The sequence below is a fragment of the Lolium perenne genome, chromosome 7 (assembly GCF_019359855.2).
Source record: "Lolium perenne isolate Kyuss_39 chromosome 7, Kyuss_2.0, whole genome shotgun sequence".
NCBI classification, from domain to species: Eukaryota; Viridiplantae; Streptophyta; class Magnoliopsida; order Poales; family Poaceae; genus Lolium; species Lolium perenne.
Window position 1 is genome coordinate 189,729,190 of NC_067250.2, and position 144,179 is coordinate 189,873,368.

Sequence of the window (144,179 nt, forward strand, 5' to 3'; positions counted from 1 at the left end):
ACATAGACTAATAGTGATACAAAACTCATATGAATCTCAATCATGTAAGGCAGCTCATGAGATCATTGTATTGAAGTACATAGGAGAGAGATTAACCACATAGCTACCGGTACAGCCATTAGCCTCGAGGGAGAACTACTCCCTCCTCATGGGAGACAGCAGCGGTGATGAAGATAGCGGTGTTGTCGATGGAGGAGCCTTCCGGGGGCACTTCCCCGTCCCGGCAGCGTGCCGGAACAGAGACTCCTGTCCCCCGGATCTTGGCTTCGCGATGGCGGCGGCTCTGGAAGGTTTCTCGTACCGTGGCTTTTCCGTATCGACGATTTAGGTCAGGGACCTTTATATAGGCGAAGAGGCGGAGTCGGAGGGGGTACGGAGGCTCCACACAATAGGGTGGCGCGGCCAGGGCCTGGGCCGCGCCGGCCACATGTGTGGGCCCCCCAGGGCTCCCCTCTGGCGGCTCTCGGGTGTTCTAGAAGCTTCGTGGAATTCTAAGATGTTGGGCGTTGATTTCGTCCAATTCCGAGAATATTTCCTTACTAGGATTTCTGAAACAAAAAACAGCAGAAAACAGGAACTGGCACTTCGGCATCTCGTCAATAGGTTAGTTCCGGAAAATGCATCAAAACGATATAAAGTGTGAACAAAACATGTAGGTATTGTCATAAAACTAGCATGGAACATAAGAAATTATAGATACGTTTGAGACGTATCACACCGTGAGCCCGCCTCATTAAAAACCTTCTCCGGCCCCACTCGGTGCCCTGAAAAAGGAAAAGAGTGCGTCTGAAAACTCGCGGGCGTTTTAGTACATTGTAGCTTTACAAAGGAGGGCTATATTTCGGCACTAAGCGTAGAAACGCCTTAGCTATGCTACGTTCCAGGGGTTTTTCTCGGGAGTCCATGTCTTATTATCTTTGATCCTGTATGCTCCTCCTTCGATTACTTCTGTGACGACGTAAGGGCCAAGCCACTGCGACTCGAGTTTTTCAGTACGATCTTGGTTGAGTCGCAGAACTAAGTCTCCAACTTGAAAGGATCTTGGTCGCAAACGTCGACTGTGGTAATTTTTCAGGTCTTGCTGATATTTAGTGACCCTGGACAGTACTTCGTCTCGAGCTTCATCGAGTGCGTCGACGTCGTCTTCCAATGCTCTCCTGGAAACTTCTTCATTGTACTCCGTGACTCTTGGAGAGTCGTGCTCTATTTCTATCGGCAGTACTGCCTCTGCTCCATGGACCAGAAAAAACGGAGTCTCCTGTGTCGCTGTATTTGGTGTTGTTCGGATGCTCCATAACACACTCGGCAGCTCCTCTGGCCAAGTATGTCGAGCTTTTTCCAGTGGTCCTAACAAACGCTTCTTGATACCATTGCAGATGATATCATTGGCTTTCTCGACTTGGCCATTGGTTTGAGGATCTAGAAAAAAAATTAACCGCCTATTCACCCCATCTCTAGGCGGCATTTGTGTCCTTTCACCTGGGGATGGTGGGGTCGTTGGGTTGCCGCCGACCTAGCGTCGTTGACGTCTAGATCTAGATCTTTCCGGGCATTGCCAGCTAGTTTGCGTTCACTTTGCGGTTGAGTCTAGTTAGGCTAGTTCATAGTGTGCCTGTGGTTGGGGGCGCGGCAATGATTTATCCTTTGTCTGCTCTACGTCCTCGCGATGGCGTCTGGAGCTTCGATCGGGTTTTGGACCTCGACGAAAGCTGCACGTGGTTGTGGCCTGTCCTGGTGAAGGCGACACCTGCAGGTGTCGTTCCCTTGTTGAAGGCGTCCCGATGATGTGTCTCATGTTCGAAGTGATGGGCTCCGTCCCTCCGCCTCAGTCTGCTCTCCTTGGAGCCTCACTTTGGGCATGCTTCTCTGGTAGTGTCTTGTGGATGACCCTGTGACCTCTTGATGGTGTCTCAGCCCTCTCGCAGCGTCTGCCTCGCTGCTTTTACACGTTTTGATGCGGTAGTTGATGTCCTCCCTAGCGCCTTGAGGGGATTAGCTAGGTCGGTGTCTGGTTGTAGCTCTTGCCGGTGTGCTGATCCCAACGCCAGGGGAAGATGTTATGTTCCTGGTCTGGACCTAGCATGAGCTCTAGGGGTGGTGGCTGCCAGAGACGATGACGCATTCTTGCGCCATTCACCTTCTTGGAGGCGTCGCCGCAAGATCCCACCTCCTTTGGTTCCTCAAGCTCTGCTAGGTGTGGCTGGCCCGTTGTTGAATTTCCCGTGGATTGCAATCTTGGTGCGGTGTGGACTTGGTCATGAATGATCCGGTGTTGCAGAAGACGAGGCTCCCTCTTCATGGATCAAGTTGGCGTTTCGGCAGGCTTGACGTTTTATATGTTGTCTTTCGTGTGGACTTCTGTTTGCGCTTCACGAGGAATCAGAAAAATAGGGTAGCGGGCAGGGGCGGCGCTTCTTGGAGGCCATACAGGGCCTGGCCCAGTCTTTCCTAGATGCAAAACACTAATTACAGGTTAAATAGCCCATATATTGGGCAGTTATCAGCTCACCTGGCTTAATATGGCCCATGCTACAAAAGTTGCGTAGACTACAGCGCTGCCGTATAAGCATTTTGGCCCATGCTTTGTTTGCTGTCACGCTCTGCCACTGGTAGCATTCGGGTTTGACTTAGCAATCAGATCTGAGGGGTCGCTGTATGTGTCGCTCTTAGGGCGTGTACAATGGTTGATAAAACGGACGGTCTTATCTTATGTCTTTTAATATGACAACAAAATATGGTATACAATGGGTTATTTTTTAGTCTTATCTTTAGCCTTGTGTATATTCCTAAAAATATGGTGAGACATATTATGCTAAGAGATAAGAGAAGGCAAAGATCTTTTTTTTTATTTCTCTCCACTCCAACTCAGCAATTATCTTATGTGGCATTCCTAAGATAAGACTATGATAAGACCATTGTACATGCCCTTAGCCAGCTAAACCTCGCATCGCTCGCTACATACGCCAACATGCAGTATGACAGCACGAGTGACCATGCTACAAGCCATCAATTAGGTTGTCTCGCATCTCAAAAAAGAAATTAGCTTGCCTCGAAAATAGAACGAACGATCTTTCGTGTTTCTTATCCTTTTTCTCAAGTCCTAGTACTTTTAAATTAAGAACATGTCGAAAAATGTTCTATTCAATCATGCACAATCTAAAATCTGAACCTTTTACTTTTTTTTTTTGAACAGGGAAGGCCCCGAAGGGCCGAGAAGCTCCATTAAACGGTGGACAAAATTACATACAGGACCTTGGCTTGAGAAGTAATAGCACATGAGTCCTGGAAAATTACAGAAAGGACCTCAAAAAGGAAATTAAAAAAGCAATCAAGTCCTTCTTCTCCACCGCAACACTGTCGCCGTCGACGACGCCGGGGACTACGCCACTTGGTTCGTCGACAGGATGGATCACTGAGCTAAGATTGCAGATCTTCCACCACAGCCCTAAGGCGTGGAGGAAGTTGATACTCCCCGGAGCAGAAGCTGTCGAGGTACGGCGAGGCCCCTTTGGCCACAGATAGCGGCAGCGGAAGTCGCCGACGCTTGAGATCCGCCGCAGATCGAGCTTCAAGGCATCCCAGTGCTGTTGGGCCTCTGGTTCCTGCATCTCCTCTCCACTAGATCTCCCCTCGCCACCTCGGCCGTCCAGAGGAAGAAGAGAGGAGGGATACAGCAAGCCAGAGGTACCGCCTCCTTGCTGGTTTGGGCAAACTTGAACCGCAGCACCACCTCTCCTCGCCTCCATGGCCGGCCAGAGAGGGTGTTGCAGCTCGGAACGCCGTCGCCGGAACAGCCGCTGTTGTGCAAGCCCAGATCCCCCCGCCACCTCGGCCGGCCAGAGAGGGGGACACAGCAGAACAGGATTGTGCCTGCAAGAGAAAGCTTCCAGTGATGTTATTCAGATGTGTAGTGGTCTCTGCCACCGTTCCTAGCTCCGGCCAGGGGAGCTGAGCCAAGGCGAGGAAGAACCCTAGCCTCCAGATCTCACTGAACCAATCCGGAGCTGCACCTAAAGTACTGGCAACTTGCCAAAACCTAACCCTAATATCTACAGAGAGAAGTCCGGCACCTCCCCTCCGCCTCCCTCGGCCGGCATCGCCGGCGAGTTCAGCTTCGGTTTGGCCCGGGGAGGAGAGGTTCTCCCTCAGGTACTGTAGCGGGGCGAGAGAAGAGAGGGGGGGTAACCTTTTACATTGTGAATAATTACTAAAACATATACACCTTTTTAAAATTCGATTTTTTACTTGCTGAACAGTTTTTAAATCTAGACCTTTTACTCGATGAACCTTTGTGTTGAACAATTTTAAAATATGAACCTTTTTACAATCATGACCAATTTATAGAAGTTAATACAATATTTTAAAATTCTAACCTTTTTATAATCATGAACAATTTTGAAAATTAATACAATATTTTTTAACCTATGAACAATATCAAAATCTATACCTAATAATAAAAGCAAAAGGGTTTCTCCCTCGGTCGTTCGTCAAACTTAAAACTACCCCGAAAGTTTGAGAAAATTACCCACCTATGCCACTGGTAAGTAACAAAAAAAAATCCGGATCTGCCCGTCTTCCTAAGCTTAAAAATCAGCTTACCGATCTGTTCCCTCGATAGATTAGAATACGATCCATCAAATCTGTAGCGCTCTTACCGCCTCAGGAACGCCTCGCTATCGTGCTGAGTTCGCAGGGGAGACCGCGGGCAATACAGCTCGCCTCCACCCCATCTTTATATACACCAGGACGCCGCCACCGACTCCGCCAGCTCCCAAGTCTACGGTCACGCAACCACCCGGAAATCCAAATCTATCGCTGCGGCAGGCCAGCAAATCAGTGCGATGTACAGGTTCCTACGTCGTCGTACGTCATCCAAAACAGCTCGAGGATGCGGCAGGGTAGCTTTGGCCAAGCGGTCCTGAAGGCGCGGGCATGGCGGGTTAAAGAAAAGTCGACGAGACTACGTCAATGTGATTTACAGGTGGTGGAGCGAAAGCGAGGCAAACACGCAGTAAACGAGTCTGGACGCCACTAATCCAAAAACGGCACAGCGCCTGGGTTGAGGAGGGGCACATCGCCTGGGTTATTGGGGGCGGCGCCGCGTCTGTCTTGGGCCGCCGGTATGGTGGCGAGCGGCACAGGACGTACGTCTCTGCTCGCACTCCGTTATGTATCTGTCTTGTCTCGGCTGTTCGATGATGTTGGTGTGCTGAAGGCATATATAATAAGTTTGGCAAATTCCTTGTCGAGGGATGCTCAGCTCATCGGCGTTGACGCTCCGGTCAGATGTGTCGTTCATGTACAAGTTCGTGCATTTGTCCAAGGTGTTGCAGGCTGATCTGCACATGTGAGAAGGAGTTCCTGCCTTATTTCTTCTTTTGGCTCAATTCATTGGTGCCTTCGGATGTGCGTGTTGGACTGCTCATGACGGCCATGTGTACAATTTGGTTCTGCTCACGATGATAGGTTTCTGCAATTTTCTCTTCATAAAACTTCAGCGACCATATATATATATATATATATATATATATATAGGATAAATACTTCATACCCCTGGGTGTAGTTACACCCATATCTAATATACTACCATACGGAAGTATGTACGATACTTTATCGGCTTGAGTATATCCTTACACCATATCTAAGATATTCTGAACCAAGTTTGGTGAAAAAAATGCAATTGAGCATGTAGTTTGCATTATATAGCCGAAATGCATGCATATGTATACGTAAAAAATGAGTCTACGTAAAAAAATGTACATACTGCCTGCAAAGTATTATATATACTACCAAAATAGTCTTATATACTTCATACTACATGTACATACTCTCCGGTATGATAGATACTCTCTAGATTATGAGAAACACGCGTGGGTGTAACTACACCCGGGTGTAGTATGAATATGTCCTATATATATATATAGAGAGAAACTCTATTAAACCCCCTGGGTGCAGAATAGTAATTCTGCCCCCGGATCGACATACCGAGCCGGACTAGCCATGCTCCATCGAGCCTGTTCAGCCGAACCCGATTAGTCCCCGCGTCCTACCACGTAATTTTCTTTTATTTTTGCATCGTCAGTTTCTCTACGTTTATTGTGGGTTACGAGCTAGCCCACCGTCGTCTAATCGTGTGGCGTGCGGCGGTTCTGGAATTTCCACGGGATGGAGGCGGCGTGCGGGCGACTGGGCATGGCGGCCGGCGGCGAGCGCTGCAGCTGGAGGCGAGTGCTGCAGCTAGAATTGCGGCGGTCGGCGACGGATCCATTCACCACTGCCTCGAAGCGCCGCCGTCTGGGCTCCTGCCGCTGGGATCCAACCTCCCTGGCGTCGAACTCCGCCAAGATCCAGCAGCCCGCGACCAGATCCTGTCGCCGCCGAGCTCCAGCCAACCGCGACGGGGTCGTGTCGCCGCCGGCCTCGCCTCATGCCCCAGGTTCCTGTCGTCTACTGCTAGCAGCAGTCACTCCCGTCCTTGCCATAGGAGCGCCGCCGTTCTCCTCGTTTCCAACCTCTCCTGCCGTACTCGTCGTCTCCAATTGCTCCGGTCGTAATCCTCTTCCTCAAGCAGTAAAAGGTCCCGCTGTATTTGTGATGCTATGATTTGTGCTCATGTAAACATTAGTTGTACGTATTCAAGAAACAAGAACTTGAGAAAATTAATTGGTTCTGCTCACTATGTCGCTTAGGTTGGATGGTACAGACCAATGAGATCGACAGATGACAGGAGGATGATACGTTTGTGCTTCGATGAGAGATGACTCAGCATGTCCAAGCAACATTACAAGAGCAGACCGCACGATGCTCGACTGTTATGGTGAGTATCATCTAATTTCTTTGTTTTGCTGGTTATCTCTTTTAGCACTGAGAATTTCCGTGTGTTCTACTGTCAGGATGTATTGCTTCTTTGTAGAATACTTATTTTTTGCATATGCATATTAAGCAAATACCACAAGTAACTGTTATGTGTATCATGAAACAGTGGAAAACAAAGTATACCAAGTAATCACCATTCCTCTACTAAAATTAGTCTTCAATATAACGATGGAGGTATCAGAACTTGAATCATGCATGAACAATTTTCAGTCCAAGCCTTGAACGCCGTCGAGAAGCTGCAGCCGTCCGCGACCAGGTCATGCTGCAAATGTCCTCAGTCCTCACCTCATGCCCATACCGTATACCGTACCTATTTGTGTCCCGTTCTTGTGGAGACAATGCATATTAGTTTCTAATTTCTTTCCCGTTCTTGAAGATGGCACAGGAGTGCAGAACCACGGTAAAAATTGTCTTTGTTGAAGAGAAATAGAATCTTGAAATCTTGCATGATCCTGTCTTAAATATATTTTAAAAACTACATGCAATTGAACAAATAAAGAACTATGTCTGTCAAGTATGCCGTCTTCTATGGGAATTATTAGTCTTTTGCAATTTCTTTACCTTGCTGCTATGTTTTAATTTTCAGCTCAGCTCATGTAGTTCTATTTTCATTGCGCCCGGGGTAAATGCTTCTCACATTTAAAGAACTATGTCTGTCAAGTATGCCGTCTTCTATGGGAATTATTAGTCTTTGTTATTCGTAAATGCTTCTCACATTTTCAGCTTCCTAGTTGCAATATTTTCATGAGCTTGAAAATTGATGAGTGTGACATGTTAGTTTCTTTGCTTCCAGCTTTGATTGTGTCATTAGCCTATTAGATTTTTTTCTTTAAGAACCGACACTGATTCAGTATGACCAATGTATATTCGGTGTGGCAAAATCATTGTGAAGATATTCCAGTAGCTGACCTTTGACGATAAAAAGACATTGTAGGATTTTTAAGCTTATAATTCACATACTCCGTTCTAAAGGTTGACTGAATTCTAAATGGTTGCATGATAGGTTCTTGCAGTTGATACAGGTGTGAGTTGTGACTGCTGCTAGGTTCTGTTATTCATCACCTTCAACTAGTTCAGCAAGATCTATACAAAAATTCCATTAATCTTGCTAATTTTATAGAGTGCTGAATTACCAAAGCAGTTACCTTTGGCATTTCAATATTAAGAAAATTTTAATGCAGTAATTTTTATGTATCCTGCAACTTCAAAAGGGCTAATTGCTGTGGATTGCTCTCGTTTTTTGTAAGACGGTTGTATCCCCTGAAGCACCAATCTATGGCCCATTCTTTTTCCTTGCAGAGCCTAGTGTCCCTTCTTCTGGACACAATACATGCTAGCTGGTAATTATGTCCTGTTCTTGAAGACGACATAGGAGTCCATAAAAATATTGCACCAGCTGAGTGATCGTCAATATGACCGCGTAAGAACTTTATATGCATACATGTTCAGCCAAACAACCATCATTGCAAGAAAGCCTACATATGTAGAAGCAAAAACATGGTAGAGCTTAACAACAGGCGGAAGGTTCGCTGATTTTGGCTGGAGAGGATGTGTTAGGCGGTCAATATCAGATATCATTTTAATTTGTTGCCCAAACGTATTTATCTGCAGTGCTCTATTTATCAGCTCTCCATATCATCTCTCTCCCCTAACTGATGGCCGACGGAATAAGGATCTGACTTCTCGTACTATTTTGATAATGTCAGTGGCTAATCGGGGGTAGAAGATTCAATCCTTATTTGATGGCTGCTCACAGGGGAGCTGCAGTACTGCGTACATCAGGAATCCATGGAACATGTGCGATTCCTCTTCTTAGCTTGTACTACAGCTTCCTCCCCTCAAATTAGGTGAGCTTACTGGTGGCCTACAACAGCAGTAGTTTTGTTCTTATCCTTCATAATTATTTTACATTTCTGATTGTAGTTCATGTACCTCCCTGAATCTCCATGGATCACTCAGTTGTAATAATTTTTTGAGAATAGATCAACTGTAGATTTTCAGTATATAGTTTCAAAAGGTCACAGGAATAGTACTTACATGCATGAAAATTGCATATAATCTTAGGTCAGGGCACCAGTTCTTACCAAAATATTTTTTTGAAACGGAGGCAAAAGCTTTGCCTCATCCATTAATTAAGAAGAAGGTGCTCGATTTTTAGGAGAAAATCGGGCGAAAACCTACAAAGACAGGGCCAAGCCCACACCCACCCACACGACGCCGCGAAGGGCGAAGGGCATACCGAGCCACCCTGGCTACCCACAGAAGCTACACAAACGCGAAGCTCGAGTTGGCCTATGCCAAACAGATGGCTCCCCAAGAAAAAGCCGGTAGCTCCGATTTTGACGACGAGCCCCGGAGAGGAGATGCACAAGACCTGCGCCGAAAAGGACCTTCATCGCTAGACCGCCCCTCGAAGGTCATCGGACACCACCCAAAGGCAGCTTCGACTTCACAGCAAGAGGAGACCAACTTGAAGACATTCGGACACGCCGGGACGGAGCCGACTAACACGGTCTTGCAGCAACCAAACCATGCTCAACACCATTGTCGTTGCCACCCAAGCTCACCGTCGAGAGTCACCTTATCGCCCACGCGATACAAGGTCAAGCACCCTCGAAGATGACGAACATTCGGAGCCGCCGCTCCGACATACCGCTGCTCCGTCGCGCCATGCGCGTCCACCAAGACCACCACCTTCCGGGGCCGCCGCCCCGACTTACCACCGCTCGCTCTCGAGCTGCAACGCCGCACGAACCATCAACCCGCAGCCCAAGCTGCACAGGGCAAACGGCCGCAGACCACGGGCGTCGCACCAACTCATCCGGGGCCGCCGCCCCGACATAACGTCCGACCGTCCTCTCAAGGACACGTCCGACCGAGCCGACTGCCCTGCCGCCCACACGGCCAGGGCCACCACCCAAGCTGTGGCAAGCCGCATCCCCGCACCATAGAGATGTTGCCGCACCGCCTTCCGGGGCCGCCGCCCCGGCACACAGCCATCTACCCGAGGCCGCCGCCTCGGCATCCTCCAACACAGACGGCAAGGCAACGCAGCCCAGCAAACAAACCACCATCGCCGAATGAAGGTCATGCACTCCAAAGACGACGCCTCCAAGAAGGGAAGCGACGAGACCGCCGCCGTCGCTCGCTCCGGCCGAGGCAAGAGCTTGGGTTTTCACCCGGAGGGCACGAAGCCTCGAAGGTAGGAGAGGTGGGAGCTCCACGACGATGCCTCCAAGAAGGGGAACGGCGCCCTAGGGCGTCGCCATCGCCGGCACCGATCAAGTCGGGCAGAGCTTTCACCCGGAGCAAGCACCTTCCCGTCGAGAACTCCTTCACCGGCAGGACAGCCAGCATGCCATCACCGCCGTCCACCAAAACGCCACCGCTGCCCGGGGGGGCGCCGCCCCGGCACACCACCACCATCCAGCTGTCGTTGCCTGCAGCACCTCCACGCCAAGGGGCCCGTGCCGGCCTGCCGCAGCACCGCCGCATCACCCAGACCACCCGCGCCCCCGAGCCGGCCCTCGTGGCCCGGATCCGGCCCGCCGCACACCGCCCCGCGCCGAGGCCGCGCTCCCCATCCCGCGCCACCACAAGCGGCACGGGCGGCGCCGGAGAGCAGCTACCACGCCGCCGCGCGGCCGCGGCAGCGAGCCACGCCGCCACCAACACCGGCGACCGGGGCCGCCACCCCGGCCTACCGATTCTCCCGCGCGAGCCACGGCGAGAAGACCCCGCCCACCTTTGGGGACGGGCCCGCCGCCACCGCGGCGATGGCCGGCGGCAGCGGCGGCGAGGGGCGGCAGCGGCGGCGGGGAGCTCCTTGGCGGCGCTAGGGTTAGCTCCCGAGCCGCCCAGGTCGAGCGACGCGAGAGATCTAAATAACTTTGGATATAATAGTTCTTACCAAAATAGTTTGCAACAATAGAAGGAAAAAAAAAAACATCTTACGTCGTCACATGCATGCTCCTCTGGCTGACTGACATATCCTTCCAAAAAGTTACGTTGCCCATAATTTTATAATGTCGCATGCGGTAACATTTGGTCCTTCTGCTCGTGAGCGAGGGCGCGGAAGAGGAACATAATCTTATGTCGCATGCGCCCAGTTTATTATGTCACGCATGCGGGACTGAGGGCGGACGCTCGGCTGGGCGGGTCTACGCGCGTTGGACGGGCGGGGTGCAGAATAATATTCTGCACCCAGGGAGTCAAATAGCGCGTCTCTAGATATATATCTATATATATATATATATAGCCAAGTATCATTGCATACTCAAATTATCAGCGGCAGCTCGATTTATTGTACCATATTATTCTGGATTTCTGGTCGTGGCCAAATGTTTCTACCAAAAAACGCATCTCTGGTCCAAGAAAAACTTCACAGCTTTGGAATTTCTCAACTAGAAATCAAACTCATTAAAATAAACATATTTAGGAATCAACTTAAACCCAAGCTCTAGCTGATGGCCACTAATTTGCTATTAACTGTCTACGTCTATTGATTTTTGATAAAAAAAAATAGATTTTTTTGCATGTATTGACTAGAGAAAAAGGAGAGATAGAAAAAATGTTGCTAGTACCTCCGATCCAAAATATACCTACACACATTTTTTGGGGGACGACACAATATATTTGGCATTGGTTGTTCTGTGTTTTGCTACTGATTGTGGCGTGTTTGTGTTCATTAGTTGAAGGTGGGTGGAAGGGGTGGTGCATCACAGAAGTTCTTCCGTGGGTTTGCCTTGCGCAGGGGGATCTTAGGGATTTTAGGGTTTATTGGGTATGGATTTAAAATAGTACATACAATAAAAAGACGTCCCGTTGCAACGCACGGGCACATTTACTAGTCATTTTAAAAAAAAATATGAAGGAGAAAATATAAAAAAGAACGAATGACAGATCATGCGGGTCTCCCTCGTGAGAAAATCAACTGAGCGGATAAAAAAAGCGTGTCCAGCGAGACCCTCAAGGAGAACACCTGAAAAGCAACGGAAAGTGTCCAGACGATGATGTGGGCTAGCCCATGAAAAATCTAGCGCGCGTGAGCTGTTATAGCGCTCACACTAAGTGATAAATAGTGGTTGCGGTTCGCTCTATGTGTTGCTCTTAGCGAGCTAAACCTCGCGTCGCTTGCTTCGTATGCCAACATAGGCCTGGCTCAGCGCACGAGTGTCTCGCTGTTTTCTATTTATCAGGAGCCGATGCACAAGAGCACGAGTGATCATGCTACTAGCGATCGTTAGCTTGTCTCGCAACTAGAAAACAAGGTTAGCTTGTCTTGAAAATAAACAAGCGATCGGGTACCAAGCTCGCAGGCGCGCGACGTTTTGGTTTTATTATTTCATGTTTCTTGTCTTTTTTTTTCTCAATTCCAGGTACTTTTAAAATTATGAACATTTTCAAAACCTATTTCTTTTTTCAATCATGCACAATCTTAATTCTGAACCTTTTACATGGTGACCAATTACTAAAATATGTACACCTTTTTAAAATTTGAACCTTTTTAATTCATGATCAATTTTTAAATCCAGACCTTTTACTCGATGAGCAATTATTAAAATATGAACTTTTTTACCTGGTGTACAATATTTAAATCTATCATTTGTACCCAGTGAACAATTATTACAATATGAAACTTTTAAAATCCGAACCTTTTTACCAGGTGGACATTCATTAAAATATGAACCTATTTAAAATCCAAACCTTTTAACCGACGAACAATTTTTAAATCTAAACCTTTTTTAAATCATGAACAATTTCTAAAAGTGAATGTTTTTAAAATATAAACCTTTTTATAATCATGAATTTTTTTCGAAATTAACATATAGTTTTTACCTATGAACAATTTAAAATCTATTTATTAATAATGAAGTACAAAAGTTTAATATTTTAAAATTTGAGCTCTGTTACGGTGATTGGTACGGAACTTTGGTTCCGTCTAATCAAATCTGGGTTCCGTCTAATGTATTTTTTCTTAACCGTTGATTAAATCGGGGTGTAACTTCTATAATACTTCAATAATTCTAACCGTACGTTCTGAATGTCAACTCATCAAATCATCATCAAATCATAATCCGGAAAAAAAATCATCGAATCCTTCGTAGTACTTCCCACGAACGCCCGCCCCAGCCGCCGCCCTCTCCTCAATCGCACCGCCAGCCGCCGCGGACGCACCCTCTCCTCCATCGCAGCCGTCGCCTCCACCGCCCCCTCCCTCCGTCGAAGCCGCCGGCCGCCGCAGCCGCCCTCTCTCCTCCATCGCGGACGCCAGCCGCCGCAGCCGGCCCTCTCCTCCATCGCAGACGCGAGCCGCCACTCCTCCCTCCGTCGCAGCCGCCAGACTCCGCCGGCCCCTCCCTCCGTCACAGCCGCCGCCGCCCCCTCCCTCAAGGATCAGGATAAGGATCAGATGATCATGTCTTCACTAAATTACTGTACGGTGAATTGTGATAACCTTCCTCTATCTATGACCAGTACTATTGCTGAATTGAACCATCATTCCTTGACCTTCCGATTTTAAGATTTATTGATGTACAGTACAGTTATCAACCAGCGATTCCCCAAATGTGGCATTCTAGATGTGATGTACATCTCTGTTTGATCTTTGTGGATTTTCATTAAGAAAAGCTTGACACTTGTAACGTATTCTAGTGGTGGCTCTCCAAGTGTGAGACCTGTTTAGCATTCTAGCTTTGAGTTACATTGTTTCCTGATGCATGAAACCTTTTGCCCCTGTAATAGTTATGTAATGGCAGAGCTTTTGGAAGGAGTGGTAGCATATTATAATGGTTATAATGGTGTCTCGTGATTCTCTTAGTTCGGCACAATCTAAATTCATGCTGGTATATATGTTCGCTTTCATTATTTTGTAACGTATTGAATACTACTCTGCACATTAACCTTAGTACCATATCATGTGTTGTTCCTAAATGTTAGATTTATATTTTTGCTGAATGCATGTCTTCTTAGATGCAAGTATCAGACGAAGGTAACAATGTTAATGGGCTACAAGGAACAACAATGTAGAAGCTGGTTACCATGATGAAGTGATGATCGATGTAGCAGATGTGAGTGAGGAAGAAGCAAGTGCAAGCCATGGTGCCCAGCCCGCTGCAAAGCCGCAGCTCTTCTCGCTGCCGGGATCAGAGTCGACGGCCATAGTCCCCTATCGCCTGTTGGATTGTACGCCACTGCCTCAACTCTCAAGGTCAGCCGAGTGCCTCAGCTCAAATTCAGTTTTGTATGTCCGTCAGTCCAATGTCTGCAAACATATGAGTCAAATTCAGTATTTTGGAATTTATATCTCTACTCCCTAATTGAAGTGTACCCCTACCAAAGGAAATAGAATAGAGGTGTACTTGTTGTCTTGTTCATCGCAAACCACAAATGCACCTCTGTGTAAGCCTGAAGACTGAAGAGATTAATCACTTCATGATGCAGGGAGGCACCAAATTTGGTTGATCCACATGATCTCGTACTAAAGGAAGCTCGAAGTCGCCGACAGTGACAATTAAACGTAGAAGTGTACTGTAGGTGGTCAACAGGCCCAGGAAAATGAAAGATGTTGTAGAATTAAACTTTTAAGCATTCCATAACTTCCTGTTGGAAAACAGGTGAAACTCTTGCCAGATATAATGTTTTGAAACATTTTCTGGTCGTACTATGTTGCTTCCTGGCAGACATCTACTTATTGGACTGCTTTTAGTGCCGAGCTTTCTATAGAGCGATTAGTATCTAGAAGTGGCATTTAGCTTTTTACTGAATAGTGAATAGGGTAGACTTATGCAACATGTCATCCTTTGGATAATTATTCCAATCCTTCCTAGCTCAACTTACTTCGGCTGTACGTACTGATCTTGACTTTTCGTTCTTGCATACAGTGAGACATCTAAATATGAAATTTATCTTGGTCTTGTTGAACCTTGTAGCTAGACTCTGATATATTCAGTGTCTATTTCATTTGATGATTACCTGGTTCTTGTAGGTTCCAAGTGATCAGAAGCTACCATCTCTTTATCCGCTCGACAGTATAGTCAAGAATATTGGAAAATATTATCACTGCTTGTATTAAACAGTTATTGCTTGACAGTATAGTCAAGAATATTGGAAAATATTATCACTGCTTGTATTAAACAGTTATTGCTTGACAGTATAGTCAAGAATATTGGAAAATATTATCACTGATTGTATTAAACAGTTATTGCTTGACAGTATAGTCAAGAATATTGGAAAATATTATCACTGCTTGTATTAAACAGTTATTGCTTGACAGTATAGTCAAGAATATTGGAAAATATTATCACTGCTTGTATTAAACAGTTATTGCTTGACAGTATAGTCAAGAATATTGGAAAATATTATCACTGCTTGTATTAAACAGTTATTGCTTGTCTCAATCATACTCTTTCTTACTCCTAGATAGTTTCTCTTTATGAATGTACATGAGTTCTTGTGATAAACCATATTCATGACAAAGATAATGAACCAGTTTATTTTTATGATTCGAGTCCGGCTTTGGCATCTTAATGATCTCAGTTCTCTTTTGGCTGTTCTAATGATCTTAGGAGGAGCAGAGGGGCCGGCAACGTGCTAGCAGGAGCACAGGCCGGCGACGCACTGGGCTAGCAGGAGGACAGCAGCTAGGACACGCTAAATGATAATGTAGGAGTGCTACTAGAATGGGCCAACTCTAGCGCGTTGATGATGTAAAAGTGATGTTTTATGGTGTGGTTATGAAATGCTCACTATTGTGTTGATGATGTAGAATTTTGATGAGCAGTATGTCAGAAATACAAACACGGATGTGAACTATTGCCTCAGTTCTCTGCAGAACATTATCTCTAATAGATATCACTATATGGACGAAATACACAAATACATCAGAAAGTTCAAATCAACACTTTATAGCACATAGAATTGGACTTCATCAGAGCTCAACTTAAACGACCATATGTATTGAAGTGTTTCAGATACATGCATATCATCATCAGTAAACACGTTCTTCAAGCAGGCAGGCAATAAAGCAATCCAGCAAACTACTTGTTTCGCCGGCGTCTTCAGTGGCTTCGTTAGAGCCTTCTTCTTTGGTGGCATGGCGGCGAGGCGCGAGAGATTAAGCGGCAGGCGGGAGAAAATTAGCAGCGGGCGGGAGGGGGAGATTTGGGGGAAACTTGTAGAGATTGGGGTCGTGCGGATGACAGGCGGAGCCCACGCACGAAATGGACGTGACGCGAGGCGCCGGAGGGCCCGATCGGTGCCCTCTCCGACCGTAGGGGCCGGCGCGGGGTTGCCGATGTTTTATTGGGCTCCAAATCTGCCCGGCACTTTTGACAGCCATTCACCTCCCTACTATTATGTGCGCTAAGAAAGGTCTACAGCCAAAAAACAGCTAAGTAGGTTAGCACACCAGTGTATCTATTTTGCATGCAGGGCAGGCTGTAAGTGCAAGGAGCGAAGCAGATAAGTGTCATGTTTATTCAGTTCTCAGTTCTACAGTGTAGGTGCTATAATACAAAAGAATAATTTCTATTCCATGAACAATAAGAAGCACCATCTTAGTTGGTCAGAGTGAGAGTTCTCCATCTTGCGCCCACCTTTGAATGAATGGTTCGAATCCCACTCTCGCGAATTCATTTTAATTTTTCCAGCGCTAAGATAGCTGAACCGGTCGGACCGAATCTCCGGTTCAGTGCTAAACCGGCGGTTGGGTCACGGTTTAGCTGGTTTATTCCGGCTCGCTGGTTGCAAAATGACCGCTGACTTTAAGATTTGTGCAGTTTCATTGGATGGTTCGGCCGCTCAAAAGGACATTCGTTTTTTATAATATTCGTAAAATATATTAGAGGTTTCGGTCCCACAGATTTTGGTTCCGGTCCCATATTTTTGGTTCCGTCTGTTTGGTTCCGTCTATTTACAACCATTAGATCGGGGTGGATGGATGGTTATTAAAAATGTCAATCACTGTAAAACTTGTATTAAAATTTTAGGGATTTAAAATGGTTCAAATTAGAAAGAATGTTCACTTTGTAAAATGATTTGAAAAAAAGTTGATGATATAAAAAATATATTCAACTTTACCGAGTGGAATGAAAAAGAATACAAAAGCATACAAAATAAAACAATGGAAAAAACCAAAAGGAAGAAACTAAAAAAGAAGAAGAAAAAGAGAACTGAATACGAAGACGGAGTGGACTGGAGCCGAGTCCGCACCGGAGCCCGCGAACGCTAGGGCTGGCCTCCGCCCCGCCTTTATATACCGAGACGCCGCCGCCCGTGCCCCCAGATCAGCGTTCACGCAACCTCCAAGAAATCCACAAATCCCCACCCAACCCGACATCGAAATCGCTCGTCGCGGCGGGTCAGAGATCAGGGCGATGGCCGGAAAGGAGGAGTCTAACCAGAACCTGGAGGCGGGGAGTACGGCGTCGGCGCGGGCTTTCACCGGCAAGGGCGACTACTACTGTTCAGAGGGAGATATTGTGGCGATGGATACAGTCTTCTCCGAGGACGAGGACAAGGGTGTCAATGCTACTGTTCTGGCCGACGTGACCAAGGATGAGATTGATGGGCAGGCCATCAGCGACACCGAAGCTCAGAAGGGGGTGACAGACACAGGCTTCTCTGAGGTGGTCAAGTATGGTGATCCAAAGGTGGAGTCTCACAAGACCATGGGTGATGAGGATGAGGATGCGGATGATGAGGGGGAGGATGATGATGAGGAGGAGGAGGAGGATGATGAGGAGGGGGACGACAATGATGATGATGATGATGATGAGGAGGAGGAGGAGGAGGAGGAGGAGGAGGAGGAGGATGAGAATGATGAGGATGAGGATGGGGAGACTAGGACTGTGGTGCTCGGTGGGGTAAAATATCGTTATCGGTGCAGGGATTATTCCTCGGACGATTCTGTGGTTGAATCTGACTGGGATCTCCACACGGATGGTGAATATTGGGATGAGTCCGAAGCTGACTTTCAGGTTGCTCAGGAAAAGGCAGACGCAAAATTAAACAGATTCATGGAGAGGCTGCGTTCTCGCACAAAAACATTGGCTTTCAAGGATGAAGAGGTCTGTGCATGACCATGCAAAGGTTGATGCTGCTCTGTAGTTCAAGGATTTGAGAAGAGGATGTGCTTGCTCGGTCTACCAAGGTTATGCTGTGTTGCCTATCTATCTATCTATCTATACTCGTGTCTGATATTGATCCACCTATGTCTACATCATAGCGTGATCTTGCTGTTAAGTTAATCTGTGACCTTATTGTACCGATGAACCAATTCTATCTCTGTATCGTCTAGTATGCTGCAACTGTGTTCTCTCTATTAACGAAATCTTAGTTTTGTCTTCTCAAGAGGGGCCCTTTTGATTGATTGAGGAATTTTCCAGTAATATTATGTGATGCTTTGACTACATAAGCGTGGCCCTTCTAGTTATTGATTATGCAATCTCATACTTGTCTTGCACCGCCATGACTTCAAAATCTGAGCGATGTTTCTTTATGCCTGCTAGTTCTTGGTTGTTTGAACCATAATGATTGTCCCGCTGCTATCCTAGTGAGGTGTATAGGTGGAATTCATGATAGACTGCTTCCCTGGTCTCTTGTTTGTAAACTCCTAGCTCACATAAGTGCATGAATTGATATCGGTCTTTCTTGTCGTCTGTCCTGATTATAGTTAGGACTTAAATTCCTAGTCAGATAATCTTCTTTGCTTGTATGCTGTTGGCTTGCTCTTATAAAGGACTAACTTTCTTGTGAAATGGAACAAAGAAAGACTGTTGGATCTCTGTCTCTAGTTTGAACAGCGCATATTTTCTGGCCTCTTGTTTGTAAACTCCTAGTCATGTCATCCATGATCAGCTCATCATTCTTTTGGATCGTAGCTAGGACTGAAATACCCAGCCAGGGCATCTTTCGTTTTTTGCTGGTATGCTGTTGCCTTGTTCCATTCAAGGGCTTAAATTCCTTATAAAATGGGAGAAAGAAGAACATCTTTCGTTTTTTGCTGGTATGCTGTTGGCTTGTTCCATTCAAGGACTAAAATTCCTTATGAACTGGGAGAAAGAAGAATGGTTGGAGAGGATTTTCCATTTTTTGTTCTGTGCCTTTTGAGTTTACCTTCCAACTTTTATGGCACCTGTAATGCGTCAAATTTTTGTTGATTTCTTCAGAAAGTTTGGAGAACTAATATTTGCTTTCTGTTTGTTGTTTTACCTTATGTATGTGCTACAGTGTAATGATTGCTGCCAAGTTATTGTATTTATCAACTTCCGAACTTGTTAGCTATTTTTTTTGAGAGTGCCTATTTTGGAAACAGGCAGATTTCAGTTCAATCAGCTGTCGACAGCTGTATTGAGTCAAAAGAATAACGCATGCCAACCTCAGTTTTTTTCCATCAGCCCAACAATCCTCCCGTCCTTCTTGACTTTTTGTTTGTTTTCATTCATTCTGGGTCGAGTTCTTTGAGCTCCTGGCCATGAACAAACCCTACACCTAACCAGGAAGGCGCAAAACAAAAGCCCAAAAGCTTCAGATCATCAAGAAAACATCAGCTGGGATCGTTAAACAACGCTCGATAGACAACCGCGGCACGAGCGGCGGTTCCAGGCATCGCGAGGGTGAGGGGAGGTCTGGTTCTCGTCTGTGCGTGTTTTAGTTCTAGGTATTCTAGGTTTTCCTCCGTCAACGTCATGTTGGAGCAGATGTTGATGGTGCATTTAGGAATAATAATCTCCCGTCGGAGGTGTTGCTGATGCCAGCGAGAGGCTTGTGGAGTCCTGTTGGAGTGGTTTCGATCTGACGCTGGATAGTGGCGTGGTGGCGGGGATGAACTGCTCTTGGAGTGCGGCGGTTTTGGCTGTTGCGTGCTTGCAGAAGACGGTGGGCGATCTGGCCGCCTAAATGGCGGGGTGGCTCTGGCCCCGGATCTGGCGTTGAAGAGGCTCGGAGGGCTCCTCCGGCCGATGTTCTTTATCAGGCTAGATCCAATTTACGGGGCTGGTGGCTATCGCGGCTCGTCGACGCCTCATGGCTAGGGGCTTCTTCAGCGCCAATGAGTGGACCAACTACTGTGCTTTTCTTCTCCGGCGACGGCGAGGGAGGTGTGTGCTTGGTAGTTGCGGTGATGGCCGTTTGCAGCGGTACAACTGTTTGTATTCTCCATGTGTTCAGTTGCTTGTATGTGTACCAACTCTGCATTATTGTTATGTTCATGAATACAAGTAATGTATGTCCACAGGCGTACATCGTAAAAAAAGAAATCAGCTGTCGCCGTACGCCCAATCCCCGACCAACTCCAGCATTTGCGCCTCTGCGGTCTTCCTCCAGGCCTATGAGAGAAAACAAGGGAAAAAGAATGAGATCGAATATCTCTCAAAAATAGAATAGAAAAGCAAAGCCAAACATCAGAGCTGAGATGGAGGAACCTGACAAGACCAAGGGGAAGCAAGTTCAGGAATATGACGTACCAGGACATGATCAACTCCGTTCCAGATGTGCGCCTCTCTCTGTGTGTTGCTCTGTAGTATACCAGGATACATATTAGCTGAAAACTGTTTGAATCAACTCTCAAAAATTCTGATCCTTTGGAAAAAAAGGTTCATGAGAAAAGATACCTTGGGATAAAATGGTGTAGTACTGAGATTATATCACCAAACTCAATGAACACAGGCTCCCAAGTGAGCATACATTCTAGCTCCTCGTTGCATTGAAATTTCAGGAAGACCATATGGGTGATTTAGACATTGAGAAATGACATTCGGTATCCTCTGCAAGGAAACAAATTTATCGTCACTAAAAACTCAACAAGAGCATGCTTAAACATAATTACCAAAAGCAGAGAAAAGTGGATTTGGTCCAAACTATTACCAGGTAGCTATGATCGAAGTCTGACCTAGACAAGCGGTGCACGAAAACAGCTAGTGGACCAACACTGAACGCCAACATAATTTCATTGTATCCTCTTGAATTCCTTTAGGTGGTATAATATTAAGAGTTGGATAGTTGAGGAAAATGAAGTATCCTCCATGTATGACAAGGACGAAGACAACAGATGATGGACAAACGAATAACAAAGCTAGACCAGCTATTGTAAACAAGATCAAACCAAACAGAACAAGTTACAGCTATCACTAACAAGGCACAAACAAATATAATGCCATAGTTTGTTGTAGATTCGTGAAAAATGTTGCGGTACGTGCTGACAATTGAAACCACACATACCGCCATTTACACCTTGCGCCCCCGCTTTGGTTTTTGCTCCTTCGTGGCTGGCGTGCACGCTCCCTCTCTCTCTCTCTCGCTCTGCAGCCTGGTAAGCATCCCCTCCAGGCCTACCCCAGACCCCAGCTCCCTGCAATCAGTAATGGAGCAAAAAAGCAGAATCATTAAGGAACCAACATATCAATCAAGAGAACAACGAGATTTATGGGGCACCCACGACGTCTCCTCCGTCTCAGACTACGTCCCAGTGGGCGATGCTTCCGCCTCCCTGAAACATGCAGAATTCAGCACAAGAGTTTTACAGTGATAAGGGCCACGATAGAGCAATAAAACAGATGATGAACGGTTCAGCAGCAGAGCAACTGGAAACTGTTAGAAAACACAACTTCCATTTCCACTGGCTCAACTTCGTTTACTACAAAAATTAACAATAGCAAAACATTATTTGATGTTGTGATACAATCTGCTTCCCAAAACTATGAGAGTGATACAGGAAATGACTGCCTATGGCCCTATTTATAGGTACACATGCTACCAAAAGCATTACATGTAATCAAAGAGAAAAAAGGGCATTTAATACCTGTTTGTTGCTGCTGCTTTAGGTATATGCAGATTCTCCGAAAAACATGTTAATTGATATGAATGACGCCAACCTATCCATTGACAAAGCATGAATCATCAATCTTGAATAGCTTATGAAATATCCAAGATCCACACATTGACTGAATCAGCGAGTATTAAATGATACATGCCGACATGCACAGACTTTATAAAATATAAAAAAAAGAGCCAGGAAAGGAAAGTAATACTCATGAAACATTATATTTTTTGCAGGTACTTAATGGTGGCAGCACAGAGGTGATCAGCGAAAATTTACAGAATGATCATCTCAATCTAGAGGTACTATTTTACACAAATAATAAATCTGATTTATCAAGCATATATTACTATATACAGGCAAAATATAATGTTCAACCCTGGTCAAAAACACATCTGCAGCATAACTTTTCATACATGGCACTACTGCGTGGCGATCTCGACAAGACATACTCTCCATTTACTGATATTATAAAGGTACCAAAACATTACTGAAGTAAATGAAAGTACTAAGATTTATTTAGCTTTGAGCCTGGTTATGATTTGTATCTTCTGGTTTTCTCACTAAAGATTACTCTGCAAACAGATTCCCAGAACTTGTCATCTACAGAGAACAAAAACTTGCCATGGAGACTATGTGTTAACCACGGGCGTGATCAAAGGTCACGAGCAGCTAAAATCCTACTCCCTCCGGTCTCTTTTAATTGACTCGGATTTAGTACAATTTTATACTAAATTTGAGTCAATTAAAAAAGACCGGAGGGAGTACATCACATCATATTATAAATGTTTGTTTGGCACACCAGAGGAATCTGACATATCCATGGATGAATCCAGGATTGCTAATATTCCCCAAGTGTCTCCAGAAAAAAACGCGATTCTGTAGCCCCTTATTATGAGGAGGAGATACGAAAAACGATCTTTTAAATGGAGCACAATAAAGCGCCAGGCCCTAATGGTTTTTTTGGCTGAATTTTATTAGTCTTTCTGGGATATTATTAAGCATGATTTATTGGAGCTCTTCCGAGAACTCCATGTGGGTCAACTAGATTTGTTCCGCAACAACTTTGGTGAAATTATCCTTCTACCAAAAATCTATGATGCGGAACACATTCAACAATATAGACCAATATGTCTGCTTAAGGTTTGTTTTAATTTTTTTTACCAAGGTCGCTACTATTAGACTCAATTCAGTGGCAGATCATGTGGTCCGTCCGTCCCAGACTGCGTTTATGCAAGGAAGACACATTCTAGATGGTGTTATCACTTTGCATGAAACAGTTCATGAGATGCATCAAAAAAAGATGAATGGGGTTATTCTCAAAATCGACTTTGAAAAAGCTTATGATAAAGTTAAATGGTCTTTTCTTCAAAAAACACTCAGAATGAAAGGCTTTTCAGATGAGTGGCGAGTTGTTATAAATAACTTTATTTTCGGTGGAAGTGTTACCATTAAGGTCAATGATGATATTGGTCGATACTTCTAGACGAAAAAAGGTTTGAGGCAAGAGGATCCCTTATCTGCAATGTTATTTAACATTGTGGCGGATATGCTTGCTATTATAATTGAACGTGTGAAGGTTGATGGTTAGATTGAAGGGGTAGTCCCTCATCTTGTGGATGGGGAATTATCTATTCTTCAGTATGCCGGTGATATAATTCTATTCATGGATCATGACTTGGAAAAAGCATGAAATCTGAAGTCAGCATTCGAGCAGTTGTCAGGTCTTAAGATTAATTTTCATAAAAGTGAATTGTTCTGTTTCGGTGAGGCCAAAGACGATGCCAACATATATGCCGAGTTGTTTGGATATGGGCTTGGTTGTTTTCCGATTAGCTATCTCGGTATTCCGATTTACTATCGGAGACTGACGTTGGATGAATGGAAATTTGTTGAGGAAAGACTACAGAAACGTCTTAGTAGCTGGAAAGGCAAATTACTGTCCCTTGGGGGGAGATTGGTTCTCATAATTTACGAATATGGTATTGTATATGATTTCCTTCTTCCACCTGTCCAAAGGTATCTTAGTAAATTGGATTATCTCCGATCAAGATTCTTTTGGCAAGGGGTAGTGAGAAGAAATAATATCGGTTGACAAAATGGAGTGTTGTTTGCCGTCCAAAAAATCAAGGTGCACTTGGAGTTCATGATCTTAAAGTTAAAAATAGGGCCTTGCTAGGAAAATGGCTGGCCGGGTTGTTCACTAAGGATGGTATATGGCAGCAACTATTACGGAAAAAGTATGTGGGTTCAAAAGCGATATCTCATGTCTATTGGAAACCGGGGGATTCACACTTTTGGGATGGCATTATGGCGACTAAGAAGCACTTTTTTCCATATGGTTCGTTCTCCATAAGTAATGGGGCGGAGATTAATTAGGTTCTGAGAAGATAGATGGTTGGGAACAACTACTCTTCGAGATTAATATCCAGCCCTATACAATATTGTTCGTTATAAAGGTGATACCTTGCAGAAGGTTATGGAAACTTCTCCACCCGCTATGACGTTCAAGCGTGATCTTATTGGTCCCCATCTAACTTGTTGGAATGAATTGCTACAGAGGTTAGCTCCAATACAAGTAGTTCAGACTGATGAATTTCGATGGAGTCTTACCAAGAACGGTGTTTTCTCGGTCAACTCCATGTATAAGGCGTTTACCATTCCCAGTCAACCGATTGTCAATAATAAATCCATCTGAAAAATGAAGATGCCGCTGAAAACAAAAGTCTTTGCGTGGTATCTTTGTTGGGGTGTGATTCTAACCAAAGACAGCCTTGCCAAACATGACTGGCACGGCTGTAAAAAATGTGTTTTTTTTATCATGAAGATGATACAATAAAATATCTTTTCTTCAACTGTCGGGTTACTAGATCTATATGGTCAATCATTCAGATGGGTTCTACCTTATACCCATCTCGTAGCATTGCAAATATTTTTGGCAATTGGCTAAATGGGGTGGATCCTAGGTACAAAACCTAACCAGAGTGGGCGCGATTGCCGTTGTATGGTCGTTGTGGCTATGTAGAAATGACAAGGTTTTCAGTGATAAGAATTTTTCTCCTGTGCAGGTCATCTACCGATGTACGGCTTTGCTCCGTTCATGGTCGCCACTTCAACGATTGGAGAACTGAGACCTTTTTACGGAGGTGTCTACACAGTTGGAGAATACGGCCAAGGAGTTTATTTTCTAACATGGATGGCTGCATAATAGGCGGATTGAAGCCAATGAAGCTTAGTCTAATTGGCTCTTTTTGTCTTTCTTTATAAGTTAATTTTGTTCCAAACTTGATACTTGAACAGATCTGTGCATCTTAGTTATGCATAGGCTGGGTATAATTCTTAAAAAAAATAAGCAATGAAGCGTCCTTTATCGGAAAAAAATTCATCCAGTGTCTCAGGGATTAATTGTCGTATCTTCGAACTGAAGATGACAGGTTATTGCTCAACAGCTTGATAAAAAGCATACGATGTGCATCTTCCTTTTTCAGGAGCACGCGTGTGGGGGGTCGGTGTGCGCTAGTAAGATTTTTCCTCCATATGATGTGCATGTGTCTTTTTCGAGAGCACACCAAAAACATAAACTACAAGATCTAGTCTATGTTGCCTACAACATAGCCCAAGTAAAACACCCTCCTAAAACAAAAATTCAACTCCTCACGAAACTGTCCAACCCTCCTGCACCTGCTAGTCGCCAACGCTGGAGTTCATCTAGAATATAGTTTACAAGAATTTGAGCATATTTGATTGGGCTATAGTTTCCAAAAACTCAAGGATTTTGTTGTTTCCAGATATTCCAGGCCACTAGCATGGCTAGGGAGTCTTGTCCATGGACGCATCTGGTGCCGTTCCAACCTCCTCCGCAAAGGGATCCTCGACGCTGCGGACAGCGGTTGCCCCATCTGCAACTCCTCTCGAAACTCCCAGCCACATTTTTTCGAGTGTGAGTTTACTCGCTGTTTCTGGGGCACCCTTGGCGTCTCAAATGGCGTCAGCTTCCATGCCACGAACGCGTCGGCGTGCGCTCTCCCGCCTTCCATTCCCCTGCCACCGCCAACACCTTCCGCCTCCTCTGCCTGTGGCATCTCTGGAAGCATAGAAATGGCGTGGTGTTCAGAGGGCTCGCTCCCTCACTCTCCCTTCTGCGCAAAAGTTGCAGAGATGACGCTGCTCTCTAGCGTGCAAGGTTGCCACTTGATCACTGTTGTGATGTTGATCTCTGGTTAACCTACCTTCTCCCTGAACGACCCTGATTAGCTTTTTGTTTTGTTTTGTTTTCGAGCTCACCCCCTTGCGTCGGGTGCTGCCTCTCCCGAATCTCATGTATTCGGCTACCTTACACACGGTATCTCATCCGGCGGGAGCCTTGCTCCCTCCGATGATACTAAAAAAATTATAAAAAAAACCTTGTATGAATTGTTTTGGCACGCTCATTCTCACCTCCAGCCACCAAACTTCGAGCTTATCATGTGCATCTGGAATTCTCGCCTTCCCAACTTTTTCAAATATAATGCAAGTTTTCGTAGCAAAACGTTCACCGCCCTGACACATAACAACTTGTAGGTCGAACCTGCTGTGTAGGCACCTGACTTGACCATGGGCAGCTGAATTCGTCCGGCTCCGACGGTGTGATCAATGCTTTTGATAGCTTCCCAAAGCTTGACGAATTGAACCACTCCATGGACCATCAGTGTTCCAGAGATGTCTGAAACCCACCTGTTTGTATTGAGAGCCTAATCACGACTTATCTTTTCGAAATTATGTGATTTTTCACGGCCTGAAGAATGAGAGGAAAATTTTCTTTGACTGATCTATCTTTCACTCCAGAATCTCAAGTTAAGTGCCCATCTCCTACTTTAATTTGAACAAGGCTGCCAAATACCTCTCGAGCATTATTATCAGTGAGAGACGGCAAACCTTGCCAAGGTCGAGAAGGATCCTTGCGAGTAAAATGTACAATTAGAGGATACGATGAGGGAATTTTTCTTCCAACATGCGGATAGGACATTCATCTTCATAGGCAATTGTCTATGTACCTTTTCTTTTCTTTTAAGGGTTGTGTCCATCCCTTGGATGCAGAGGCCGGGGTGTAACCCCCATTTCGAAACAAAAATGTACCTTTTCTTTTATTGAGTCTCAGTCATAAATTGTTATTGGCTTTGGTTCTTCCGTGGTGTGTGCGTCTATGTACATCTTTTTATGTAGAGGTCGGGTGTAATGTTTAAAGTCTTAAGTAATAAAACATCCTTTGTGAAGAAAAAAAAAACCCAAACCTTGCAGTCTCAAGCCACCAAGCCACCAAGGTATTTCGGCTTGGTAACCTTACTCCATGCCAGTAAGAGCATCTCCATTGGTGCCGACTGGGGTGCTGGCGCCGCACTATGGGAGAGCCGCACCTACTCCCTAATTTGGGAAGTGGTTATACACACCGGCGACCCTAATAAGAAACCCTAAAAAAACAAAACAATTTTTTGTTGATATAGAAATATTACATATGCTTCATTTTGAGATAGAAATATTACATAGGCTTCATTTCCATAATTGCAAAATGTGAAATATCAATGAATCCTATACTAGAGGTAGGGGTTGGTGATGGCCCTCTGAAAGTGCATGGAGCCCCCATGTGTGGTTTTGGTAATTAATGACAATCCCTATGGACTAATGTTTGCATTGAGTTATATTTGTAGGTGTTGTCCATAGGCAATGCTCGAACCATTTGTTGGCTTCAAGGTTGCAATAAGAAGAAATTGATGAAGGATATCAAGTGTCAAGTATGCCTTGAAGATGAAGATGAAGTGAGCCCTCAAGTTATCTCAAGACATCAACATGATGAAGAATGAAGAAATGAAGTGCAAGTTCAAGATGAGCCAACTCGAAGAGATCATATGCTTGAAGCTTGCCATCCATATGGTGATCATGGATATGTGAAGATGCGCCGAAGAAGAAGCTCTCCCATGGTGGATTATGGGGGAGCAATCCACAAGACTTCGTCAAGCAAGCACAATCAAGAAAGGCGTTCCATCTTGTTGAGGTCAAGATCGTCATCATCGAGCTCAAGTGGAATGCGCAAGTATAAGGTTTGCTCTTGATAGGGTTTCTTTCTCACCGGTCTCATAGTGTAGTTGGAGACCGGTTTATAGTTTAGTTGCCGTACTATCAAGAGGGCTCTCGAGTGAGTAACTCGATCGTATCGTTCGGAGAGAGCTCAAACCTTTGCATCCTTGCATCACCTTTCTTGGTTGTTATTTGGGTATTATCCATGTGACGTTTTAGAGCTTGTGCTTATTCTCATGACAAGCTCTAGTTCTTCGAAAACGGATTTCGCATAGATCACTTGTTGCGTTTTCGATATCGGTGATTTTCCCGGTTTCTCGTATTGAGAGGTTGCACTCTAAAAATAATATAAAATCCTCCCCGACTAGTTTCCATATTTTCACTCTTTGTTGGGTAGCTCTTTTCGTCCTCTTTCCAACAAAATTGGTTTCATGTTGATCGGAGTTTCCAAACTCTAGTTATTGTTTTTCTAAGGTTGCCCAAAGAGAGGAGCTTGGGCTGGCCGGTAGTACCGCCCGAGCACGGCCGGTAGTACCGCCCGTGCACGGCCGGTGGTACCGCCCGAGGTACCGCCCGCGGTACCGGAAAAGAGGCTGTGCCTCACAGATGGTTTCCAGGGAGTTTGGGGCGCTCGGCGGTACCCGGCCGGTACCTCGGCCTGAGGCTCCAGCCTCCCCCTCCCGGCCCGCAGCTCCATCTACCTCGCTCTCCCTCACGCGCGCAACACACACGGGCGGTAGTACCGCCCCTAGCTGGCCGGTACTACTGGTCCCAAATCGAGGCAGCCCCAACGGGCAGAAATTTGGGGGCCTGCCTTTTAAGTCTTTCTCCCCCGATCTTTCTTAGATGTGTTACTTCTTCTTCCTCCTCTCTCTCAAGCCTCTCTCCTCCATTGTTGTTGACCTTTTGAAGCTTGAGATCTTTCTCCCCTTCCCATGATTCTTGCATCTATTTGAGAGAAAGATTGAGGGGATCTAGATCCACACTTTGACCAAACCAAATCATCTCTTTGTGAGTGAATCTTTGGGATCTAGATCTTGGAGAATTTTGTGTTCTCCTCTTTGTTCTTCCTCTCTTATTACCCCAATAGCTTTTGTAGCTTTGTTGGAATTTGAGAGAGAAGGACTTGAGCATCTTTGTGGTGTTCTTGCCATTGCATTTGGTGCATCGGTTTGAGTTCTCCACGGTGATTCGTGGTGGTGAAAGCAAGAAGGTTGGTACTCTTGGGTTCTTGGAACCCTAGACGGATTCTAGACCTTTGTGGTGATTTGTTGGGAGCCTCCGATTAAGTTGTGGATGTGTGCCCCAACCTTTGTGTAAGGCCCGGTTTTCGCCTCGAAGGAAATCCCTTAGTGGAACCGTGACCTAGGCCTTTGTGGCGAGGGTCACCGGAGATTTAGGTGAGGCGCCTTCGTGGCGTTCGGTGTGTGGTGTGAGTACCGCATCTTGGGGTGAGGCCTTTGTGGCGTTAGTGTGCATCGAGCAACCACACCTCAAGGTGAGCCTCTTGTGGCGTTCGGGAGCACTAAGCAACCGCACCTCTCCACCGGAGATTAGCACTCGCAAGAGTGTGAACTCCGGGATAAATCATCGTCTCCCGCGTGCCTCGGTTATCTCTATACCCGAGGTCTTTACTTATGCACTTTACCTTGTGATAGCCATCGTGCTTGAAGTTATATATATCTTTCTATCACATACTTGCTTGTATTGCTTAGCATAAGTTGTTGGTGCACATAGGTGAACCATTGCTTAGAATAAGTTGTTGGTGCACATAGGTGAACAATAGTATATAGGCTTTGGGCTTGACAAAGTAAACGCTAGTTTTATTCCGCATTTGTTAAGCCCATCTCGTAAAAGTTTTAAATCGCCTATTCACCCCCCCTCTAGGCGACATCTGTGTCCTTTCAATTGGTATCAGAGCAAGGTCTCTCATTCTTAGGCTTCACCGCCTTGAGAGTAAAGATGTCGGTTAGGGGATTAGATCATAATAACTTGTTTATATTTGATGGCACAAACTATGATCTATGGAAAATTTATGTGCTTAATATTTTGCGGGGTATTTCCCCGAACATGGAGCGATTTCTTGACATGGGTTTTTCTTCTCCTAAGGATCCCCAAAATTTATCTTATGAGGAGAAGAAAAACTCTTGCCTCGATGCTCTTGCTTCTTGATACGTCCAATTTGCATCACTATTTTATATCATAATTTGCTGTTATTCATTGATATATTTCATATTGGGACACAATACTTATGTTATTTCATCTATTTTGCATGTTTCATCATTATTGGAGGATCAAGCACCGGAGCCAGGATTCTGCTGGAAAAAGCACCGTCAGAACGCAATATTTCGGAAGATCAACTGTGGAAGGAGATTATACCAAAAATCCTATTTTTCAAGATGACGAAGGAAGCCAGAAGGAGGAGCCAGGAGGACCCAGGGTGGGCCCACACCCTAGGGCGGCGCGGCCCATGGCCTGGCCGCGCCGCCATGTAGTGTGGGGGGCCCACGGCTCCTTTCGCCTCCTTTTCTTCGCGAAACCCTTCGTCCCGAAGACCTAAGCCACAGAGGGTTCCTCACGGAGAGTTACAGCCGCCTCTGCGGGGCGGAGAACACCAGAGAGAAAAGAGCTCTCCGGCGGGCAGGAATCCGCCGGGGAAATTCCCTCCGGGAGGGGGAAATCGACGCCATCGTCACCGTCATCGAGCTGGACATCATCTCCATCACCATCATCATCGTCTCCACCGTCATCACCGCCGTCTCCTCCGCAGCACCTCATCACCGCCGTTGCAATTTGGGTTTGATCTTGATTGTTTGATAGGGGAAACTCTCCCGGTATCGATCTCTACTTGTTGTTGATGCTATTGAGTGAAACCATTGAACCAAGTTTATGTTCAGATTGTTATTCATCATCATATCACCTCTGATCATGTTCCATATGATGTCTCGTGAGTAGTTCGTTTAGTTCTTGAGGACATGGGTGAAGTCTAAATGTTAGTAGTGAACTATGGATGAGTAATATTCAATGGTATGATACTTAAGTTGTGGTGTTATTCTTCTAGTGGTGTCATGTGAACGTCGACTACATGACACTTCACCATTTATGGGCCTAGGGGAATGCATCTTGTATTCGTTTGCTAATTGCGGGGTTGCCGGAGTGACAGAAACCTAAACCCCCGTTGGTATATCGATGCAGGAGGGATCGCAGGATCTCAGAGTTTAAGGCTGTGGTTAGATTTATTCTTAATTACTTTATTGTAGTTGCAGATGCTTGCAAGGGGTATAATCACAAGTATGTATTAGTCCTAGGAAGGGCGGTACATTAGCATAGGTTCACCCACACAACACTTATCATAACAATGAAGATTATTTAGCCGTATGTAGCGAAAGCACTAGACTAAAATCCCGTGTGTCCTCGAGAACGTTTGGTCATTATAAGTAAACAACCCGGCTTGTCCTTTGTGCTAAAAAGGATTGGGCCACTCGCTGCAATTGTTACTCTCGCACTTTACTTACTCGTACTTTATTCAACTGTTACATCAAAACCCCCTGAATACTTGTCTGTGAGCATTTACAGTGAATCCTTCATCGAAACTGCTTGTCAACACCTTCTGCTCCTCGTTGGGATCGACATTCTTACTTATCGAAAATACTACGATACACCCCCTATACTTGTGGGTCATCAAGACTATTTTCTGGCGCCGTTGCCGGGGAGTGAAGCGCTATTGGTAAGTGGAATTGGTAAGGAAAACCTTTACTGTTTGTGCTGATTTTATTTCTGCCTGCTGCTATAAGTCATTATGGAGAGATCTTCTCTTCAATTTTTATTTGGGAAATCTACTACTACTGCAACGGTAGTGGATGAGGCGCCAGGTGAGGAAGTGATACCATATAAAATACCTATGAAAATTATTGAACGTGTTATGGATAACCGCTATGAAGGTGATGGAACTGTCCACCCAGGTGATCATTTATTGTTCTTACATGAATTATGCGGTTTATTCAAGTGTGCAGGTATTGCTATGGATGAAGTGAGGAAGAAACTATTCTCTTTATCGTTGTCTGGTAAGGCGGCGCATTGGTATAAATTACTGGATAATGGGGATTCTCTTGAATGGAATGATATTGTGCCCCGGTTTTATTCTAAGTTCTATCCTCCAAGTGAAATTCACAAGGATCGGAAACGCATATATAATTTTTGGCCTCATGATGGAGAGAGTATTGCCCAAGCTTGGGGGAGATTGAAGTCTTTAATGCTCAAATGCCCCATTCATGAGCTTCCTGGTAATGTTATTATTGATAATTTCTATGCAAGACTTTCTTTTCAAGACAAGACCTTGCTGGATACTTCTTGTTCTGGATCATTTACACGCAACAAAGAAGAGTTTAAAAGGGACCTTCTTGATCGGATCCAAGAAAATACTGAAGGATGGGAGAACGACAAGGATAGAGAATCAGGTATAATTTATGATTATAAATGCGTTGAAGCTTTTATGGATACTGATAAATTTCGTAATATGAGTGCTACATATGGTCTTGATTCTCAAGTTGCTTTAAATCTTTATAAAGCTTTTGCCTCTCATTATGAATTGCCAAAGAAGAATTTTGATAAGTATCATGAACCTTATGTTATCACCGGAATTTGACCGAGTCAGAGGTGGGCCGTGATCAAGATGGGTTTAAAGATTATATACTGAAGAAATACGTGAATCGGCCTTATATGCAAAGTTGGGCTAGATTGCCCATGTATCTGTAATATAGTAGATCGCATCTTAGATAGAGTTTTACCCGTGCACGGTTAGGTGCACGCCTAAATTAGAAAGTCCCCTGGACTATAAATATGTATCTAGGGTTTATGGAATAAACAACAACCAACGTTCAACCAATCAATCAATCTCGGCGCATCGCCAACTCCTTCATCTCGAGGGTTTCTACCGGTAAGCATCATGCTGCCTAGATCGCATCTTGCGATCTAGGCAGCACAAGCTTATGCTCGTTGTTCATGCGTTGCTCGTACTGAAGCCTTTTTGATGGCGAGCAACGTAGTTATCATAGATGTGTTAGGGTTAGCATAGTTCTTCGTATAAACATGCTATCGTAGTGCAACCCTTGCGTATCTAGCCGCCTCTACACCTATCCTAGGTGTAGGGGCGGCACCCCGCTTGATTATTGTTTAGTAGATCTGATCCGTTACGATTGCTCCTTGTTCTACAAGGATTAGTTTAATATCTGCAACAGTTAGGCCTTACAAAGGGGGGGAGGATCCAGCGGCACGTAGGGTGTCGTTCGCTAGTCCTAAACAGGATGTTCCGGGGATCAACTTCGTGTTGGTTTTTAGGCCTTGTTTAGGATCGGCTTACGATCACCGTGCGTGGCCGCGAGGCCCAACCTGGAGTAGGATGATCCGATTATGCGGTGAAAACCCTAAATCGTCGTAGATCTCATTAGCTTTATCTTGATCAAGCAGGACCACCATATATTCGTGCACCTCGTACGAATCATGGGTGGATCGGCTCCTTGAGCCGATTCACAGGATAACCTGAGAGCCGATCGAGGCTCGTATTTAATGTTTATGTGTATGCCATGCAGGAAACTAAGCGAGGCATCTCCATCACCTTCCTGACCAGGTATAGGTCAGGTGGCACGCCCTTGCACCAGCATCGGACGTGTGACCAGAAGGCTTTGCGGGCCGTCGCTCGGAGGGACCAGGGCCAGCCGCAGCCCTAAGTTGTTCCCGGCTCTACTGTGTTGCCCATCGCTACCCGCCGGTGGGTTTTGACCGTCAACACATTCTGGCACGCCCGGTGGGACAATCATCTACATCAACCACATCGCCATCTACATCTGAGATGGCGGACGGCACGCCAGTCACGTACGAGGATCTGACCGACGAGCTCAAGAAGAAGTATGACGAGGTCAAAGCCATCCTCGAAGCCGACCTCATCGGCTCTTTCCACAGAACCCGTTCACATGGCATCAGGTGGAAGGGGTTCTCGTCTAACGGTGCACTCGATGGGATAGACCTCTCTGCCCCGTCGGAAGAACGCACCAGGTCCCTGCGGCAGGAGATCAACTACTTGGTGGCTCACTCGCTACACCGTCACTCTGAGAACCTGGTAAACACGTTGGAGCGTGTCGCTCTTCGCGTGATCCAGGAGATCATGAGGCACCAATACTCGCCGTCAGGACCAGCTCTCGGGACGCATCAAGGAGAGTTGCCACTCCAGTCCCGTCCACCGCTGCCATTTGCGTGGGCAGCACCAGAAGTGCCGAATTCACCTGCATTCGTCGTCTACAAGATTGGTGGTGACCCTAGTGACTACCAGTTCTTGCATGAGGCGCCTAAGGAGATCCCTCACGGGTACACGTGCACGTATGTGCCAGATTGCGGTAACTGGGCGCTCACAAACCAGGCCACAACATCAGGGACTCCGGGGAAAACAGGAGGAACGTCAGCGACAGATCTTGAGAAGCAGACGTGGCTAACTAAGTACGCCACCCCGACGAACCTCCAGAGCTCAGCTCCTGCAGTTGGCTCAGAGCTGGAAAAGCAAACATGGCTGGCTAAGTACGCCACCCCGGCGAATCTTCAGAGTTCAACTCCTACAGCCAGCACAGCGGATCAGATCAGCACCATACTGAGAGACCAGTTCGGCATGGTGCCGAAAAGGAGGGCAATCGGCTATTCCAAGCCGTACCCCGACGACTACGAATTGATCGCGCAACCACCCAAATATCGGCTCCCTGATTTCTCCAAATTCAGTGGATCAGATGGTTCCAGCTCCATCGAGCACGTAGGCCGATATTTGGCACAGCTAGGACCGGCCTCAGTGTCGGATCAACTACGCGTGAGGTTCTTCTCACAGTCCCTCACGGGATCGGCTTTCGGGTGGTACACTTCGTTGCCACTAGACTCGATCCAGACTTGGAAGCAGTTGGAAGAACAGTTCCATATGCAGTATCACTCAGAGGCTTCCGAGTCTGGCCTTGCCGATCTAGCACAAATACGTCAGAAGCGTGGAGAAACTGTGACAGAATACATCCAGCGCTTCAGGAATCTTAGGAACCGATGTTATTCGGTTCGTGTGACTGAAAAGGAAGCAACGATCGAGTTGGCGATGGCGGGCCTTGCAACACCGCTCAAGGACATGGCCTCCCAAGCGAGACTACCCCTCACGCGCACATGGTTCAGAAAGCTGTCGGCATATGAACAGCGCCACCCGGACCTGTGCAGGACAAATTCAAGCGTGCGGTAGTCCTGGTCGAGCGAGAGAGGAAGACGAAGTTTCTGCGGGAGACCAAGAGGTAGCAGTGGCTGAATGGACTCGGGGGGCAACCCCCGTGTCCTGCAAATGGGTAAAGCCACCAGGCCCGCCCAGGGGGTTTGATTTTGACGTGACCAAAACTGAACAAATCTTCGACCTCCTGCTCAAGGAAAAGCAGTTGAAGATACCTGAAGGTCTCAAATTCCCCACGGCACAAGAGCTGAACGGAAAGCCATACTGCAAATGGCATAACTCGCTCTCACATGCCACCAACGACTGCAGGGTGTGGCGTCAGCAGATCCAAATGGCGATAGAACAAGGACGTCTGATTTTCAACCAGTACGCCATGAAGGTCGACACCCACCCCTTCCCCGCCGTAAACATGGTGGAGTACACTTACCCTGAAGGTTGCCAGCCAGGGTCTTCGTTCAGCATCAACATGGTAGGATCTGGACACCACGCTGGCAAGGATGGAGACGAGGGCAGCTGCTCTCGTAGCAAGGACACAGAGGAGGCCGCTCCACGCGATCGGCTCCGTCATGATGGCAAGCGCTACGTCACAGAGGGAGAAGTGAAGAATATCAGATATCAGCGACCCCTCTCTGATCACCTCCTCAACAAGTATGTGAGTCAGTATGACCAACGCCGACGATCCAGCGATGATGATGGAAGAGACCGTCTGGCTAGAGAAGCCAGAAGACATCGTCGGCATGATCGCGATGAGGAGGAGCACGAGCGCCGTGCCAAAGGAAAGGCAAGGGAGCGAGACGACGAGGACAGGCACTGGGACTATCCCTTCTTCAGACACTGCTGGGATTCAGGAATGAGCCGATTGCCTACAATCGGCAACTGCCCAGAATGCAACCAGAAGAAGAAGGAGGCAGCCAACGTGTCCGTGTTCCAACACTTAGGACCTCTCCCGCCTCGAAGCAAACGAGCTGAGTCCCCTCGTCTGGAAGATCTCGAGGATTCAGAAGACGAGGGAGAAGAAGAAGAGGACAGGTACCACCGGCCAAGGTGGTGCCCCGATGGACTCAGCCGTTCCCAAAAGCGCAGGGTTCAGCGATTGCGCGGCCTGGAAGAAGCTGAAAGGGTATACTTGCATACGCTAAGGAAGGCGCGACCCGATCTGGCCGCGAAAGTTCAGCGAACCCTGGACGAAGAGGGTCGACCACGGAAAATGGAGTGGCGCCCCAAGCAAAGGAAAGCCGATGATGAGGCATCGGCTGGCACGAACATGGTGCTCGTCCTTCCGACGGAGCTTAGTGTTCCACGACTACACGATGCACTCGAGATGGACGACAGCAGGCGCATCAACAGGATAAAATCAGAGGTTGGGCTGGTCTTATCCACTGGTTTGACCATGTAGCTGAATCAAAGCGATGAGCAAACGTGGCGAGGCTGATCCTTGTGATCGGCCCCAAAAGTCTATGAAGGGACAGCACAATGCCTTCGTCGAACGCTTCAATCAATATGGAGGCCGATTCCAGCAATCGGCCAAAATTATCTTCACTACATGTTCTGCTTGTGTTCAACATCGATTTGTTGGGCAGTGGTCACGTCGGCGGATGAGAGTCAGCACGGATCCTAACGAAGCCGACGTGCAAATACGGTGCCTAGGCTAGCCACAAAGCCGATATCTGCAGTTATCTGACAGATTCGGCTCGGGGGGCAATCATCAGGTGAGCAGGTGCAGATGAACATGTGTGCAGTGAAACATTGGGGGCCGATAGGAAAAAATCGGCCAGTAAAAAAAAACATTTTTAAAGCCGATGCACGGCCATCGACTCTAGTACAACTACACAGGATCTACTGGCTGCGTGTTCAAAGCGCGGATCTTCACCAAGTCCAGTTCAGCTGTGGGGCCTTCTGCTCTCTCGAGGGAGTAAAACAATGAGAACTTCTCCAGCTGCGTTGAGCCGTTCCGGGTTCCTGGACCTTCGTGTCGAGGATTTTTCAACCCTTGGTACTAGTTCAGCAGTGATGACAGAAGGGGTGTATCGGCTTTCTAAGGAAGAAAGGTGATCGGCTTTGGTGCATCCTCTCTGACATTCTCGCCTCGAGTAAGGCTCGGGGGGCAGCAGGCCTGGTGAATGCTCTGTTCAGGAGCCAATGGGGGTACCATCGGCTGATCTTTCGTCGCAACCTTCTTCACAAAATGATGGGTGTTTAAAGAAGACCATTAGGTTTGGTTGGAAGAATTCAAAGGCTTCCCTGAAGATTCTACATTATCCACCAGATTTCAAAATCATCAGTTGAAGAATGGAAGGGTAAATTTCAAAGGACCGATGCGTTGCTATCGGCTCATTACGCATTGGCAAAGGGGACAAATCGGCAAGATCAGTATGAGAGAAAATCGGCTAAATTAAGCTCAAAGGAAATCGGCAAAATCAAATTGGGAAGAGTTCTTCATTGATAGGCGAGATTTCTTACATAAAGAGCTGATTGCTCTCAAAAGGAAGTGCTAGGGGATACATTGCCCCATCTACTGCTACTGGTCCTATACTAAAGGTCCTATCTACGGGCCGTCACTGCCCTCGTCGTCGCCATCGTCGCCGCTGTCGGCGCTGCTCCCAGCGGGCTCGTCATCGCTCCAATGGCCGCCGACCGGGCCTTCATTGGCCTCGTCCTCCTCGTCAGCGTCATCGTCGTCGCTGTCGAAGTCGCTGAGGTTCCCTGGCCAGGGGCAGAACCGTTTGGCCGACGGCTCGTCGGAGGAGGTGTCGTCCTCCTCCTCCTCCCCAGGAGAGGTGAAGTCGCAGGAGAAGCGATCGTCGTCGCTCTCCTCCTCCGTTTCCCCGTCGGCGAGGAAGCGGAGGTCGCTTTCCCCGTCGGTCAGGGACTTGTCGTCCTCTGACCAGATGGAGAAGTCATGGCTAGACTCCTCCCCGGCCGCAATGGCACGGCGGGTGTTGGCTGCGTGGACCTCCGCCGGGTTGTACTCCGGCGTCGGCTCGCGAGAGGTGGAGGACTGGTTGGAAAGATCCGATGAAGCAGAGGAGGAAGAAGACATGGTGGTGCAGGAGGGCTTTTGGAGTGCTAATGCGAAGGAGATGCAGAAGAAAACTGTTCATAGCGGTTAAATAAAGGGGATATAGTGGAAATTCAATGCCAGAGCAGTTTCCGAGGAAGTGGTGCCTAAGAAAAAAAACTGCCAGGTCACGCGGAGAAGTTGAGAAGGTAAGGCATCATGATGAAGGATACTGCGACGGTTCTGCCACGACATGACCCGACGAAGGAAAGCAGAGTGATTTTGGAATTATCAATTCCAAAACCAGGGGGGCATGTGTTATCACCGGAATTTGACCGAGTCAGAGGTGGGCCGCGATCAAGATGGGTTTAAAGATTATATACTGAAGAAATACGTGAATCGGCCTTATATGCAAAGTTGGGCTAGATTGCCCATGTATCTGTAATATAGTAGATCGCATCTTAGATAGAGTTTTACCCGTGCACGGTTAGGTGCACGCCTAAATTAGAAAGTCCCCTGGACTATAAATATGTATCTAGGGTTTATGGAATAAACAACAACCAACGTTCAACCAATCAATCAATCTCAGCGCATCGCCAACTCCTTCATCTCGAGGGTTTCTACCGGTAAGCATCATGCTGCCTAGATCGCATCTTGCGATCTAGGCAGCACAAGCTTATGCTCGTTGTTCATGCGTTGCTCGTACTGAAGCCTTTTTGATAGCGAGCAACGTAGTTATCATAGATGTGTTAGGGTTAGCATAGTTCTTCGTATAAACATGCTATCGTAGTGCAACCCTTGCGTATCTAGCCGCCTCTACACCTATCCTAGGTGTAGGGGCGGCACCCCGCTTGATTATTGTTTAGTAGATCTGATCCGTTACGATTGCTCCTTGTTCTACAAGGATTAGTTTAATATCTGCAACAGTTAGGCCTTACAAAGGGGGGGAGGATCCAGCGGCACGTAGGGTGTCGTTCGCTAGTCCTAAACAGGATGTTCCGGGGATCAACTTCGTGTTGGTTTTTAGGCCTTGTTTAGGATCGGCTTACGATCACCGTGCGTGGCCGCGAGGCCCAACCTGGAGTAGGATGATCCGATTATGCGGTGAAAACCCTAAATCGTCGTAGATCTCATTAGCTTTATCTTGATCAAGCAGGACCACCATATATTCGTGCACCTCGTACGAATCATGGGTGGATCGGCTCCTTGAGCCGATTCACAGGATAACCTGAGAGCCGATCGAGGCTCGTATTTAATGTTTACGTGTATGCCATGCAGGAAACTAAGCGAGGCATCTCCATCACCTTCCTGACCAGGTATAGGTCAGGCGGCACGCCCTTGCACCAGCATCGGACGTGTGACCAGAAGGCTTTGCGGGCCGTCGCTCGGAGGGACCAGGGCCAGCCGCAGCCCTAAGTTGTTCCCGGCTCTACTGTGTTGCCCGTCGCTACCCGCCGGTGGGTTTTGACCGTCAACACCTTATAAAGATAAAATTGATTCATCTATTAATAAATGCGTTGTAGTTGAAACTGCTGATCATGTTATTCCTGAAGCTTATATTGAAAAAAACTACTTTCCCTGCTAAAATGAAGGAGTACTCTGTTATAAATAGTGCGGTTCATAAAAGTGAAAAGAAACCTGTAGAACCTGAAGAACAAATAAAAGTTGAACCTGCTGTTGCAATAGTTAAAGATCTTGTGACTAAAAATGTGGAGGATGGTCATATTATTTTCTGTGAAGATGCTTCTAATATTGTTTCACATCCTAATAAACCCAAACAAGCTAGTGTTCCTATGCTATCTGTTAGAATTGGTGATCATTGCTATTATGGATTATGTGATATTGGTGCAAGTGTTAGTGCTATTCCTTATGAGCTTTACACGGAGATTATGCACGAAATTGATTCTTGTGAACTTGAAGATATTGATGTGGTTATTCAGCTGGCTAATAGAGAAACTATTTCTCCAATTGGTATTGTTCGAGATGTGGAAGTTTTATGCGGTAAGATTAAATATCCTGCTGACTTTTTGGTACTTGGTTCTGCTGCTAGTGATTATTGACCTATTATTTTTGGTAGACCTTTTCTAAATACTTGTGGAGCTATTATAGATTGCAAGAAAGAGAAAATTTTGACTAAATTTGCTGGTGAATCTTATGAGTTTAATTTCTCTAAATTTACTAAAACTCCTTATAAAGCTGATTTGCCTAGTGATGATTTTAAAATGGAGCAGTGTGCATCTATTGTTCTTGTTCCTAACAATCCTTTGCAGCAACATTTGGAGGATAGCGAGAGTGAAGTTTTTAGGAAGGAAAGAGATGAGCTTGAGGAAATTTTTCTCCGCCAACCTATTCTCAAGCATGATTTACCGGTGGAAGATTTGGGTACAACACCGCCACCAAAGGAAGATCCTGTTTTTGATTTAAAGCCTTTACCTGATAATCTTAAATATGCTCATATTGATGATAAGAAAATATATCCTGTTATTATTAGTTCTAAGCTTTCAGAGATTGAGGAAGAAAGGTTATTGGAAATATTGAAGAAACACCGAGGAGCTATTGGCTATACTCTTGATGATTTGAAGGGGATTTCTCCGTCTATTTGCCAACATGCTATTAATATGGAAGATGATGCAAAGCCTGTTGTTGAACCTCAGCGTCGTCTAATTCCGAAGATGAAGGAAGTGGTAAGGAATGAGGTATTAAGACTTCTTGAAGCTGGTATTATATATCCTATTGCTGATAGTAGATGGGTTAGTCATGTGCATTGCGTTCCCAAGAAAGGAGGAATGACTGTTGTGCCTAATGATAATGATGAGCTCATCCCTCAAAGAGTAGTTGTAGGGTATAGAATGTGCATTGATTTTCGGAAAGTTAATAAAGTTACTAAGAAAGATCATTACCCTTTACCATTTATTGATCAAATGCTAGAAAGATTGTCTAAAAATACTCATTTTTGCTTTCTTGATGGTTATTCTGGGTTTTCACAAATTGCTGTTAAAGCTAAAGATCAAGAGAAAACCACTTTCACTTGTCCCTATGGAACTTATGCTTATAGACGTATGCCTTTTGGTTTATGTAATGCTCCTGCTACTTTTCAAAGATGCATGTCTGCTATTTTTCATGGTTTTTGTGAAAGTATTGTAGAGGTATTCATGGATGATTTTTCCGTCTATGGGAATTCTTTTGATAGTTGCTTGCGAAACCTTGATAAAGTTTTGCAGAGATGTGAAGAAACTAACCTTGTTCTTAATTGGGAGAAATGCCACTTTATGGTTAATGAAGGAATTGTATTGGGACATAAAATTTCTGAGAGAGGTATTGAAGTTGATAGAGCTAAAGTTGAAGCAATTGAGAAGATGCCCTATCCGAGGGATGTTAAAGGTATTCGTAGTGTTCTTGGTCATGCTGGGTTTTATAGGAGGTTTATTAAAGATTTCTCCAAGATTTCAAAACCTCTTACTAATCTTCTTCAAAAAGATGTACCATTTGTTTTTGATGATGATTGTAAGGAAGCTTTTGAAACTCTTAAGAAAGCCTTAACAACTGCTCCTATAGTTGAACCTCCTGATTGGAACTTACCATTTGAAATTATGTGTGATGCTAGTGATTTTGCTGTAGGCGCTGTTCTTGGACAGCAAGTAGATAAAAAACTGAATGTTATTCATTATGCTAGTAAAACTCTTGATGCTGCTCAAAGAAATTATGCTACAACTGAAAAAGAATTATTAGCTATAGTTTTTGCTTGAGATAAATTTAGATCTTATATTGTTGATTCAAAAGTTACTATTCATACTGATCATGCTGCAATTAGATACCTTATGACAAAGAAAGATGCTAAGCCGAGGCTTATTAGATGGGTACTTCTGTTGCAAGAATTTGATTTACATATTGTAGATAGGAAAGGTGCTGATAATCCTGTTGCTGATAATTTGTCTAGATTGGAAAATATTGCTTATGATCCTGTTCCTGTTAATGATAGTTTTCCAAATGAACAATTGGCTGTAATAAAGGTGAGCTCGCAAGACAGTCCTTGGTATGCTGATTATGCTAACTTTATTGTTTCCAAGTACTTGCCTCCAACCTTTTCAGCTCAGCAGAGAAGGAAATTCTTTTATGACCTGAGGCATTATTTTTGGGATGACCCACACTTATATAAAGAAGGAGTGGATGGTATTATGCGAAGATGTGTTCCCGAATATGAACAACAAGAGATATTGAGTAAATGTCATGGTAGTGCTTATGGAGGACATCACGCCGGAGAAAGAACCGCACAAAAGGTTTTACAATCAGGTTTTTATTGGCCAACTCTCTTCAAGGATGCAAGAAAGTTTATTTTATCTTGTGATGAATGCCAAAGGGTTGGTAATATCTCCAGACGTAATGAAATGCCTATGAATTATACTCTTGTTATTGAACCGTTTGATTGTTGGGGATTTGACTTCATGGGACCTTTTCCCTCTTCAGAAGGTAACACTCATATACTTGTTGTTGTTGATTATGTTACTAAATGGGTGGAAGCTATACCTACAAAAAGTGCTGATGGTGAGACCTCTTTAAGAATGCTTTTGGATATTATTTTTCCTAGATTTGGAGTGCCTAGATATATTATGACTGATGGAGGTTCTCATTTTATTCATGGAGGTTTTAGAAAAACTCTTGCTAAGTATGGTATTAATCATAGAATTGCTTCCGCATATCATCCTCAAACTAGTGGTCAAGTAGAATTATCAAATAGAGAGATTAAATCTATTTTGGGAAAGACCGTTATTAAAACTAGAAAGAATTGGGCTAGTAAATTGAAGGATGCACTATGGGCTTATAGAACTGCTTATAAAAATCCCATGGGAATGTCACCTTATAAAATGGTTTATGGGAAAGCTTGTCATTTACCTTTAGAACTAGAGCACAAAGCTTATTGGGCTGTTAGAGAGTTAAATAAAGATCCTAAACTTGCCGGTGATAAGAGGTTGTTGCAATTGAGTTCTCTAGATGAATGGAGAAGTGAAGCTTATGAAAATGCTAAACTCTTTAAAGAGAAAGTTAAAAAATGGCATGATAGGAGGATTATCAAAAGAGAATTTAATATTGGGGATAAAGTCCTATTGTATCGGTCTCGTCTCAGATTCTTTGCAGGGAAATTACTCTCAAAATGGGAAGGACCATATGTTGTCGAGGAGGTGTATCGTTCAGGAGCAATCAAAATTAGCTCTCTCCAAGGCAATACTACGCAAGTGGTGAATGGACAAAGACTCAAGCATTATATCTCGGGTGATTCCTATAATGTTGATGTTGATATTATTCAAGTGGAAACACCGGAGGCTTTCATCAAAAAGCAAATTGACAGTCCGCCAGAACCCGACTTTGAATAGGTAACGGTACTGGTAATGAAAAGTACGCAATTTACTTTCCGAACAATATTTTTGCTGTTTTTGGAAAATATGAAAAATTACGAGTTCGAAACGGAGTGGAAAGGACGCACGAGGGCGCCACCATAGGCCGGCGCGGCCAAGCACAGGCCCGCGCCGCCCTATGGTTTGGCCGCCCCGTCGCCCCTTTCCGACTCTAGTTCGATCTGGTACTTTCCTTATGTCGCGAAATTTTTTGCTATATAATCCCCCGGACCCCTGGAGGTCCGTATATCGTGTTCTCGACGTGTTTTGTTTCGAGCTGTTTCTGCCAGGAATTATTTCGGATCTAGAGCCATCATGTCTTCGTCGGAAACTCCGAAGGACAGCTCCGGAAAGGATGTTGGCAACTTGTACATGGAGGAGCTGAGGATGCACCCCAAGGAGTTGCTGCTCGTTGAAGGAGAACTGCAGGTCAAGGATGTCCAGGGTCCTAAAGGAGAAGGAAGCTTGGAAGACAGGATGGAGAAGCTAAAACAAGAGGTTTTCAAGTACAAGAAGATGGCTGAGCGTGAGGTGGATATCTTCCACAGGATTGTGTCTGAACTCATTGCCGAACATGAGAAGGAGACTACAAAGCTTTGGAGCGACATCCTCTCACTTCACGACACCACCAACAAGCTCCAAGCACAACTCTATGACGTTCAGAATCAGAACTGTGAGTATGAAAACAGGTTTAAATACATAAGCCGTGCTGCTAGTTTCAGGATTCCCGAGACCAAGATGTCGTTTCTTGATGGAGAGCCTCTTCCTTGGAAGTCTGATGACGGGAGTTCACCACCACCATCGCCGCAGGAGTAATTCATCATCGGTATTGGCATCCCCTTGGTTTGTTCCAAGCTTGGGGGAGTGCCGCGGTATCACATTATCACTACCTTTTACTTTTATTGTCAAGTAGTGTCATATCATGAGTAGGGAAGTTATCATATAAGATGGGTTGCAGTGTGGAAGTATCTCTCCTTTAGTTGGTTATCTATGTATCCCTTGGTGTGAGTTATCGTTATGGAATATTAATGAGAAGTCTTATCATTTACATATTGCACATCTTATTTTAGTTTGCAATCTCTATTATATGATTTACCTTGTCATTAGTATTGGTATCACTTTGGGAGCATTGAATAAATCTATTTGGTTTTGGCAAACTTAGCATTGGTCAATGGCAACAACACTTTGAGGTTTAAGTAGAAAAGAGAAATACATGTAGATGTTTCATTGTCTTTCTTTCTTGTTAGCTCATAGCTTATTATTCTGAAGTTAAAATTGTTTGTGCTTACAAGGAAGATGCATGATTGTTTCTATCACATGTATATTTGTTTGTTTCCCTCGACTCTTATGCTTGCTAATTAACCTTGCTAGCCAAAGACCTGTACTGAGAGGGAATACTTCTCGTGCATCCAAACCTTAACCCAAACCTATGTCATTTGTGTCCACCATACCTACCTACTACATGGTATTTTCTGCCATTCCAAGTAAATACTTCATGTGCTACCTTTAAACAATTCAAAACTTAGTATCTCTTATTTGTGTTAATGTTTTATAGCTCATGAGGAAGTATGTGGTGTTGTATCTTTCAATCTTGTTGGGCAACTTTCACCAATGGACTAGTGGCTTCATCCGCTTATCCAATAATTCTGCAAAAAGAGCTGGCAATGGGATTCCCAGTCCCAAATTAATCAAACTAAATAGACACTCCTCCATGGTATGTGATTGATGGACGGCACCCGAAGGATTCGGTTAGCCATGGCTTGTGTAAGCAAAGGTTGGGGGGAGTGTCATCATCATAATAAAGCTAAAATAAAAAGGCACTCCTTCATGGTATGAGATTGTTGGCAGGCACCCGAGGATTCGGTTAGCCATGGTTTGTGAAAGAAATGTTGGAAGGAGTGCCACACAAAATGAAAATAATATGGGAGCCGCTCTTTGAAGGTTTGTCTGGCAAGGGGGATTAGAGTACCCGCTACCAGTCGTTGACAACGACAAAACACCTCTCAAAATGTTACTTTTATTATCTCTATATGATTTCAAAACTGAAAAAGCTCTAGCACATGATTTAATCCCTGCTTCCCTCTGCGAAGGGCCTGTCTTTTACTTTATGTTGAGTCAGTAAACCTATTTCCCTCCATCTTGAGCAAGCATTTGAGTTGTTGTGATCAAACCATTATATTGTGATTTGCTTCATCATGTCTTTTATTCTTCCTTGTTTAGTACAAGTTTTATCTGAATGAATATAGCTTTGCAAGTTATCAATGATTATGAAGAGGCCATTATGATTGAGTATGCAAGTTGTGCCTTATAAACTTTAACATGAGAGCGCTGCTCAAATGAGATAAATATAATCTGTTAATTGTTCTCTGACCAAGAACGAAGTTTGCCATCACCAATTATGATTTCTTATGCACCTTTATTTGTGATTACCTTATACTTGTTTCAAGTTGAGTTATATGAGGAAGTTGTTTACTATAATGTCTTGTGTGAATGAATATGATGCTTCTTGTCCATATTTTATTTATCGACTCTTCACTCCATAAACATGTGGTCCTGTCTATCGAGCTCAGTTTCGCTTGGGGACAAGCGAAGTCTAAGCTTGGGGGGAGTTGATACGTCCAATTTGCATCATTATTTTATATCATAATTTGCTGTTATTCATTGATATATTTCATATTGGGACACAATACTTATGTTATTTCATCTATTTTGCATGTTTCATCATTATTGGAGGATCAAGCACCGGAGCCAGGATTCTGCTGGAAAAAGCACCGTCAGAACGCAATATTTTGGAAGATCAACTGTGGAAGGAGATTATACCAAAAATCCTATTTTTCAAGATGACGAAGGAAGCCAGAAGGAGGAGCCAGGAGGACCCAGGGTGGGCCCACACCCTAGGGCGGCGCGGCCCATGGCCTGGCCGCGCCGCCATGTAGTGTGGGGGGCCCACGGCTCCTTTCGCCTCCTTTTCTTCGCGAAACCCTTCGTCCCGAAGACCTAAGCCACAGAGGGTTCCTCACGGAGAGTTACAGCCACCTCTGCGGGGCGGAGAACACCAGAGAGAAAAGAGCTCTCCGGCGGGCAGGAATCCGCTGGGGAAATTCCCTCCGGGAGGGGGAAATCGACGCCATCGTCACCGTCATCGAGCTGGACATCATCTCCATCACCATCATCATCGTCTCCACCGTCATCACCGCCGTCTCCTCCGCAGCACCTCGTCACCGCCGTAGCAATTTGGGTTTGATCTTGATTGTTTGATAGGGGAAACTCTCCCGGTATCGATCTCTACTTGTTGTTGATGCTATTGAGTGAAACCATTGAACCAAGTTTATGTTCAGATTGTTATTCATCATCATATCACCTCTGATCATGTTCCATATGATGTCTCGTGAGTAGTTCGTTTAGTTCTTGAGGACATGGGTGAAGTCTAAATGTTAGTAGTGAACTATGGATGAGTAATATTCAATGGTATGATACTTAAGTTGTGGTGTTATTCTTCTAGTGGTGTCATGTGAACGTCGACTACATGACACTTCACCATTTATGGGCCTAGGGGAATGCATCTTGTATTCGTTTGCTAATTGCGGGGTTGCCGGAGTGACAGAAACCTAAACCCCCGTTGGTATATCGATGCAGGAGGGATCACAGGATCTCAGAGTTTAAGGCTGTGGTTAGATTTATTCTTAATTACTTTCTTGTAGTTGCGGATGCTTGCAAGGGGTATAATCACAAGTATGTATTAGTCCTAGGAAGGGCGGTACATTAGCATAGGTTCACCCACACAACACTTATCATAACAATGAAGATTATTTAGCCGTATGTAGCGAAAGCACTAGACTAAAATCCCGTGTGTCCTCGAGAACGTTTGGTCATTATAAGTAAACAAACCGGCTTGTCCTTTGTGCTAAAAAGGATTGGGCCACTCGCTGCAATTGTTACTCTCGCACTTTACTTACTCGTACTTTATTCAACTGTTACATCAAAACGCCCTGAATACTTGTCTGTGAGCATTTACAGTGAATCCTTCATCGAAACTGCTTGTCAACACCTTCTGCTCCTCGTTGGGATCGACATTCTTACTTATCGAAAATACTACGATACACCCCCTATACTTGTGGGTCATCACTTCTCATGTGTTTTCCATTGTTGTGAGCAATGTAGTTACTTCTTCAATCATGCCTTTTGGGAGCGCTCATGAATTATGGACAAAGCTTCAAGACAAATATGATGTGTCCAATATTATTGAGGATGATTGTATTGCTTCCACTTCTGGCCGTGATGAGTTCTCATCTTCATCCACTTCACCAAAGTGTGGTAAGACACAAGGTAATGATATGGTGAGTGGTGATGAAAATTGCAATGTTGATATTGAGCTTACTATTGATGATTCTTCATCTCTATCTCATTTCAATGGTTCATCTTTGGACTTAAACACATCTAGCACTAGAAATGATTTACATGCTTGTGTTGATAGTCCTTGCATATCATGTGTAAGTTGCTTGAATAAATCTAATGATGATATGCTTGCTTTGTCTTGTGGCCATGATAAAAATGCTTCTATTTCCTCTAGTTGTTGTGTGACTAACATTGTAGAGGAAACCAAAGATTATATTGGTCAAGACAAGATCTTGAAAGGAGCCTCAAGTAACTCCTCATCTTTATCTCACGGTCCTCATATATGCCTTATGGCCAAGGGTTCCACGGTACCTCCTACCATGGAACCTAATATGACTCGTGGTGATAAGGATGAGGATGAATATGAAGAAGAGGATTGGGTTGTCTCTCTACGTGATAAGGGTGAGAGCGTATTCAAGGTTATTTGCAAAGATAAAATTGCTAGCACTCACTTCTTTGAAATCTTGACTATCGCTATTGAGAGCCAAAAACTTATTTGGATGCATGAGAACACCATTGATAAAAAGGGTGCTCTTGAACGAGAGTATGCCAATGATGTAGCATCCCTAAAGAATGACCTTGAAGAAGAACAAGAGACCATAGCCTCTCTTGAAGAGCAACTTGAAACCCTTGAAGTGTCTCAAAATGAAATAGTTTCTAAACTCACTAAGGAAAGAGACCATGCTAAAGCTCAAGTAAAAATGCTTAAAAAGGAAAATCCCAAAGTTGGTGTTGGTCATGATAAACTTGTTAAGGATCTAGATGATCTAGACAAGGCCCACAAGGTCTTGGAGAGCGAACACTCTATCCTCACCAAGTCCCATGAGCAACTTCAAGCTTCCTATTTAAAAGAGCATGCTATGTTACCCTCTCTTCTTGATATGTCTTGTGATGATGCTTGTGCTACTAACTCTACTTCTTGTGAAGCATCTATCTTGAAGGAGAATGTTGAGCTAAGGGCTCAACTTGATTTGCTAACTAGCAATTATGGGAAATTGGAAGAAAATCATGGAAAGCTTGCTAGCTCCCATGAGGATCTTCTAGCCTCTCATGATAGGCTAAAGTTAGCTCATGAGGCTATCATATCTAAGGCAACACCATGTGAGCCTCATGTGGGTACTAGCACTACTACTCAAAATGTTATATTGCCATGTGCTAGTCCTAGTAATTCATCCACTCATAATATTGCTAAATCTTGTGATGAATTATCTTCCTTGCCTTCTTGCTCTAACAATGAAGGTTTTACTTCCTCTAGTACTTGTGTTGTTACTAACCATGTAGAGGAAATCAAAGAGCTCAAGGCTCAAGTCAATTCTTTGAAGAATGACTTGGTAAAGAGTCATGAAGGGAAATGCAAACTTGACACGATGTTAAGTGTGCAACAATTCCCCAATGATAAGAGTGGACTTGGATTCAAATCCAACAACAAGAACAAGTCCAACAACAAGAAGAAGGGCCAAGTACAAGTCAAAGGCCCGGCCAAGATTGTTTGCTTCAAGTGCAAAATTGAAGGGCATCATGTTAGATCTTGCCCTTTGAAGAAGAAGCAAAAAGGGAAGCGGCCTCAAGCTCAAACTCATATTCAACCTCAAGTTGAAGAAATGCCACTTCCCAAGAAGAATCAAGCCAATGCTCCCATTGTGGAGAAATCTAGTGAGAAGAAGGAGAAGAAAAGAACTTGCTACATATGCCGTGAGAAGGGCCACATCTCCTCCTTGTGCACTATTGGTACCTCATCCAACTCTATCACCATTAATGATGTTTATTCTCTTCGTAAGGATGAGGGTGGCAATGTGTTTGCCAAATATGTTGGTGCTCAAAGTGGTGTCAAGAAAAGAACCATTTGGGTTGCTGATACGTCCAATTTGCATCACTATTTTATATCATAATTTGCTGTTATTCATTGATATATTTCATATTTGGAGATAATACTTATGTTATTTCATCTATTTTGCATGTTTCATGATTATTGGAGGATCGCGCACCGGAGCCAGGATTCTGCTGGAAAAAGCATCATTAGAACGCAATATTTCGGAAGATCAACAATTGACGGGAATTACACGAAAACTCCTATTTTTCCAGATGACGAAGGGAGCCAGAAGGGGGAGCTGAGGAGGGCCGCCATGGGCCCCCCTCACAGGCCGGCGCGGGCCCTGCCCTGGCCGCGCCGCCCTGTGAGGAGGGGGCCCACAGCCCCCTCTCGCCTCCTTTTCTTCGCGTACGCCTTCGTCCCGAAAACCTAAGCCAGAGGGGTACGTCGAACAGAGCCACAGCCGCCTCTGCGGGGCGGAGAACACCAGAGAGAAAAGAGCTCTCCGGCGGGCAGGAATCCACCGGGGAAATTCCCTCCCGGAGGGGGAAATCAACGCCATCGTCACCGCCATCGAGCTGGACATCATCTCCATCACCATCACCATCATCTTCATCATCATCACCGCCGTCTCCACCGCTGCACCTCGTCACCGCTGTAGCAATTTGGGTTTGATCTTGATTGTTTGATAGGGGAAACTCTCCCGGTGTTGATTTCTACTTGTTATTGATGCTATTGAGTGAAACCATTGAACCAAGGTTTATGTTCAGATTGTTATTCATCATCATATCACCTCTGATCATGTTCCATATGATGTCTCGTGAGTAGTTCGTTTAGTTCTTGAGGACATGGGTGAAGTCTAAATGTTAGTAGTGAATTATGGTTGAGTAGTATTCAATGTTATGATATTTAAGTTGTGGTGTTATTCTTCTAGTGGTGTCGTGTGAATGTCGACTACATGACACTTCACCTTTATGGGCCTAGGGGAATGCATCTTGTACTCGTTTGCCAATTGCGGGGTTGCCGGAGTGACAGAAACCTGAGCCCCCGTTGGTATATCGATGCAGGAGGGATCGCAGGATCTCAGAGTTTAAGGCTGTGGTTAGATTTATCTTAATTACTTTCTTGTAGTTGCGGATGCTTGCAAGGGGTATAATCACAAGTATGTATTAGTCCTAGGAAGGGCGGTACATTAGCATAGGTTCACCCACACAACACTTATCAAAACAATGAAGATTAATTAGCCGTATGTAGCGAAAGCACTAGACTAAAATCCCGTGTGTCCTCAAGAACGTTTGGTCATTATAAGTAAACAAACCGGCTTGTCCTTTGTGCTAAAAAGGATTGGGCCACTCGCTGCAATTGTTACTCTCGCACTTTACTTACTCGTACTTTATTCATCTGTTACATCAAAACCCCCTGAATACTTGTCTGTGAGCATTTACAGTGAATCCTTCATCAAAACTGCTTGTCAACACCTTCTGCTCCTCATTGGGATCGACATTCTTACTTATCGAAGATACTACGATACACCCCCTATACTTGTGGGTCATCAAGACTATTTTCTGGCGCCGTTGCCGGGGAGTGAAGCGCTATTGGTAAGTGGAATTGGTAAGGGAAATTTCTACTATTTGTGCTGATTTTATTTCTGCCTGCTGCTATAACTCATTATGGAGAGATCTTCTCTTGAGTGTTTATTTGGGAAATCTACTACTACTGCAAAGGTAGTGGATGAGGCGTCAGGTAAGGAAGAATTACCATACAAAATACCTATGAAAATTATTGAACGTGTAGTGAGTAACCGTTATACAGGGGATGGAACTGTCCACCCTGGAGATCATTTACTGTTCTTACATGAATTATGCGGTTTATTCAAGTGTGCAGGTATTGCTATGGATGAAGTGAGGAAGAAACTATTCTCTGTATCGCTGTCTGGTAAAGCGGCGCATTGGTATAAATTACTGGATAATGGGGATTCTCTTGAATGGAATGATATTGTGCCCCGGTTTTATTCTAAGTTCTATCCTCCAAGTGAGATTCACAAAGATCGGAATCGCATATATAATTTTTGGCCTCATGAAGGAGAGAGTATTACCCAAGCATGGGGGAGATTGAAGTCTTTAATGCTCAAATGCCCCATTCATGAGCTTCCTGGTGACATAGGCATCCCAAATGGGCCTGCCAAAGATAGTACCCGGGGTTTATTGAAGGCCCACTACCCGAAGAATAAGAAGATTCGGGAGCCCAAGATATATTAAGGAAAGTTAGAGTTGTAATAGGAAGTGTTATTTGTAATCTGGCGGGATGAATTAGAAACCGTCCCGGACTCTGTAACTTGTACAACACGAATCCCTCGGCTCCGCCTCCTATATAAAGGGGGAGTCGAGGGACGAAGAGATCATCGAATCATTGTCTACAAACCCTAGTTTTCATAACCGTCGAGTACTTTTCGGCTGAAACCTTCGAGATCTACTTGCCCTCTACTTCCAACTAAACCCTAGCCTACAATCCATAGGCATTGACAAGTTGATACCTTGTCAATTGGCGCCGTCTGTGGGAATTAGAGGCGTAAGGATCTGATCTCGATGGCACGTTCAAGATCTTCGACATCGTCAACCGCAAGCAACGCAATGGATCGAGGTAAACAGATCGCTGCTGGTCCTGTCGATTTTGTTCCTCACCCACCCTCCCGTTTGGATGCATATGCGTATCTGGCGGAGCCCATGGAGATGACGTTCGGAAGGTTTCACTTTCGCGTCGAGAAGGAAGGATCGTATCGTGTCGAAATTCCGATTTCATCGGGATCGTCGGCGGTCGATTCCGATTTTTCAAGCTATACATCGTCAACCGAGTCAGGAGAAGAAGAAACTTCGTCGACATGCTACGTCAGCACCAGAGCAAGAGAGAAACTCGCCAAGATCTTCAACAACATGTCGTTTGAGTCATCTGCGGACTCATCTATAAGCGATGGCTCAAGCGATGTCGACAGTTACGACCTCATCGACAAATCTATCACAGTGGGCAAGGTCTTCATCAATCTCAACGATGATGTCACCAAACCCAACATAGATCTGAATACAAAATATCATCAGATTTATGCCATTGAGGATCAAGAGGAAACATCTGAAGCTTTCGACGATCTGGGAAATCCATACGTCGATCCCTCCAATCTGCGGCAAGGCCTGGGCAACAAATACGTTGGGCCACAGCCGCGAGACAGAGTTCAACTTTCGCAAGCAGCGTGGGATAGAGCCGCGAGAGCCATGAACGGTTCAGAACCAATGGCCACCACAGCCACACCAGAGGAATTGCAAGCATATCAATATAGGCTCGCACGAGCTGCAAGAGAATTGGAAAAACAGACAGCTGAGTTAAACAGAAGAAAGGAGGCAGCTTCTGCGTCTAGCAGGAGAAGGGCAGATCTAAGCCGACAATCTAGAACTTCGGGTGATAGCCACAGGGAGGCGCGGAACAGAGCAAGATCAAGGTTGCAACATATACCCGAAGCAGAAAGAGAGCACTTGGTCCAAAACCTCGACATGTCCTTTATGTCGATAGATACAAGAGGAAATATCATCCCTAAGACACCAGAGGCTGGGTATATGGCGACACATGCTTTTATCCTTGCATCTAAACCACCTCCAGGTGATCCAAGGGAAACACTATACAATATGGCGGTAGCAGGAGTTGGAGCTATGGGGACAGCGTTTGTATCAACGCCTCCCGAAGGAGCGGCAAGGCAAAATAGTCCACGACCTGCAGCAGCAACAGCGGCAGCACCTGAAGGCCCAAGTGGAGCAAGAGACACAGTAGCACAAGCAAGGGTCGACAGAGCGCGGCAAAGCAGAAGGGATCATCGGCAATCTCCGGAGCTTAACGACGAAGATATGTGCGGCTTGCCATGCTTCACGAGGAGAGTCCGAAAAACTCGAGTCCCCTCAGGATTCAAGTTACCCGATAACTTCAAGAAGTTCGACGGCCTTCAAGATCCATAGGATTGGCTAGTTGATTATCTCGAGACAGTGAAGCTCACAGGAGGAACCAGGGCAACAGCTATGCAAAGCATCCAGGTGCATTTGAGTGGAGCCGCACGATCTTGGATAAAGAAACTCACTCCAGGATCTATCGACAGCTGGGAAAGTTTCGAGGACGTGTTCGTCAAGAACTTCAGATCCACGTGCAAAAAACCTGCGTCGTTAGAGGAGTTGAGAGCATGTCGACAAAAGCCAGATGAGCCAATGAGAAAGTACATCCAAAGGTGGAATATCATCAAAAACTCGGCAGAAAATATATCCGACGAGAGAGCAATAGATGCGTTTGTCGCAGGAATCAGGCGTGGAGATTTTGTCGAGGACTTGGGAAGGACCAATCCAAAGACAGTATCCGCATTAATGGAGATAGCAAACAGATGGGCAGATGGAGAAGACGCTGTCCACAACAAACGGCACAGGTCCCCAGAGGAGGACCGTGGTCGAAATTATCAACCGAGGCGACGGTTTCCTCGGCAGTACCCGAACTATGACGCTCCAGGGCAAATTTCGGCAGGTTTTCGGGCAAACACAGGAGGAAACAACAGAGATGATTATCAGAGAAGCAGTGAACAGCGAGGTGATAACAGGGATGATTCTCGCAACAACAGGCAAAATAGCGGGCCTAGGTTCCCAAGGCCCTTCGTGTCCCCTGAAGACATGATGAATGGGCCGTGTCAGATGCACTTTTTCATCGACAGCAACGGTAAAAGACAGTCAGGGCACCTGCAGAAAGACTGTCGCAATTTCCAGGCAATGTTAAGGTATGCAGAGCACGCTAACGCTCATGCAGCACAGAGAAATCCTCGAGAACCCAGGAGCGAGATTCACTTACCACCTCCTCCCGCGATTACAGAAGACAATCGACATCAGCTCAGAATAGCGGCAGCACCACCACCACCACCTTATGTTGATCCCAATTCTCACGGAGCGGTGTCGATGATTCAGAAGGCAAGGCCATCAAATAGAGCTCAAAAAGTAATCTCACGACAGGTGTTTATGGCAGAAAAAATGCCTCCACCAACTGTCGAGTATCTTAATTGGTCAGGGCAAGATATTGGTTTCACCATAGCAGATCATCCGCAACAAGTTCCTCGACCAGGGGCCAAGACTTATTCTCGCCAAAGAAGCAGTTATTGCGGGATTTGATGTCTCTCGAGTGTTCATAGACGGCGGCAGCAGCTTAAACCTCATGTATGCAGACACATTGAGGAAGATGAACATATCCTTAGCGAACTTGAAGCCAACAGACACAAGGTTCCACGGTATCACACCGGAGAAGCCAAATTATCCATTGGGGAAGATCAATCTCGACGTTCAGTTTGGAACCCGAGAGAATTATAGAATCGAGAGGCTGGAATTTGAAGTCGTGGATTTTCCGTCGCAGTACCACGCTTTGTTGGGACGACCAGCATATGCTAGATTTATGGCGGTGCCACACTATACATACCTGTTGTGGAGATTGCCTGGACCAAAGGGACCAATCACAGTCAAAGGAAGCTTCGCCCTAGCCGATAAGTGCGACAAGGATTTTCATCGACTATCAGAAACTTTCGGGATGCAAGCTGAGTATTTGGCGTCAAAAAGTATGACTGACTACGATGTGCTGCCAGACGTTGGAAGGCCAAATAAAGAATCAACTTTCAATACCGAGAAAAATTCTAAGGAGGTGCAGATTCACCCGACAGACCCGAAAAAGACGACGTCCATTGCAACAAATATGGATATCGCATAGGAAAGCGCGCTCGTCAAGTTCCTCCGTGAGCACTGGAAAATCTTCGCATGGTGTCCAGCTGACATGCCAGGAGTACCCAGGGAACTTGCCGAGCACCACCTCAACTTAGATCCTCTCGCGAGACCAATCAAACAACCATTGCGGCATTTTTCGGAACCAAACCGCAAAGCTATGTTATCAGAAATAAATCGACTAAAGGATGCTGGTTTATCAAAGAGATATCTACAGAAGCCACATGGGTAGCTAACCCAGTGATGGTGCCGAAGAAACACACGACAGTCCTTCGCATGTGCGTCGACTTCACATGTCTCAATAAACATTGTCCCAAGGATCACTTTCCCCTCCCAAGAATCGATCAAATCATCGATTCCACGGCAGGATGTGAACGTCTTTCCTTTTTGGATGCATACTCTGGTTATAACCAGATCAGATTAAAAGAAGATGATGAGGCCAAAACAGCGTTCATAACACCTTACGGCGTGTTTTGCTACAGAACAATGCCTTTTTGTCTAAAAAACGCGGGAGCAACATATCAGAGGATGATGCAGAAGTGTTTGGCAACACAGATTGGGAAAACGTGCAAGTATACATCGACGATGTCGTCATAACATCAAAAAAGGGGGCAACGTTGATCGAGGATCTCAAAGAAACCTTTGACAACCTCGACAAGTTCTGCCTAAAATTGAACCCGATGAAGTGTTCTTTTGGCGTCCCAGCAGGAGAACTTCTGGGGTTTCTAGTTTCAGCAAGAGGAATTGAAGCAAATCCCGACAAAATACAAGCTATAGTAACAATGAGGAAGCCAACAAAGTTGAAAGAGATACAGCAGCTAACTGGGCGAGTCGCAGCTTTGAGCAGATTCGTCGCCAGGCTGGGAGAAAAAGCGTTACCATTTTACGCTCTGATAAAGCAAGGAGATAAATTCCAGTGGAACGAAGAGGCCGACAGAGCTTTCGAGGATCTGAAGCGCACAATTTCGACACCACCAATTTTGGTGGCGCTGAAGGAAAAGGAACCTCTCCTGCTGTATATTGCAGCCACCCCCCAAGTGGTTAGCACGGTGCTAGTCGTCGAAAGAGAAGAAGAAGGAAAAATCCATGGAGTTCAGAGGCCAGTATACTTCGTCAGCGAAGTTTTATCACCCTCAAAACAAAGGTACCCTCAGTACCAAAAGCTAGCATATGGAGTGTTCACAACAGCACGAAAATTGCGCCACTATTTTTCGGCACACCCGATCATAGTGGTCAATGAAGCTCCCTTGTCAAATATACTAAACAATCCAGAAGCTACGGGTCGTGTCTCCCTTTGGGGAATAGAACTTTCCCCTCGGGACATCACGTATGAAAAAAGAAAAGCAATCAAGTCGCAAGTTCTGCCAGACTTCATCGCAGAGTGGATGGAGCTGCAAAACACAGGACCCCCAGACTTGTCGAGAACCTGGACCATGAACTTTGATGGGTCCAAGAGACTTGAAGGAGCTGGCGCAGGAGTAGTACTTATATCACCTGAAGGCGACAAGTTGAAATATGTCCTTCGGATGATGTTCCCTAACGCATCCAATAACGAAGCAGAATATGAAGCTCTCATACACAGGATGAAGATGGCGAAAGCTTGTGGTGCAACTCGGCTAAAAATCTTTGGCGACTCACAATTGGTGGCTCAGCAAGTTATGAACCAATGTGACGCAGTCAATGATAGCATGATGGCATACAAGGAGGTGTACAACGAGCTCAAGAAGTTGTTCGATGGATGCGAAGTAAATCATATTAGTAGATTGAGCAACGACGAAGCCGACGTTCTTGCAAACATCGGGTCGCAATGCCTTGCAGTTCCGCCAGGTGTATTTTGGGAAGAGATAACAGAGAGATCTACTAAATCGACAAAATCAAAAAAGAAGGAGAAGAAACCCTCGGGGGCTACCAAGGAAGAGCAAGAAGAAGAAGAAGATCAGGACCTGGTCATGATGATACAGATACCATGGATGCAGACGTACATATCATACATCCTCAGGAAAGAAATACCCGATGATCCAGTTGAGGCAAGGCGAGTAATTCGACGCTCCAAAGCTTTCACGGTGATCAAAGGAGAATTGTACAAACGAAGTATTTCAGGCGTCCTGCAAAGGTGTGTCACACCCGAAGAAGGAAGAATAATTCTGAAGGATGTACACGAAGGAATATGTGGCCACCACGCAAGTAGTCGAGCTATTGCAGCCAAGGTTTTTCGGGCAGGATTCTACTGGTTGACAGCAATCGAGGACGCCAAGGAAATAGTAAGAACGTGCAACGCGTGTCAAAGGTTTGCCGCAAAACCTCACTCTCCAGCAGCAGAACTAACACCAATACCATTGTCGTGGCCTTTTGCCCAATGGGGACTTGATATGGTGGGCAAGTTACACAAATCCTGGCCAGGAGGAAAGGAGTACATGCTAGTAGCTGTCGACAAATTCACAAAGTGGATAGAAGCGAAGCCGATAAATTCACCAGACGGAGCATCCGCAGTAAAATTCATAAAAGGCCTCGTCTTCAGATTTGGAGTGCCCCACAGCATCGTCACAGACAATGGCAGTAACTTCACATCCCACGAATTCAAAGATTATTGCAAAGAAGTGGGTATTAAGTTGCACTTTGCGTCAGTTGCACATCCTCAAACCAATGGGCAAGTCGAGAAAGCCAATGGCATCAAGAAACGCCTGTTAGGACCACTGGAAAAAGCTCGACATACCTGGCCAGAAGAACTACCAAGTGTGTTGTGGAGCATCCGAACAACACCAAATACAGCGACACAGGAGACCCCGTTTTTCCTGGTCCATGGAGCAGAGGCGATCGCCAATAGAAATAGAGCACGACTCCCCCAGAGTCACAGAGTATAATGAAGAAACTTCCAAGATAGCATTGGAAGACGACGTCGACGCACTCGACGAAGCTCGAGACGAAGTACTATCAAGGGTAATCAAATACCAACAGGACTTGAAGAATTACCACAGTCGACGTTTGCGGCCAAGATCTTTTCAGGTGGGAGACCTAGTTCTTCGGCTTACGCAAAAAAGTCATGAAAAACTCGAGTCACCATGGCTTGGCCCTTACATTGTCACGGAAGTAATCGGAGGAGGAGCATACAGGATAAAGGACAAGAAGACAAGGGTGGAGGAGCAAAACCCCTGGAACGTGGCGCAACTCAGGCGGTTCTACGCTTAGAGCTGAAATATAGTCCTTGTAAAACTTCAATGTACTGAAACGCCCGCGAGTTTTCAGACGCACTCTTTTCCTTTTTCGGGGCACCGAGTGGGGCCGGGAAAGGTTTTTAATGAGGCGGACTCGCGGTGCTGCAATATAATAAAGATAGTATCAATATAACTTTTCTTCATCGACACGCTCAAAAGTCTCCGACCCGACGAATTTCAATATAGTTCCTCGAAAAAAGAAAAACTTCGCCTTGGTATCAAAATACCTCGCGAGTCAATAAAAATACAAAATAGTACTTAACAGAAAAGCTCGGGGGCTGATTCTCGGCAAAACTACATATTGAATAAATGCCTTGGTTCAAAACCTCGCAATACACAAATACAGAAAATAGCCACCGAAACACTCGGGGGCTATACAAATATAGAAATATGATGATTACTTCACAATATAATCACAATCATGGGTTACAAAGAAGAGTTATCTACCAAAGGAAAATAATTAGTCATGATTTAATATATCATCAAGGGTAATTCTGTTTTTTTCAGGAGCAGCGCCAAGAAAATCAGCATAATGACCATCTGCAAAAAAGTCGGCATCCATCCGAAGAAGGTCTTCAATCATTTCTTCGGCTATAGGCGAAACCCTCGTGTTAATTCGGTCGACACCAACACTTCGGCGCCTTACCTTCTCATGAACTTTCGCAACAACTTGGGTCAGATCAAGCTTCGAATGGCAGATCTGAAGCATAATAAGGGAAAATCTGGCGCCAGCTACCAGTTGAGCTCTGACAAAACCATGGATCTTGTGGGAATCCTTAAATTTCCCCATTAACTCGGGAAGAGTTTGTGGTTGAACGTTCCGAGGAAACATGGAGTTATAAACCATAGACAAGGTCCTGGTACAGAAGTCAAGGAAGTCGCGAGTTTGAGAGGTGCGATCCTGAAATCTGACAATCTGGCGGGTCCTCTCTGGGGTAGCCCAAAACAGAGCACCATGGTCAAGGGCAAGGTTAACAAGGAGGTTCGTCCTAGTATTTACCCTCTCTTCTTCGGCAACAGCATCAGTAAAGGAACCTATTAAAAACAACAGAGCAGAAAACTTTAAGAGACGCAGCATGAAGACGGAAGATATCGGAGGATGAAACAAGCATACCCGACATATCCACACTGGCTTCATTCATTAACTCGAGCATGAAATTTTCTCGAGTAGTCGCCTTTTCAGCCTCGGAAGCAGCGATTTCCTTAGCAGCCACGGCCTCACGAGCTTGTTGAAGTGCAATTTTTTCGGCTTCAGATGACTTACGAGACTTTTCCATCATCACAAGTGTTTGCTTCTTTGCATACTGAAGTTGCTGCCGAAGTTCATCCAATTCTTGCGGCAAGGAATCTTCGACAGGTGTAGTATCAGCAAGAATTTTCCTTGAGCGAGAAGAAGAAGGCGAAACATTGGAAGGAGCGGAAGATGGAGTATAGTTATCAAATACCAACTGAAATTTAATAAAACAAGACAACATCAATCAACAAGCAAAGATAGAGTTTTCATTAATCTTTCGGAATAATTACAAAGGCCTTACAGTGGAGCTAATGAAGTACGTGTCGCCAAATAACTACTTTGGCGAGAAGAGCAAAAGAAACAGAGAAAGAAAAACAGAGAGGCATGCAACTAGACCTCCGGCCTTGATGAGCTAGGAGTTGAAGCTGGTTTGATCCCGAGATAGGCCAAGATTTTCTTTGTGTTGGGCTTGGCTGCCTTAATCAGCGACCTCCATCTTGATTGTTCTATCTGATCGGTGTCGCCAACTTTCATCCAATCAACAGTCTGTTGGCTGTCAGCAACCAGCGCAACAGTGCTTTCGACAGCAATCTTCATATTTTCCTGACGCATCTTCAGTCCAAGGTCCTCTGATGAATTGAAGCTCTTGGCAAGGGCAAGGAAAGTCGGGGGCTCCTCTTTCTTCGGGAAGAAGTAGGGGAACAGCGCCGACAGTCCCGCACTAGCATTCGCCACGCCTTCACGAATTTCGGCTCCATGAAGCTCCAGATAAGAAAGTGCGTCAAGGAGAGGATCATTGTCGGGATTTTCCAGGTCAAACTCTTGGTTTGTTTGGTCTGCCACACGAAACAACACGTTGGTCAAAAACAAGAAACAGCGGGTAGCATAAAAATAGAAGGGATCAATAATATTACTTTGAGTACGTCGACTTTGTGATTTCAGGCGCTTGAGGATCCCCTGCTCACGATCAGCCTGTGCAGCTTTGTGCTCGTTTAAAGCAGTTTCAGCATCCTCAAGTCTTTTCTGCAGATCCTCGACACGAGCAGTCTTCGCTTTGGCTTCATCAGCCTCTGCTTTGGCTTCGCTAGCAACAAGTTCGGCTTTCTTGCGGGCCGCTTCACTTTGCTCCAGTTTTTGAGCAAGTGCGTTGGCACGTTTGTTGGCCTCTGCAAGTTTCTCTGTCGAAATAAAAAAAAGAGGAAAGGTCAAAAATGGCGACAAAGGACAGGAGCAAGAAGTCAAAAACAAAGACAGCAAAAAAGTTATTACCTTCAGCTCTGTTGGCATACTCACGGTACCCAATGAACTGGGATCCGATGCGAATAAGCTCTTTGATCATGGGCTGTCAAAGAAGAACAAAGAAAGAGAAATATCGGCATGAAAAATGAGTGAAGGCGTAAAAAAGCAAAATAGAGGAAATATAGATATCGACAAACTTACGTCATCCAAGAGCAAAGTAGAAGAGCCGCCTAACTGAGGGGCAGGCTCAACAATCGTTTTAATCCTTGTCCTTTTTGGTGAAGGCACAAGGGGGCTTGATGGCGAAGTAGTGGTGACGACGTTTCGTTGAGGAGGCGAAGATTCTTCTCCTTCAACTAGTGTGTCCGAAGCAAGCAAAGTATGTGACGTGCTCGTACGGGGAGCCACGTCGACAGTTCGTACTTCTTCCTCGTCATCACTGTGATTAAAAGAAGACAGCATAAAAAGCAAGACAAGACAAAACATTTCGGGTACAGAAATAAGGAGAAATAAAAATGACTTACGAGCTGACGAGGGATTCAAGATAAGGATCGTAAGTTGCCTTCTGGTGTGAAGGATCAACTTCTTCGGCTTTAGAAGTGCCGGAGTATTCGACATCATTTCTTTTCCTTTTGCCTTTCGGGGAGACAGCGGGAGGATGAGACTGTGCCGACGAAGTACCTTCGGAATTACCCGCAGATTTTCGTGAATCCACGGGTTCGTTCACAAAGGATGGAGCTTCTTGATTGTCATCCGTGACAATGGCCCTTTCTTCAACTTCTCCATCCTCAGGAAGAGGAGGAAGGAACGCCACAGTAGGATGGTTCTGCAGGAAAATAGCGACAAAAGAAAATTAGAGAGGTATCAATACAATGAGATGCAGGAAAAGTTCGGAACAAAACAGAAATTCGGGAAGACAAAATACCTCAGGGAGAGGATTGGCGGAGCTGTATGGTTCCACGCGGCAAGAGGAGGGAATAGGATCCTTCTTGTTAAGCGAGGAAATTCTTCGAATCAGCTTCTCCAAGTCCTTTACAGAAAGATCATTGGAGAGCCTATTAGCGTCATTTGCACCAGCATACGTCCAAAGGGGATTTTTGCGGGCCTGAAGAGGCTGCACTCTAATCCTAAGGAAGTAGGCGGTGATTTGAACACCAGACAGTTCTTTGCCTCGAGTATTTTGAAGCTGATGAATACGAGACATAAGTGCTTCAGTCGACGTTTTCTCTTCTTCGGAAGCTTCAGCATCCCAGGAGCGGCGGCGCAGAATTTTGGCACTTCCGTCGAAAGGGACTATGTTGTGCTCAACAGAATTGGCACTTTCTTCGTGTATGTAGAGCCACCTTTTGCGCCACTCTTGGACAGAATCAGGAAATTTGACGTCGAAGTAATCAATGTCAGATCGGACACAGATAACAACGCCGCCTATGTTATAGGTGGCGTTGTGGGAGCCATTGCGGCGGAGGCAGAAAATGCGTTTCCACAGAGCCCAGTTAGGAGGGACTCCAAGGAAGCACTCGCAAAGAGTGATAAAAATAGAGACATGGAGGATGGAATTGGGGGTCAACTGGTGCAGCTGAATCCCATAAACAAAAAGAAGGCCGCGGAGGAAATCGTGAATTGGGGCAGAAAGGCCGCGGATGAGGTGATCAACTAACCCGGTACTCCATTGGAGGGGTTGGGTAGCTTTCTTCGCTGGGAAAGCGGATGGCATCCTCTTTCTTCATCAGGCCTAGCCTCTTCAGCAGATTGACGTCTTGGTTGGAGATTTTCGATCTCTCCCACTCAAGATCTTCAGCGGCCATCTTGGACTCTGGAGTACTGTGGCGAGTGAGTCGCGTGCGCGGTGGCATCAACGGCACTGGAAAAGCAAAGTTCGTGCGTGTGTAAGATCAAAGAGAGTTGGGTGCAATGGAAGTTTTTTGCAAAGAGGAACAGAGGTACGGCGCAAACGAAGATGTGAACAGAGGTTGAAGAAAGGTTTATATAGGAATTGGGCGAAGCAATGCACCGTTGGATGAAGAAATCGTGTGGTGAAAAAAGATCTTGTAGATAAAGGGTAAAAAGGTATTTTTACTGAGATGGAACAACAAAGCAAGCATAAAGACGTGCGCCAGGAAAAGCGGAGGACGTGTGTCCCCCACTTGCACGACGTGTCAACATGGTGGAAACAATGGACCCACAAGGAAGAAAAATCACGACTAGTAACAGAGATGAAGTAAATTTGACTAAGGGAAGCATGCCGACAAGAAAAATAAAAGAAGATTGACGACAGGAGAAGTTATTGAATACTTCGGGAGCCTTTGATCAAATACAAGTTTTTGCCCAAATGCTCGGGGGCTACTTCGACAAAAGTAAAATTTCGAGTATGGCAATATAGAAATTGTGGGAGCCTACAACCAAGCACAAGTCCTTGGCTGTAGCCTCGGGGGCTACTCCCATCGGGAGCGCTATTCGCGCAACCGAGAGATGAAAAGAAGATCATATCGAGAAATAATGACAATATAGCGACAAGGTGGATTAAACTGTTGAGCCTACAACCAAGCACGAGTCCTTGGTTGTAGCCTCGGGGGCTACTCCCATCGGGAACGCTGTTCGCGTACCCGATGAAATTAAAAAAGAAAGATAGAAAAGCAAAAGAGTATATTTCGAGTTATAACTAACTCTACATATACTCCCATCGGGAGAGCAATATAAGTCATCTTTGACTCTATAAATGAGCCATTCCAACAGCCGAAAAAGCACTCGACAATATATTCTCAGAACGCCAAAGTTGCGATCAATTTCTGAATGCCGCAAATTTGCGAAGGTAAGACCCCAGATCCGTTCTGCTGGGCATAGCATCGCCGAAGATCGCGTCAAGCATTTTTATCCGTATCAACAGATACGAAGAAAAATCCTAACAGACGCGTTAGGTACCCGATAAATTTTACTGGGACTCGACAGAATGGTAAGACCTTAAGCGGCGCCTGTCGAAGTTTACACCAGTATCCCGAGGTCATGTCCAGGGACGTGATCTTGAAGTAGGTTTTTGCGGATTGCCACGAGAGCAGTTAACTAGTACCTGATCCGTCAGATGAACTAGCCCCAATTACCATTATCCCTGTACAATATAGAATTTTATGTGAAGAAATATAGAAAAGTTAAAGCTGTCGATTAAAAATAAACAGTGGAGATTTTCCCTGACTCTACGATTCAAGCAAAATCTCGGGGGCTACTGACATAGGCATCCCAAATGGGCCTACCAAAGATAGTACCCGGGGTTTATTGAAGGCCCACTACCCGAAGAATAAGAAGATTCGGGAGCCCAAGATATATTAAGGAAAGTTAGAGTTGTAATAGGAAGTGTTATTTGTAATCTGGCGGGATGAATTAGAAACCGTCCCGGACTCTGTAACTTGTACAACACGAATCCCTCGGCTCCGCCTCCTATATAAAGGGGGAGTCGAGGGACGAAGAGATCATCGAATCATTGTCTACAAACCCTAGTTTTCATAACCGTCGAGTACTTTTCGGCTGAAACCTTCGAGATCTACTTGCCCTCTACTTCCAACTAAACCCTAGCCTACAATCCATAGGCATTGACAAGTTGATACCTTGTCACCTGGTAATATTATTATTGACAATTTCTATGCAAGACTTTCTTTTCAAGACAAGACCTTGCTGGATACTTCTTGTTCTGGATCATTTACACGCAACAAGGAAGAGTTTAAAAGGGACCTTCTTAATCGGATCCAAGAAAATACTGAAGGTTGGGAGAACGACAAGGATAGAGAATCAGGTATAATTTATAATTATAAATGCATTGAAGCTTTTATGGATACTGATAAATTTCGTAATATGAGTGCTACTTATGGTCTTGATTCTTAAGTTGATGCAAATCTTTATAAAGCTTTTGCTTCTCATTATGAATTGCCTAAGAAGAACTTTGATAAGTATCATGAACCGTATAAAGATAAAATTGATTCATCTATAAATAAATGTGTTGTAGTTGAAATTGTTGATCATGTTATTCCTGAAGCTTATATTGAAAAAACTCCTTTCCCTGCTAAAATGAAGGAGTACTCTGTTATAAATAGTGCGGTTCATAAAAGTGAAAAGAAACCTATAGAACCTGAAGAACAAATAAAAGTTGAACCTGCTGTCGCAATTGTTAAAGATCTTGTGACTGAAAATGTAGAAGATGGTCATATTATTTTCTGTGAAGATGCTTCTAATATTGTTTCGCATCCTAATAAGTCTAGGAAAGCTAGTGTTCCTATGCTATCTGTTAGAATTGGTGATCATTGTTATTATGGATTATGTGATATTGGTGCAAGTATTAGTGCTATTCCTTATGAGCTTTACACGGAGATTATGCACGAAATTGGCTCTTGTGAACTTGAAGATATTGATGTGGTTATTCGGCTGGCTAATAGAGAAACTATCTCTCCAATTGGTATTATTCGAGATGTGGAAGTTATATGTGGTAAGATTAAATATCCTGCTGACTTTTTGGTACTTGGTTCTGCTGCTAGTAAATATTGTCCTATCATTTTTGGTAGACCTTTTCTGAATACATGTGGAGCTATTATAGATTGCAAGAAAGAGAAAATTTTGACTAAATTTGCTGGTGAATCTTATGAGTTTAACTTCTCTAAATTTACCAAAACTCCTTATAAAATTGATTCGCCTAATAGTGATTTTAAAGTTGAACAGTGTGCATCTATTGATCTTGCTCCTAGTAATCCTTTGCAGCAACATTTGGAGAATAGTGAGAGTGAAGTTTTTAGGGAAGAAAGAGATGAGCTTGATGAAATTTTCCTTCGTCAACCTATTCTTAAACATGATTTACCGGTAGAAGATCTAGGTACAACACCACCACCAAAGGAAGATCCTGTCTTTGATTTAAAACCATTGCCTGATAATCTTAAATATGCTCATATTGATGATAAGAAAATATATCCTGTTATTATTAGTTCTAAGCTTTCAGAGTTTGAAGAAGAAAGGTTATTGGAAATACTGAAGAAACACCGATGTGCTATTGGCTACACTCTTGATGACTTGAAGGGGATTTCTCCCTCTATTTGCCAACACGCCATTAATATGGAAGATGATGCAAAGCCTGTTGTTGAACCTCAGCGTCGTCTAATTCCTAAGATGAAGGATGTGGTAAGAAATGAGGTATTAAGACTCCTTGAAGCTGGTATTATATATCCTATTGCTGATAGTAGATGGGTTAGTCCTGTGCATTGTGTTCCTAAGAAAGGAGGAATGACTGTTGTGCCTAATGATAATGATGAGCTCATACCTCAAAGAGTAGTTGTAGGTTATAGAATGTGCATTGATTATCAAAAAGTTAATAAGGTTACTAAGAAAGATCATTACCCTTTACCATTTATTGATCAAATGTTAGAAAGGCTATCTAAAAATACTCATTTTTGCTTTCTTGATGGTTATTCTGGGTTTTCACAAATTGCTGTTAAAACTAAAGATCAAGAGAAAACCACTTTCACTTGTCCCTATGGAACTTATGCTTATAGGCGTATGCCTTTTGGTTTATGTAATGCTCCTGCTACTTTTCAAAGATGCATGTCTGCTATTTTTCATGGCTTTTGTGAGAGTATTGTAGAGGTATTCATGGATGATTTTTCTGTCTATGGGAATTCTTTTGATAGTTGCTTGCGAAACCTTGATAAAGTTTTGCAGAGATGTGAAGAAACTAACCTTGTTCTTAATTGGGAGAAATGCCACTTTATGGTTAATGAAGGAATTGTATTGGGACATAAAATTTCTGAGATAGGTATTGAAGTTGATAGAGCTAAAGTTGAAGCAATTGAGAAGATGCCCTATCCTAGGGATGTTAAAGGTATTCGTAGTGTTCTTGGTCATGCTGGGTTTTATAGGAGGTTTATTAAAGACTTCTCTAAGATTTCAAAGCCTCTTACTAATCTTCTTCAAAAAGACGTACCTTTTGTTTTTGATGATGATTGTAAGGAAGCTTTTGAAACTCTAAAGAAAGCCTTAACAACTGCCCCTATAGTTGAACCCCCTGATTGGAATTTACCATTTGAAATTATGTGTGATGCTAGTGATTTTGTCAGAGCGCTGTTCTTGGACAGCGAGTAGATAAAAAACTGAATGTTATTCATTATGCTAGTAAAACTCTTGATGCTGCTCAAAGAAATTATGCTACTACTGAAAAAGAATTGTTAGCTGTAGTCTTTGCTTGTGATAAATTTAGATCATATATTGTTGATTCAAAAGTTACGATTCATACTGATCATGCTGCAATTAGATACCTTATGACAAAGAAAGATGCTAAGCCAAGGCTTATTAGATGGGTACTTCTTTTGCAAGAATTTGATTTACATATTGTAGATAGGAAAGGTGCTGATAATCCTGTTGCTGATAATTTGTCTAGATTGGAAAATATTGCTTATGATCCTGTTCCTGTTAATGATAGTTTTCCAAATGAACAATTGGCTGTAATAAAGGTGAATTCGCGAGATAGCCCTTGGTATGTCGATTATGCTAACTTTATTGTTTCCAAGTACTTGCCTCCAACCTTTTCAGCTCAAAGAGAGGAGGAAATTCTTTTATGACTTGAGGCATTATTTTTGGGATGACCCACACTTATATAAAGAAGGAGTGGATGGTATTCTGCGAAGGTGTGTTCCCGAATATGAACAACAAGAAATATTGAGTAAATGTCATGGTAGTGCTTATGGAGGACATCACGCCGGAGATAGAACTGCACAAAAGGTTCTACAATCAGGTTTTTATTGGCCAACTCTCTTCAAAGATGCAAGAAAGTTTATTTTATCTTGTGATGAATGTCAAAGGGTTGGTAATATCTCCAGACGCAATGAAATGCCTATGAATTATACTCTTGTTATTGAACCGTTTGATTGTTGCGGATTTGACTTCATGGGACCTTTTCCCTCTTCAGAAGGTAACACTCATATACTTGTTGCTGTTGATTATGTTACTAAATGGGTGGAAGCCATACCTACAAAAAGTGCTGATGGTGAGACCTCTTTAAGAATGCTTTTAGATATTATTTTTCCTAGATTTGGAGTTCCTAGATATATTATGACAGATGGAGGTTCTCATTTTATTCATGGTGGTTTTAGAAAAACTCTTGCTAAATATGGTATTAATCATAGAATTGCTTCTGCTTATCATCCTCAAACTAGTGGGCAAGTAGAATTATCAAATAGAGAGATTAAATCTATCTTGCAAAAGACTGTCAATAAAACTAGAAAGAACTGGGCTATTAAATTGAAAGACGCACTATGGGCTTATAGAACTGCTTATAAAAATCCTATGGGTATGTCGCCCTATAAAATGGTTTATGGAAAAGCTTGTCATTTACCTTTAGAATTAGAGCACAAAGCTTATTGGGCTGTTAGGGAACTAAACAAAGATCCTAAACTAGCCGGTGATAAGAGGTTGTTGCAATTAAGTTCTCTAGATGAATGGAGAAGTGAAGCTTATGAAAATGCTAAACTCTTTAAAGAGAAAGTTAAGAAATGGCATGATAGAAGAATTATCAAAAGAGAATTTAATGTTGGGGATAAAGTCCTATTGTATCGGTCTCTGCCTCGCATTCTTTGCAGGGAAATTACTCTCGAAATGGGAAGGACCATATGTCATTGATGAGGTTTACCGGTCAGGAGCAATTAAAATTAGTTCTCTCCAAGGCAATGCCACGCAAGTGGTGAATAGACAAAGACTCAAGCATTATATCTCAGGTGATTCTTATAATGTAGATGTTGATGTTATTCGAGTGGAAACACCGGAGGCTTTCATCAAAGGTCAAATTAGCAGTCCTCCAGAACTCGACTTTGAATAGGTAATAAAGACAGTAATAAAAAGTTCGCGATTTACTTTCCGAACATTGTTTTTGCTGTTTTTGGAAAATATGAAAAATTACGAGATCGAAACGGAGTGGAGGAGGCGCACGAGGGCGTGCCCCCATAGGCCGGCGCGGGCCCCAGCCTGGCCGCGCCGCCCTATGAGGACACCGCCTCGTTGTCCCTCTCCGACTCTTGTTCGACCTGGTACTTTCCTTCTGTCGTAAAAATTACTGCTATATAATCCCCGGACCCCTGGAGGTCCGTATATCGTTTTTTTCGACGTGTTTTGTTTCGAGCTGTTTCTGCCAGGATTTGCTTCGGATCTAGAGGTATCATGTCTTCGTCAGAGACTCCGGGGGACAGTTCCTGCAAGGGCGTTGACAACCTGTACATGAACGAGCTGAGGATGCATCCCAAGGAGTTGCTGCTCGTTAATGGGGAGCTGCAGATCAAAGATGTCCAGGGTCCTAAAGGAGAAGGAAGCTTGGAAGACAGGATGGAGAAGCTAGAACAGGAGGTCTTCAACTACAAGAAGATGGCTGAGCGTGAAGTGGATATCTTCCACAAGATTGTGTCTGGACTCATTGCTGAACACGAGAAGGAAGTTGCAAAGCTATGGGGCGACATCCTCTCACTTCACGACACCACCAACAAACTCCAAGCTCAACTCTATGACGTTCAGACTCAGAATTGTGAGTATGAAAACAGGTTTAAACACATAAGCCATGCTGCTAGTTTCAGGATTCCCGAGACCAAGATGTCATTTGTTGATGGAGAGCCTTTTCCTTGGAAGTCTGAAGACGGGAATTCATCACCGCCACCGCCAAAGGATTAATTCATCATCGCTATTGGCATCCCCTTGGTTTGTTCCAAGCTTGGGGGAGTGCCGCGGTATCACATCATCACTATCTTTTACTTTTTATTATCAAGTAGTGTCATATCATGAGTAGGGAAGTTATCATATAAGATGGGTTGCAGTGTGGAAGTATCACTCCTTTAGTTTGTCTATGTATCCCTTGGGGTGAGTTATCGTTATGAAATATTAATGAGAAGTCTTATCATTTACATATTGCACACCTTATTTTAGTTTGCAATTTCTATTATATGATTGATCTTGATTTTAGTATTGGTACCACTTTGGGAGCATTGAGTAAATCTATTTGGTTTTGGCAAACTTAGCATTGGTCAATAGCAACAACACCTTGAGGTTTAAGTAGAAAAGAGAAATACATATAGTTGTTTCATTGTCTTCCTTTCTTGTTAGCTCATAGCTTATTATTCTGAAGTTAAAATTGTTTGTGCTTGCAAGAAAGATGCATGATTATGTCTATCACATGTATATTCGTTTGTTTCCCTCAACTCTTATGCTTGCTAATTAACCTTGCTAGCCAAAGACCTGTACTGCGAGGGAATGCTTCTCATGCATCCAAACCTTTAAACCAAAACCCATGCCATGTGTGTCCACTATGACTACCTATTATGTGGTATTTCCTGCCACTCCAAGTAAATACTTCATGTGCTACCTTTAAACAATTCAAAACTTTATTACTCCTTATTTGTGTCAATGTTCTATAGCTCATGAGGAAGTATGTGGTGTTTATCTTTCAATCTTGTTGGGCAACTTTCACCAATGGACTAGTGGCTTCATCCACTTATCCAATAACTTTGCAAAAAGAGCTGGCAATGGGATTCCCAGTCCCAAACTAATTAACCAAAATAGACACTCCTCCATGGTATGTGATTGTTGGACGGCACCCGAAGGATTTGGTTAGCCATGGCTTGAGAAAGCAAAGGTGGGGAGGAGTGTCATCTAAAATAAAACTAAAATAAAAAGACACTCCTTCATGGTATGAGATTGTTGGCAGGCACCCGAGGATTCGGTTAGCCATGGTTTGTGAAAGCAAAGGTTGGAAGGAGTGTCAACCAAAAATAAAACTTTATGGGAGCCGCTCTTTGAGAGTTTGTCTGGAAAGGGGGTTAGAGTACCCGCTACCAATCGTTGACAACAACAAACACCCCCCAAAACTTTACTTTTATGCTCTCTATATGATTTCAAAACTTGAAAAGCTCTAGCACATGATTTAATCCCTGCTTCCCTCTGCGAAGGGCCTGTCTTTTACTTTATGTTGAGTCAGTACACCTATTTCCCTCCATCTCAAGCAAGCATTTGAGTTGTTGTGATCAAACCATTATATTGTGATTTGCTTCATCATGTCTTTACTCTTCCTTGTTTAGTACAAGTTTTATCTGAATGAATATAGCTTAGCAAGTTATCAATGATCATTATGATTGAGTATGCAGGATGAGCCACATAAGTTTTAATATGGGAGCGCTGCTCAATAGATAAGTGTAATCTGTTAACTGTTCTCTGACCAAGAACAAAGTTTGCCATCACCAATTATGATTTCTTATGCACCTTTATTTGTGATTACCTTATACTTGTTTCAAGTTGAGTCATATGAGGAAGTTGTTTACTAGAATGTCTTGTGTGAATGAACATGATGCTTCTTGTCCGTATTTGATTTATCGACTCTTCACTCCATAAACATGTGGTCTTGTTTACCGAGTTCAGTTTCGCTTGGGGACAAGCGAGGTCTAAGCTTGGGGGGAGTTGATACGTCCAATTTGCATCACTATTTTATATCATAATTTGCTGTTATTCATTGATATATTTCATATTTGGAGATAATACTTATGTTATTTCATCTATTTTGCATGTTTCATGATTATTGGAGGATCGCGCACCGGAGCCAGGATTCTGCTGGAAAAAGCATCGTCAGAACGCAATATTTCGGAAGATCAACAATTGACGGGAATTACACGAAAACTCCTATTTTTCCAGATGACGAAGGGAGCCAGAAGGGGGAGCTGAGGAGGGCCGCCATGGGCCCCCCTCACAGGCCGGCGCGGCCTGCCCTGCCGCGCCGCCTCGTGAGGAGGGGGCCCACAGCCCCCTCTCGCCTCCTTTTCTTCGCGTACGCCTTCGTCCCGAAAACCTAAGCCAGAGGGGTACGTCGAACAGAGCCACAGCCGCCTCTGCGGGGCGGAGAACACCAGAGAGAAAAGAGCTCTCCGGCGGGCAGGAATCCGGCGGGGAAATTCCCTCCCGGAGGGGGAAATCGACGCCATCGTCACCGCCATCGAGCTGGACATCATCTCCATCACCATCACCATCATCTTCATCATCATCACCGCCGTCTCCACCGCTGCACCTCGTCACCGCTGTAGCAATTTGGGTTTGATCTTGATTGTTTGATAGGGGAAACTCTCCCGGTGTTGATTTCTACTTGTTATTGATGCTATTGAGTGAAACCATTGAACCAAGGTTTATGTTCAGATTGTTATTCATCATCATATCACCTCTGATCATGTTCCATATGATGTCTCGTGAGTAGTTCGTTTAGTTCTTGAGGACATGGGTGAAGTCTAAATGTTAGTAGTGAATTATGGTTGAGTAGTATTCAATGTTATGATATTTAAGTTGTGGTGTTATTCTTCTAGTGGTGTCGTGTGAACGTCGACTACATGACACTTCACCTTTATGGGCCTAGGGGAATGCATCTTGTACTCGTTTGCCAATTGCGGGGTTGCCGGAGTGACAGAAACCTGAGCCCCCGTTGGTATATCGATGTAGGAGGGATCGCAGGATCTCAGAGTTTAAGGCTGTGGTTAGATTTATCTTAATTACTTTCTTGTAGTTGCGGATGCTTGCAAGGGGTATAATCACAAGTATGTATTAGTCCTAGGAAGGGCGGTACATTAGCATAGGTTCACCCACACAACACTTATCAAAACAATGAAGATTAATTAGCCGTATGTAGCGAAAGCACTAGACTAAAATCCCGTGTGTCCTCAAGAACATTTGGTCATTATAAGTAAACAAACCGGCTTTTCCTTTGTGCTAAAAAGGATTGGGCCACTCGCTGCAATTGTTACTCTCGCACTTTACTTACTCGTACTTTATTCATATGTTACATCAAAACCCCCTGAATACTTGTCTGTGAGCATTTACAGTGAATCCTTCATAAAAACTGCTTGTCAACACCTTCTGCTCCTCGTTGGGATCGACATTCTTACTTATCGAAGATACTACGATACACCCCCTATACTTGTGGGTCATCAGTTGCCAAGCCTATTGTGACTAACCTCTTAGGACCCAACTTAGTTGGGGACCAACAATCCAAAATTTGATCAATAGGTGCTTGTTGGAGGACATTAGAGACTTGGCTACATCATGAAGAATTAATGGATCTTCATCATTTATATTATCTCAAGCCATGTCTTTTGGTTATCTTGCTTCTATCATGTATTCAATGTTCCTCCTTGCGGTAACATGTTCTCAACTCAATTATATTGAAAGTTACTCGCCCCTTTGCATGTGTTAGTTTTGTTCCTAGCATATGTTTATATATGTTGTGATTCCTACTTGCTTTTCTTGAGAAATCTAGTCTATGTATGTTGGGTTGCACACCGTGTACTTGTGTTTGTGTTGGAGCCTCTTTGCATCTTGTTGTATCTTATATGGCTCTTATGAGAGATTAATGGACTATCCCGTTTTGGGGGAGTGATATTCCTTTGGGAATTTCATGATCCTAACAATGTGTGTACATGAGGAATATCACTTAGAATTGATATTGCAAGATTATCTAGTCTCTATGTGGTATGTCATCTTCATGAGAAATTCAAATTCCAATGACCATTAATATCTCTAGTTGGATCTTATTTGCCTCTTGTGAAATTAAATTCCTTATCACATTATGGGGGAGTAATAAGCTTTGTGTATATTACAAGCCTAGAAAATGTGAACATTTGAGGTTGTGTCACATAGAATTGATATTGTAAATTATCTCTCTCCTATGTGGCATGTTTGCTCAAACAAGCTCCAATTTATTTAAATGGCTTCATTGCTAATATCTTTGTGGATCTTGGTTGTGAAAGTTTTTCTTGGCATGGTTTTTCACAATGTGTCCATCAATACATTTTTGGAAAACCATGTGCTTCAAGTCATACTATTAATTGCTTTGCATGTTGGTATGAATACTATTAATTGCTTTGCATGTTGGTATGAATGCTATTAATTGCTTTGCATGTTGGTATGACTAATTGAAGCTATCAAGAAACTCTCTTTGCATGATGGTTAACTCTTATCTTTTACCATATGCTTTATTTGGTGTAAATATGATCTTACATATACTTACAAACTACCACCGGGAAATATTTCCTAATACCTTTTGTCCTAGGACAACTGGCAATCTATTATGAGGTAGAAATTTATTGATCATATTTACATTGGCTCTTGTGTTTAAATTGTCTTATTTATTGCCATGTATGTGTTGTGCTTTTACTCCCATGTGTCTTCCTTGCATCTTATGGATCTAATTTGTCTATTCAAACTTTCTTAGCATTTTAGTAGATATAGGTAGCGTGATGATCCTAGTTTTGTGCATTTAGTATTCATATGCAAAATCCTAAATAATGCACTAATCTTGGGGGAGCTCTCCTATATTTGTTAGAATGCTTAACATCTCTTGATCATTATAAAAAAATTGGTTTTGAGAGACATAAACTTTCTTTTTGGTACTTTGTGCCATCATAAAAAGTGTTGAGGGTTTGGTTTGTTTGTTAGAACCTTGCTCTCTTGGGAGTTGGTTATCTCATTCCTTTGTGTTTAGGTTTAATTAGCTTCTTATAATGAGATAATTCTTTGGAGTTAATCTTATGTTGATTTGATTCTTTGATATAATTTGGACAACCATTGTCTCTTGATTTATTTGGTGTCTTGTCCAAATTATATCTTTCTTTGGTTCTTGAAAGTATTGTGCATGCATCTTCAATATATGTCTATCTTATGGCATGTGTTACTTTCTTTGATCCAGTATATAGGGTAAACTCCATCAAATCCTAATTTGGTTAAGATGTGCATGAAATTCAATTTCATATCTATATGCACATAGTATTGTGGAGTTTGTCCTATATGTTGTAGTGTGTCTAACTACTTTGGACCCAATTAGTTTTGGGACCTTTTTGTACTTACCTTTGTGTTAGGTACAATGGATATGCATTGGATGCTTGTCTCACTCTTGGGGAGAAGTGGTGACTCAATGGTAACTTGAGGCAAGCTAGGATGGTCAACGAACACATATCTACTACATCCCCACCAATGCTATCTCGGTAACAAGTATCTTCTCATGCATATTTTTCTAGCATCCAACCATGTGGTTGCATCTTGGCATGAATCTCTTGATTTTCAAATGTTGTGCTTCTTGCTAAAGTCTTAACGAAACCTCTTTATTGCGAATGTGAGTAATTTGAGATGAGTACATATGTTGGGAAGTATATAAAATCATGATCATGATTCACCCATCCCATCTATGCCTATCTAGCAATTTTATTGCATATCAATGCTCAAGCCTCTCACATGTGCAATATCGATGAAAGTGCAAATTGAGTTATTTCTTTTAGTATCCTTGTTTGTGATACTTGTTGCCTTTCTCAAAGCATCCCAACTATCTTCTATCCCTTGTGGATATTTGTGATGTATTTTATGTGTTTATGGTTGAAGTTCATGAATGTACCATAAGATAAAATTGAGCCTTTGGCCATGCTATTAAGCAAAAATTCTTATTGGTATATTGCATGACTTCATCTTGGATATCATGCTATATGTCTTGTGTGTCTATTTTGTGTGTGCATGTTTCTTTGTGGATAAATATCTTAGTGATTTTGTCCACTTAGAGAAACTTATACACATAAGAGATGATACATCTCCATTTGATATCTTATTTATTTGTTGCATGTTGATTGGTCATGCTAAGCAATATAATTCATTGAAGACTATGATGATACTTTTTGCTCATCCATATAATAGTCTTATAATATGCTTTGTCATGCCTTTCACATATTCTCTTGGTTGAGCCTATTATTATGGTGCATGTTACTTGTTGCTCAACCATTAGTTTTTTTTTGCAAGTGTTAAGCTTAATTTTCTATCTATGATCTATTGCAAATGTTTGTGTTTTAAATGGTAATGAGGGAGTGAGGATTCCATGTTATGCATATTGTATTCAAATGCAACATTTTAATTTATGCATGTACCTTGGGGAGCTTTCTCATTTTATTTAAGGCACTATTTTGTGGTGATCATTAGAGTTTGATTCACTTGGTATTTTTTTTGGTTTTTGAATGATATTATGGGAGTGATGATTCCATGTTTGTGCACTTTATACTCCAATGCAAATTGTCTAGTTTTGTGCACAAACCTTGGGGAGCTTCCTCATATTATTTAGAGCAATCTTCTTGATCTTATCATAATATCTATCTTTCTTTTGGTATCTTCTTTGTGGTTCATTTGGTTGCTTGCTTCATTTGTTGAAGCTTCTTGACTTCGTTATCTTTTTGCGATCTTTGATCCTATCTATAGTGTGATTCCTTCCGAATATTCGTCATTGGATACGTGCATTTGATTCCACTCAAATTATGAGAAATGCACACGTTATGGAGGAACTCTCACTATATTGGCCTTCTAAATTTTTCACCCATTTCGGCAATTGGTGCCAATGGGGGAGAAGTTTGGAGGGTTTAAGGGAATTTGATTATGTCTTTGCTTTGTGCTTAAGCATGTGCCTTTATTGCATTGCATCTTGTTGCTTTGCACAGTTGAATATTTAGAGGAAACTCCACTAGGCTTTGAATGCCAATATATGCAATGAAAGTCAAGATCATTCACACATGCATATATTATGGGGGAGTTTGCTCTATATATATTCAACTTATTTGTTACTTAAATTCCTTATATAAACCCTCTCAAAGAGATTGTCATCAATTACCAAAATGGGGGAGATTGAAAGTGCATGGAGCCCCCATGTGTGGTTTTGGTAATTAATGACAATCCCCATGGACTAATGTTTGCATTGAGTTATATTTGTAGGTGTTGTCCATAGGCAATGCTCGAACCATTTGTTGGCTTCAAGGTTGCAATAAGAAGAAATTGATGAAGGATATCAAGTGTCAAGTATGTCTTGAAGATGAAGATGAAGTGAGCCCTCAAGTTATCTCAAGACATCAACATGATGAAGAATGAAGAAATGAAGTGCAAGTTCAAGATGAGCCAACTCGAAGAGATCATATGCTTGAAGCTTGCCATCCATATGGTGATCATGGATATGTGAAGATGCGCCGAAGAAGAAGCTCTCCCATGGTGGATTATGGGGGAGCAATCCACAAGACTTCGTCAAGCAAGCACAATCAAGAAAGGCGTTCCATCTTGTTGAGGTCAAGATCGTCATCATCGAGCTCAAGTGGAATGCGCAAGTATAAGGTTTGCTCTTGATAGGGTTTCTTTCTCACCGGTCTCATAGTGTAGTTGGAGACCGGTTTATAGTTTAGTTGCCGTACTATCAAGAGGGCTCTCGAGTGAGTAACTCGATCGTATCGTTCGGAGAGAGCTCAAACCTTTGCATCCTTGCATCACCTTTCTTGGTTGTTATTTGGGTATTATCCATGTGACGTTTTAGAGCTTGTGCTTATTCTCATGACAAGCTCTAGTTCTTCGAAAACGGATTTCGCATAGATCACTTGTTGCGTTTTCGATATCGGTGATTTTCCCGGTTTCTCGTATTGAGAGGTTGCACTCTAAAAATAATATAAAATCCTCCCCGACTAGTTTCCATATTTTCACTCTTTGTTGGGTAGCTCTTTTCGTCCTCTTTCCAACAAAATTGGTTTCATGTTGATCGGAGTTTCCAAACTCTAGTTATTGTTTTTCTAAGGTTGCCCAAAGAGAGGAGCTTGGGCTGGCCGGTAGTACCGCCCGAGCACGGCCGGTGGTACCGCCCGAGGTACCGCCCGCGGTACCGGAAAAGAGGCTGTGCCTCACAGATGGTTTCCAGGGAGTTTGGGGCGCTCGGCGGTACCCGGCCGGTACCTCGGCCGGAGGCTCCGGCCTCCCCCTCCCGGCCTGCAGCTCCATCTACCTCGCTCTCCCTCACGCGCACAACACACACGGGTGGTAGTACCGCCCCTAGCTGGCCGGTACTACCGGCCCCAAATCGAGGCAGCCCCAACGGGCAGAAAATTGGGGGCCTGCCTTTTAAGTCTTTCTCCCCCCATCTTTCTTAGATGTGTTACTTCTTCTTCCTCCTCTCTCTCAAGCCTCTCTCCTCCATTGTTGTTGACCTTTTGAAGCTTGAGATCTTTCTCCCCTTCCCATGATTCTTGCATCTATTTGAGAGAAAGATTGAGGGGATCTAGATCCACACTTTGACCAAACCAAATCATCTCTTTGTGAGTGAATCTTTGGGATCTAGATCTTGGAGAATTTTGTGTTCTCCTCTTTGTTCTTCCTCTCTTATCCCCCCAATAGCTTTTGTAGCTTTGTTGGAATTTGAGAGAGAAGGACTTGAGCATCTTTGTGGTGTTCTTGCCATTGCATTTGGTGCATCGGTTTGAGTTCTCCACGGTGATTCGTGGTGGTGAAAGCAAGAAGGTTGTTACTCTTGGGTTCTTGGAACCCTAGACGGATTCTAGACCTTTGTGGTGATTTGTTGGGAGCCTCCGATTAAGTTGTGGATGTGTGCCCCAACCTTTGTGTAAGGCCCGGTTTCCGCCTCGAAGGAAATCCCTTAGTGGAACCGTGACCTAGGCCTTTGTGGCGAGGGTCACCGGAGATTTAGGTGAGGCGCCTTCGTGGCGTTCGGTGTGTGGTGTGAGTACCGCATCTTGGGGTGAGGCCTTTGTGGCGTTGGTGTGCATCGAGCAACCACACCTCAAGGTGAGCCTCTTGTGGCGTTCGGGAACACTAAGCAACCGCACCTCTCCACCGGAGATTAGCACTCGCAAGAGTGTGAACTCCGGGATAAATCATCGTCTCCCACGTGCCTCGGTTATCTCTATACCCGAGCTCTTTACTTATGCACTTTACCTTGTGATAGCCATCGTGCTTGAAGTTATATATATCTTGCTATCACATACTTGCTTGTATTGCTTAGCATAAGTTGTTGGTGCACATAGGTGAACCATTGCTTAGAATAAGTTGTTGGTGCACATAGGTGAACAATAGTATATAGGCTTTGGGCTTGACAAAGTAAACGCTAGTTTTATTCCGCATTTGTTAAGCCCATCTCGTAAAAGTTTTAAATCGCCTATTCACCCCCCCTCTAGGCGACATCCGTGTCCTTTCACCCTCGCCTTCTTCGCTGCGAAGAAAGAACATCCAATCACCCAAATTAGGGGGCGCCTTTGTTGCTGCAGATGAAGAACATCTACAAACCTAACCTAGTGGGTTCAAGTGGCCATTAACATTTTCGCTGCAAAGAAAGAACATTCGGAAATCGGCGTTGCCATCGTCGTTGTTGTCGTTGTGGTAGTGCCTACGACACGAAGAGTCGTCAAACACCTTCACCCTGAGCTCGCCATCGCCTTCCCACTTGAAGTTCACCAAGCAGCTGACCTCGAGGTTGTGGGCGCGGGCGAACTTCTCCCAGCCACTCTGAAGGAACATGTGCCCTTCCCCGTCGAACAACACCTCGATAGGCGCATCAGCTGGTTTCCCGCAAGTTCACGCTAACCGGCTCCCGGCTGGCGAGATATTGCGCAAATTTATTCAAGAGCCTTTTTGAACACAAAGGCTCCTCTTTGATGAGGACGACGAACTCGGAGAACTCGCAGAAGCAGTCTAGCGATGGCGAGCGTTCAGGGAGTGGGGATCCTGCACCCCGGTCTCTGCCTCGGCGGCCGCGGCCGCGACCTCCGCCCTTAGGACGAGCTATGGAGCGCTTCATGAGATGGTGGTGGCCGGCTGCGACGCTAGGGTTTGTGTGAGGAGGAGTTGGTGCCGAGCACCCCGTTTTATATCCGGAGGCATGCATGGGGCGGTGGTTGCGCAATTTATTGCTTGGCGAAGGTAGTTGGGCAGTGGCGTCATTAATCTCCGGTATGCATGGCTAGGTCATTATGCGAAGCTGCTCATATAAAGGCTACCAGGAGGGGCCGAGGGCTTCCATCCGATGTGGCGCTAGACGCCAACGCGTCCCACCCAAAGGGGGCGGCATGAGGTTGCAAGTGATTGTATTGAGCTTCAGAACTGACCATCTACTTATTGGGCGCGCCGATGTGGCCCAAAAAATGCACCGAATCCCCAAATCGCTATTGAGGTCACTATGTACTTCATCAGCTATGTGACTGCGCCAGTGGAGATGCTCTAAACACTTGCCACCATGTACTTCATCAGCGCCAGCCCAGAAGACAGTTGTCTATATATTCCAGCGTCCAGATTGGAGTCTCCGAAACATTTAGCTAATGCACTGGCCTAGCAGATATAACTGAGTCAATAAGCACAAATCTGCATGCCTTTGCTATGAGACCACGTTGTCAATCTGGGACAAACTCCAGTATTTTATCCAGCAGAGGTTGCCATTCGGCTTTAGCTGTCGTAGATCAAACTGTAACCTAAGATATTTGAAAAGAAGTTGACCAATGGGCATTTAAGGATATCAGCTACTCTTTCCCTGACAAGATCGTCTCTTCTAATCAGGATTGCAGAGGATTTACTATAATTGACCTTTAATCCTGACGCCTCTCCAAAAACATGCAAAAACTGTATAGTCAGATCCTTAGGTGTGGGTCCAAAGAAGATTAGCACATCGTCTGCAAACAGTGACAGCCGTTGCAATGCAGAGCATCCTGCAAGAGGACTGAGCACAACCTCCTCAGCAGCATTGGGTTCATTACTTCCATTGCCATAACAAAAAAACATCGGGGAAACTGGACCTCCATACTTCAGCCCTCTCCCCTCTGGCATGATCAAAATCTCTACCAGGAAGGCAGGAACACCATTAACCACCACTTTGGAACTGGCAGAGTAAAGAATGAATGCCAACCAGCGCAGAAAAAAAAGGAAGCACTTAAAAAAGTAAAGACTATGACAGGGAGTCAAATGCTTTTGAGATATCTAGCTTTTTTTGAAACGGAGGCAAAAGATTTGCCCCAATCTATTAATTAAGAAGATAATTGCCCAGTTAATTGACAGAAAACCGGTGAAAACCGATACAAACGCACCAAGCGAACTACTCATAACACAAGAAAACCCCACGCCCGCATTGACTACCTGACAAACTCTCCCAACACAACAACAATTGTAACCCCTACCCCTGCCAGTTGACCTCGATGAGAACACCTAACAAAAGAAAATGGGCAACGCAAGCCACAAAATGACACAACCCAAGAGGACGTGCCAAAAAAATCAAAGATTATCCATCAAGCAGCCACAGACGCCTTTCTTGTTTTTTTTTCGAAATGGGAGCGTCGCCCCAGCCTCTGCATCCAATGGATGCACACAGACGCCTTTCTTGTGGCGCCAATCTTCTTTTCTTTGCACCTGATTGACTTCTCCTTCCGGAAGGTAGTCTGAGGGCGATCACCAACCTTCTTGCTTTTTCCCTTGGTTGATGTCCCTGTTAAGAGGCAAGCAATTGCCCTTCCACATCCAGGAATAGCATTCTCCAAGCTGTTGAGCAAGTCGCAAAGCTCTTTTGCAAACAAAACATCAGAGTTATGTGTTGATGGGGCTGGAATGGTCACGAAAGCCGCATCTGAACGCTCAGGTGAGTTCACCTCTAGCTGCTCACCTAACATAGCTCAATCCGGTAGAACACTATTGTTGATCTTCCTTGCCACTTGTCTCACTAAGATGAAGTTATCATGCAAATATCTTCCTTCGGTAAAAGCCAACTGATGGTCTTTCAGTCGGGCCTCCTCAACAATAACTCCTTTCTGGTATTTCAAACAAGATAGAATAATGAAGAAAACGAGGAAGCACAATAAGAGGATGCTAGAGCTCCAGGGTCTCAAGCCGTAGCCATGACCTGTGGGAGTTCTTGGGACAATAGCAAGCAAGCAGGTGCCACCGCCGGCACAGTATTTTAGCGAAGGCTTTTGGGGGAGAGGGAATGTTAAGGGCCAAAGCCGATAAAACAGCTAAACCTAGCCAGTGAAGCAAAGGTCATGCAAGTTCTTACTGTCAAAACAAACAAAAAAGTTGAATAATCGAACTTACAGCCATTTATTGTTTATATAGAATAAAAGTTTGTTGATTTTCTTTATAAAAAAATCCTAAATATCATAAAAACACAACTTCTATGACTAGTATATCAATTTAACACACTTTTGGGAAAAGAAAACACAGAGCCACAGCTCCTAGGGCAGGTTTATTTAGATTATCCAAACTGCTCAGTTTACAGCCTTGTGTTATGGTTGACCTGGCCAGAAACGTAAAAGAAAAAAAAATGCCAGGACCATAGAAGGCTCTCTCTCTCTCAGCTGCAAAGTTTGGCGCCAACTGAGATGAAGGTGTAGTAGGCAAGCGAGTGCGACACGCAGGTCCAGGTTAGCTTCTGCAACTTTTAAACAGGTGCCAAGTAGCTTAGCCAGTGTTTATTGGACAACACAATTGAAATCCTAGAACTTCAAGTTCTGGTAGAAATTATTGCATTCATGCATCATCTGGTCATAAAAAAGCCAGGTATAGTTTCGAAAAATAAACAAAATAAAACCAGAACAGAAATACAAAAGGGAAACCTAGTCGTAGTGACTCATACCACATCATATTTTAGATACTTTCACAGGATGTTCAAGGTTATGATGAGTCTATAAAGAGTTCCCCAAACAATTAACTTCTATTTGAAATTATTAGCTGGAACTCCGGTTAAAATTATAAAAGAGAATTGTGAGCACGTAGAAACCAGCCCTTCTCAAAACCAACTGGAATAAAAAATAAATTATCTCTTGGTCGATTTGTCCAGTCATTACTCCAGCTCAGTACGTCTGATACATATACAGATGTTCTCTTCACACCAATTATCTCGCTACTCATAATGCACCAGAATGAAGTGTACATGTACAAATCGACTTGGTGATGAACAGTGGCAGAGCTAGAGAACTACAGACCAGGGTGCCAGGGATATCAAAGCTACCAAAATACTTGTTCATAGAGTAGCACATATGGTGAAAATTAGCAAGTTTACAATGGAAAAATAATCTACCAGGTATCCAGTGCACCCTCCTAGCTATGCTTGCATCCCCACTGGCGATGAAGCTCTTGAACAGCTCAGTTGACCAGTACAAACCATAGATCTAGCATTATCCCAGCTGACCAAAATAGTGATAACGGAGTAGGTTCATTGGTAGTACAGCTCCAAAATTGCATCTTCGGTAATAAATACATAGTGGGTGAATTTTTTTATAAAAAAAAAAGTACATACATAGCAGAACCCATTTCGTTATGCTCTAAATTACTTTCCGTAACAAACAAAACAAGAAAAGGGCATGATCAAATCTCCTTTCTAGAATTGCTAATAATAACAATCATAATTTGGCGAGAATCATATATAGTTCCACTACCACAGATCACAGATGGAGCACATTTCGTCTTGGGCTTTCCTTACATAAATAAAGCCGATACTATAGCTAAATTACTCAGCTGAAAAAAGTTTTGTGTACCTGGTTATGGTGATATATCCATGTTCCTTCTAACCCCAAAAGGTCAAAAAGAGTTGACAGCTGTAGGATGATGACCCAGAGGACCAACAGAGCGACCGGAAGATAAGAAGATTTCAGCCACCTGTTTGTTAAGCCACACTTGTTAAGACTCATAAGCAGTCAGCCAGCCCCAACAAAAATAAGCTTTTCCCCGTCACGCTTGTTAAACCTACACATTAGGTGAACTCCATGTCGTTCAGAAAATCGTCCACCGGCTGCCATCCTACCGGAGGCAACTTGATCCCAAGATCATCAAAATGCATCACTGGGATGATGCTGTCCGAGACAAGGTCGAACGCTGGCTGCTCCAGGAAGCCATTGATGAGAGCCTGCTGCTCCGGAAAGTCACCGAGAAGCACCAGCAGCGATGGATCACAGGAAGGGGCAGATGCGTTATCGGGCGGCACATGGGGCGGCTGGGCATCGCCGGCACTAGCAGCGGTAGTGGTTTGGTTCGCCACGCCAGGCAGCTTGACGGACTCCATATCTGAAGCTGTCACGGCCTCCTCGGCTGTACCAGAGCAAGTGAGCTGCAGTGGGATCCGCTGCTGCGGGACCTTCATCTGAGCCGCGTAGGTGCCGCGCTGACGCCGGCGCACACCTTGCCCGTGGAGCTCCATGTCCGGATTAGCTGACTTCCTTTTTTTTTTTTGTGAAAGAGCTGACTTCCTTTCTCTGGCCTGAACTTCATTTTGGTTCAGAGAAAACTGAGCCTCAGATTTTACCTTGGCTGCCGCCGGCGACTGCTTCAGGCCTTGGGAGCAGACCTCTGCTTCCCCGCACTGACGCCGATACACGCCTCGTAACTTCGTCGTGCTTCCCTCGGCCTCCGCAGCCGCACCTTGCGCGAAGTTAGTCACGGCCTTGGCGCCGCGCAGCTTGACGGCGGCGACGTCGTACGCTCTGGCGGCCTCCTCGGCCGTGTCGAAGGTGCCGAGCCACTCCTGATTCCCCTGCCCCGACGTGATGTAGGCCGAGCACCAGCCGGACCGCCGCCGTTGCACGCCGCGGAACCCCGTCCAGGTGTCCGACCGGGCCGCCCTCCTCTTCCTCCCGGCCGGAACGACGGTCACCTCGTCGTGCTCCACCCCCATCGCGCCCGAGCTCGAGCTTTCTCGCCGGACGCTCTCCACCATCATACTCCCCTGGTCGGTCGACGGCGGCTGCGAAAACCCTCGATGCTCGGTGGATTTGGGGCGCTCTAGTATTACCTTATCCCCAACTTTGATTGGCTGGGCCACAGTCGACAGTAGCTCTATTTTTGAACACAGCGAATTTAAAGGCAACAGTATCTACCAGTGTCATGTACCAATCCACTCTCTGCTTTGAGATTAGTGTGGCTTTTGATATTTGTATAATATATATAAAACTAATAATTAAAAAACAAGTGAAACTTTTGTGAAACTAAAGTGATATATTAAAAATATTGTGAAACATTCTGATAAAAAGTGAAATTGATGACATCACTACTAACATCACTCAGGTTTGTTTCATAAAATATTCGTATTTCGGTTATATTTCAATTATGATTCAGATTTATTTCATAATTTTGTTTAAGGATTGGTCAACACATAGCTGATGTGACTCCTGTCACTCCTACTTTTAGAGAACTCTATTGAATGATCAATGCACACATATCCCGATGTGGTGTTTTTTTCTAACCATAACTAAATCTTTATTGATCATTGCACACGTATCTCGGGAAAAGACGACACACATATGCAACATTGGGGGACAATATTTGCAGCATTAAAACAACATTTGCCCAGAATCATTACTGTATTTTGCTCATATGTTCACAACAAAACGCACAAGAGTTTGAAGCATGTCAAAGAAAAAAAAAACTCATGCAACATTGAAAATATGAGAAAAGAAAACTAGCCTTGTGCCTTGCCTAACACAATTTCGAACCCTTGTGGGAAAGGAAATTGATCACTGCACACGTATCCAGCTGCAGTGTTCTTTTTAACCATAACTAGATCTTTATTGATCACTGCACACGTATCTCAGGACTCAGGCCAAGTCAACACACATATATGCAACATTGGAGGACAATATTTGCAGCAATAAAGCAACATTTGCCCAGAATCATTACAGTATCTTGCTCATATGTTCACAGCAAAATGCACGAGAGTATGAAGCATGTCGAAAAACCCATGCAACATTGAAAATCTGGGTAAAAACTAGCCTTGTTGGAGCATTGTCGAATGTTGTCGAATGGGCTCGCCTACAACGAATTCGAACCCTGGTGCCACATCGGGTCAGCCCGACCCATTATTTCTCCTCCTAGAACTAGCATGATAATATTTGACCCACTTAATTATGCATTCATAATGTTTTCTTAACACAAACATCTAGTGTTTGGGCATCAAAGTTACATTACTTTAGGAATCAAGAAGTACACAGATTCATCAGGACAAAGTGTGTGTTTAGTGAAGACTTCACAAACCAAAACAGGCGATCTTTTTTAGTTCCCGGGTGTTGAAGACTTGGCAGTTGCTATAATATCAGAATAATTACTCTACCATATATTAGACCCATATTTGCGAAGATCTACATCTCTTGCAACTTGCAAGACAGTAAAATCAAGAGTACACACTGATATGATTATATCACAAAACACAGGAAAACAATATCTTGGGATAACTATGCATTACAGAAACACCTATGTGCTACGACTCACAGCTAAGTCCCTATCATCGGTGGCTAGGAGCTAGGAGTGGACTTCACATCTACCGGATGGTCGAACCAAAGGAAGAAATTCAGAGGACACAGCAGAGCGAAACAAGGCCCTTGAATATACATGATCTGTTGTACACCTACTGACTTTTGTTAGCCAGGATGAGATCACTTCCGTCCAGTTGCGATTCTTGGCTTTCCTTTCACCTCGGCTTCCTGTTCAAAATGAGGCAGTTTGAGTGCCAAAGCATAACAACACATAAATTTCAGGAATATGATCATGGCGAAACTACCTGTGGACTGTGGAGATAAATGGATGTCTTTGCAGTTGCAGGATTATGGTTTTCAGCGCCACGGCTCCAGTCATAACAGACCTGCTCTCCAGTAATGATAATTATTATGGCTATTCAGAACTTGGAATTCAAATTTAAGTTATGACCAGATAATTTCATTTAAAAACAGCAATTCAACTGGAATAGGAACTCTTCAATAAAGCCGAACATCAGGAACTGATTTCCTCAGCATATTTAGGCGCAGGAGCAAATCACAGACGTGTCACATATCTAAACTCACCCAATTCAAAAACATGGTGATGACATTTCACATGAAGGGTCCTAATTCTTACAAACAGTAACAAGACACTCAAGCATCACTCGACTTACCCCATAAGCAAATATTGAGCCATCGTTATTGAAGGTACTGCAAGAAATTGGTTGAGGGCACCGACTAAAAGCCTGTACAGAATCAGTGCAGATAAAATGTGAGAATATGCAAAAGGTGTATGATAAACAGGAGAACTGAAGCAATAAACTTTGGCACACCCAAAGAGCCCTCTATGCTAAACAAGTAAGCAACTCTGAGAATGGAACACTGAGTAAGCTATCAAGCTATATCTACAAGCTAAAAGGATATCTGATAGCAAATTACACAGATGCCTCGTATGGGGTCCAAGAATTGAGTGAATATGTAATATCAAGAATAAAAGTGATGACAAAAAGGCTGGCATTGCAAGGCTGGGAAAATGGGAATGGATGGCAACATTATCAACTAATGTTTTCTAGCTCATGACCACGATAGTAAGTTTTTTAGCTTGGCCTTGGTTTCATTTCCCAACATGCATGCACATTGACAAATAATTTATATGCAGGCCATTAACATGTCCACGGATCACAACACAGAAAAACAACATTGGAAAAACTAGCAAACAACACAAAAAAATAGACCAACAAGAGTGGAGCTTCAAAACAGGATCTCGAAAACTGACAAACCTTCAGTCTCTGCTTGCTATCCTTATCCCAAAAATTGAAAGCACCATCAGATCCAGCAGTGGCAAATGTGTGATGAACCTGTGCCACAACATGAAATCCCAGATCAAACTTCACTAACAAAATTTTCTAAACTTCAAAATTATCACCAGTAAGTTGGCACTGTTTATTACATTGTCCAGTGATATAAGCCAACAAGCACACTCAACTCAATGGATCTGAATCATCATCATTCAAGCACACCAATCCAATGAATAAGATGTCAAAGTAACCAAAAAGAACAAGACAGAAGCAGAAAAGTTGCTACTAGATGTGCATGTAACACTAAATAGGTACGATTTGGAGTTTACTCAATCAACCTAAAGCCAATCTGTTGGGAGCATTTCTTGCAACACATTATTTTTTAACATATATGTATGCCTATAAGTATGGTGGTTGTTTGATTAGGTACAGTGTGGTATCAGAATCGATATTAAGGTCTACACATTTTTGGAAGAGAATAAACTGAGCCTTGGTATTTTGCAGATTAACAGAGACACGCTGACTAAAACACAACTCTACTTTACCATTTTCCATAATAGAAGAAGTGGGATAATGAAACAAAAGACTGGCACATGATAGATAAATAGAGAGAGAGAGAGAGAGAGAGAGAGAGAGAGAGAGAGAGATCTCACAGGGTGAAAGTTGAGTGAATTGACAGAGAAAATGTCATTTCCTTCCCTGTGACATTTGAATGTGAAGTTTTTGCTTGACTGTGCATCATCAATATGATGCACACCAACTCTCCCTTCAATGGAGCCCACCTTTAAACAAAAATAAGGGGTCAGCCACATAGAAATACCCCTTTTGCCTAAAAGTCACATGTTGATGTAGAAAAAGATAAGTATGCACCAGCAAAAATTGATTGGTCACCGCATGAAATAGATCATCACTCGCTAAACATATGACCATATGCAGGTAAACAATAGGAATATATGCAGATCTGCAAATATATAAAGATCTAGAGTTCAAATGCTTGAACCCTTGGATGGTTTTACTATTTGTATTTCAACATGATTTCATGTTCAGGTCGGCTTTAACTGCTCTATGCTAAGATCCCTTCTAGAGTTCTGGGGAAGGAAATTGTTTGCAACATAGTTGGAGGCTTGGGAGGTGGTCAAGGCATTAAGATAAACTGCATTCTTTTTCTATGCAACTCTTAACCAGTGGTACTTATATTTGAGCAACATTTCTAGTAATACTCCCTCTGTAAGGTATATTTCAGTATTTGACTGTCCAAATTCAAGCTTTTACTGTAAATTTATTCTATCACATTTTATCAATCGTTTCAAAGTCATAAAAAAGTCCTTTTGAATATGAATCCAATGGTATCAATTTTGTGTCACATAACTCCAATGGTATAGGAATTAATAGTTAGTCACAGAGTGACTTCACAATCAATGTACACAGCCATATATATCCTGAGGGATAGGAAGTTTAAAATACAGGTAACTAAGACTAGTCACAATGGGAGTATCATACGTAGTATCATGCATGTCATGAAAATCTGAGGTGGCACAACAATTAATGAGAGAGGTGAGAGTGGTATCATAGGTAGATACCGTATCATAACACATAAAACAAGAAAATTTAATGTCAAATACATCTTGTACACAAATTTGCATTGAGATTCTATAAAATATTAACTATGATAGAACTATGACTACATCATACTATGCATTAGAGGGGTGATATCATAAATTAGTATCATATGCATGATACTAGTGTATGATACTTACCATTGTGACTAGTCTAAACAGCACTCATTTACTGCAAATGATGTCAGGCCAATATCTTAAATCTTGTAAAACTCAAGCTAGATTCAAACAAGCTAATTGGGCAATAAAATCATATGACGTGTAGAAAAGAACATATGAATAAACTTTAAAGCATTGTAAGAATTGGTCATGTACTTGAACAAAGGGGATTTTGGTTTTGTGTGGTAATGCTGATGGTGAAGGACGCAAGAAAATATAGCATTACCAGGAATCCTTGTTGATCAGGGAATGCAGCAACACACCGTGTCTGGTATTTTAGAGGTGACTGAATACGCTTGAACTCCGTCTAACATACCAGAGATGGGATTAAGTTAGTAAGTTAAGAAACACAAGTGAACGGCAGTAAAAACGTGAGCCCCACCATCACCAAAAGAACTGAACCAATGAACAAGTGCATAGTCAGTTCAGAAACACAAGGACCTGAGGACTCTGCAAGTTGAAGATGACAATATGGCGATCAGCTGTTCCCACAATCATGAGGGGGTAATTCACTGCAAGAGAGTAGCAACGATCTGGCAGTTGCTGGACATGGGCTGGATTTGCTTGCCTCGTGTCCCAATACCTATAAATAGTATGACGGTCAGCATTGAAGGGGGAATAGAACAAATCATAAGCATCAGGATTAGAGGTAATGTTAGTATGTGTTGTCATGAGGTAGTCAAAGCTCAGCCCAAATATTGGTCTTAGCATGATACAGATAAACTAAGACACAAAGAAACCACAAGTACATAATGCAAGCATACTATCTACACTTACAGCCAGAACACATATTGTTTCCTAAATAATTCTCACAGAGATTATCAGGACCTCTGATCCATGCTAAAATTCAAAAAGAACATGCCTAACATTAATCGCATGATGAAGATTTAATATAGTACCCCCTCCATTCCATGTAGAAATGTGTCTAGAAACATCCAAATCAGCGACAACTAATATGGAACGGAGGGAGTAACTATATGCATCGATTGTTAATTTGTAGCAACTTCCAATCTTCCACCATGAGCAAAATCTACTGTAGGTGTAAACAGAACAGATATCCAGAAAGTGCACAACCTTTGATAAGAATCTGGCAATACAATTCAGCAAGTAGTAGATCTTTGAGGATCAAAGACGACATAATGAAATGAGTGGACAGACAAACTAGACGTGATACACCCTCTGCAATATTTGACATAGGTCTTATTGAACTCGGTATTGGCACTTTTCTTCATAAATTGCACATAATTGCTGTTAAATAACTTGGCCAATGTACTATATAAACGTAAAAAACATGAAGTAAAGAAACTATACTGAAAAATAACATGAACCCCATAATGAAAACCAGCCATAAGTAGGATTTAAGTTCGAATGGGTGACGAATTTCAATTTCTAAGTAAAGAATACTGAGGGTGCAGAGGATTAGAGTTCCTGCACCTTAGTGTCTTGTCCCAGCTTCCTGAGACAAGAAGATTCATTTGAGATATCCATGCGATGTCCTTGACAGGTGCATCATGCATTGCAACCGTCTGAGCCTGCCCACCAGACAGCAGAGGCCACATTTTGACCTGTTTATCGCAGCCTCCAGAGAAGACAGTCGTGCCATCATCCTTCCAAGCCGAACAGAGTACCTGATTGACGGCAAGAAAACAATCATTATACCAGGTAAACTAAAACCACTCCAAATATGGAAGATGGAAGCTCTCTCTATCAGGAGAAATATATCAAGATCATACTGGCTGATCGTGCGATATGGACGCCTTTGCCTGACTGGTACCGTTGGCTATCTCCCAACATCTCACCTGCACAAACCTCAAAGCTATTCATAGTAAGATACATCACAACAATAAATACTGACTGAAAATTACAGCAGAAACAAAATTACCTGGTTGTCCCAGGAAGTTGCCACAAGCAGATTACTCTTGGGGCTAAAGCTGAGGCTAGAGAGAGAGTCGCCTGGATTAGGCAGGACCTGCATTTAAATGCAAACGTTGCAGAGAATATGTAGGATTTACAGAAAGTGAAAACAAAAAAAAAATAAGCAGGACACTGCCGCTAAAGCTTCACACCTCGAATGACTTGTTCGGGTTTGCGTTTGAGGTAAGGCTCGTTAGAGTTGCCATCTCTCCTTGTGCCTGAACCTTGAAATTCTGACAACCATAAGCAGCAAGTAACAAATAATCAGCACAAGGGCAAGCAGCTCACACGATCTATCAAGCAAGAGCATGAATTACATGACTTAAAGCATCTCAAAAAAGGTATACGCAACAAAAACTGAACAATGTCTGCATTCCACGTGATCAGAACCAAGTATCGGCATTAGCGAAGTCATTACTAAAGTTTGCACCACAAAAACTCGCGCCAAAACAAGCATAAGCGCTAAGCCCCCCGTCGAGGCCAAGCAGCGCATCGAGCTGAAGGTGAAGACGGTCATCGAGGTCGGGGAGGGTGGACGCCGCCGCCTACCCGCTCCTACCCCGTGGTATGCTTAACTTTCCTTATCAAAATACAGGTGCGTGCCACTTCGGCATAGTGGTATCGGTCTAAATTCTGTAAAGGTTAACTGATGAGTAATGCGAGCTGGTGGACATGAACACTGGGAGTGGGATCACTTCACTACGAATGGTGACACCCTAACCACTTAATCCCCAGGAGGCCCAGGATATATGTGGACTGCTTACCGAACAGTGAAATCACTACTTCACTGAGAGCTAAACATCAGAGAAACGCCCAAATGGACCTGCACGAAGGGAGCGGGACAAAACCTATTCAGCAGCAGGAGCCCGGTCTGAACCAGAGGGGGAGCGGGTGAGGGGAATCAAACTATTCGAAACCGTTGCTTGCACGAGCCGCTCGATCTAGCTAATCCGCTCCAGGGGCCGCCGGCTAGCAGCGACGAGCTCGGCACCGACCGCCGGATCAGAGCTCCCCAACCAGCAGCGCAGCGGGAACTAGCACGAGGTCCCGCGGCCACAAGCATTGCGCCGAAGCACAGCACAGCACAGCACAGCGCCGCCTAATCAAAATCGGGAACCCTAGGGCTAGAAGACGGTGGCAGCGCGGCGGCGGGGTAGGGTTCGGGGGCTTACCGGATGCGATCGCCGCCGCTGGGAATGGCGCCGAGGAGAAGATTCTCGAGTTCTATGGGAGGGGACGGTTCCCGCAGGTCGTGGGGTTTGCTGCTGCTGGCTGCAGAGGGAGAGATGGCGATGAGATATTATAGGCTTTGGTCTAGCGTCCGATGCACGCAGTGTGGTGGATGTGGCGTCATCAGCTCCGTCCAAATGGAGTGCCAGCCTCCCGTCTCCTGCCGCCGGGAGGGCGTCTCCGGTCCAGGAAAGCGTACTTCCTACAGTGTAGAAGGCGTATTGTCAAGAAAAAGCTTTAATAATTGAAATAAATTGTTTACTAGAAATGTTTCTCGGAGAGGTTCGAGACCAGTCGTAATCTCGAGCTAGAGGCTACCCCGCAACTTGGGTTCGAGTCACATCGTACCCGAGTTTGCGGCTCATAGCTTCTACTATAAGAATATATATCCTGGATGCCAGTGTTATGGGTTGCCTTTTTATGGTTGTGCCCGTGAAGTAGACAAACCACTGAAACTTGGAATTGGGGAATCAGTGAAGGGGAGATCACACATTTTTTGAGTTAACCTAGAATGGCCATGTTTCCTCTTCGGCGGTGTTACCAGCCGGCATGGAGGTGGACGCGTAGCGCGGGTTGTATAGGGTAGTTTTAGGTTGAGTTTTGTTGCATTTGTGGTGTTTGGCGTTATGCTCACCGAAGCTCGTGCGCAACGTCTGGTGGGCGGGAGGCGGTGAATTTGGCGTCAATGCTCTCAATAAGCGCACGGTGTCCCATGTTCATGTTGCTCTAGTACTCTTCTACTCTCCATATGGCTATCACGGTGATAGCGGGAGGAATTGGAGAAGTTGTCGGTGTTGCTCGATTCTTGGGGGAATGTTCTCGTTGGATCCCTGCTTCCAACGAGGTGGTCTTGCCCGTTCTACAAAGGGACCTCCAACACTCAGGACTCTGTTGTTTCCATCATGGTGATGGAAGTGTGGAGGCGGCCACAAGGGGCTCGATGAGGCGGATGGAGTTCGTGAGATCACACGACGGTGAATATGGAGATGCTGTGGAGCCCTTCATGGTAACTGCCCGGCCGCTGACGAACCATCGTATCTTCTAGTGGAAGGGCTACCTTTCCAATTCCTCCAGTGCTGCAATCAAAAGGGAGACAGTCTTGCTTCGCGGTGAAGGCCATGGCGAGGTGCCATAGTGATCTTATTGGCCCAAGTAGTGTCGTCCCCGGCATCAACAAGATTGGATTCATCGGGGAGCAGTACGTTTCGAACCTGGAATCCCTATATATATGATTGTAAAATAGTAACCTTACCCCCGGCCGTCTATATAAGGCGATGGAGGAGTTTGCGTAGTCGACACTTCATCATCAACATCATCATCATCATCATCCTTACAACATCCAACATAGCGTGATGAAACCTCACGCAAAAAATAGAGAAACAACCACAAAGAAGTACGCCAGGATTTTTACCAAAAGCAGCATCAAACCCTTTCATGGATCAAAGAACACCTTTCATTTCATAGTATAGAACACTTCGCCGTCGTACCAGTGCGAACACTGTATAGCCTACTGTAACAAAACTATAAAAGTGTTGTACATTTGCAACGTGCTACGGCATACTTACATACGGAAATCGTGTCACACACACGCACACGTAGACGCCTTAATCCGACGAACAGATGCGAGCAATCAACAGTGTCTATTTACTCCACAAACCAAGCACTAGTAGAGTACTACAGTATATATTTACAGATAGGGATCCTTCATCTGTCAGTCTGAATGTCTTGATGATCAAGATGCTGTTTCAGTGCTTCTTCAAATTCGTCGCCTCGATCAGCACACACACGCACGTAAATTGTTCTTCCTACGAAGTACGAATGCAGCGAGGAACCCAGTTCCATGATTCCATCTCCTTCGCGACGACGACGACGACGATCTGATCAATGCGGGTCATTACCGGCGCGCACCGCGCAGGCAGTCGCAGCTTCTTCTGAGTTCTGACACGAGCTTCTTCTCCGTTACACGGGCTCGCGCGGGCGCGCCGCCCAGAGCGTGCTGAGCGCGTGGAGTCGCTGGGAGTAGTCGCCGAGCGCGAGGAGCCCCACGGCGGCCTGGCGCGGCGTGAGGATCCTGTACATGTTCCTCAGCGTCTCCTGCCGGAGGTGGTCCGCCTGCTCGACGAAGCCGGCGAGCTCCTCCAGCCTGCGCATGGCGCCCCCCATCCGCCGCGCCACGTACGAGTACGAGTACGAGCCGGCCCCGTCGTCGAAGCCTTCATCATCTTCTTGGTCCGTCGCCGCCGAGAGCAGCAGGGAGTCGGCGAGCGACTGCTGCAGCTTGTCCATGCCCTGCGACAGCGCGTCCTCCGCCTGCCTGGCCGTCTGCCGCAGCCGCGCCACCTTCGCCCGCTGCTCCTCGGCGAGCGGCCCCAGCTGCGGCGCCAGCACGTTGAGCAGGTCCGAGGGCCGGAACCCCGCGATCCAGAGGAAGAAGCGCTCCGCCGCCGGCCGCCACGCCCCGGACATGACGAAGAAGACGTCGCGCCGGGCCGCCGCCGCCTTGGCCAGGAACATGCGGTCGTAGTGCGCCAGCCCGGCCTCGGCCAGCGCGCGCAGCCGCGGTTCGGGCGTGTCCGGGTGCTGCTGCTGCAGCGCCGCCCGCAGCTCCCGCGTCTGCCGGCTCTGCTCCTCCACCCAGCGCGCGTGCTCGATCTCGAACGCCGCCACGACTGCCGCCGGCAACACGCGCGAGGTCGTGAGTTCAGGATCGCCATTGCGCGCAGGCTCCCAAGCTGAGTGGGATGCGGGATTCTTAATTCGTAGTGGGAGCTGACCTGGATCGAAGGACGATGGTAGCGGTAGACCGGGGTGGGTTGTGCTGGTGCCGGCTGCGTAGAGCGCCTGCTGCCTGACCCGGTGGAGCTCCTGCTCCATGCGCGCCAGCTTCATCTTGCTCGTCTCCAGGTTCTGGATGTATGCCTGTCAATGGCGACCAATCCGCAAAAGCCAAATTGAGATCAGATTCTGGCGGCCCGTCTGACAGACAGTCAGTCACAAACTCACAATGAGATTGAAATTGTCACTATACAGTAGTATACAGTAAAACAAAGTCAATCTGTGGGTGCGGTGGTACCTTCTTGCGCAGCCGGCTCTTGCGGGCGGCCTCCCTGTTCTGCGCGAGCCTTCGCTCCTTCTAGTTGACCAACCAAAAACAGAGAGAGCAACTCAGGTCATCGGAGTCCCTCGCGAACATAAGCCTGTCATCACTAGGGGAGTTTAAGCCTGACTATGATGACGTACCTTGTGTCCCGGCCTGGCGGGCTCCTGGTCGTCGGAGCTGTCGGGCGACGGCAGGGCCGGCATGTGAGCACCTTCGTGCAGCGCGAGGTCGTGGACGTCGTGCGGCGCCATCGGATGCGGCTCGAACTTGGGCTCGGCCAGCTCCACGCCGTGCGCCGCCCCGGAGCCGGAGGCCATGTACCTGAACGGTTCGGCCCAGACGGCGGCTCCGGCGTCGGCGAGCGGGTGGTGGTGGCGGCGGTCGTAGATCCCCATGGGCGCCGCCGCGGAGGGCATGGGCATGTAGCCGCCGCCGGGGGCCGCCGACCCTCCTCTGCTCGTCGGTCGTCGCCAAGAGAATCCAGCACACAAGTGAGGGTTTCACATCGATCGAGAGAAAAGAATAATGAAAAACGCAGGAGCGAGCGCGGCAAGGTGGATGGAGGATGAATGATGACGAGCTGGTGGGATGAGATTGAGATGCCAGGTGAGTGGAACTCCACTCTCTGTCTGTCTCTGGGATCTTGCTCTACGTGCGTGCGTGGTAGTGTAGTACACGGCTGCTGGCGTGCTGGTTCCGTGGTGGATTTGGACCGGAGCTGATCCTAGCTAGCTAGCAGTACCTCTGCCATGTCCTCTTTGCGGCGCGACAAAAGCCTCGCTGTACAGTGGCTTGTCCGCGCGCGAGGTGGTTATGCAGCGGGGCCGACCTGTCGGCGGGCGTGGGTACACTGGCGCTTCGCTGGACCGTACCCCACCTGGCTTGGACCATGGCTCGCTCGCTTGCATGTACTACGTACTACCAGTTCGTCCTGCTGCTCTGGCCTGGGCTGGTCCACGCACGCACGCACGCAGCGATCCGTTCCGACGTCACCTTGAAACGGATGGTCGATCCAGCGTCACAACTCACCACAACGCGACGCAACGTACTGCTACCCCTAGTAGTTGAATACTCTAGCTTATCTCGCGGGCGGGCGCGTAGACTTAACGACGGGGGTTGACATTGACAAGGACGCACACCGGTGGGTACCGTATATGGAACTGGGGATGGAGACGGCTACGTCACCGCCGGCGTCACCCCGCATCGGCCCGGCGGCGCCATTGTTAGTTCTTATACTAATTTTGTTGTCTAGTAATTCGCAACATAGTTATTAAATGGGATTTGCTAGTTCGTGCTCAGTCATACATCATTTATGATTTGTACCGTGATTCGTGTTAATATTGAGTTGCAACAACATGAGTTGCAACAAAGATTTAATAACATCATATCATATGACTGAAAACGAAATTAGTTTTCGGTCGACTGAGACATAGTCACGCCCTTATTGAATACCCACCATGCATGGACTTACTACTATTTGCTTGCCTTCAGATGCATGAAACAAGCACCAACACACTCTCTCCCCTCTTAAACATGGGCGATAAGTTAGTGTTGAAGTCTACTCTTGTCAATTAAATAATTTTCTGGGTTGGTTTGGCTTGCATCCCATACGGGTCATGGGCTTTTGCTTAGGTGTCCACCCCCTCTTCAAATTTTCACACATGAAGATGGCTACAAACTTCTGGTACCTTTTTGTTAGCTAACTTACCCCTTTAACTTTGATGATGGCGAGGGAGGACACCGAGCACACCTAATGGACATGGGTTCCAAGTAGTAGTAGTACCTAGTGTCCTAGTCCTATATGAGTTAGCTACGTAAGATCCCCCATTGTCGGTTTAGGTAAGAGCATGACCACAAACATGCTTATGACGAAGCATACCCCAAAAGAGGTTTCCACACATTGGCCAGCCGAGCTAGTTGGCGATGATGCTGCGTCCATCGGTGCAAAGTTATTGGAATCTCACTAGCTAGCTGGGTAGGGTCGCAAGCCACCATGGAATCAGGATCTCACTTCCTAGCCTAGTGCTTCTCCACTATCTGCTAGCTCCACGTCTCGGCCTGGCCGGTTATTATAAGATTCTCATTTCTGAGGCTCCAGTTTTAGCCAGGCGTCCAGGATCTGATGCCTAGCTTATCATATCACAGGGATCCGAATCCTCTGCGCTGCCGGTTCAGTTTAGGCGTCCAGTATTCGGAGCGTCTCTATCGTCTGAAACGGAACACCTGTATTCGCCAGGTTAGAGGAAATTGCAGATTTCCCATGTGTTGCACAGAGCATCACTCGGACGGATTTTTCGTCATGAGATTTCCGGCCACCACTCGGTCATCTACTCAACTTATTGGCCCGGTTCACAACAAAACGGTAGCTAGGCCTCACATGTCAGTGCTTCAATTAACGTAGTACCTCTGTCCATAAAAGGATGTCTTAGATTTGTCTAAATTCAGATATAGTCGGAGGGAGCACAAAAATGTAAAAGACTTCAAATTTCATAAAAAATAATTATTCTCTTTTTATGCACACTAGATGTAATAGACTCCATTCTATATGTATCATCAATTTTTACTTGGAAACGTTTTCTTTGATCATATTTTAAAACATTGGGCAATCGGTATTCTTGAACTGCACTGTCGGCTTGAGTTCAGAGATTAATCAAAAATCAACCTACTAACTAATTTAATCGGTCAACTATTAGTCGACGAGTTTGTTTTCTTTCAAAATTGCAGGCTATAAGTTGTGACCCACTAAACTGATCATAGGAAAACAATTATAACTACAAAATTATGTTTTTTCGTAATTGATTTATAGGGTGTGATATATCTATTCACAAAATTTTCAGACATAAGTTGTACCCTGTAAGAATCGATAAAACAACCACGAAGTTTTGACGAACAATTATTTTCTTATGATTTCTTTAGTCTATCGCTAGTATTCTATTTGTATAACTTCGTAGACTAATTTTTTCAGTAACATTGATGCTTTATGTAAAATTTGTCTATTACATCCTAGTATGCATCCACGGATGAAAAAACATATTTGAATAAAATCCATTTTGATGATTTTCAAAGATTCTATAACCTTTTTACATTAGTTGAAGCATTGAAATGAGTGTTCTAGCTATTTCATTAGGGCTATATAGTTGATTGGATGACCAGGCCGTGGATATTGCAACAGATTAGACCACCACCTAATGAAAACTACAAAAAAATCATTAAAGTGGTGGACACATCGAGTAGGACATGATGGAAGGTACCATTTTCTCGCCAGATTAATGATGCTTCGGATTTTTTTCTTTTTTGCTAGCATTCATGTTGTTTGTGAGCTCTGCGCGTGAACATTGGGCTAGCTCATTTGTCCCCCTATCTTTTCGTCAAGTTAATTTGGCTAGGTTTTCTTCTTCTGAGGAACAAGATCTTTAGTACCGTAGTATTCTTATACCATATCTCTATCCCGTGAAATTCTCGAGCCGAAAGATGGATGCATATGTTGTGTTTCATTTTGCTAAATGATATCAATTAAATGGTGTACCAATTCCATAAATTGGATATAGCAATAAATAAATCAGCAAAATTCTTTCTAATATTTTAGATAGAAGAATACATTTCTTCTATGTAAAATATTAGAAAGAATGTACTCTTCTATCCAAATCTAATTTGCATCGATAAAATAAATCCAAATTCCAGCAGTAGATGAATAATTGCAAATTTTTGTGTGTACGAGATTAGAATAACTTCAAAATAACTGACATAATTTTTTATTTTCCTGATCAAAAAATATATGAAAAAGAAAGGAGGTAGAATTTTTTTGGAATTTATGGTTAAAGAAGAAAAATAAGAAAACAGGTTGAATTTCAAGTATTCAGTTTCACCAATAAGATACGGAGACTTGCTTCACATTTGGAATTACACAAAAAAATTCATCGGAAAGAGGTCTACGAATACTTTTGGGAAAACGTCGACGTTTGCTGGCTTATTTGGCAAAGAAAAATATAGTACGTTATAAGAAATTAATCAGTCAGTTGAATATTCGGGAGCAGTAATTTAATCGTTCTATTTTTTTTTCTTATTTTCTTAGTAGTCTTATAGTAGTCTTAGATTTTGCATTTTGATGAGCCTCGTTTTAAGGAATTCATGAAATAATCCATTTTCATGGAATAATGAATTAAGGATATGAGTCTACCGCTTACAAGAAAAGATCTCATGATAGTCAATATGGCCCTCAACACCCATCAATGCATGGTGTTCTTCGACTGATCGTTACTCTCGATGGTTAAGATGTTATTGATTGTGAACCCATATTAGGCTATTTACACAGAGGAATGGAAAAAATCGTGGTTTCATAGATCGAATCGGATCTACTACAAATTCAGCAGGATATTAATTTTTTTGTGTCCCCTCCTACGCAGCCATGCTGCTCAATGTATGGAATTCCAAAAGCAGAGGACAGCCCCACGACTTTGGACCTGACCTCACTTTGCTTTGGTGCGGAACAGTGCAACGCCCCAATTGCTGCGCTAAACAAACTGCTAGTAGCACTAACTTCATCATTAAGCATCTGCTATGCTTTGTCACCTCTATTTCTTTAATCTACAATACGTACGCCTTTTCCTTCTTAACTTTTACTATTTGTTAGCGCCTTTTTTTTTTGCAAGATCCATGCTGTAAAAGCTAACTTGATGGAGCAACTGGATAGTAGAGTGGGGATATATTGGTACCTGAGCTTGAGGATGCTGAAATGATCGTCAAGGTATCCAGGGTAAAGCTCCATAGCCGATCACCTAATTGTAAACAGTCAAAATGACAGATAACGAGACTTGAATGTTTGAAGTACAGTAATCATTTGTTCATTAATTTGAGACAATGGAAGAGTGAACTCTTCTCATCTCTGCTAGGAGTATTACGTCCAGTCTCCAGATTCGTTTTGGGATTCATTTTATGTGGAGTGCTATTTTTATCAAGTATGAAACCTTGCCAACTTTAAATCGAATATAGACCAGGGTTCCTCTTTTTGAAGGAACAAAAGAGGAAGTGCAGAATCTTTGCCCTCTCTTATGTAGTATGACATAAAAGGAGCTAGAAGTCGATGCGTCAGGTGACCAATCGTTGACGGGCGCGTGGTGATATGCAGGAGCATGATGGAAGATATGCTCTTACAATATTAACCTAGAAGAAGATATGCTCCCGAAAAGAGGTCTAGACGATTTGATCACTGTCTGAACACTTTATTCTATATAACCATGCAGCATAGACCCTCACACGAGACAGGCCAGTGGGGGAACTTGAATCAAACTGTACATGAGGTCGATCTAGCAAACTGTGCTACGAAATCATGATAGATACTTTGCAAACTCGCTCTAGATTGTCATGTGAGTACACACTAATGACACTTAATACTGTAATTTTCAGTTATAATGGCCAAAGGAATCAGAGACCAGCTTAGCCTCTTCACTTGTACAAAAACTCAAGTGAGAGATCATGTACTTCTCCACAAGGCAGTCTGGTACCCCAAATTACCATTTGTTATGGTTTGCAATATTCTCCACCCATGCAGTATTTTTTACAAGGAAAAACATGGTATGAAGATATTGCTATCATGCATCTAACAAAATGACACATCCAGCTTCTAAAGTAATCAAGCACTTTACTTGCGAGTAAACTAACTAAGATGCATAAACTGAACGAATCAAAGAAGAACAGAACTGGATCAGCTTAGCAAGTACCTTGGTGTAAGGATGAAACCCACAAAGTAGGGGGGAAGAAATACTGGTAATGAAACAGCAAGAAGTTAAGTACTCAAGAGCACACCGTGGCCATGTGTGCTCTGTCTTGAGAACCAAGGAACACCACTTGCGTGCCCAAATGAAGTCATGCCCAAGGTTTATATACAAGGTCACTCCAGCTTTTTCCTCAGAAAAGGATAGCCAATTTGCGGAGCTACTTTTTGCTAACAAATGTTATCACCAGGACCTCATGCTAGCTTAGGATGCACTGATAATTCTTTTAGTAGATTAATCAGGTGCATTTGTGCAAAGCTACGGGTAAAACACCTAAGTAGTGATGGGGTAGAAAAGGGGGATGAAGAACTCGCATGCACCAGAAACGAAGATGGTAACTTAATTTGAGGTGTAAAAGTAGAAGCAGGATGCTTTTGTAAGTGCCATTTGCTGTCGTGCAACTAAAGTAACTTTATTTTAGCCATTAACCCAACTACTTGCAACTGATAAGTAGTACTTTGGTAGGTAAAGTGTATGTTGAAGTCAAGTAGTTCTACGTACACACGCTGGTTAGGCCGATAGATCTCAAGATTTTCCTTCAAGCTCATCACCTCTAAGGAATTATAGACATAACTTGTAACCCTGGTTCTGGTCTTCTGGACTTCTGGTTATGAATGAAAATCTGAGCTTTGCCTGCTCTCAGATAAGATTAGGCACACAAGTTTATATAATTTAGCAAGCAAGCTAGCTAGACTCAGAAAAGGCTACTAATTATTGCTCCTGACCCTGTCATCAAAGTGCCTAAGTGCAATTAAGAACTCTTGCAGAGAATCCTTTCAGTCTTTACAAGCGCCTGGATTTGTAGTAAGCAATCCATCCTATCCCTTCATCATTACAAGATGTTTGGATTAGTACAGCTTTTTTAAAGCCTTTGTAGACATTCAAGGGTGAGAGGGTTACTATTATGCTACATGCGTGATGGGATCTCATGCATGTTACTAGATTCCGTGCTTGCATGATGCAGTTTAGTGCAGGTCATGGAATTAGGGATCAACTTAGATCAACTGAACTTTCCTATTTTAGGCTTGGCCTCTTCATATCAATGTTTGCTTTTCCATGGTATAGCCAATTAATCATCATTACAACTGGCTAGCCGTATTTATTTTATTAATTAGACTAGTCCTGTTGATTAACTAATTATTATCACAGCTGCACAACCCTGCATGATGTAGCTTACAATACTGAGGATAACTAATTAACTACCAACTTACTCTCTCCCATCCAAAACATTGATCCTATTAGAATTTTATTTCCATGCATAAACATACATTTCTCATTTTCAAGACATTAACGATGCATGCCTGTTATCTTTATTATTCATTTCTTGGTGTAATGCCCTTTTATATATCCAAGCTTGATCAAAGTCTGCCTTACAAATACTGTGAGAGAATAAAAAATTAGTTGCTTGCATGGTTTTTGGTCAACCATATTGTCTAATGGTCAAAATATATTGTGTACTGTCAAAAGAATAATGTCCTCTCAAATCATCCGAATACTACGTGGATTAACAACATTGTATTTGTTAGACTAATATATCACGGTATCCTGACATATCTCCTCATACCATAGATAGCAAAGAGTCTTTATTATTGTGATCTCCCATTATGGTTAGGATTCTAATACTTGTCTATATATTAATAAGGAATGGAAAAAGGCCCAAGTGTGGCAAATTGCCCAAATCACTTTCATGGTATCAGCTAAAAAAATCTTGACAGCTTCTTCTCCTCTCTCTCCCATAGCCGCCGCCGCCTCCAAACCCTAGCCGGCTGTCGCACACCCTCCCCCAGATGGCGCCGTCCGAGCCTCTCATGCCTCACCCCGACGCCCACCTATGGGTGCAGGCCACCGCCATCCAGAGCGTCCGCTCCCTCGTCCCCGTCGTCCTCGACTTCAAGTCTAATGTCTTCCCCAAGTGGCGCACCTTCTTCAACATCGTTTTCACTACATACGCCCTTGAGGATCACCTCACCACCGCGACGCCTCCGACCGAAGCCATGTGGCTCCGTCTCAACACCACGGTCCTCCGTTGGCTCTACGGCTCCATGGCCATGGACATCGTCAACCTCGTCATGCCCACCTCGACCGCGTCTGACGTCCCCGCCGCCGCCGCGTACACGGTTTGGACCGCTGTCCACGGCATCTTCAACGACAGCAAGAAGACCCGCGAGGTTTACCTCGCAGAGGAATTCCGTAACGTTGTTGACCACCAAAACCCACCGGCGAGCAGCGACAGGCAACACGTAGAGCCGGGAGGCTCCCAGGACTGCTGGTGGGCCCTGGTCCCTCGGGCGATGATGGGGATACGCCCATAGGGGGTGAGCCGCCAGTCCCACTCGCCACGAGGACGAAGGCCCAGGAAGGACCGCCAGTCGCCTAGCCGACTGGACCCGAAGGCGACTGGGCCGAAGACCCAAGGAGATGATTTGCTCGGCTGGAGATTACTTGCCAAAGGGTGTGGTATCCCGGATTAGTAGTAACTGATACGATTCGGAGTTATCCCCTTGTAACCCTACGCCGGGGGTGGATATATAAACCCCCGGGCTAAACCCTAGACGACACTTCATCTGAGATCGGATCTCCCCTGTAAAGCTCTTGGCTCGACGCCGACTGAGCCCCCCCCATTGTAATTCTCCACTGAGCAATAAGATCTAGCAGGACGTAGGCCTTTTACTCTCCGGAGGGGCTGAACCTGGGTAAAACCTTGCGTCCCTTGCACCTCGACCCGTAGATGGCGATGTTCCCTTGCCCTCGCATCAACGAAGTGCTACCCCCTGTAGCATCTGCCGTGGTCACATCCACGACAGTGGCGCCCACCGTGGGGCATGGGACATCAAGCCTCCGAGCTACGGCGAGGCCCTACTCGCCAGTACGGCGGCCGGTCGCTTCCGGCAGGATGATCGCCACCGGCAACTTCTTCCACATCCAGCCAAGTACCTACCGGCGCGCCTCGTCACCTCTCAAGCACGCCTGGATGGTGCCGATCGGCTCCATCAACCTCTTCGTCGGGCTCGCCGGCGTCAGTGATACGTCTCCGACGTATCGATAATTTCTTATGTTCCATGCCACATTATTGATGATATCTACATGTTTTATGCACACTTTATGTCATATTCGTGCATTTTCTGGAACTAACCTATTAACAAGATGCCGAAGTGCCGATTCTGTTTTTCTGTCGTTTTTGGTTTCAGAAATCCTAGTAAGGAAATATTCTCGGAATTGGACGAAATCAACGCCCAGGGTCCTATTTTGCCACGAAGCTTCCAGAAGACCGAAGAGGAGACGAAGTGGGGCCACGAGGTGGCGACACCATAGGGCGGCGCGGCCCAAGCCCTGGCCGCGCCAACCTGTGGTGTGGGCCCCTCGTGACGCCCCTTGACCTGCCCTTCCGCCTACAAATAGCCTTCGTCGCGAAACCCCCAGTACCGAGAGCCACGATACGGAAAACCTTCCAGAGACGCCGCCGCCGCCAATCCCATCTCGGGGGATTCAGGAGATCGCCTCCGGCACCCTGCCGGAGAGGGGAATCATCTCCCGGAGGACTCTACGCCGCCATGGTCGCCTCCGGAGTGATGTGTGAGTAGTCTACCCCTGGACTATGGGTCCATAGCAGTAGCTAGATGGTTGTCTTCTCCCCATTGTGCTTAATTGTCGGGTCTTGTGAGCTGCCGAACATGATCAAGATCATCTATCTGTAATTCTATATGTTGTGTTTGTTGGGATCCGATGAATAGAGAATACCATGTTATATTGATTATCAATTTATATCTATGTGTTGTTTATGATCTTGCATGCTCTCCGTTACTAGTAGATGCTCTGGCCAAGTAGATGCTTGTAACTCCAAGAGGGAGTATTTATGCTCGATAGTGGGTTCATGTCTCCGTGAATCTGGGGAAGTGACAGAAATCTCTAAGATTATGGATGTGCTGTTGCCACTAGGGATAAAACATTGGTGCTATGTTCGAGGATGTAGTTACTGATTACATTACGCGCAATACTTAATGCAATTGTCTGTTGTTAGCAACTTAATACTGGAGGGGGTTCGGATGATAACCTGAAGGTGGACTTTTTAGGCATAGATGCATGCTGGATAGCGGTCTATGTACTTTGTCGTAATGCCCAATTAAATCTCACAATACTCATCATAATATGTATGTGCATGGTCATGCCCTCTTTATTTGTCAATTGCCCAACTGTAATTTGTTCACCCAACATGCTGTTTATCTTATGGGAGAGACACCTCTAGTGAACTGTGGACCCCGGTCCAATTCTCTTTACTGAAATACAATCTACTGCAATACTGTTCTGCTATTTTTCTGCAAACAATCATCATCCACACTATACATCTAATCCTTTATTAAAGCAAGCCGGTGAGATTGACAACCTCGCTGTTTCGTTGGGGCAAAGTACTTGGTTTGTGTTGTGCAGGTTCCACGTTGGCGCCGGAATCCCTGGTGTTGCGCCGCACTACATCTCGCCGCCATCAACCTTCAACGTGCTTCTTGGCTCCTACTGGTTCGATAAACCTTGGTTTCATACTGAGGGAAAACTTGCCGCTGTACGCATCACACCTTCCTCTTGGGGTTTCCAACGGACGCGTGCTGTACGCGTATCAAGCTCTTTTTCTGGCGCCGTTGCCGGGGAGATCAAGACACGCTGCAAGGGGAGTCTCCACATCGCAATCTCTTTACTTTGTTTTTGTCTTGCTTAGTTTTATTTACTACTTTGTTTGCTGCACTAAATCAAAATACAAAAAAATTAGTTGCTAGTTTTACTTTATTTACTATCTTGTTTGCTATATCAAAAACATAAAAAAATTAGTTACTTGCATTTACTTTATCTAGTTTGCTTTATTTACTGTTGCTAAAATGGGTACTCCTGAAAATACTAAGTTGTGTGACTTCACAACCACAGATAATAATGATTTCTTATGCACACCTATTGCTCCACCTGCTACTACAGCAGAATTCTTTGAAATTAAACCTGCTTTACTAAATCTTGTTATGCGAGAGCAATTTTCTGGTGTTAGTTCTGATGATGCTGCTGCCCATCTCAATAATTTTGTTGAACTGTGTGAAATGCAAAAATATAAAGATGTAGATGGTGACATTATAAAATTAAAATTGTTCCCTTTCTCATTAAGAGGAAGAGCTAAATATTGGTTGCTATCTCTGCCTAAGAATAGTATTGATTCATGGACTAAATGCAAGGATGCTTTTATTGGTAGATATTATCCCCCTGCTAAAATTATATCTTTGAGGAGTAGCATAATGAATTTTAAACAATTGGATACTGAACATGTTGCACAAGCATGGGAAAGAATGAAATCTTTGGTTAAAAATTGCCCAACCCATGGACTGACTACTTGGATGATCATCCAAACCTTTTATGCAGGACTGAATTTTTCTTCGCGGAACCTATTGGATTCAGCTGCTGGAGGTACCTTTATGTCCATCACTCTTAGTGAAGCAACAAAGCTTCTTGATAATATGATGATCAATTACTCTGAATGGCACACGGAAAGAGCTCCACAAGGTAAGAAGGTAAATTCTGTCGAAGAAACCCCTTCCTTGAGTGATAAGATTGATGCTATTATGTCTATGCTTGTGAATGATAGGACAAATGTTGATCCTAATAATGTTCCGTTAGCTTCATTGGTTGCACAAGAAGAACATGTTGATGTAAACTTCATTAAAAATAGTAATTTTAACAACAATGCTTACCGGAACAATTCTAGTAACAACTATAGGCCATATCCTTATAATAATGGCAACGGCTATGGTAATTCTTATGGGAATTCTTACAACAATAATAGGAATTCACCCCCTGGACTTGAAGCCATGCTTAAAGAATTTATTAGTACACAAACTGCTTTTAACAAATCTGTTGAAGAAAAGCTTGGGAAAATTGATATACTTGCTTCTAAAGTCGATAGTCTTGTCATTGATGTTGATCTTTTGAAATCGAAAGTTATGCCTAATGAGAATCATCATAATAAAATTACTACTACAGCAAATGCCATCCAAGTTAGAATTAATGAGAATATAAGATTGATGGCTGAATTGCGTGCTAGGTGGGAAAAAGAAGAAAATGAAAAAGAAGGTAATATAGCTAAAGTTTGGACTATTACCACCACTAGTAATGCTAATGCTACACAAGTTGCTGCACCTCCTACTATTAATGGTAAAATAATTGGTGTTGGCAATGTTTCCACTTCTAATGCAAAGCGCGAGAAACTGCCTGAAACTGCCTGTGATAAAACTGCTGAAATTTTTTCCAACATTGGGGATGATGATCCCATTGCTTTAGATTATAATGGTTTGAATTTTGATGATTGCCACATCTCTGAAGTTATAAAGTTCTTACAAAAACTTGCTAAGAGTCCTAATGCTAGTGCTATAAATTTGGCTTTCACGAAACATATTACAAATGCTCTCATAAAAGCTAGAGAAGAGAAACTAGAGCGCGAAGCCTCTATTCCTAGGAAGCTAGAGGATGGTTGGGAGCCCATCATTAAGATGAAGGTTAAAGATTTTGATTGTAATGCTTTATGTGATCTTGGTGCAAGTATTTCCGTTATGCCTAAGAAAATCTATAATATGCTTGACTTGCCACCGCTGAAAAATTGTTATTTGGATGTTAATCTTGCTGATCATTCTACAAAGAAACCTTTGGGGAAAGTTGATAATGTTTGCATTACCGTTAACAATAACCTTGTCCCCGTTGATTTTGTTGTCTTGGATATTGAATGCAATGCATCTTGTCCCATCATATTGGGAAGACCTTTTCTTCGAACTGTTGGTGCTATCATTGATATGAAGGAAGGTAATATTAAATATCAATTTCCTCTCAAGAAAGGTATGGAACACTTCCCTAGAAAGAGAATGAAGTTACCTTTTGATTCTATTATTAGAACAAATTATGATGTTGACACTTCGTCTCTTGATAACACTTGATACACACTTTCTGCGCCTAGCTGAAAGGCGTTAAAGAAAAGCGCTTATGGGAGACAACCCATGTTTTTACTACAGTACTTTATTTTTATTTTGTGTCTTGGAAGTTGTTTACTACTGTAGCAACCTCTTCTTATCTTAGTTTAGTGTTTTGTTGTGCCAAGTAAAGTCGTTGATAGTAAAGTTCATACTAGATTTGGATTACTGCGCAGAAACAGATTTCTTTGCTGTCACGAATCTGGGAAAAATTCTCTGTAGGAAACTCAGAAAATTATGCCAATTTACGTGAGTGATCCTCAGATATGTATGCAACTTTCATTAAATTTGAGAATTTTCATTTGAGCAAGTCTGGTGCCTCGATAAAATTCGTCAATACGAACTGTTCTGTTTTGACAGATTCTGCCTTTTATTTCGCATTGCCAGTTTTGTTATGTTCGATGGATATTTCGATCCCATTGACTTTCAGTAGCTTTGTGCAATGTCCAGAAGTGTTAAGAATGATTATGTCACCTCTGAACATGTATATTTTGATTGTGCACTAACCCTCTAATGAGTTGTTCTAAGTTTGGTGTGGAGGAAGTTTTCAAGGATCAAGAGAGGGAGATGATACACCACGATCGAGGAGAGTGAAAGCTCTAAGCTTGGGGATGCCCCGGTGGTTCACCCCTGCATATATCAAGAAGACTCAAGCGTCTAAGCTTGGGGATGCCCAAGGCATCCCCTTCTTCATCGACAACATTATCAGGTTCCTCCCCTGAAACTATATTTTTATTCCATCACAGCTTATGTGCTTTTCTTGGAGCGTCGGTTTGTTTTTGTTTTTGTTTTGTTTGAATAAAATGGATCCTAGCATTCACTGTGTGGGAGAGAGACATGCTCCGCTGTAGCATATGGACAAGTATGTCCTTAGGCTTTACTCATAATATTCATGGCAAAGTTTCTTCTTCGTTAAATTGTTGTATGGTTGGAAACGGAAAATGTTGCATGTGGTAGTGTATAATAAAATACTTGTAGAACATTGAGCTTTGATAACTTGATTCTTTGCAAATGTTTTGAGATATTTAGATGGTAAGGCTTGCTGGATAAATGAGTTAAAATTAGTAGTGGATTGTTGTCTTTAAGCTTGTGCCGTACTACAACTCTATTTAAATAGTTGAAGGCGTAGTTGGACTTGATAGCTTTCCATGTCTGAGAGTTCATCGTAATAACTAAGTTGTGCTGAAGGTCGAGGGAGCTAGCGGGGTACTTGTGCCACCGTGAACGGCCCTCCTTGGAGTAAATTTTAATCATGCTCTTAATGATGAACCTGCTAGTTGTTTGCAATAAGCTTGTGAGTTCTTTTTGACTAATGTTAAGCTACGGTTTTTGGCACTTCCACCATCCAAATTTGCTAGCCTCTTCGCATCGTGCATTGCCTTTTGCTCACATTGAGAATTGTGCATACTTCACAGGTACATCCAAACCCGTGGGAGAACTTTCTCTTGTTCTCCTACACATAAGCCCATACATCTCCTCAAAACAGCCACCATACCTACCTACCACAGCATTTCCATAGCTGTTCCGAGATATATTACCATGCAACATCCATTTTTACATTACATGCCATGTTGTCATTTATTATTTATATATTGCTTTGCATGATCATATACAGCTGATGTGTGGTTTACCCATGTTACGCTAGATCATTGCACATCCTGCTACACTGGCAGAGGCATACAGTTTCATACATCATGTTTCATTCATTATGAGTTATTTGTACCAAAAAGTGTGTTGTCATATTAGGATGTTGCCCCTAAAAATGAAAAGAGCCGTGGAGGCCATCAAAAAGAAAAAAATGAAAAGAAAGAAAAAAAAAAAGAGAAAAAAAGAAAAAAGAAAAAAAGAGAATAAAGAAAAAAGGGGGCAGCATTACTATCTTTTATCCACACTTGTGCTCATGTTTTAGCACCCGCATTATTCATAGTCATCATTTGTGCTCATGTTCAGCACCTACATTCATATGAGAGAGTTTTCATGTTTTACTAGTATAACTATGTGGGGAATTTACACTATAGAACTTGGGTTGTATATTCCAATGATGAGCCTCCTCAAAAGTGCTCTAGGTCTTCGTGAGCAACCAAGTTGGATGCACCCCCACTAGTTCCATTGGAGAGCTTTCATACACATATAGCTCTATGTGCATCCGTTGCATGGCAATCACTACTCCTTGCATAGCTTCGATCATAAGGCTTCCTCTTGTCTAATGGTCATTTACAGCTTTGCAAGCCTTTCTTCCATTTGGCCTTCCAAACCCCCATTAACGTTCTTTATGCCATAACATCCTGGTGCTAATACCAAATGCTTGCGCTCACCGGTTGAGTAGACTTCGAAACAGTTGATTCATGACGTTCATGTTTATGTTTACTTGACTGAAGCCTTCTTATGTTGTGAAAATTTACTTGATGCTTGGAATGAAGGATAGAACTTCTATGCTGAATACTTAATACATCTTTAATGAACTTTGTACGGTTGCATGTCTTTAAAGCAATAGTTCATGAAAACTTCTAGCTTGTCTAACTCTTGCATTATCATCTCTTATGTCAATATAGATACTTGCTTTGAATGATTTGATCTCAGCTCATATGCTTTACAAATAGTATGATCAAGGTTATGATGGCATGTCACTCCAGAAATTATCTTTGTTTATCGTTTACACCGCTTCGGGACGAGCAGGAACTAAGCTTGGGGATGCTGATACGTCTCCGACGTATCGATAATTTCTTATGTTCCATGCCACATTATTGATGATATCTACATGTTTTATGCACACTTTATGTCATATTCGTGCATTTTCTGGAACTAACCTATTAACAAGATGCCGAAGTGCCAGTTGCTGTTTTCTGCTGTTTTTGGTTTCAGAAATCCTAGTAAGGAAATATTCTCGGAATTGGACGAAATCAACGCCCAGGGTCCTATTTTGCCACGAAGCTTCCAGAAGACCGAAGAGGAGACGAAGTGGGGCCACGAGGTGGCGACACCATAGGGCGGCGCGGCCCAAGCCCTGGCCGCGCCGACCTGTGGTGTGGGCCCCTCGTGACGCCCCTTGACCTGCCCTTCCGCCTACAAATAGCCTTCGTCGCGAAACCCCCAGTACCGAGAGCCACGATACGGAAAACCTTCCAGAGACGCCGCCGCCGCCAATCCCATCTCGGGGATTCAGGAGATCGCCTCCGGCACCCTGCCGGAGAGGGGAATCATCTCCCGGAGGACTCTACGCCGCCATGGTCGCCTCCGGAGTGATGTGTGAGTAGTCTACCCCTGGACTATGGGTCCACAGCAGTAGCTAGATGGTTGTCTTCTCCCCATTGTGCTTAATTGTCGGGTCTTGTGAGCTGCCGAACATGATCAAGATCATCTATCTGTAATTCTATATGTTGTGTTTGTTGGGATCCGATGAATAGAGAATACCATGTTATGTTGATTATCAATTTATATCTATGTGTTGTTTATGATCTTGCATGCTCTCCGTTACTAGTAGATGCTCTGGCCAAGTAGATGCTTGTAACTCCAAGAGGGAGTATTTATGCTCGATAGTGGGTTCATGTCTCCGTGAATCTGGGGAAGTGACAGAAATCTCTAAGATTATGGATGTGCTGTTGCCACTAGGGATAAAACATTGGTGCTATGTTCGAGGATGTAGTTACTGATTACATTACGCGCAATACTTAATGCAATTGTCTGTTGTTAGCAACTTCATACTGGAGGGGGTTCGGATGATAACCTGAAGGTGGACTTTTTAGGCATAGATGCATGCTGGATAGCGGTCTATGTACTTTGTCGTAATGCCCAATTAAATCTCATAATACTCATCATAATATGTATGTGCATGGTCATGCCCTCTTTATTTGTCAATTGCCCAACTGTAATTTGTTCACCCAACATGTTGTTTATCTTATGGGAGAGACACCTCTAGTGAACTGTGGACCCCGGTCCAATTCTCTTTACTGAAATACACCCATCGTAATACTGTTCTACTGTTTTTCTGCAAACAATCATCATCCACACTATACATCTAATCCTTTGTTACATCAAGCCGGTGAGATTGACAACCTCGCTGTTTCGTTGGGGCAAAGTACTTGGTTTGTGTTGTGCAGGTTCCATGTTGGCGCCGGAATCCCTGGTGTTGCGCCGCACTACATCTCGCCGCCATCAACCTTGAACGTGCTTCTTGGCTCCTACTGGTTCGATAAACCTTGGTTTCATACTGAGGGAAAACTTGCCGCTGTACGCATCACACCTTTCTCTTGGGGTTCCCAACGGACGCGTGCTGTACGCGTATCAGTCAGCGACCCCACCGAGCCCCGCCCTGGTCGATCGCATGATCCCTTCGCGCCGGGTCAACTCCTCACCGCCACTCGCCCAGTTACCGGCGAGGTGTACGCGGAGGCTGAGTCGGCCTTGGAGGATGACGCCGACTCGGCGGCCGTGGCACCGGTCGCCAACCCCATCGTCATCGTGTCAGCCGCCGACTCCATCGTCACCATCCCAGCCGCTGACCTCGGCGTCGCGACGTTCGACGCCGACTCCGTCGCCACGGCATCGGCCGCCGGGTCCGCCGCTGCGTCTCCGACTGCTGGCTCTATCGCCGCGGCGTCGTTCAAGGAGTCCATCTCCTTAGTCTCTCACCCAAGCGACTTCGAGGACGACTCCGTCCTCTCCCTCTTCGGCAGCGACTCCGACTCGGACACCGTCGAGGCCCCACGCTACCGCTACCCGACCGCAGTCTTCATGGCAGGAGGCGAGGAGGAGCCTCTGGTCGACGCCTTCACCACCCCCCTCCCTGCAACCGCCACCGCGACCGAGATCGAGGCGCACCGAGTGGCCCTCGAAGAGCAGAGGAAAAAGGAGCTCGCCGAACGGCAGAAATTTCGTCTCGAGCAAGACGAAGTAAGGGCCGTATCCCATTATCGCCAGCAGCGCAATCGCCTCCGCATGGAGCGTGCCCGCGCGAACGACTTCCCCAGCGCGCGCCTTAACTTCGACGACCCAGATGGAGAAATTCGGGTCGCCCGAGTCCAGAACCCCGACATCCCGGAAGGAAGTCGGGCTGCCGCCGACAGAGCGGCACACGGAGCACCACCACCACCACCGCCACCACCACCACCCGAAGTCCCACGGGCGGAAGTTGATGCCAATGGCCTACCATTGCACTCGTCTCCAGCCGACAACGTCGCGGCCGCTCAAGCCGTCCTTGCGAGGCTTCCTGAAACGGGAGACGGCGCAATCCTCGTCCAGCACGCCAAGGCCCTAGTCGCCAAGGCATTGGAGCAGCAACATGCCGCCACCGACTCGCAAGGGCGACTTTATTCGCGCACGTCCGCCAGTCGCGCGGCGTCATCGGGTGCGGCAAATCGCGCAGTCGTCAACGCCAACAACGGTCCACCTCCAGCACCGCGCGCGGCCCACTCGACCAACAACCGAATCGAGCTGCGCCCTGCGCGAGTGATGGTCGCCGCCAACGGACAGCCCGTTGATGCGCGAACTCACATCGTCAACGATCAAGAATGGCGGGCGCGAAACCGGCTAAACGACCGCTACGCCGACGAAGCCCCGCGCCAAAGCGCGTTCACTCGAGTCAGCCCCGCCTGCTTCGGGCCGATGATCAGAGGCGAGCCATACCCCGCTGGGTTCAAGGGGCCCCGCGACATCGAGAAGTACGACACGCATATCGACCCCACGGTCTGGATCGATTCGTACGCCATGGCAATGGGGATCCAAGGCCACTCCGAGTTGCTCGCGACACGCTACCTGCCCCTCATGATGGACGGCGTCAATCGCCACTGGTTCAACACCCTCACCGCCAACAGCATCGATTCCTGGGAAGAAGCCCGCGCTACATTTATCCAGCACTTTGCCAGCGCGTACACTCGGGCGACAACTATAGAAGACCTGGATCGCTGTGTCCAGGGCCCGCGCGAGTCGACTCGTCGATGGGTGCAGCGCTGGCAGGACATGTGGACGACCTCCGGCGGCATTAGCACGGATACGGTAATCTACTGCTTCCGACGATGCTGCCGGTACGAACCGCTAAGCGCCAAGCTCCGTCGCGTCAGCAGAGATAACATCTCAATCTCCGAGCTCTTCGACATCGCCACCCGCTACGCTGACGAAGACCCTACAGTCGACTCGGACGACGAGTACGGCCAGCGACGCAATCGCCGCCCCGTGCACACGGAGCCCCGACGTGGCGACTACCGGTTCGCCGGCCGGTCCAACAACGGCAAGCGTCGCGCCGACGGAGGACACAACGAGCTCGTCGCCAACGCCGACTACGAGCAGCGCGAGCCAAAATCCTTCCGGCGCGACAATCGCGCACCACGGGAGGATCGGCCGCAGCCTAAGCGCTTTGACGCCCGCAGCCTCCTAGACGCCCCGTGCATCTATCACAGCAGGGAGGGCAAGCCCTCAACTCACACGACGGGAAACTGTTACTCTCTGAAGCAAATAGAGAAGGCCCGCCGCGCCAAGGAAAACGACGGCGGTAACCAACACAAAGACCGCGCCAAAGACCCAGACCAGCACAAGGGAGAAGGCTTCGGTCGCAGCGCCGGCTCGCTCCACACCTTCACCGGGGTCGGTGATCGTCGGGACAGGAAGGTCCTCGCAAGGGCAGTGGCAGTACACGCGGTCATCCTTTCTGACGTACCCCGGTGGCTCAACTGGTCCGAGCAGAGCATTACCTGGAGCCGCGAAGATCATGCTCCCCGCATCGAGTATCCCGGCCGAGTGGCACTGGTCGTCAGGCCCAAGGTTGCCGACTACTGGCTGCCGAAAAACACTGATGGACGGAGGAAGCTCCATCAACATCCTGTATTACGAGACCTTCCAGCGACTCGGTCTACCAGACTCACGCCTCGAGAACACCAAGGTCACGTTCCATGGCATCGTCCCCGGGCGGAAGGCCTTCCCGATCGGCAAGGTTACGTTGCCAGTCACCTTCGGAACGCCCGTGAATTACCGCACCGAGCGGATAACTTTCGAGGTGGTGAACTTCCACAGCTCCTACCACTGTGTGCTCGGCCGGCAGGCGTTCGCCCGGTTCATGGCGGCACCCCACTACGTATACAACATGATGAAGATGCCAGGGCCTCGTGGCGTCATCACCGTCCACGGCGACCCGGAGATGGCATTGGAGTGCGATGACGTCAGCGCCAAGCTCGCCGACGCCGTCATCGCCGACGAACAAGACAACTCCGCCGAGCTCGCCAAGTACCCAGTCGACCGCAACGACCCCGCCATCCTGGAGAAACCAACCGAGCTCGACTCGTCCGCAGCAGCTTTCAAGCCTGCAACCGACACTCGCCAAGTAGATCTTGTAGAGAATGATACAAGTAGGCAAATTACCATTGGGACGGGCCTGTCCGCCCAATAGGAAAGCGCGCTCATCAAGTTCCTCCGTGAGAATCGAGATATCTTTGCATGGAAACCATCTGACATGCCGGGTGTCCCGAGAGAACTTGCTGAGCACAAACTACACGTCGATCCCTCCGCACGCCCCGTTAGGCAGGCAATGCGCCCTGTAGGAGAAGAGCGGCGGCGCGCAATCGCTGAAGAAGTAAACCGACTACTCGCCGCCGGTTTCATCATTGAAATCAAACACCCCAAGTGGCTGGCAAACCCAGTCCTGGTGCTAAAGAAGAACAAGAAATGGCGAATGTGTATCGATTACACCAGCCTCAATAGCGCATGCCCCAAGGACCCATTCGTCCTGCCGCGAATCGACCAGATCATCGACGCGGTCGCCGGCTCCGAGTCGCTGTGCTTCCTTGATGCTTACTCCGGGTACAACCAAATAAAGATGGCCAAGGAAGACCAAGAGAAGACAGCGTTCATCACGCCCTTGGGTGCCTACTGCTACACATCCATGACCTTCGGCCTCAAAAACGCCGGAGTGACATACCAACGGTGCATGAACAGCTGCCTGGAGAGCCAAATCGGCCGCAACGTACACGCCTACATCGACGACGTGGTAGTCAAGTCGACTCACCAGGCCGACCTCATCACCGACCTCGCTGAGACATTCGCCAACTTACGGCGATACAAGATCAAGCTCAATCCTCTGAAGTGCACCTTCGTCTCCAAGCGAGGCATCGAGCCCAACCCGGAGAAAACACTGGCATTCATGCGCACCAAGCAACCAACCTGCCTGGTCGACGCACAAAAACTCGCCGGCCGGGTCGCCGCCCTCAGTCGCTTCATACCCCGGCTCGGCGACAAGGTCATGCCACTCTACCGCTTGCTCAAGAAGTCAGAGTCATTCAGGTGGACTGACGAAGCGCAACGGGCCCTGGAAGAGCTCCAACACGCCCTTCGGAACGCCCCTATCCTCGCGGCCCCGCTACCAAAAGAGACTATGCTATTATATGTCGCCGCGTCGAACCGCGCGATAAGCGCGGTCATGGTCGTCGAGCGCAAGGAAGAGGGAAAGGAGCAGCTGATACAGCGCCCGATCTACTACATCAGCGAAGCCTTAATCGAATCCAAGCAACGGTACCCGCACTACCAAAAGCTGGTGTATGCAGTCCTCAGGGCCCAGAGGCGACTGGCCCCCTACTTCCACGAACACCCCATCAAGGTAGTCGCCTCAACACCTCTCGCCGACATCATCCGTAACCGCGACGCAACCGGCCGGATCGCCAAGTGGGCAGTCGAGCTCGGCGTCCACAACATCACCTACGAGTCGCGCCACGCCATCAAATCTCAGGCACTCGCTGACTTCCTCGCTGACTGGGAAGAGGCCCAGCAACCAAGTTCCCCCGCGGACCTCAAGCACTGGACACTGCACTTCGACGGTTCCAAGAACCTCGAGGGGGCAGGCGCGGGAGTCGTCCTCACATCGCCAAAGGGCGACACCGTGAAATACGTCCTGCAACTCAGGTTCGAGCCCTGCACCAACAACATGGCTGAATACGAAGCGCTACTACATGGCATGCGAGTAGCAAAAGAGATGGGCGCAACGCGGCTGCGCTGTCTCGGCGATTCCGACCTGGTCGCCAGCCAGACTTCCGACACTTGCGACGCCACCGACGCCAACATGATTGCATACAAGCGCGCGGTCGATCAAGCCGGCGCTAGCTTCGCCGGCCACGTCGTCGAATGGGTCGACAGGCGCAAGAATGAGGAAGCTGATGCGCTAGCCAGAATCGGGTCCAAGCGACTCCAACCTCCTCCAGGCGTCGTCCTGGATATCCTCAGCCACCCCTCGGTGCGCGCACCTCGCGAGCTGGACATTGCTGAACCTCCTGCTCCCGACTCCACCCTAGTCGCACTCGCCTCCGACAGCGTCGACTGGACGGAGCCATACCTGAGCTACCTCGAGCGCCAGATCCTGCCGATGGACGAAGCCAAAGCACGAGCTATCGTACGCAGGTGCAAGTCTTTCACCATTATCAATAAAGAGCTATACAAGCGCAGCGTCTCGGGAGTGTTCCAGCGATGCGTCGCCACCGAAGAAGGGCGCAACATCCTGCGCGACATCCACGCAGGGGACTGCAGCCACCACGTAGGTGCGCGTTCCATAGTCGCCAAAGCTTTCCGTCACAGCTTCTATTGGCCAACAACCCACGAAGATGCAATCGCGCTCGTCCGCTCGTGCGCCGGGTGCCAAAAGTACGCAAGCCAGTCGCACATGCCGGGGTCAGCACTGAAGACCATCCCCCTCACCTGGCCATTCGCCGTCTGGGGCCTGGACATGGTAGGGAAGTTCAAAACGGCCCCCGGTGGGTACACTCACCTCCTGGTCGCGGTGGACAAGTTCACCAAATGGGTAGAAGCAAAACCCATAAAGAAGTGTGACGGGAAGACAGCCACAAAGTTCCTACGCGAGCTTATCTATTGATATGGCTACCCTCACAGCATCATAACCGACAATGGCACCAATTTCGCCAAAGGGGAGATGGCCGACTTCTGCGAAGAAAAAGGCATCCGACTCGACCTCGCGTCAGTTGCACACCCCGAGTCGAACGGCCAAGCAGAAAGAGCAAACCAGAGCATCCTCCACGGACTCAAGCCACGCCTGGTCGTGCCCCTGGAGCGCGCAGCCGGTTGCTGGGCAGAAGAGCTCCCCTCAGTGTTGTGGGGCATCCGCACAACACCAAACAGATCGACCGGCTTCACGCCTTTCTTCCTGGTGTATGGCACCGAGGCAGTTATGCCCACGGATATCGCCTACGACTCGCCACGGGTCGCTAACTACGCCGAAGAAGACAACGAGCGAGCTCGCCAGGATGATATCGACCTCCTTGACGAGGCCAGGGACCTCGCACTCTCCAGGACCGCCATCTACCAGCAAGATCTCCGCCGCTACCACAGTCGTCGCGTTCGGAGTCGCTCCTTCCAAGTCGGAGATCTCGTGCTCCGGCTAATTCAAGACAAGAAAGGCATGCACAAGCTATCCCCGCCTTGGGAAGGACCATTCGCCATCAGCCGCGTACTCGGCAACGACTCCTACTACCTCACAGATGTCCGCAAGGACGACAAAGGCGAACCGCTCACCAGAGAAGTGGAGCGCCCCTGGAACGTCAACCTCCTCCGACGGTTTTACACCTAAGAAAAAAGTGTAACCCACAAATTCAGAGGTTAATCAAAGTCGCCGATTGCATTGATCTCCAGCTCCGATCGCCTCTCCATCACCCGCTAGCTATCTCCATCTCTCATCTCGGTACATACCGGCCCAGTCGCCATGACAAGCGACTTGGTACTGAGAGACCTTCGGTCGCCGCTGCTGGAAGAGTGAAGTCCACGATTGGCCAAGTAGCCGGGCTAACAAGGGCACGGCGGGGCGACTGGGCGCAACACCAGGCCCGGTCACCTACCGTCCCTTACGCCGTCAGGTGAAAACGGCGACTGGAACCCACAGCAGGGTCGCATGCTCGACCAAGCCCCCCGGGCCACGGCGACCGTCTCGTGCTACGCTATACAGCACAACAATGCCCTCCTCTACCTTAGGCTGGTGACTTGAATGGCCAAGTACTTCGACCAGGGACCCCGCAAAACGGACCCGCGGCTCGCCAAGGAAAAACGCCCACAAGAACCCCCTTTGGAGTCGCCTAGCGACTGGCTCACCGAGCCACGACGAGTGGCGCGCTACATGAAAACAGCGCAACTATAAACCAACCACTACTCCACCCATGAGGCTGCTATTCGCACTATAATGACTACGTACTGCGACTGGGGACGCCCAGCTCGACAAGGAAAACAGTCAAGTCGATAGCCTTCATCGGGGTCGCGTGGCGACTGGCCTGATAGCCATGGAGAGTCGGATCCAACTCCAAAACGAAAACATCGCCGTAACTCTCACATAACTCAAAGACGATCACCAAGTTATAATCAAGCAAAAGCTGACACTTTATGTACAACTAACACCCGCTCGCGGGAATTTGAGTTACATCATACACAGGGGTCCAAGATTCTACTGGGAAGGCCCCGGAGCTTCCTCCACAACAGGCTCGGCGCCGCCATCGCCATGACGAAACTTCGGCGTGTACAAGATGACCGGGTACGTGGACAAGGAGTTGGTGGCCGCGGCGTGGAAGAGACGCTCCGCGGGGTAGTCCACCGGGCCGGCCTCCTTCTCCGCGTCCCCAGGCGCCACCTGGCTGGGGATGTGAGTCTCCAAGTCAGCGGTCGCCAGCACCCGGTCGGCGTAGGGGCGCACTGCCTCCATCAAGCGCAGCACCTCGGCGACGCCACCCGCCGCCTCCGAGGGGAAGCCAGCAGTGACCTCCTCCACGTCAAACCCCTCCGAGTAGTGCGCCAGCACCATGCTCAAAGCCATGGTAATGCCAACGCGACAGGAGGAGCGGCGAAGCCAGTCGACGACGGCCGGGATGTTGGATACGGCCCTGAAGACGGACGGCATATCCCGCGGAATCACCTCCCGCGGACTCAGGTACTGGAGCGCCGCCAAGATCTCCCCCGCGCAGGCAATGATGCGCGCGGTCGCAGTTGACAGGCACTCCCGCGGAGTCGCCGTCTCCGTGAAGTCGCTTGTACCTGCCACCAACAACAAGAGCAAAGAAAATGAGAACTCGCCCTCGACACCGACTCGCCATGCTCGGGGACTGGCCCCCGAAGCCGACTCGCCATGCTCGGGGACTGGCCCCCGAAGCCGACTCGCCATGCTCGGGGACTGGCCCCCGAAGCCGACTCGCCATGCTCGGGGACTGGCCCCCGACGCCGACTCGCCATACTCGGGGACTCGCCGCCGCGGCAATCGACAACAAAACAACGGAGGGATACGGAAATTTACCAAGGAGCTGCCGCGACATCTCGCGGACAAAAGCCTCGAAGTTAGTCTTCTCGGCTTGCACCGCCAAGACGATGCCCTCGGACGCCTCCTTCTCCGCGGCCAACTCCTTGGCGTGCTGTAGCTTCAAGGCCGCGACCTCTTCTCGCAGGGCTGCGGCGCCCCCCCGCGTGGAATCCCGCGCATCCATCGCGGCCTCCAGCTTCCCCTTGTACTCGGCGATTACGGCTTCCAGCTCGCGACCCTTTTCCTCCAGGACCTTCGTCGGGTCCGCCACTTCTGCCTTCGCCTTCTTCCGGGCCTCTTCGGCCTGCTTCGCCCGGAACTCAGCTTCGCGGTAGAAGGACTCCTTGACGAATCCTTCCCGAGCCTCAGCGAGCGCCTTCGCCTGCGCCTCTGCTACAACAAAAGGGGGGCAGTGAGAACAAAATTACAACCGCAAGAGCGCGACTAGGAGGGGAAAGCGCATAGGTGTGACTTACTGCCCAGAGCGATGAGCTTCCGGTTCTTCTGCGCCGCCTCCTCCACGAGCGCTGTCAGTCGCTTAACCTCCGCCTGCACAGAAAACAACGCAAAGATCAATAAAGGCAGTCCAGGCAGGCAAGAAGAGACTCGACTCGCCCCTCCAGGCCAAGTCGACCCTCGGGGACTGGGGGGCGACTGGACTGTGAGTATAGAAGTACTTACCACGTGCGCTTCACCGAGCGCCGTGTGGAGCTCAGTGAAGGTCAAAGGAGAAGGCGGAGGACGGCGCGGCTCGGCCGCTTCACCCGCCTGCATCACCGCGTCGGTCGATGGCGCCCCGTCCGTTCGCGTCTCGGGGTCGCTGGGGTGGACTCGGTCCCTGGCGGCCTTGGACCGGCGCTCCTTCATCAGCACCGACAGGCCGCCCTCCTCGGCGGTGTCATCTTCGACTTCGGGCGCCTTCTGGCCTTCAGTCGACCCGACGCCCACCGACTCCTCTTCTGCCACGAGAGGAGCGGCGCTTGGTCCCATCGCCGCACTCGCCGTACCCCCGCGACCCACGTTGGGCAGGGGGAAAACGTCAGCGGTGGGGTCGGCACGGCCGGCGCTCGCCTTCTCGGCCTGGCTCGCGTCGACAGGCTCCTCCCGAGCCGACCCCGCGCCCCCAAGGTCGGAAGGTGCCGCTTTCTTCTCCGCGGCCTTCTTCAGCTCCGCCGCCTTTTTCGCCTCGGCCGCCCTTGTGGCCGCCGCCCCAATTGTAGCAGGTCTTGCCAAGACCTTCCTCTTGGACCTGCGGGAGAGCAGAGCGGGTCGTTAGCCAATCCCGCCATGAAGGGAGCAAGTTCGACAAGGAGTACTTACTTCACTGTGGGGATCGCCTTTCCGCCCGGGCCGGCTCGGGCTCCAGCGTCGATCGCGTCCTTCAGGGGGCGCTGAAGCTTTATGGAGCCCTCCAGGATAGTCGGGCGCAGCCGCTTGGGCTGCGGCTCGGCCCCTTCCTTTGAGGGCTCCCCCTCCTCCGGGTGAGAGGTCGCCTCTTCATCCCCCTCACCCTCCTGCGGCTTCGGAGCGCCCTGTGATTAAGATCCGGTGCCCCTCTTCGATCCGCGCGGGAGTCGGACGAAGTCTCTCGCTTCGGAGTCCGACTCGGTTCGCTCCTCCTCGTCGTCTACCTCCTCCTCCTCGCCTTCGGTCATTTCCGGAGGCTCTTTCCCGGCGAGAGGGGGGAGATGGTCGGCGATCTTCTGCCACCGCTGCACTCGAACCAAGGGAATAAGTTAGAAAGAAGAAGCGCTACCTAGGCGTCCAGGGTCGCTGCACCGAACGAGTCAGTACCTGAGGCGCCGGGTTGTCCTCAGAGAAGGGCAGCAGGCCGTCCTCGAAGGACGTAAAGGCGGCCGTGGTGATCTTGGCGAGCGCCTTCCGGTACTCGCCCTCGTCCCACTCGGTCGCCGTCGACCGAGTGCAGTCGTTTTGCCCCCGGTACTCCCACATAGGGTGGGCTCGGCACCGTAGGGGGATCAGCCGGCGGCCGAGCCAGCAGTTGTACATGTTGGCCGCCGTCAGACCATTGTCCTTCAGAGCCTGGATCGCCTGGCGCATCCCCTTCACCACCTCCTCCTGCTCGCGCGGCAGCGACCGGGCGTTGAGACGCCGTGGGACGCTGGGCTCGGGGTCGTACTGAGGGATGCAGACCTCGCCCGGGGGAGTGTACTCCTTGGCGTAGAACCAGAAGCGGCGCCACTGCGACTGCGCCTTCTTGGGGAGCGCCATGTCGATGAAGCTCTCCCCGGACTTCACCTGGAAGGTAATCCCGCCGTTCGGGATGAGCGCCTCGCTGCTCTTGCTGGCCCGGGTCGCCCGCCCATGGAAGACCGATACCCACAGCGGGAAGTACGGCGGGCAGCCCAGGTAGCACTCGCACAGTGCCACGAACAGAGAGATCTGCTGCACACTATGCGGCCCCAGGTCGCATATCTTTATGCCGTAGAAGGCCAGCAGCTGGCGGATGTAGTCGGAGGAGGGGAGCGCGAATCCGCGATCCAAGAAGCTGAGGAAGAGCACGAATTGGCCCGACCTCGGGAGCGGCTCCACCTCATTCGCCGGCGAGACCCGCCAGCGCTCCTGCTTGAATTCGGGGATGACCCCCGAGGCGACGTACGGGAGGAGAGACTCGCGTGTAACCTTGGATTTGCCCCAGGCTCTCGCCGCCATGGTTGCGCTCGGGAGCTCTAGACAGGAAGCAGATGGAATAGGAGTGGGGGAAGAATGTGGCAAAGTGGTGAGCCCTAGCCCCCGGGTCCGACCTTTTATACCGCCGCACTCGCTCAAGATAGGTATCAAATCCGCCAGTTGATCCGCCGCGAGATTACCGCCCCGCAGTTAACGGTCGAGATCAGCGACGGGATCGGCGGAACGGACGTTAAAACTAGCCGTTAGCGGTCACATCGGGCCCAACGGTCAACTTCGCGCAAACGGCTCGCGCCTCGGTCAACGTGAAATCTAGCCGTTGGCTCCTCCACGTGTCCGCACCCGGGACTTACGCCGACTGGCCTGCGACGACTGGCACACGCCGACTGTCATACGACGACTGGCATACGCCGACTGTCATGCGCCGACTGGCTCATCAAGTTCAGGCGATTGAAGACTGGTGGCCAACTGATGTTTATTTGGGGAGCCCGGCGGCGATTCATCTTAATCCGCCCCAGTGCCTCTTCGCGACCCGCGCCGGATCTACGCCTCATCACCACCGCGCTCGGGGACTACTGATGGGGATACGCCCATAGGGGGTGGGTCGCCAGTCCCACTCGCCACGAGGACGAAGGCCCAGGAAGGACCGCTAGTCGCCTAGCCGACTGGACCCGAAGGCGACTGGGCCGAAGACCCAAGGAGATGATTTGCTCGGCTGGAGATTACTTGCCAAAGGGTGTGGTATCCCGGATTAGTAGTAACTGATACGATTCGGAGTTATCCCCTTGTAACCCTAGGCCGGGGGTGGATATATAAACCCCCGGGCTAAACCCTAGATGACACTTCATCTGAGATCGGATCTCCCCTGTAAAGCTCTTGGCTCGACGCCGACTGAGCCCCCCCCATTGTAATTCTCCACTGAGCAATAAGATCTAGCAGGACGTAGGCCTTTTACTCTCCGGAGGGGCTGAACCTGGGTAAAACCTTGCGTCCCTTGCACCTCGACCCGTAGATGGCGATGTTCCCTTGCCCTCGCATCAACGAAGTGCTACCCCCTGTAGCATCTGCCGTGGTCACATCCACGACAGGCGACGGCCCGCAATGCTCCGGCACGCACGTCCGATGCTGGTGCAAGGGCGTGCCACCTGACCTATACCTGGTCAGGAAGGTGATGGATTGCTTCGACTAGTTTCCTGCATGGCATACATGTAAACATCAAATACGAGCCTCGATCGGCTCTCAGGTTATCCTGTGAATCGGCTCATGGAGCCGATCCACCCATGATTCGTATTGGATCTACGATAACATGGTGGTCCTGCTTGATCAATACTAAGCTAAAACGATCTACGACGATTTAGGGTTCTCACCACACAACCGGAACATATTACACGTAATTGAGCCTGGCAGGTACGAAAGATGACGAAAAACCAACCCTAGAAAAGGCCTAAAAACCAACATGAAGTTGATCCTCGGAACATCCCTTCTAGGATCAGCAAACCGTACCTCACGCACTACTAGATCCTTCAACCCGTTTGCAAGGCCTAACCATATGGATATTAAACTAATCCTTGAGGAACAAGGAGCAACCGTAACAGATCGAATCTACTAAATAAAGACTAAGCAAGGTGCTGCCCTTATACCTAAGATAGATGTAAGGACAGCTAGATATCTAGGGATAGCATAACTAAGCAAATACATCAAGAAAGTGCCGATGCTAACCCTAAAGTATCTACGATAACGGTGTTGCTCGCCATCAAAAAGGCTTCAGTACGAGCAACACATGAACAACGAATAAACAAGATACTGCCTAGATCGCAAGATGCGATCTAGGCAGCATAGCGCTTACCCGGAAGAAACCCTCGAAACAAGGGGTGGCGATGCGCCTAGATTGGTTTGTTGTGAACGTGTTCCTCCTCCTTTCTTGATAACCCTAGATACATATTTATAGTCCGTAGACTCTCTAACTTGGGAATAATCCCAACCGTGTACGAGCTAAACTCTATCTTTTAATTCTAACCGACACATAACCTACTATAATTTACAGATACACGGGCAATCAAGCCCAAACTCTTGCACGAGGCCGATTCATGAATATTTCCCGTGTATATTCTCCAAGCCCATCTCAATCACGGCCCACCTCCTGACTTGGTTAAAATCTGGTGATAACAAACGTCAAGAAAGAGGATCGGTCCATCAATGAGTACCTCAACCTTCAGAAGGAGGCGGCCGATCGATGTCCTGACCAAGGTCGGCGCCTCGGTATCCGACTCAGACCTCGTCACCAACGTCATCAAAGGGTTGCACGAGCGCTACGACAATGTCGCCAACATCGCCCCTCTCCTCACGCCGTTCCCCACCTTCCTCAACTTCCACAACATGCTCCTCCTGCAGGAGATGAAGGTGGCGCGCCACTCCCCCAACACCTCCGCGTCGGCCTTCATCGCCAAGGGCACTTCCCCCACCCCGACCTCTCGCAGGTGGTGGTCCGCCTCCTGGTGCGGGCGGTGGTCAGCAAAAAAACATAACATTATTTGGATGCTAATGGGATAGTTCTACATTCAGTCTAGCTATCAGAGATAATTCTCATATTTGATGTCTTGTTACTTTCAATGATGCACATTGATATGAGATGTAGCGATTAGGGGGCAGGGCTAGCCTAATCCTAGGGCTACCTCAGTATTCTTAATTTTTTTTTCATTTTTTTAAAGGGGTGCATATTTTTGGAATTTATGAAGAATAATTTCAGTAGGCCTATATATATATCCTTCCCTGAAGCACATGTGTTGATTTGGTGAATCTTCAAACTTGTCTGCTTGCCACTCTAATCTCTTGTAGAGGTTGTAGATGTGTATGGTGGATGTGCATGTGGTACTATACTCAATTTCCTAAAGTAATGATGGTTCTACGGAATTATTTTACCACTGAAAGGACCGTATTCCGCACCTAGAGGGGGGGTGTGAATAGGTGCTAACCAATTTTTAGTTCCTTTTCAATTTAGGCTTGACACAAAGGTAAATTCTCTAGATATGCAACTATGTGAATTTACCTATATGACAAGGTCAACGACTAAGCAAGATATCGCTATGCAATATATAGAGGAGATAAAGGATAGAGGTAACCGAGAGTGGAGCACACGGAGACACGAAGTTGATTCCCGTAGTTCCCTTCCTTTGCAAGAAGGTACGTCTACGTTCGGAGGAGTGTGGTCGCTACGAAAGCCAGACCAACAACCACGAAGGCTTCACTCAGGTCTCCTGTGAGCAACGCCACGAAGGCCTAGCCCACTTCCACTAAGAGATTTCCTCGAGGCGGAAATCGGGCCTTTCAAAGGTTCTTGGGGCACACATCCACAACCAAATTGGAGGCTCCCAAATCTGTAACAACACAACAATCAACAACAATATATCAACAACAAACAACTAGGGATCCAAATAGGAACACTAGCAAGAGAGCCCTCAAGAATATGAGAGGGAAATGTAAATCGCTTCGGTGAGGATGTAGATCGGTGTCTTCTCCTTCGAATCTCCAAAGATCAAGAGCTTTGGTTGGGTGAGGGAGGAGATCTTGCAAATCTTGAGTTCTTGAGGTGGCTCTAATGGTGGTGAGGCTTGGCAGAATTTCTTCAATGATTGAGCAAGGAGGAAGGTAGGAGAAGGGGGGTATAAATACTCCCTCTCAAAATCCAGCCGATGGAGACTTTCGAGGGCCGGATAATCCGGCCTAAGTTAGGGCCGGATAATCCGCCCCCCCCCCCCCCCCAAAAAAAATCCGACCCTGGGGAAAATCCGGCCAAATGTCCGGCCAAATGTCCGACCAAATGTCAGGCCGATGTCCAGGGAAGTACTGAGCCGCGTCGCCTCTGGTCCTTAGCCAAAAATTGGGGGCCGGATATTTCACAAATATCCGGCTCGGATTATCCGGCCTGGTGATATATTTTCAGCTTCCTTTTGACTCGTTTTTCCACACACGTCACTCATATACATGTATCTATGTAATCCCTGCACCACTTCATCAAACATTAGTGTATCGCATACATTGACATCAAACACACAAAACATATTGTGAGAAATGTTCTTTCAATATCCCCCTTTTTTGGTGTTTGATGACAATATACGGATTTGCAAGAAAATCACTATAGAGAGCAAGCATGTTGGCAAAACATAGAGGAACTCCCCCTACATGTGTGCATACAAATAATTTGCATTTGAATTCAAATACACAACATATAGGTGCGTGGTGCCTCAACACAAGAGGTATCCAACATGAGCTCATACAAGAGACATAGACATATATGAAGTTGAGACAAGGTGATAGAAATCATACCCATATGGAGATATATAATACCGGATATATAACATCACACACCATATAATAAACCTTGGTCTCAACATATAGAAATCCGAAATCCTTAACATAATGTCTCACATCCACACATAACACATAGTTTTAAACGAACAAACCAACAAGCCAAATAGTTCAAATAAACGACATAAAGGAGGACACAAGCAATAAAGGAATGATAAACGCATATGCTTGTGCCCTAACCATGCAAATCCCCGTAGAGAAGTCCTAATAGAACACTTCTCCCCCTTTGGCATCGAGACGCCAAAAAGGGGAAGAGCGCGATGCTACTCGCCCCATGAAGATCACTCGGATTCCTCTTCGGTCTGGTGCTCATCTTCATCTTCTGTGTCAGCTGCAGGAGGAGAGTCGCGAGTGTAGACGGCCCGCTGAATGCATGATGTCTACGCACGCTTCTATTCCTGTAGACAGTGTTGGGCCTCCAAGAGCAGAGGTTTGTAGAACAGCAGCAAGTTTCCCTTAAGTGAATCACCCAAGGTTTATCGAACTCAGGGAGGTAGAGGTCAAAGATATCCCTCTCAAGCAACCCTGCAATTAAGATACAAGAAGTCTCTTGTGTCCCCAACACACCTAATACACTTGTCAGATGTATAGGTGCACTAGTTCGGCGAAGAGATAGTGAAATACAAGTAATATGGATGATTGTAAGTAGTAATTGCAATCTGAAATAAAAATGGCAGCAAGCGAACATGTAGCAGAACTTGTTGGAAACGGTGTTTCAATACTTAGAAACAAGGCCTAGGGATCATACTTTCACTAGTGGACACTCTCAACATTGATCACATAACTGAATAAATAAATGCTACTTTCTACACTCTCTTGTTGGATAACAAACACCATTCATTGTGTAGGGCTACAAAAGCACACCTCAAGCCGGAGTAAACAAGCTCCACAACATCCGGAGTTCATATTAAAGTAACCTCTAGAGTGCATAATAGACCGTTGCAATTTAGACCGAGTACTAACATAGCATACACACTGTCAACAATAGCTATGAAAGGGGGAATAGATCGCATCAATACTATCATAGTAATAGTTAACTCCATAATCTACAAGAGATTACAATCATAACCTACGCCAAGTACTACATGATGCACACGCTGTCAACATTACATCATGGAGGAGGAATAGACTACTTTAATAACATCACTAGAGTAGCACATAGATTAATAGTGATACAAAGCCCATGATCACATAAAGATCACATGGGAGAGAGAGATGAACCACATAGCTACCGGTAGAGCCCTCAGCCTCGGGGGAGAACTACTCCCTCCTCATCATGGGAGACAGCAACGGCGATGAAGATGGCGGTGGTGTCGATGGAGATGACTCCGGGGGCAATTCCCCGTCCCGGCGGCGTGCCGGAATAGAGACTTCTGTCCCCCGAAACGGAGTTTCGCGATGGCGGTGGCGTCCCTGGAGTCTTTCTAGAGTTTCGTCAATTGGTATCGGGTTTTTAGGTCGCAAGGGATTTTATAGGCGAAGAGGCGGCGAGAGGGGGTGCCTGGGGGCCCACCCCATAGGGAGGCGCGGGCCCCCTCTTGGCCGCGCCAGCCTATGGTGTGGGGGCCCTGGGCCTCCACTCCGTCTCCCCTTCGGTGTTCTGGTCCGTCTCGGTGAAATAAGATGTTTGGCTCTTGTTTCATCAAATTCCGAGAATATTGCCCGAACAGCCTTTCTGGAACCAAAAACAGCAGAAAACAGGAACTGGCACTTCGGCATCTTGTTAATAGGTTAGTTCCGTAAAATACATAAAATCATTATAAAGTGTGAACAAAACATGTAGGTATTGTCATAAAACTAGCATGGAACATCAGAAATTATAGACACGTTTGAGACGTATCAAGCATCCCCAAGCTTAGTTCCTACTCGCCCTCGAGTAGGTAAACGATAACAAGGATAATTTCTGAAGTGACATGCTACTATCATAATCTTGATCAATACTATTGTAAAGCATATGAGATGAATGAAGTGATTCAAAGCAATGGTAAAGATAATGACTAAACAACTGAATCATATAGCAAAGACTTTTCATGAATAGTACTTTCAAGACAAGCATCAATAAGTCTTGCATAAGAGTTAACTCATAAAGCAATAGATTCTCAATAGAAGGTTTTGAAGCAACACAAAGGAAGATTTAAGTTTCAGCAGTTGCTTTCGACTTTCAACATGTATATCTCATGGATAATTGTCAACACAAAGTAATATGATGAGTGCAAATAAGCAAGTATGTAGGAATCAATGCACACAGTTGACACAAGTGTTTGCTTCTAAGATGGAAAGAAGTAGGTAAACTGACTCAACATAAAGTAAAAGAAAGGCCCTTCGCAGAGGGAAGCAGGGATTACTCATGTGCTAGAGCTTTTTATTTTGAAAACATGGAAACAATTTTGTCAACGGTAGTAATAATTCATATGTGTTATGCATAAAACCTCCTATAAGTTGCAAGCCTCATGCATCGAATACCAATAGTGCTCGCACCATGTCCTAATTAGCTCGGATTTCCATGGATTATCATTGCATTACATATGTTTCAACCAAGTGTCACAAAGGGGTACCTCTATGCCACCTGTACAAAGGTCCAAGGAGATAAATCGCATTTGATTTCTCGATTTTGATAGATCTCAACTTGAGGACATCCATACCGGGAGAACATAGAAAACAGATAATGGACTCCTCTTTAATGCTTTAAGCATTCAACAACAGATAATATTCTCATAAGAGATTTGAGGATTAATGTCCAAGCTGAAACTTCCACCATGATACATGGCTTTGGTTAGCGGCCCAATGTTCTTCTCTAACAATATGCATACTCAAACCATTTAATCATGACAAATCACCCTTATTTCAGACAAGACGAACATGCATAGCAACTCACATGATATTCAACAAAGGTGTAACAGTTGATGGCGTCCCCAGAAACATGGTTACCTCTCAACAAGCAACTTATAAGAAATAAGATACGTAAGCGGCATATTCTTTACTACAATAGTTTTTAGGCTACTTTCCCATGAGCTATGTATTGCAAAGACAAGGAATGAAATTTTTAAAGGTAGAACACAAGCAATTTACTTGGAATGGCAGAAAAATACCACATAGTAGGTAGTTATGGTGGACACAAATGGCATAGGTTTTGGCTCAAGGTTTTGGATGCACGAGAAGCATTCCCTCTCAGTACAAGGCTTTGGCTAGCAAGGTTGTTTGAAGCAAACACAAGTATGAACCGGTATAGCAAAACTTACATAAGAACATATTGCAATTATTATAAGACTCTACACTGTCTTCCTTGTTGCCCAAACACTTTTACCAGAAAATATCTAGACTTTAGAGAGACCAATCATGCAAACCAAATTTCAACAAGCTCTACGGTAGTTCTCCACTAATAGGTTTAAACCACATGATGCAAGAGCTTAAACATGATCTACTTGAGAGCTCAAAATAATTGCCAAGTATCAAATTTTTCAAGACAATATACCAATTACCACATGAAGCATTTTCTGTTTCCAACCAAATAGCAATAAATGCAGCAGCTTTCAACTTTTGCCATGAACATTAAAAGTAAAACGAAGAACACAAGTGTTCAAATGAAAAAGTGGAGCGTGTCTCTCTCCCACATAAGCATGAATTTATTCAGAGAATGAAAATAACAAAACGAAAATAAAAGCAAACAGACGCTCCAAGTAAAGCACATAAGATGTGACGGAATAAAAATTATAGTTTCACTAGAGGTGACCTGATAAGTTGTTGATGAAGAAGGGGATGCCTTGGGCATCCCCAAGCTTAGTGCTTGAGTCTTCTTGAAATATGCAGGGATGAACCACGGGGGCATCCCCAAGCTTAGAGTTTTCACTCTTCTTGATCACATTATATTATCCTCCTCTTTTGACCCTTGAAAACTTCTGCCATACCAAACTCGAAGTAGTCTCATTAGAGGGTTAGTGCATAATCAAAAATTCACATGTTAAGCAAGGACACAATCATTCCCAACACTTCTGGACATTACCCAAGGTTACTGAAATTTAATGGAGCAAAGAAATCCACTCAAACACAGTAAAAGAGGCAATGTGAAATAAAAGGCAGAATCTGTCTAAACAGAACAGTCCGTAAAGACGAATTTTTTAGAGGCACTTAACATGCTCAGATGAAGAAGCTCAAATTGAATGAAAGTTGCTTACATATCTGAGGATCACTAATGAATTTTCGCAGATTTTTCTGAGTTTCCTACAGAGAGACCTACTCAAATTCGTGACAGCTAGAAATCTGTTTCTGCGCAGAAATACAAATCTAGTATCAACCTTCTATCAAAGATTTTACTTGGCACAATGATACGTCTCCAACGTATCCATAATTTCTGATGTTCCATGCTTGTTTTATGACAATACTTACATGTTTTGCTCGCACTTAATGATGATTTCATGCATTTTCCGGAACTAACCTATTAACAAGATGCCACAGCTGCAGTTCTGTTTCTGCTGCTTTTGGTTCGAAAGGCTGTTCGGGCAATATTCTCGGAATTCGACGAAACGAAGACCAAACATCATAATTCACCGAGACGGACCAGGACACCGAAGGGGAGTCGAGGAGGCACTGGGCCCCCACACCATAGGGCCGCGCGGGCCAGCCCCTGGCCGCGCTGGCCTATGGGGAGGGCACCCTGTTGCCCCTCCTGCGCCGCCTCTTCACCTATATAAGCCCTTTCGACCTAAAAACTCGATACCGATTGACGAAACTCCAGAAAGACTCCAGGGGCGCCGCCGCCATCGCGAAACTCCAATTCGGGGGACAGAACTCTCTGTTCCGGCACCCTGCCGGGACGGGGAAGTGCCCCCGGAAGCCATCTCCATCGACGCCACCGCCTCCATCATGCTCCGTGAGTAGTTCCCCCATGGACTACGGGTTCTAGCAGTAGCTAGTTGGTATTCTCTCCTCCATGTACTTCAATACAATGATCTCATGAGCTGCCTTACATGATTGAGATCCATCTGATGTAATCGGTGTTGTGTTTGTTGGGATCCGATGGATGATACATTATGATTAGTCTATCTATAAAGTTTGTGAAGTTATTGTTGCTGCAATCTTGTTATGCTTAATGCTTGTCACTAGGGCCCGAGTGGCATGATCTTAGATTTAAGCTCTATACTTATTGCTTAGATTGTATCTACAAGTTGTATGCACATGTCTATGTCCGGAACCAAAGGCCCCAAAGTGACAGAAATTTGGACAACCGGAGGGGAAGGCGTAGGTATGAGGATCACATGTTTTCACCAAGTGTTAATGTTTTGCTCCGGTACTCTATTAAAAGGAGTACCTTAATATCCAGTGGATTCCCTTGAGGCCCGGCTGCCACCGGCTGGTAGGACAAAAGATGTTGTACAAGTTTCTCATTGCGAGCACGTATGACTATATATGGAAAACATGCCTACATGATTAATAATCTTGATGTTCTGTCTTAATGCTTTGAATCCTATCAATTGCCCAACTGTAATTTGTTCACCCAACACTTGTCACTTATTGGAGAGTTAGCACTAGTGTAGATCGCTGGGAACCCCGGTCCATCTTTCATCATCATATACTCGTTCTATATGTCATTGGAAGTAGTATCAACTATTTTCTGGTGCCATCGCCTCTGTGTTACTGTTACTGCTGTTGTGTTACTATTACTATTGCTCTCATATTACTGCTACTTTCACATCACCCCTGTTACTAGTGATTTTCCAGGTGCAGCTGAATTGACAACTCAGTTGTTAAGGCTTATAAGTATTCTTTACCTCCCCTTGTGTCGAATCAATAAATTTGGGTTTTACTTCCCTCGAAGACTGCCGCGATCCCCTATACTTGTGGGTTATCAAGACTATTTTCTGGCGCCGTTGCCGGGGAGGCATAGCTCTACTCATAAGTTCACCTGGGGAGTACACTCTACCTCTCTCTCTATTTTTATTTTATTTTATTTTATTTTGCTTAGTATACTTTTGTCTAGCTTATTTGTGCTTAGTTTATTTCTGTCTAGTGTTATTTTGCTTAGTTTACTTTTGTTTAGTTTCTTTTTGTCTTGTTTTATTTTATACCCAAAAATCCATAAAAATTTGAAAAACCTAAAAATTAAAAACTGCTGTTATGGGAGAACCCATAACCTACTTGGAGCTTATAGAATATTATAATAATTATAGAGAATCAAGAACTGGTAAAGTAATGAGTGCTATGATAGAAAAATTGAATACAATTGCTAAAATTTTGCTTAAACGCCATGATATAAATTGTTGCTCTAAAGAGGATACTAAACATCTGAAATTTCAATGTGGCTTTAGTGAAGAAGTTTTAATTAAGAACTATAATTGGAATAACTATATTCATCTTGGGTTCGAAGAGGTAGAACAATTTGTCTTATTTATGGGAGCCTCTGAGATAGAATCTTTCATGGTTAAAAATTATGAAACTTGTGTTATTTGTAAGGACCTTAAAGATTATGTCTCTTCTATCCTTAATTTTTGCAATGAATGCTACACTGATAATCCTTATATCATTGATTATAAAGTGAGACTCATTAATGCACAAGAATGCACTCACAATTTGCAGGAACCTGTGGAAGAAGAAATTGATGAACCTGAAAGCTCATTGGATGAAAAAGAAGAGGAGAGTGATGAACAAAAGGAGGAAGAATGGATTAGCTACCCACGCCAACCTTCTAATGAGAGTAACTCTTTATCTCTTACACTATTTGATTGTCCTCCATGCTTACCGAAAGAGGTTGAATGTTATGTTCCTGTGGATTCTCTTGAAATAGTACCTATGAGTAAAACTTGTGAGAATAATTATGCTACTGTTATCTATGATAATCCATGCTACTTTGATAAATCTTATGATAATGCTTTGTTTGTGCATGATGTCGAAATGCATGGAACTAAAGAGTTTTGTGTAGCAAATGTTTATGATAAAGCTCTTGATGATGGTCCTATGTTACTTGATAATATTAATTGTACTACTAATGAAAATGGGATTGGAGAGGTCTTGACTTTATCTATGAGTCCCATATCTCTTGAGAATGATCAATCATCATGTTATATTATTGATAAAAGTGTGTTTGAGAGTTTTAATCCCACTATTTTTGAACTTGATAAAAATTATATGTCTATGGATCATGAAAAGAATGCTTTATGTGATAGTTATATTGTTGAGTTTGTTCATGAAGCTACTGAAAATTATTATGAGAGAGGAAAATATGGTTGTAGAAATTTGCATAGTACTAATACACCTCTCTATATGCTGAAATTGTTGAAGCTACTCTTGTTTAATCTTCTTATGCTTGTCACTTTGTTCTTCATGAATTTATTTGTGTACAAGATTCCTATGCATAGGAAGTGGGTTAGACTTAAATGTGTTTTGAATTTGCTTTTTGATGCTCTCTTTTGCTTCAAATCTTATTTCTTGCAAGAGCATCATTAAAATTGATGAGCCCATCTTAATGGCTATAAAGAAAGCACTTCTTGGGAGATAACCCATGTATTTATTTGGCTACTGTTTTGTTGTGTTTTGGAAGTTGTTACTACTGTAGCAACCTCTCCTTATCTTTATTTTATTGCAATGTTGTGCCAAGTGAAGCCTCTAATCGAAGGTTGATACTAGATTTGGATTTCTGCGCAGAAACAGATTTTTATCTGTCACGAATTTGGGCTGTGTTCTCTGTAGGTAACTCAGAAAAACCTGCCAATTTACGTGCGCGTTCCTCAGATATGTACGCAACTTTCATTAGTTTTGAGTTTTCTGATTTGAGCAACGGAAGTACCTCTTTAAAATTCGTCTTTACTGGCTGTTCTGTTTTGGCAGATTCTGTCTCTGTTTTTTGCATTATCTCTTGTGGACTTTAAGCAAGGCTTTCTAGACGTGGAGAGCTGTAGCTAATGTTTTATTGAGTTCTTGCAATGTGTCACTACAGGACCAAGGTGGATTCAAGTTTTTTGAGTACTAACCCCTCTAATGAAGTTTATGAGAAGTTTGGTGTGAAGGAAGTTTTCAAGGGTCAAGAGAGGAGGATGATATATGATCAAGAAGAGTGAAAAGTCTAAGCTTGGGGATGCCCCCGTGGTTCATCCCTGCATATTTCAAGGATTGGCAGAATTTCTTCAATGATTGAGCAAGGAGGAAGGTAGGAGAAGGGGGGTATAAATACCCCCTCTCAAAATCCAGCCGTTGGAGACTTTCGAGGGCCGGATAATCCGGCCTAAGTTGGGGCCGGATAATCCGCCCCCCCCCCCCCCCCCCAAAAAAAATCCGGCCCTGGGGAAAATCCGGCCAAATGTCTGGCCGATGTCCAGGGAAGTACTAAGCCACGTCGTCTCTGGTCCTTAGCCAAAAATTGGGGGCCGGATATTTCACAAATATCCGGCTATCAGCTTCCTTTTGACTCATTTTTCCACACACGTCACCCATATACATGTATCTATATAATACCTACTTTTGTGTCATGGTGTTGCCTCTCTTCTATAATATGACCCCGAAAATGGGTAAAGCGAACTAGATAGTTTTCACTCCCAACTATGAGAATGGAATACCACATGTTTAAGAATTTTAATTCGTACACCGATACATGTTTGGTGAAAATTCTTGATATCCTACAGTAGTACAATTTCCCTTGATTTCTTGAAAATCGTAAACTACCACCTTTTGGATGACAAAAACTACACTTTTGTATAGTGAGGTCTAAAAATTAACATTTTTTTTACTCTTTAAGAAAAACAACAAAATTCTATGGACAAGAAAAACTAGCACTCCCCCGTCCCATTATAAACTGCACATAGTTCTGTCAATGTCAAAGTTTGTAAAGTTTGAGCAAGTATATAGAAAAATATAGACATTATGATATCAAATCAAATATATTTTTAGAACCATAAATCAAAATATTTTAATATTATATGAATTTGGTATTTTAAATAAATGTTGATATCTTTTCCTATACTTGGTTAAACTTTCACAATTTGAATTTGACCAAAAATTTGTATGTAACATATTTCAAAATGAGAGAGCAATATACTGGTGCATGGCACCTAAGAATTTTCCTTTGCTCTCATTGCTCCAAATAGAGAAGATCGCGACCTTAGGACCTAACTAAAGAAGATGCTCCAAGATAAGCACATGCATTAGCCAATTCATTAACTAGAAAACTAGTAATTACCATCTATCTGAGCTACCATACCAATTTTAATTATACAATCCTTGCTGCTAGGGCTCCGGCCTTGTTAATTGCAGCATTAGTCTAAAGGTGCCAAAGTCCCCATCCAACATTTCTTTTCGATATTTTGGACATATCATTTTTCCTTTTTATATTTAAGACCTAACGGTTGCTTTTCTTGGAGGATTCCTTCATGATCTCACTCACCTAGTATTCTTTTTTCTCTTCTTCAAAATATTATACATCAGTTTCTTTATTATTTGAAATTTATCGTTTTGACAAAACCATGAATAGCCTGCTCAAGTCTCAATCATCACCTTAGTATATACTCGCTATAGGTTCTTGGTGAATTTTTTATTTTAGACAAAAAAGGAGTCTTCGAGTTTTTATTCATGTTCTCATGAGAAATGTACCCTATTAAACGACACTTCATTTACATGTAGACATGAGTTTCAAATAATTCTATGGTTTTATATTTATTATGCTGATCAAAATAGTCCAATATAATGTCACACTCTTCCCTAGTGTTTCAGCTTGCACATTATAAATCCTTGGTATCTTTTTTTTTGAGATGTAAATCCTTGGTATCTGACAAGAAGAAAAAAGTAATGGACACCTCCATAAAAAACAATGTGTAAATGAATGCAATGGCCTCATACAAACTTAAAACAATTAAGCATCGGCATATACGATTTTGGTGACTGCAAGTGCTAGACTAATAAAGTGCTTGATTGTCACTAAAGGAGCTCATTCTGACGTTAACCAAAAACTGCATTTATTCTTCCACGACGAAAGAGATCTGCATGGGAATAAACAAAAGAAAAGGATGCAAACACATAGAGGAATTCCATTAACAACATAGGAGTAATGCTTGATGACCAAGACTCTCACGTCACACTATGACTCCAATATGTGGCATAAGCTACATGATAATACGGTCTACATGAACACCTCAATTCTACATGCATGATAATACGACATGTATACACACCTCCAGTACACGAGATATGTTAAATCATATATTTGCATCCCCAATATATGCATAAGTTGCATGATACATCCATACCACATATGTGTTTGCTGGCGGAGTAGCCTGGATTATTGTATCTGTTGCAGACAGATAGTTTCTAACAATGTCTGCATTATTGTTATATCAACATGTGTTAGATCAGTTTATTTTTTGAAACTCTTGAAGATCATATATAAAAATTGCAGAGAGAAATTTCCCCATTGTTTCTAGTATCAGTTTTCGTCATTTTTTGTGTGACAGATTTTTTACTCCACGCTAATTTGATTAACCTAATGTAGATTGGTGAGTCACTTGTTCACAGAAGGGGAAGTAGGCCCCCAATTCTGATGCTAGAAATCAGCAGATTAATTGCTACTACAAGCAATCAAAAATGTAACCAGAGGCAACAAAAAAGTATGAGAACTGGTTTGTTTTACTGATCAATTTCGTTCATGTGAAACTGCGACTTTTTAAGGAAGACAAAATATTCTAGCCCCTGCATGTTCGGGTGCATAAAATATTAATTCATTAGTCGAGCATCAATATCGAACACACTGGTTTACGGAAATAAAATGAACCATCTTTAAACAACCCTCGCGGTTGACAATCATATTTTCCATAGACTACCGCTAACCTATTGCCGGGGACCAAATTCACCGGAAGAAACAATACGGGATCCCACACGAATGACGGCACTCTAAGACAATACCTTCAAGAAGAGCGGCAGACTACCATTTCAACGAGAAAAAATGTTTGGGGAGACATTCCTTCTAGGGATCCTAGATTCATTTGCCTACTTTGCTGACCTACCTCTTTGATCTTAGGATCAAACTCAGCGGGCACGAACAAGATATGACAATATGATAATGTATTGCTCCCGTGCAGTGCAGCAAAAACAAAGCATGATAATGCATTATGGTACCAAAAAGGTGCACGGCAACTTGGCAAGTACTAGTTAAACATATCACTTAGATCCTAAGATAATGCTGGGTATCTCCTTGGAGGCGCTACCTCAGAATGGAATTTGGCTGCTGCCTTGCTCCATGGGACGATTCCTCCTGGGTAGTTTGCAACTTGGCTGGCCGCACCTGGGATGTATATGTCATCCTCTTGTCTTCTTTCTTTCTTTCTTTCTTTCTTTCTTTCTTTACTTTTTCTTTTAAATCAAGAAACTTTACACATATGCCGGTTACGCGTAGGTAGTTTCTGTTATTAATGGTTTTTATCGGATTATGAAATGTCATCGTTCCATTAGTTATTTTACGTTTTCCCAACTTGCGCCCTTTTTCGATAAAGGGCGCTTCATTATTCAAAATATTCAAGCATTCCACCCAGCCTCTGCATAACTAAGATGTACACAGCCGTTCAAGTCTGAACAAAAAATGAAAGATCAATCGAAAGACCAAAACTATGCTACGTTGGCTTCAATCCGCCTAGTATGCAGCCACCCATGTCGGGAAATAAACTCATTGGCCGTGTTCTCCAACCTTGTAGACACCTCCATAAAGAGGTCTCGGTCCTCCAAGCGCTGAAGTGGCGACCATAAACGGAGCAAAGCCGTACATCGGTAAATGACCTGCATGAGAGAAGAATTCTTGTCATTGAAAACCTTGTCATTTCTGCATAGCCATAGCGTCCATACGACTGCAATGGCGCCCACTCTGATAAGTGTTTTATACCTAGTATCTACCCCATTTAGCCAATTTTCAAATATATTTGCAACGCTACGAGGCATGTATAAGGAAGAACCCATCTGAATGATTGACCATATAGATCTCGCAAACCTACAGTTGAAAAAAGATATTTTATTGTCTCATCTTGATGATAGAAAACACATTTCTTACAGCCGTGCCAGTTGCGTTTAACAAGGTTGTATTTGGTTAAAATCACACCGCGACGAAGGTACAATGCAAAAACTTTTGTTTTCAGTGTATCTTCATCTTCCAAATGTACTTATTATTAATAACCGGTTGACTAGGAATGGTAAGCGCCCTATACAATGAATTGATCGAGAAAACACCGTTCTTGGTGATGCTCCATCGGAATTCATCAGTTCCCTCTGATAATTGTATTGAAGCTAGCCTCTGTAGCAATTCATTCCAAGTATTCAATCGGGAGCAATTAGATCACGCCTGAACGTCATGGAGGGAGGAGAAGTTTCCATAACCTTCTGCAAAGTGTCTCCCTTATAACGAACAATATTGTACAAAGCTGGATATTGTTCCTGAAGAGTAGTTGTTCCCAACCATCTATCTTCCCTGAACCTAATCTCCGCCTCATTCCTTATGGAGAACGAACCAAAAGGGAAAAAGTGCTTCTTAGTTATCATAATGCCAGCCCAAAAGTGAGAGTCTCCAGGTTTCCAAAATATCTGAGATAACGCATTTGAGCCCACATACTTTTTTCTTAAGAGTTGTTGCCATATACCATCCTCAATTAATAACCTGGTCAGCCATTTTCCTAACAAAGCCCTATTCTTAACTTCAAGATCATGAACACCAAGTCCACCTTGATCTTTTGGATGGCATACAACACTCCATTTAGTTAACCGATATTTCTTTTTCTCGCTGCCTCCTTGCCAAAAGAATCTCGTAGATAATCTATCTATTCAAGATTCCTTTGGGTAGATGGAAGAAATATATCATATAGAGTATCATATTAGTAAGTACTGCATTTATGAGAATTAATCTTCCCCCAAGGGACATCAGTTTTCCTTTCCAACTAGTTAACCGCTTCTGAAGTCTTTTCTCGACCAGTTTCCACTCCGCCAACATCAGTCTCCGATAAGGAATCAGAATACCAAGATAGTTGATCGGAAAGGAGCCAAGACCACATCCGAACAAGTCAGCGTAAAGGTTGGCATCGTCATTGGCCTCACCGAAAAAGAACAGTTCACTTTTATGGAAATTAATTTTGAGACCAGATAATTGCTCGAATGCCGTTAGAATTAACTTTAGATTTTGAGCTTTTTCCAAGTCGTGTTCCATAAAAAGAATTGTGTCATCGGCATACTGAAGCATAGATAATCCACCATCCACAAGATGAGGTACTACGCCTTCAATATGACCATCAACCTTCGCACGCTTAATTATAATAGCAAGCATATCCGCCACAATGTTAAATAACATTAGAGAAAGGGGATCCCCTTGCCTCAAACTTTTTTTCGTCTGGAAGTATCGACCAATGTCATCATTGACCTTAATGGCCACACTTCCTCCGAATACAAAGTTATTTATGAGAGTGCGCCACTCTTCTGAAAAACCTTTCATCCTGAGTGTTTGTTGAAAAAAAGACCATTTAACTTTATCATAAGCTTTCTCAAAGTTGATCTTAAGAATAACACCATTCAGTTTTTTCCGATGCATCTCATGTACTGTTTCATGCAAAGTGACAACACCATCTAGTATGTGTCTACCTTGCATGAAGGCAGTCTGGGATGGACAGACGCCATGTTCTGCTACCGAATTAAGTCTAATCGTAGCGACTTTGGTAAAGATTTTAAAACATACATTAAGCAGTCATATAGGTCTGAACTGCTGAATACGTTTCGCATCAGTTATTTTTGGTAAAAGAATAATCTCACCAAAATTTATACGGAACAAATCCAGTTGACCTGCATGGAGCTCTACAAAGAGCTCCAGCAAATCATGCTTTATAATATTTCAGAAAGATTGATAGAATTCTGCAGGGAACCCATCAGGACCAGGAGCCTTATTGTGTTCCATTTGAAAAACCGTCTTTCTTATCTCCTCCTCAGAATAAGGAGCCACAAGGACATCATTTTCCTCTGGAGACACTTGGGGAATATCCGCAATCTTGGATTCATCCATGGATATATCAGATTCTTCGGGTGCGCCAAATAATCCTTTGTAATATGATGTAATATAAGACTTCAGCTGCTCATGACCTTCGATCACGTCCTCCTCTTGTACTAGAGAATGAATGAGTTTCTTTCGATGTCTACCATTAGTGACACTATGAAAGTATCTCGTATTCGAATCTCCGTCCAATAGGAATTGAGCCTTAGATCTCTGGCACCATTTGAGTTCCTCCTCGCGAAGTAAGGCGGCTAACTTCGCATTATATTAATTTTTGAGTTCACGTTGTTAGAGGCCTTACCTCAGCAATTGTCTCTAAATCATCAATATTAGATAACAGGCTGAGCTTCTCTTTTTTAGCAGCCCTGTCATATACTTAGACCATCTCCCAAGGTATGTTGCGCCCTTATCGTCTAGCTAACCGCTGTTGACTACTTCGTCCCTCACCATCCAACTTTTTTTTTAGATCAATCACGGCTGCTATTTCATTTAAACGGAACCATCAGTACCCAATAGTTCTACAATAAACGCTGGAGGAGAACCCATCTAGGACGCACACAACTTATTCTTGCAGCCTTCCTTTGCTAAACGATTTGCATCCTCATTCGCGGAGTGTCGCACAAACTGGACCTTGTAGTCATCAAAGTCCCGTAGCCAAAACTTGATGTCTTCTACCATAGGTCCATGTATTGATCTGTCGGTCCCATCGCTGTTGAGCTTGGTGACCATGCCCTTGCAATCCGTTTCCACCATGATCCTCGGCACACCCGCCTCCCTTGCCATCTCCAGCGCCATTCTGCATGCAAGTAGCTCCGCGCCCTCGGGGTCCGATGCTGAAGGGAAAAAAACGGCTCGCTCCCGTGCGGAACGCTCCGTGGTGATCACGCATGACCACTCCCCCACCTCCTGGACCATCACCCGGGGTGAAAGCTCCATCGCAGTTCGCCTTGATCCAGCTCTCGGCAGGTGGACTCCAGCGTTCGACCACCTTTGCCTTCACACCCACAGCCGGCTCCTTGATCGTTTGCCATTCCTTCCATAGTGCCCAGATACGCTTGACAGTGGATTCCGGATTCTCTATCACCGGCAGCTCCCTTGCATCATTCCGAGCTAGCCACATGTGATATAGGCTCAACATGGCTATACCCAACTCCTTCTCTGTTAAGCCTTTCATCTAGTCCAAGAACCAACCCTGAAAGCCCATCATAGAGTGTATGTCGCCCGGTGGCGAGCATAACCCCTCACCATCCAACTTTTTTTTTAGATCAATCACGGCTGCTATTTCATTTAAACGGAACCATCAGTACCCAATAGTTCTACAATAAACGCTGGAGGAGAACCCATCTAGGACGCACACAACTTATTCTTGCAGCCTTCCTTTGCTAAACGATTTGCATCCTCATTCGCGGAGTGTCGCACAAACTGGACCTTGTAGTCATCAAAGTCCCGTAGCCAAAACTTGATGTCTTCTACCATAGGTCCATGTATTGATCTGTCGGTCCCATCGCTGTTGAGCTTGGTAACCATGCCCTTGCAATCCGTTTCCACCATGATCCTCGGCACACCCGCCTCCCTTGCCATCTCCAGCGCCATTCTGCATGCAAGTAGCTCTGCGCCCTCGGGGTCCGATGCTGAAGGGAAAAAAACGGCTCGCTCCCGTGCGGAACGCTCCGTGGTGATCACGCATGACCACTCCCCCACCTCCTGGACCATCACCCGGGGTGAAAGCTCCATCGCAGTTCGCCTTGATCCAGCTCTCGGCAGGTGGACTCCAGCGTTCGACCACCTTTGCCTTCACACCCACAGCCGTCTCCTTGATCGTTTGCCATTCCTTCCATAGTGCCCAGATACGCTTGACAGTGGATTCCGGATTCTCTATCACCGGCAGCTCCCTTGCATCATTCCGAGCTAGCCACATGTGATATAGGCTCAACATGGCTATACCCAACTCCTTCTCTGTTAAGCCTTTCATCTAGTCCAAGAACCAACCCTGAAAGCCCATCATAGAGTGTATGTCGCCTGGTGGCGAGCATAACCCCTCACCATCCAACTGGTTCTTAACACACATCCGTATCTTCATTTGGCTGAAGTCGGTCACTTAACGATTTGAAACTCGCCATACTGATAAGTTTATCATCTGCAAAGCTTCACCTTTTGGGTTAGTTATTATATCAAAAGGTAGGAATGATTGATGGAGATGGAATTACGTGCACTCAATCTTAGAAGCCAAACTTTTGACTATATATACACATCAGAGGAAAAACTGGCGCCCCTTGATAGTTGTCACCATGAATCAGGCTGTCATGTACATCTGTTAATTGCCCACCATATATGGACAGCATGAACACCAACTCAACAAGCAAGCAATGCCTAGCTAGTAGGATCAGATGCAGCGACAGTGGCATACAAGTAAGTGAGACAAGCATTGACTTGGTTAGTAACGATCACCAAACAGTGCCCTTCTTTAGCCTTCAGAGGATGTGTCTTTTGTTCCACTCACAAAGCAATAATTCTCCAAAGTAAAGCCGCAGCCATTCTCAATGCATGTCATCTCTGCATCCCTTACATGGACGGCTGATATCAATACATGCAGAACCTGGACCCCCAAGCCCAAAGGCGCAATGCTTTCTCGGACAGGCATGGAAACCTAGACTAGAGGTGTGGAGAAGACTGTTCATGTAACTCAGTGACACTGTCGTTATGTGCCTCACTAAACTAAGCATACATTACATGGCTTGAAATTGCTCCTGAAGCTTTTTAGCAAGGTGATTGGA

The 144,179-nt window shown here is 45.2% G+C and overlaps 4 protein-coding genes and 1 long non-coding RNA gene across 13 annotated transcripts; 1 reads left to right on the plus strand and 4 right to left on the minus strand.

Moving 5' to 3' along the window:
- Positions 1-6,055: 6,055 nt before the first annotated feature.
- Positions 6,056-15,698, plus strand: LOC139834219 (uncharacterized). Of its 5 annotated transcripts, none has more exons than XR_011749754.1 (5): positions 6,056-6,817; positions 8,583-8,723; positions 13,849-14,086; positions 14,320-14,492; positions 15,444-15,698. It is a non-coding gene; the product is annotated as an uncharacterized lncRNA (long non-coding RNA). The 5 variants fall into 5 exon arrangements; XR_011749755.1 differs by lacking the exon at positions 15,444-15,698 and adding an exon at positions 14,864-15,256; XR_011749757.1 differs by lacking the exon at positions 14,320-14,492 and having other exon boundaries at positions 6,059-6,817.
- Positions 15,699-20,135: 4,437 nt separating this feature from the next.
- Positions 20,136-79,373, minus strand: LOC139833792 (uncharacterized). Its single transcript, XM_071824139.1, has 10 exons — positions 79,269-79,373; positions 61,559-61,860; positions 61,236-61,473; positions 61,065-61,137; positions 60,710-60,973; positions 60,199-60,631; positions 21,338-21,364; positions 21,211-21,226; positions 20,343-20,393; positions 20,136-20,204 (listed from the first exon to the last, which is right to left on the minus strand). Exons 1-10 carry the CDS (start codon positions 79,371-79,373, stop codon positions 20,136-20,138), a joined length of 1,578 nt encoding a protein of 525 aa, XP_071680240.1.
- Positions 79,374-80,840: 1,467 nt separating this feature from the next.
- On the minus strand, positions 80,841-84,652 carry LOC127326200 (uncharacterized). Of its 4 annotated transcripts, none has more exons than XR_011748155.1 (3): positions 83,369-84,652; positions 81,499-81,643; positions 80,841-81,399 (listed from the first exon to the last, which is right to left on the minus strand). XR_011748155.1 is itself a non-coding variant. In XM_051353065.2 (2 exons), the coding sequence occupies exon 1, from the start codon at positions 84,544-84,546 to the stop codon at positions 83,584-83,586; it is 963 nt and encodes a 320-aa protein (XP_051209025.1). In that variant the 5' UTR covers positions 84,547-84,652; the 3' UTR covers positions 82,618-83,489; positions 83,581-83,583. The 4 variants fall into 4 exon arrangements, 1 of the variants encoding a protein (XP_051209025.1); XR_011748156.1 differs by lacking the exons at positions 80,841-81,399; positions 81,499-81,643 and adding an exon at positions 82,618-83,017 and having other exon boundaries at positions 83,369-83,489; positions 83,581-84,652; XR_011748154.1 differs by having other exon boundaries at positions 80,841-81,643.
- Positions 84,653-85,987: 1,335 nt separating this feature from the next.
- LOC127326265 (protein RAE1) lies at positions 85,988-92,379 on the minus strand. The gene is made up of 12 exons (XM_051353119.2): positions 92,234-92,379; positions 91,214-91,294; positions 91,030-91,116; positions 90,881-90,946; positions 90,582-90,775; positions 89,589-89,730; positions 89,374-89,454; positions 88,026-88,154; positions 87,355-87,432; positions 86,749-86,820; positions 86,380-86,460; positions 85,988-86,302 (listed from the first exon to the last, which is right to left on the minus strand). Exons 2-12 carry the CDS (start codon positions 91,265-91,267, stop codon positions 86,255-86,257), a joined length of 1,032 nt encoding a protein of 343 aa, XP_051209079.1. The 5' UTR covers positions 91,268-91,294; positions 92,234-92,379; the 3' UTR covers positions 85,988-86,254.
- Positions 92,380-93,772: 1,393 nt separating this feature from the next.
- Positions 93,773-101,228, minus strand: LOC127326287 (transcription factor TGAL6). 2 transcript variants are annotated; one of them, XM_071823292.1, is made up of 6 exons: positions 101,109-101,228; positions 100,104-100,166; positions 95,532-95,844; positions 95,365-95,421; positions 95,066-95,210; positions 93,773-94,960 (listed from the first exon to the last, which is right to left on the minus strand). In XM_071823292.1, exons 2-6 carry the CDS (start codon positions 100,154-100,156, stop codon positions 94,251-94,253), a joined length of 1,278 nt encoding a protein of 425 aa, XP_071679393.1. In that variant the 5' UTR covers positions 100,157-100,166; positions 101,109-101,228; the 3' UTR covers positions 93,773-94,250. The 2 variants fall into 2 exon arrangements, with proteins under 2 accessions (XP_071679393.1, XP_051209103.1); XM_051353143.1 differs by having other exon boundaries at positions 95,365-95,424.
- Between the last annotated feature and the right edge of the window lie 42,951 nt (positions 101,229-144,179).

What these genes read in the sequence shown, in the direction of transcription:
- LOC127326200 (XM_051353065.2), bottom strand. Translation starts at nt 84,546, where the DNA reads ATGATGGTGGAGAGCGTCCGGCGAGAAAGCTCGAGCTCGGGCGCGATG.
- LOC139833792 (XM_071824139.1), bottom strand. Translation starts at nt 79,373, where the DNA reads ATGTTCCTTCAGAGTGGCTGGGAGAAGTTCGCCCGCGCCCACAACCTC. An exon ending in CTTGAATCCCTCGTCAGCTC is followed by an intron (nt 61,474 to 61,558) that starts GTAAGTCATTTT and finishes TTTTAATCACAG; the next exon opens with TGATGACGAGGAAGAAGTAC. An exon ending in TCAACTCCTAGCTCATCAAG is followed by an intron (nt 21,365 to 60,198) that starts GCCGGAGGTCTA and finishes TGCATGTTTCAG; the next exon opens with GGAGGCGGAAGCATCGCCCA.
- LOC127326287 (XM_051353143.1), bottom strand. Translation starts at nt 100,156, where the DNA reads ATGGAGCTTTACCCTGGATACCTTGACGATCATTTCAGCATCCTCAAG. An exon ending in TTCAGCATCCTCAAGCTCAG is followed by an intron (nt 95,845 to 100,103) that starts GTACCAATATAT and finishes ACCGACGAGCAG; the next exon opens with AGGAGGGTCGGCGGCCCCCG. An exon ending in AGAGCCGGCTGCGCAAGAAG is followed by an intron (nt 95,211 to 95,364) that starts GTACCACCGCAC and finishes CGCCATTGACAG; the next exon opens with GCATACATCCAGAACCTGGA.
- LOC127326265 (XM_051353119.2), bottom strand. Translation starts at nt 91,267, where the DNA reads ATGGCAACTCTAACGAGCCTTACCTCAAACGCAAACCCGAACAAGTCA. An exon ending in CCATATCGCACGATCAGCCA is followed by an intron (nt 90,776 to 90,880) that starts GTATGATCTTGA and finishes GCCGTCAATCAG; the next exon opens with GTACTCTGTTCGGCTTGGAA. An exon ending in TCAACTTGCAGAGTCCTCAG is followed by an intron (nt 89,455 to 89,588) that starts GTCCTTGTGTTT and finishes CTGGTATGTTAG; the next exon opens with ACGGAGTTCAAGCGTATTCA.